Raw genomic sequence first — 119,301 nt, 5'->3', positions numbered from 1 at the left:
AATCCTACCTTACTCCATTCAACACGAAGTCGACGTCCCTTTCTGCCAAATTCTATTCTATCAAGCCTTCGAACTGCATCATCTGCATCTCTCTCATCCTCCATGTAGACAAAGGCATATCCTATCAATTCAAAATGTTTAGGATCCAGAGCAAAAATATCTCGGCAGTAAAAAGCAAGCAGAAGGGGACAGAAGACAGCTTGAAATCAGCATAATTTCAGGCTTAATATTTGTTACTTGAACCCAGAGAGAGAAAGAGAGAGAGCACAACACATCCATGTAGTAAGAAGAAGAAGAAGAAGAAGAAGAAGCAGCAAAAGTAGCAGCAAAAGAAATCTATGAGGAGGCAACACAACACCTGTCTTTGGAGGTGAGATGGTTGAGATCTCTAGAGAGAAACAACATGTTGAAAATTGAGGACCGAAGGAATTCCGGGAAAAGAGAAAGGGCAATAGTGTCTCAAGGTGTCATATGATTGGTGCCATTGCAAATTATGTTGGGTCTCCTTAAAAACACAAGAAGATGAAGCGTAGCGCAGGGAAGAAAAGAAATGCAGGACAGCACATCCATCCAAGAAGTACATGGATATTCCAAGTAATCCTGCGCCAAAGATATAGTTGAGCATGGAGCTACATTTTCAACATCTGCTTTTCTTCAAAAGAAAAACAAGCAAAAAGCCCATGCAAAACTATTGTATCCAAAAAGAACATCAGAGACTCTTTACGAACAACTTCCAGGCTTTCACAGATCTTTGGAAAGCGATCAGGAACAAAGGCAAAAGTTGAGGGTAATGACAAGTGTCTTTAGTTAGGTCCATTTGCTAGCGGGCATCCCAACAACTACACCACCTCAAATATTAAGTCAGTGATTACACCTGAAGCACAACCAAACTGTACAGAACCTGAAACCTCCCTCTTTCTCTCTCAAATGACCAATAAAGGACATACTCAGCAGCAAGTACAAGAGTAACCGCACAAAAGCATCCTTCGAAAGTGAATAAAACTTGGGAAACAAAGTTACTCATCCAGATCCAAGAAAATAAGTTACCAAGTGGTTATAGCTATTCTTCCCAGAATACCTTCTCAGTGATTGATTAAGACCCTCACAACATAATTTTGAAGTGTAAAGATTCTCCTTTTCTAAAGCAAGATTTAAACACCTACATCTCCCATCTTGTACTTAACTATGTAAACAATGTAACCAAAATGCCAGATCAAATGTTCAAGAAGAAAAGGTTTGCATAGGGAGAAAAGGTTAAATACAAACTGAATAGGGCAACTCTAAAGAACATACTTCAGAGTCCTCCCCACAACTTACACACACACGCACAAACTTCAAGAATAATTGTGTATAGGTGCCTCATATGCTCAAAGGCACATTTACTTGTGGTTTGGTCTTACACAGTATGGGCATGGTCCATTTTATTCAATATAAAAAACATGCTCTGAAATACTAAGTTTTGGCTAAGTTTCATGCTCGAGATTCCTTGCCTAGATGCTTCATAGGCCAAAGTGCTTGCAGTTATAATTATCAGTAATAAAGAAGGAATAAGCATCAATAACAAAAAAGAACATTTCAACTGATGCCAACACTAACTCTGAACATGCAAAAACAGAAAATTTACCAGATTTCATATCAACTCTTTCAACTCTGCCATATCTTCTAAAAAGTCGCTCAACATCAGATTGGCGTGCATCGTAATCTAGGTTACCGCAAAAAATGGGCCTCATTTTCTTCAAGGTCGAGCAATATGGTCTGCAAAAAGCTTATAATTGTATAACAATCAACTTCAGAGAGGTGACTCGGGATGAAAAGCAAAATTTGAGAACTATGAAGTAAATAAAGTTTATCAGTGGCTATTTTTCACCATTCGTACCCTTGAAAATATGCAACAAAGATGCAACAACTATCTCAAGTGATTTACCTTGACATGACAATTTTACAGTACATTCGCTACTCTATACAAAGTGACACACCCCAAACAATGCAGTTGCATTGGCATCCAAACATCTAAAAGGCGAATCCACTCCAATTTTATGACTTGAACATAGATATTTGTCCCAAGGGTTATTGTAACACAGACGAAACGCAATCACATTATTAGATCCAGTTTACTTATTCAATTAAACTTACAAAATTGCAAATGAAACTAGAATTACACTCTGGAAGACCGAAGAGCAGAAGACTTTGCCATTCTCGGAGCCCCAACAAAGGGTTTGATAGAAAATAAATCAAACTGTAATCGGTTTCTTCTCAGCAGTAATCTTCCAGTGTCAGAAGTAAAAAGGCTTCCTTCTTGCAGTATTTTCACAGTGCTTCAATGCTCTTCAAACACAAAACATTTTCACTCAAAAGCAACAAAATCGGAACACAAGTCAGCTAATTTCCAGCTCCTAATGCGCAAAATTCAAGAAACAAAGCGAACCAAGGACATTTCATCATCATTTCAGCGAGCTTAACAAAGAGATTCACGAGAAATGGACAAACAAAACAAAAAAATTGCCGAATGGTTCAGCTTCCTCACTTTCAAACTCCTCTCCTTTCCAGCGATTCACGGAAGACACCCAATTAAACACATCAAGTACCGCGTCTAGCGTAAAAAAAAATGAACCAAACAGAAGGAACTCATTGTATTTCGACGCTGAACAAGCAATTATCGAAATTCCGGCAGAAACTAAACCGGATCTCCAATTTCCTAGACCTTGACAACTGCGTACAGTCCGCATAGCAAACACAAGCCACGCACGCGGCGCGAAGAAAATGTATCGAGCGCCGAGAGGGACGGAGGAAGTACCTGGGGGAAGATTTCTGAAGATGTTTCAGTTAAACCCTAGAGCAGCTAGAGACAGCCCCGGATCGCGGAGCCGGAGCGTGTGTTTTTGTAGCTCGAGGACGAGTCGGGAAGAAGGCCACTTGGAAGTTAAACCGGAACTGGAAGAACGTTGCGGGAAACGACGCCGTAGGGTCGTCAAAACTGAATAGACGTTGGAGCTTTGAAACCTCTGACTCGATCTGTTTGGTGACAGTGCTAGTGCCATCCCTGCCCTGGTCCTATCTTTACGCTCGAAACTCAAATTCACCCCCTTTTTTTTTCTTTTTTTTTTCAGTCCTCTTTAGAATGGGTTATTAATTGCTCGTCATCGAGTCATTTTGATGACTGATTTTGCTGACGTGGATTAGAATTTGTCAAAATTATAATTTTTTCTTTTTTGCATACCGGTAGCATCTCTTCATTTCGATTTGAAATTTGAAAGTTCAAAATATAGTTTGACCGTTAGGACATATGTTTATATTACTATAAAATTCATAAGATAAAGTAGTTAATGGGGTTACCATTATCCTTTTTATAGAGATGAATATTGTATGTGTTATTAAGAAAAGAAGATGAGTTTATTCATTTTTTTGGGTACGTCGGGGGAGTAAGTCGAAATAGAAAAACTCACATGCTAACTTCTTTAAAAGATTCCCTTTTGCTTATGTAAATAGAAAATCCGTTACTTGTTTGGCCCATAACAATTAATCAGTTTAAAGTAAATCAAGCAACTCATGACGATAGTCGCCTTTTTCCAATTACCAAGCGGCAGCAACGGCCGGTATGGTAGCCATGTCGCCCACCCCTTTGTCTAACGACACCGCAATCAAATCCCACCAAAGTGATCTTTCTTCTAATCAAGACACGCCGGTGTTTTCTCTCTCGCATCGTTAAAATCTGAAAGGTGGACCGCAATCGCCACTTTGTGGTGGTTACCCTTTTTAAGCACCGGCCAAGCTCTATCGGCGCCACGTGTGCAAGTAAGAATGCTGACACATTCTCAGCCCGTCCACATCAACCGCCTCAACATCCACCTCAGCACCCTAGTAGAGTATTCAAGAGAAGAACTAACGATATGCATTAAAAAAAAAAAAAAACAGGGATCGTTCTGAAAGATAATAGCGGAGAAACCATTTTGAATTTCAAAGCACTAGTGACTAGACTTGATCAATAAGCTGACATCCTATTCGGGCTCGAGAAGTCCGAAAGACAAATGAGCGAGCTTGGAAAATGTCCTCGCATGAGAAACCTCGACCCGTCCAAACTTTGGATTGGATCCGGGCCAACTTAACTCGGCCCGTCTCGACCCGCTCAACTTTGGTTCGATCCGGCCCTAAGATTTACGTATACATTTCTTGTTATTGGACAGGCTGACGTAATACATTAAGCCCGACATTCGGCGCCAGACCGGCTCGAGAATCGGGATTCTCCGATGCCATCATCTTTAGCATCAAATAGAGTATACAACAAACATTTATTGACATTTACATCCAAATCCAACTATTCAAGCAGCTTTTATAACTTTATATTAGGGTGTGCTTGCTTAGGTGAAAGTACTTTCACGGAATTCATTTTTCGAATCTTCACTCTTTTGATTCACTGAAAATGATAAGTCAACCGAAAACAATTTCCTGTCAATGAAAATATTCATGCATAAAATCAGAAAAGTAAATTCTTCATTCTTAAGAGGTGAAAAAACTTTCCGGAATTGCTCCTCTCGAATTTTTTGATATTTTTTTTTTCATTTCAATATTTAAATTTAAACATATTCTTTTCTTTCTTTTTTTCCCCTCAATCCGTCGATGGGTCTCAACGGCAGCCGGTGATCTACCATAGGTGCGGGTGGGTGAGGCTCGGTCTCGCAAGTCTCGAGTGAGGCCTTGCCGGATCCGGCAAGCTCGAGACGGAGCCTTGTCGTGGTTAGGCAACCGACGGTATAGAAGAAAAACATAAAAATAAAAATAAAAGTAAAAACAAAAACTAATTTAAAATTTTGATTTGTTTTACCCGAAATAAAGTTATGAGATTGAAATTATTTTTCAAATGAGATTTAAATACTAGAAAATATTGTTGGTCACATATCACCAAACAAAGAAAAACCAATCATTTTTCGTAAAAGACGATTTCCGAAAAGCATTTTCCTTTAACATGGAGTTTTTCGTGAAACAAACGCACCCTTTATTTGTAATTTGTGTCGACTTCTGTAGATTTGGTGCATCCATAAAATCTCAAGTCTCTAGTACACGATGTATTTGGTGCATCTGAAGATATATTTGTCACAACCAAAGCTCATTCGAGGAAAAAGAATTCTTAATTTCTCACCGAGCATCGCATGTTTGTTTACCTTAACAATCATAAAGCAACAAATTTTATGAACCTAGTTGTTTTATTTCTCAGAAGCTGCTTTTGATAATTAACACCTGATTTCCCATAAATCGAAACATAAATGGTTAGAGTGCTGTTTCGAGAGCTCCTAAAATAACTTCTTTTCAATACTGTGACATAAAATCCATTTTCGGATGGCGAATATCTATGAAAAATGACCAATTCTATAGTATAATAAAATGAGCGTTCTTGATAAATATTCTCCATCCGATAACTATGAAGATTTAGTTTTATGCATTCATCAACTGTTTTATCTCATTCCCTAACTCTTCTTCCGATCCCTTTAACACACAAGGTCTAAACCTAAGCCATTAACAATATGAGTTAATCAATCACCAAATCCCTGTATGATTAGTGCAGAAAATGACTTCAACCGTGCGTGGGGTCCCCAGCCAAACTTCATGTATCTCTTTCAAATAGTCATAATTTGGATTACTACAGTGATTAGCTCCAAATCAACAATTGATGGTGGTGGTGACTGATAAGCGTGATGAATCTTCGAAACAATCGAGAAGAAGCAATAAGGAAATTAGGATTCCTCCGATGAAATTGTACTTCATGTTGTCTCGTGCCTTTGTTTTCCATATTGATTAATTTTTAAGGGAGTCGGTAAATATTACTTTGGTTACAAAAAAAAAAGGTTAATATCACAAAAAACCCCAAACTAATACACCTGCGACAATTTCACCCAAAATTAATTTTCAACTACCGGAAATCTCAAAAAGGTACACCTATAATAAATTTACATAAAATTAATTTTTTTATCACCAAAAATCTCAAAATAGTACATCTATAACAAATTTACCCTTCATTAGTTTTCATTAGATTTGATTAATACCATAGTATGTCTATGACAAACGGAGGGTAAAAACTCTAAACTAGTGCACCCATTAATTGCCATGTGTCATTTAACTTAGCAATTTAACGGTAAAATTTAATGAAAACTAACACAAAAACTAATAGAGGGTAAATTTGTTATAGGTGTTCTAATTGGGGGTTTTTAGTGGTCAAAAAATGAATTTAGGGTAAACTTATCACAAGTGTACAGATTTGGAGTTTTTCATGGTATTAACCAAACAAAAAGCAAGTGGTCACTTAATTTGTCAAGAATTTATTGGTAATTTTTGGATACTAGTATTAAATTACCATTTTTTCATAGTATTACAAACTATATATCAACTTTCGACGGAAGGACATCAGAAGTGGCAAAATTTGTGTACAACGTTCACTTTGATGCTAAAATTTTTCGTCAGCTCACTTAAGTATCAAATTAGAGAAAAATCGATCACGTAAGTAGCAAAAGCGAGAGATTCCGGCCAAACAATCCATGTGCCATTCATTATTAATTTTTTAATATTATCTAGAATTTTTTAAAAAATTTCAGTCCACGTGGGCTTGTTTTTTACATAATAAGCTAAATTATTTAAAAAATTAAATTGAATTAAAAAATAAGCTAAAACATTAAAAAAAATAAATAAAAAAAAAGTACAAAAAAATAAGGGCTTGGCATAGTGGCGAGGGCTTCCATAACCCCGCCTGTCCCTACCCCGGCCAATGGCGGGCAACCCTCGCCGATTGCGGGCGAGGGCTCGACCTCACTCGCATTTGCGAGGTCGAATGTTGCGGAGGCCGGGCGAGGCCGACCTTGGCCGCCGACGATTAGGCCTCGCCTATGGTCGGCAGGGGTCGCTGGCCAGCCTCCATCCTCGTCATTGCAACCCATCAATTTTATTTTAAATTTTAAATTTTGTTAGTTTTTGGCCTTTTTTTTTTATAGCTTTTTTTAATTTCTGACTAAGATCCTCTGGCTAGCTATGTAAATGCCACATAAGATTTTCAACAAAACTCATTAGAGTTGGCACTCAAATAATCATTTTTTTTAAAAAAATTGACACTTAAATGATTCAAAAAAATTGGCACTAAAGCGAACGCTATACACAAACTTTGGCATTTCTGGTGTTCTTCGCCCCCAACTTTTATTTGTATTTCTTACTAATGAATTAAACTATCAACTCTTGTATGAGTTTACCGATATGTATTTGAGCGATTTGCCAATTTTTTCAATTATATTACCAACTAGTTTTGGTTACTAACTCTTATTTCAAATAGTTGTCTGCGTTTATTTGTTATTTATTTATAAATTTATCAGCTTTTATCATTGTTTATCAACTGTTATTTTCTTTCAAATACTAGCTTTTCCCCCATTAGGTTACCAATTATTTTTGCATTACTAAATATCATTTGAGTTGCTTACCGATGGTTATTATCTTTTTACATTTACCAACTATGCTCTATTGATTTACTAATTTTCAATTGCTTTACTTATCAATATGTCAAATTTACCAGCTCTTTCCAGAAACCAGTTATCGACTTAAATAAAAAATGATTACCAAACTTTTCTCCAATAACGTTACCAATTAATTTTTATGATTAACTATGAATTAGTAACCGACATTTGTATGGTTTTGTAACTTATCAACTTTTCTTATCTCTAGTAAAGAAAAACCTTCTATTATCCTTTACAAAGTTTTGTTTATCGTTTTACCAATAGCTTAATTTTGCTTCTTATTATATAAGATTAAAACCATTTGTTTGAATGACTTCATATCTTTTCTCCGATGAAGTTACTTAATAGTTTTGGCTTACCAACTCTCATTTGAGTTTCCTACCTGCATTTATTTGTTCTTCTTTTAGTTTACCAACTTTTCTATCGAGTTACATTGTTATTTGACTTTATTGCCGGTTTTTAAAAATTCACAAACTCTTTCTAGAAATTACCAATCTCAATTGAAGTGGCTACCAACTATTTTCTCATTAAATTACCCACTAGCTTGTGTTACCAACTTTTATTTGAGTTAGTTACTAATGTTGAATTTCTTAATTACTAATTTCTCTCATCTCCGGTTAAAAAAAAATCTCTTATTGTTCATCAACTTTTATTTACCTTTCTTACCAACATTTAAATTTATTAATGATTAAATAATATCATCAACGGCTCTTACCAAGTATTCTCCAATTAAGTAACCAACTATTTTAATGTTGTCAACTCTCATTTGAGTTGCTTGATAACATTTATTTATTTTTTATCTTAAATTTAGCACTTGCTATCTCTTAAAATTCTACAACTCATTTTAGAAATTACCAATCTCAATTAGAGTGTTCGGGAACATTTCTCCAATTAAATTACCAACTAATTTTGGGCCACCAACTCACATTTGAGTTAGGTACTAACTATTAATTATGTTCTTTTTTAAGGCTATTAATTGCTCTTATCTTTAACAAAAGTGCTTCTCTTATTGTTCACTGACTTTCAATTTAGGTTGATAATTTCATCTAAGAGCTAATAAATACAAAGTAATAACATTATATTTATGAAAATAAAAGTCGGTTTTAGTGCAAAAATTGCCACACATCAAACTATAAAAAGTTCAAAACTTTATAAAACCATTGGTAAGTTACCAATGATTTACCTCAAAAAAAAGTTACCAGTTGTTTTTTCCACGAGTAATTTTTTTTGGAAAAATTATTGCCATTTGTGGAATTTTACCCAAAAAAAGCCATATTTTTGAAAAAAAAAAAGAAATTCTTTCGACATCCTAGGCTCTGTTTGTTTCCCGAAAAGATGAATCATTTCGAAAATATTTTCCTAAAAACAAGCGCTTGTATTGCTTATAAAAATGAATGAATAAGAAATATTTTTATCATTTGCAAAAATATTTAGACATAATTGTTATCGATAATGAAAATATTTTTCAATTGACTAATCGTTTCAAGCGATATAAACAATCATTTTGAAGAAGATTTATTTTAAATCATTAATTTTCCTTGAAACAAATGGAGCCCTAATATTTTTTTTTCCACTAACTACGTAGGAGAATGACTGCATTGCTAGAATGTTTCCATACTCATTAAGGCATGTTTCAGGAAATTACCATATGTCTCTGTAGGATGGTAATTCTTTAGTCATGAAACCATTCAAAATTTCTAAATTAAAGCATATGAGCAGCCAAGGATGCTAAACATTCATTCAAAACTCGTGCGGTAGTGATTGGTTCGCGAGATTATATTGAATATTCCAATAAGTGGCCGGACCATATGACTTGTTGGCTTCCAATGTATCCATACTGAATCATCTAGTAAATAGATGTTAACAAAAAATTTCACTATCTCTTGCAATTCTCAAAAGCACATTTATTAAAGTAATGATAAACCTTATTTTCAGTGATGTACTGGTGCTCTTTTTGTTGACCGCAAGATACTTCGTCATGTTAAAAGCTCACTGGATTTTTTTTTTCCTACAGGATCCCAACTTACCAAAATTACCAATTTGAGAAAAGTTATGTCTCCTAAGCCTAGCTTGTAGATTAGGCTTTGGATACTTGCTAATAGTTTAAGCAGTAATAGTCGTGTGCATCTGGCAAGATATAACTTAAAAATCAAATCAGAGCTCTTATGAACTGTACAGCACTGTAGAAGACTTATGGCATGCTTTATATTTGACTGCGTAGACTAAAGATTGAAAGCATTTTCATGAGTAGATACAGATGGCCAACTCCTTTTCTCCCACTAAAAGGTAGAGATCGATCACCAGCAGTTCCAGATGGTCCCTGTATTTATTTCTCTTTCTGGCTCTCTCTGATTTCCGATCAGTTCTGATGCTGCAACTTCAGTATATATAACCTCCCCTAAGTCATCTCTCTCTCTCTCTCTCTCTCTCTCTCTCTCTCTCTCTCTCTCTCTCTCTCTCTAAAACTCTCCTTCCTGTACATGGGTTGAAGAACTGATAAATTTAACATTCAAAGGGAAAGCTGCAGAAAGCTCATAGGGTACTGTGATTCGTTACCCTCTCTTCTTATGTTTTGTTCATTCATGACCCGTTCACTTCTCACCGTTGTTATCGTTTGGAGATCCACTGAAAGTTGGAGGAACCACCACCGAAGAAGAAACCTTGAACCTCTTACTCCTCGAAAGCTCTCCGCCGCTCATCAATCCCGGGTCGTTGCAGTTATTCCATTCCGGGCTATCAATCCAGCCTGAGAACCCTTGGTCACCCACCACACCGATCGCTTCCCCGATGTCAGAACCGTCCGAATCAAGTCCCGGGGTGCTCCGGAGCCCAACCCACTCGCTGCTGCAGTCCGAGACGCTTGAACTGTCCCAAGACGAGAGGCTTTCGTGGTCAACCGCCACGTGGGAGGATGGCACGACGATGCTCGGCTGCACCACCTTCTCTATGTTCTTGATGTCGCTAGGGTCTTGGTATTGGTTGTATCCCCTGAAGTGGAATATGCTGGCGAAAGTGAAGTGGTCGCTAACCCGGCTTTTCGACGACTTGCTCTCCGAGCTCCTCGCAATGATGCTTTGCAGGTTCTTGCTCAGCTTGGCCTTGAGCGACGAGAAGCTCAGGCCATGCCTAGCATAGTCACTTTGTGAAGTGTACCCACAAGAAGGCGATGACAACGAGTCTGGTTGGTGGCAATTATTAGGGTTCGCCGCCGATGGAGCCGCTGCGAAGTTGGTGCGAGCGTTCTCGCCGCGCAGCGCCCTCGCGGCCTCGTCGTAGGCCCGCGCGGCTTCCTCGGGCGTGTCGTAAGTCCCGAGCCACAGGCGGACCCGCTGCGACGAGTCCTTGATCTCCGCGACCCATCTCCCAGAGGGCCTCTGCCTGACGCCGACGAACCGCCTAAACAATGGCTTCAAAGGTGGGGCAGCCGCAGCAACCGAGGTGGCAAGGGCAGCGGCAGTGGAGGCGGAGACGTTGTTGTCGTGGTGGTCACGGTGGTGCTGGTTGTTCTTCGCGGTGGTTTCAGAGCCTGCCATGGTGAGAGTAATTAGGGTTTTTTCTCCGTTTTCTTCTTTTTTGTGGCCCTATAGAGAGATGGCCGCTATAACTTTAGTAAGGGAAGTGATCAGTTTAAGTGGGTTTATCTATGAGAGGATGTATATATAGGTGGTGAGCCACACAGACATATAAAATTAGGGTAAGCTCCAAGAAGTGATGAATAGTGTCGTAAAGCATATACCCGTCTCTGTTATTAGCTTGTTGTTTTGCTATAAAATATACAGAGCGCATGACCTAACCAGCTCGGCTAGGAGTGGAGCTATGATGCACAGGCGATCATCTCTCGGCTTGTGGAGGAAAAATCCAAGCTACACGAGTCTATATTTTGGTATCCATATAGTAATATGTGCTCACAATTTAATACAGCAGAATGTAGTCTGTGCATTGTAAGACCTAGGGCTTTTGATTGGCTAGCCGCAAACACGGCCTAAGATCAATGGCATCTGATGAAATGTTACATATATAATCATCATGTACGGTTGGGGCTGGTTGAGATCTTGGAAGGATGAATCTGTCGGTAAACATATATTTGAGGGCAGGTATAGCCTTGCAAAAGTAAAATGACACAAATGGTCTATGAATTTTGACTCAATGTATAATGTAGTTTTTGAACTTTTAACTTAACCAATATGATCCCTGAACTTTAATCCAATGTGCAATGTGATCCCTAAATTTTTAACTTGACCAATATGATCCCTCAATTTTTAGAACATGTTCTACTTAGTCATTGAGCTTGAATCAATGGAACAACTACATTGACCATCTTCCTATAGTTCATGGACTAAATTGAACATGTTTCAAAAGTTCGGGGACCGTATTAGTCCGATTGAAATTCTAGGCACTGCTTTGCATATTGGGTTAAAGTTTAGGGACTACATTGCACATTAGGTCAAAGTTCGGAGACCATTTGTGTCGTTATCCCCCTTGCAAACCATTGGTTGCATGTAACTTCATGTATACAATCAGCAAAGAGCTAGTTGATTAGTCCCACCAACCACATCTTTAACTCTTATAATAATAACATCTTACATAAGATTTTTAAACGCAATCAAAATTTGATGAAAACAACGTGATCCGTCGGGATTTGTTGCTTGATAACTTCTGAGCCGCACAAAGAAGTCATTGGTGGAGAGAGTATGGCTTCAGTTATTTTGAGTTGGGGCGACACGAGTTCCGTCATTGACAGATATCGATTAGACATGTAGTAGCATTTGCTTTAAATTCTACAAGTTCGATATTTTGTGATGACTTGAGACTCTTTATGATGGATCATGCATATTTTTTTACCTGAACTGAACTTCATCGTTGGAAAAAGTACTTACCGAGAAAATTAGGTTCATTTGTCATCACTTTCATTGCCCCTCCAATAAATAGAAGTATGTTGAATGATAGGATGTCTTAATTCTATGTAAGGGCAAACATCATCTCTAAGCCTCTGGTGTTGAAGGGAAGTAGAGAGAATTCAAACTACTGTTCCAAAATTCAAAATGGTATTTCTATTCATCAGTTTCTCTGCCCTTCTGTGTGTGTAGGTTTATGATGATGTAAGCCAAACCTTATTAATTAGTAGGTAAGCTAGATACCAAAATAATCAGGCCAGGACCACAAAAACCAGCTGAGTCTACAAAGCAAAACCCCAATGATAATCAACATTAATCTCCTCCATATGAATTCTCAAGTTGTTTTTTTGCCAATATAGTGATCAAATTCAAGAAAAGTTAAAAGGGCAAATTGGTATGGAAAGGCACCATATCACTTAGGACTTCTCTCATAGAACTCTTTGTTCAGATAATCATCCTCATCATACAATATTAATTCACATCCATCCAAACATCGCTAGTTGCCAAGTCTCCCATCAACTCATTTATAATATAGTTCACCAAGCTCCAAAACATGCACTTTCCAACCCATCGAAAGAGAAAATGCCGCAATGATTTGATCTTTCATCGGCTCGGGCCGGTAGCCCCGCCCAAGCCGAGCCCAAACAGCTTCGCCCCCGGAAAATACATGGAGAAGCCGACGGGGAAAAGGCGGTCGAGGTTTGGCCGCTTGTTAATGAAGAATTGGATTAGGGACGTTGAATATGTAATTTTAAAAATCCGGCTGGAGTGATTAGTTTTAATTTATTAGGAAGAGCAGAGATAAGTTTGATTGGGGGGTGTGACGTGTGGATGACCGTTGGAATGTAGTTCTTGGTGAAAGGATGATTTGCGGGCTCCAAAAACTCCGTACGGTGTCTCTTGTGTTGGCTTCATTTCTAGGATCGTGCCCTCAATCATTATTAAACTAATTGACCATAATTATGGCATTACTCGTGGATTATTGATTTGTATCAGCACACGGAGACTTGATGAGCTCTTTTGTTTCCAGGAGCAGAGCTTTTGTCTTGCCGTTCCAAGCCTTGGCCCTTGGATTAAGACTATAGTCATGCATCCAAACCGCAGCATTGAATAGATTCCAGCAATCTCCATTCCTCTTGAGATGGGAAGTGAAGGGTTTTGTCATAGGGGTGTGCATCTGTCCCGATCTATACGGGAATCGGATTGAGCCGGTTGGTTCCGGGTGGTTTCGAGGGGGGGACCGATCCGATTCTCGATTCCAAAAATTCAGAACTAGGAATAACCGGCCTAGTTCCCGGTTTCACATAGGGAATTGAACTGACCGGATCAGACCGATGTATCGACTAAGTTTTTTTTTTATAAATTCTGAAACAAACCCTAATTAGTAAATTATATTTTGCTTCTAATGTTGGGAAATCCCACATGTGTAGGGAATAGAAGAAACCAAAAACAGAAAAGCAGAAATCATCAAATCCAGGATCGAACTCGAAACCGGACCTAATCGGTCGGTCCGATTTCCAGTTCTACAAACCGGGAACCAACTCTGTCGGGGTCTAGCTCAAGCTTCAAAGTGGGAACGATCCACCGTAGACCGATCACCCTTAGTTTGTCAATTAGCTTAATGGGATCTTGGTCCTTGTTGGCACGTGCGGAATGGTACGTCGCACGTGCACATCTTGCCTAGTGTAGCAATTGGCAGAAGAATTTCTGGTCCGCGTTAATCAATGGAGGGCATCATGGATATGATGTTTAAGCACAACGCATGGACATGTTTCCCTTGTGGTTAGCACATCCTTTAGAGAGAGATCCTTGTCTGGTAGTGAGTGTTGGTTAGCTAAACTTAATCCTTCGCCTCTCGATGATTACATCGTTTGGTTGGTGACCGAGTCTGAACCTTAACTTTTATGTTGAGCAAGTGAGTTGAAGTTCGATATGCCTATGGATATTAACACGCGGCTGGTCAAGATCATTACGAATCAAGTACCGTTGTCTTATATCTTTGACCGGATATTACTGGTTTTGTCTAGGTTAAGAATCCCAATACGTAGTTGGAAACGGTACAAAGTGAGGAGACCCTAATGATTTCATCCTTTTAGAAACAAGTTTAGAGTTAAGGCATCTTTGAGAAAAGATCTTCGATCTCGTGGATTGGCTTAATGGTTAAGGTGTGCAAAGTAGTGAATAGAAAGAGAGCATCCTCGCAACGTTGCGGGTACTAAAGCTCGCCATCTTGCCGAACTCCTGTCTTCAACATTGATTTCGACTAAAAACCATTAAATCTGCAGTGCATATCTTGGTAATTTTTTGGTATCATTAAAGCCACTGAAAGCAAGTTTTCTGCTTTTCTTTAGAAAGTTCACTTGATAGCAGTCATGGAGCTAAGGTTGTCTGGAAGCATGTTTATTTGCCGAGATACGAAGGAGGCTTAGGACTGAGAACCTTTTGGCTAGGAACCCTACTTGTATATTGAGTAAACTTTGGAATGTACTGCTTCGATCTGGATCATTTTGGCCGGCTGCGATACATTGTTGTCTGTCGATAGGAAACAGTATTTGGCAGGTGGAAGGAAAGCAGCAGTAGTTATGATTGGAGGAGCGGTGAATCTACATTTAAATACATTGTGGGGGATGGTGAATCTAAATTTTTTGTGGTTAGTTAATTTTGCATCCCCTGGAAGGTTTCACTGGAATTTGACATTATTCTAGGATCAGTTGTGATTCTGATATCAATAAGAATGCCAAGGTGTCACGCCCCGATCCCCGGGCCCGCAACAACCCTACCAAAACGCCTCAGGTCATGAAAGGACGACGTCCCGGGCACGTCATCGACCCATTATTTCTATCTTTTTATTAAACGCATGCGGAACGTGAAACTCCCAAACAATTATAAAATACACATGGATAGAAAAGCAGGAAATCATACCGCACAATCCTTTTTATTTATTTACTGTTAACCCTAGGAATAACGTGTATATACAAGCCCTACCTCCGAGCCACTTCCTATAATCCTCCAAAAATACCGGATCGGGATATGGGTTAACACTACTCCGTGCTACTCAAAAAGAATCTGCGAGCACTTCCAGCTTCCAAAGCTAAGGACCCGAAAAATTGTTAACCACAACGGGGTGAGATATAAAATCTTAGTGAGTCAACGCCTAAGTCCGAGTAGGACATTGACTCGCTCAAGACATCCTAAGCATGCAATACAATAACAATGGTAACCCAAAAGCGTGCGATCCTTGCAACGCTTTACCAATCACAGAGTCAAATCCAATATCAATAATCCACCATCAAGCACACGCAAGCTTACTCCGCCTTGGGCCACACATTAAGCAATTCATATTCAACATGCAATCAAATGCGTACAACCAAGGCACATAACCAGAACACTCATAATAAATTGCATGCACAATGCACCACACGTGTTTCGGTTATTAACGACCGTTCCCGGTCTTAGCAAAACCATGCTCTTCCGGCAGAACCGGACACCGTTCCATTCCTTCGGCAACGGCAACCGACAAACCATGTGGTTCCAAGTCCCCTCGGCATGGATTAACAATCGGGCATTCCCGTAGGGAGCGTCGGTCCGTCACAAGCGGCGACCGGCATCTAATAAGTCGTGTGATTCCAAGTACCCTCGGCACGAACTTACCGGGCTCGAACCCTCGTACCCGGGGGTCGGCTTTGTCCTCACGTACCCGAGAAGACAAGATCCATTATGTGACCACACACGCACGACAAGCAACCAGCCAATTTATATCTTTGCATTTAACCCAATGCACATACACAAACAATCGTGCTCAAAACTTGGCTCGATGCCATTTTCATGCTTAAAATATCGGTCCGCACGTAATCACATAAATACACATATTGTCCATATAAGACAATCAGTCATCAAATTCACACCGGTCGGGACACTCAACAATCACCAGACAATCACCTAACAATAATAATTCAATAATTAATTAACAATTAAATAATTATCGCGGTACTGATTAATTGATTTAATTACAAGTTAATTAACAATTAATAATACTCAAACATAAACAATTGAATCTATCTTAATTAATTAACCCGACTTTAATTAATTAATCTATCGCAATCAATTAATCCATACTTCGATTAATTAACACCTTAATAATAAACTGATCCAATTTCCGACAAATAGTGCAATTATAATTTAAATAATTACATCTAGTACCCGCTAATTATTTTAATCGCAGTCCACAACAATTATTCTAAATCTTGAACGCAGTTAACACCCTAATCAAAGTTTAGGGGTCGACTCACAACTCCGACGTTCGATTCAATGTAGAGTCGGGTGCGGCGATGCCGAAAACGGTGACACTGTTTGAATCGGGTCTCGGGCTACTGTTCGGTTCGGGTCGGGTTGCGGTTCGGGTCAGATCTCCGATTTCGGGTCGGGTCACTGATTTCGGGTCGGGTCGGGTTCAGCTCCGGGTCGGGTCTCGCGAGCTACTGTTCACGGGATGAGGGTTTCGGGTGGCTAGGGTGGAGGAGCTGGCGTCGGGGCTGTCGCGGGTGGCTGGAGGTGGCTGGACGGGGCTTGTGGTCGGCGGTAGGGCGGCTGGACGACGGCTCGACGTAGGCGGTCTCAGGCGATGGGGTCGCGAGCTCGCGGATCGGGTCAGACAGGCGTCGGGGACTCGACTGAGGTGCTGGATCTGGGGTTTCGGCGGCTGAGGCTGGGCGGTGGCGGTCTCGAGGGCTGTTGGGGGTGAGACGGAACGGAGGAGGGGCGGTGAGGTCGAGGGGTCGCGGCCGTGGGTCTCGGGTGAGACGCGAGCAGTGGAGGAAAGGTCGCGGTAGCTCAGATCTGGGTTGGGGTAGGGCGGTGGCGGCGTCGAGAACGGGCGCGGCGGCTGGGTGGACGGAGGTGTTTGGGTGGTGGTGATGGTGGCGTCGGGTGGGTTGCAGAAAAAAAGAAAGAAAGAAGAGGAGTGAGGAAGAAAGAAGAAGATGAACGGAGAAGAAGCACAGTAGGAGGGGGGGGATTGTCGCAATCAACAGGAGGAGAGAGAGAGGGAATTAATGAGAGAGAGAGAGAGAGAGGATAGGATGGATGTGCACGTGGAGGGGGGGAGATCTGGTGGCATGAAGAATGAGGAAAAAGAGAGAGAGAGAGAGGGGATGTAGAAAAGTCAAAAATAAACATGAGAAAGGGTGTTCACGTGGGGGAGGGGCTGAAGATTGAAGAGTTGAGGGGAAATTTTCGATCAAAGAAAAGAAAAGAATGGGGCTCATAAAAAAAAATCAAACTCACATAAATAATCTTGTCTTATACTATTAAAATCTGAGGGCATTTTGGTAAATTGATAAAATGGATACCGGTAGTCAATTGACTCAATCGACTGAGGGCAAAATTAGAATTTTGGCATTTAGGGTTCGATTAACTCTAAATTTGCGCGCGAAGGGTCCCGACACTACGAGTCAATGTTTGACTATTCAAACTTGACTTTTTCCCGACAGATGTCCCGAAACAACCAATCATCGTCTCTTAAATCCTCAAAATCCAAATTTTATTTTCCACGTTGGAATTCATAATTTTTCTTACAGACACCAAATTTCCGGGACGTCACACAAGGTCTCTGCAGTTGTTGAAGGCAGGGCAATTCAGGTGGTTCTATGAGGTGTTTTCTTTCCTAGAGCGGTTGAGTAGGATAAGGTAAGAATCCTTGGGCTTTGGGCTCGTATAGGAAGTGGCCTAACCTCTTTTGATCTTCGGAATTCAAGTATAATATAGGATGCGATTGTTTTATCGAAAACTTCGTAATAAAGGAAAATATCTTGCATAAGAATTATTTTCTAAGGGAAAATGATTAGTTTTTACTACTTTGGTAGTTTAAAGAAAGTGATTTTCTTTCTTGACAGTAAGGAAAGTCGTCTTCTCTCAATCTAAGCTTGTTGTTTTCGATTCATTGAAGAACGTTTTTAAAAAATTTAATAAGGTTTCCACAATCCAAATACTGGAAATTCGAAAAATAATTTTTCTAAAACAGTTTTCCTTTGTACAAACAGACCTTTACTCGCATATTAACACCTTTAAGGAGCGGACTTTCATTTGTGCATGGATAAACACATGATAAAAAGTTTGATTCCCAAGCCACTAAGTGCAAACAATTTTTTGCCTGGATAATCCGAGTTTAGCTCGGGTTTTACATGGCTCATGAGGTTAGTGAGGGTATTCCACGGGTTCTGGATTTACCTACCTAACTTGGCCGGCTTCGTTGTAAAAGAAAGATTTTGTGTAGATGCATGCTTAGCTAAACAAAGCAAGAGGCAGGTGCTTACATAGTTAAAAAAGTGGGATTCCCAGAGAATTATCTAGCTCAATTGTCACCCTGTAAACAAGCGAAACCTATCACAAAGGGCATGGTTGATAAGTCATACATTTGTAAGCAAAACCTTAGTCCGGAAAACATACGTCATTTGTTAAATTTGATATGCCACGTTCATATCGATGAATATTTATAAGACATGTCGAGCAACATTACCGACTTCCAAGCTGGGAAAACTTATCTCGTATGATCCACATCTTCTTACACGTTTAGTTTAGTTGCAAAACTAGATCTTGTCGTTCCGTAACTTCCAAGTCCTGAAAAAAGACTGAAGCTACTCGGCGGATGATGGTCTCGGACTCATCATTGGCTTCTTGGGCTGGGGCAATTTAGCAATTTACGTGCAATTCTAGCCCTACATCTTATCATATCATCAAAGCGACAATTTCATTTCTTTTTTGAAGATGCTGTCATTATTTCAGCGAAGTCATTAGTGAAGTAACTAATAGTGAGCTTTCGATATAACCTTTTGTCTTTTTTTAACTCTTTTCTTTAGCTTTCAACCCATCTTCGACGATTGACTTTCATCTAACATACGATGGTTCAAACTTAAAAGCATCCCAATGCCTATATATAGCTAGAGTTTAATATATTTTCGTTCGAATTTGCGCACGTCTAATCCAACATTTTTCTTAAATTTCAAAAAGAGAGGGAAATAATAGTGACAAAACATAATAAAAAAGAATTCCTTTCTAAAAGTTTTCGAAGAGACTATTAACTTAAAATGATGGCAAAGTCACATAGTTATGAACGAATAATTGTGTCTTAAGTCCCATACACTCAAACGATGCATATAAAATTTTTGTGGTCATCACATAACGCATGAATATTAGTAAGACCCGTCCATGAGCCCGGTAGCCGACGGACATTTGTAGGCCCGGCCCCGCCCGAGGCCGTCCGCGCCTGAGGGCCGTCCGCCTTGGTTTACAAGGCTCCTTCATTTCGGTGAAAATGGTGCTTTGTTGACCACAAATGGCCATCCAAAAGGAAGTGGCAATTGGAAAATAACACTGAGCAAATTTGGTAAGAATTTTAACAAAAAAGTTCTCAAATATTGAAAAGTATTTATTTTTTCAAAAAGAAAGTGAAACCAACAAGAAGGAAATATACTTTTTAAGGCTTGCAAAAATTTTTTTTTTTAACATTTTGATTAACTACTTAAACGTAGAACACAATTCTTTTATAGCGTACTCTCGAAAACGTTTTATCCAAGTAGAGATACATTGAAAGTCAACTTAGTAGCCACGCATGTGTTTTACCCAATTCATTGAGATTTCAAAGTAGTTCCCAACAAGAGAAATTTTTTGAAATTTGGCTAGCAGAGGCTCGACTAGAATGAATCGGTGGAGGAATATGGAAAAAACGGAGTTGTACGAAAAGGAAAAAAGCAATGATGTAAAAAAAATTAATAAAAAAATTTCAATATACTTGAATTTTTTTAAAATAAATTTTCGATTTTCATTAGTCACAAAATGATCATGATTACGATTTTCGAGTTAAATTGAATCGACATGGCTCAAGTAGAATTTAGGGTTAATACTACTAAAAATCTTAAACTGGTATACATGTAACAAATTTATTTCAAACTAATTTTTTGCCACTAAAAATTCTAAACCGGTACACATATGACAAATTTGTTCAAAACTAATTTTTTGACTACCAAAAATCTCAAACTGGTATATACAGAACAAAATTTTCACTAACAATGGGCCGGTGGCCACGAGCTGTGTGGTTGTTTCTTTTTTTTTTTTTTTTACTTTTAAAAAATAGAAAAAAGGAAAAACTAGAGAAAAAAAGAACAAAAAATCAAAATGAGAAATGACGAAAATGCCCTTTAGGCTAGACTTTTTTGAAACACTATAGCTACTTCAGGCCTTTATTTGAAACATCCTATATCACTTCGGGCCCTTAATTGAAACATGATTCACTTAGAGCCCTTATTTGAGAAAACGAGAGGACTTCGGACCCTTATTTGAAAATTTCCTAATTATCGATCTTATGCAAATAAGACATGCCCATAAGAGTTTAAAGTTGGATTAATTATTGAAGTATTTTAGTAAATAGTTCGGTTCGGATATGGGTCATTAAATTTATATTACATATGAATGGGTAAAAAACAAATTAGATAAATCAATTTAGATCGGATAATTTTTCGTTTTGTTCAAATCCATCCGATTTATCCATTTGACTTTCTTACCAGCGAGTCAACGAATCATTAGGTAACTATCCAATCTTCATCACCACCGATCCGAGCAGCAAATCACAACGCTATTTTCTTCAACCTCTCCATTTCTCTCTCTCTCTCTCTCTCTCTCTCTCTCTTCAGTCTTTCACTCTGCAAAAGAAAAAGAAAAAGTCAACCTCCTCCAATGGCGGATCCATCGCTCCACCACGAGACCCAGCCCCTGAAGCAGATCGCCGTCGACTACACCCCGGAGGCCTGCGACCACTGCCCCGACTCCAACTCCATCGCCCTCACCTTCGACCACCGCGGCGGCGCCCGGTGGCGCACCACCTCCCGCTTCCAGTACGGCACCTTCAGCGCCCTCATCCAGTGCCCCAAGGGCAACACCAGCGGCCTCAACTTCAACCTCTACCTCTCGTCCCTCGAAGGCGACAAGTCGCAGGACGAGATCGACTTCGAGTTCCTCGGCAAGGACAAAACCATCGTTCAGACCAATTATTACACCACAGGTTCGATACATTAAAGCAGAGACTTTCAGCTTTCCTTTTTGTTTGGCTTTGTTGAAGTTTTAGCCGCTTTACTGGTGTGATTTCTGAAATGTGGGATTGTCATTAGTGACAGTTCAATGTCAGTATCCAGTCCCTGATTGCTCGTATTTCTGGTTGTGGATTCAGAGCTTGTGTTGATAGGATTAGGAATGGAGTCCTGACTTGCTCATTCAGGGGGGCAAATGTGGAGAAGTGCCCATTTGATTTGAGCATGACTTTACTTAATTGGATTAATTTGTCGATTCATGGTGGCCAAAGCAATAGGACATGCTTTTGTGTTAGAGAAGTTGAAAATGCGGGTAGCAAATACTGAAATTTGATCTTGCATTGAAAGGAAAAAAAAGAGGGCAGAATCACCCATTTAGATGTCTATAAGGATCCAATTGATGCTGAACATATTTTGCTAAAAGATTGTGAGCTATCTGTACAATGTTTAAGAGAAGTTTCATCCTGATTATACCCCTGGATAGGTACCCAACTCTGAAAGTCGTATCTGTACTTAACAGAGATAGATTTTTGGGCCATCTCATACTGCCAAACTTGATAGAAAAACATGATTACTGATTACTTAGGCAAATCGATGTTATTCATGAGTATATCGGTCTGCACCGGAGCTAGATCAGTAAATGCTTGTGCATATTTAATAAGTAATGCTTATGTCTATCAACTGTTTATCTGCTCTAAGAGTGTCTGTTCTTCCCGTATCTGCCTATAAAGTTCATCATTTATCTGCAGTCAGTCAAGTTAGAGTTGTTAATCCAATTTGAGTTGTTTCAAATTAGGCACTGGCAACAGGGAGCAGATACACGATCTGGGATTCAACTGCTCTGATGGGTTTCATGAATACGTGATCAAGTGGGATAAAGAGCATATCGAGTGGGTTATCGACGGAAAGTTGGTGAGGAGAATCGAGAGAAAGGAGGGGGAGAATTTCCCGGATAAGCCTATGTTCCTGTATGCATCAGTTTGGGACGCGAGCTACATCGACAATGCCAGGTGGACAGGGCCTTACGTCGGCTGTGACGCGCCCTACGTGTGTTTGTACAAGGACATCCACGTTCCTGTCCGGACCGCAGTGGAGTGATCTTGCGACTCGTGTTCCGATAGCTCCGTCGGTATTGATACGATGGGCCTATGATTCATCTGGGTGACAAGTTTGAGTTTTGAGGTTTGGAGTTCTAATTTGCAATGGAGTCTGTCATCCATGATGGCAATGAATGCTGGATGTTTTGCTCTTGAAGAGCTGCATTGCTGCTGGATATCTCTTGATGGCAATTCTTTTTTGTGTTCTCTGGCGCAAATTGTGACTGGTTGTGGCTATCGTGTTAGTTTTAAGAGGGGCATTGTGTCAGTGGACATTGTTTTCGCATAAATTTCACTCAGAATGCATTCATCTCACCGGATCGTTTTAGTTCTTTTGTGGATTTTTAGTGCTTTTCAAGAATTTATTTGCTTCTACCATACGGGCCGCCTAGATGCAAAGTAGCTTTCCTGTGTTCTCACCTATGAGAAGTCAAAACTCGAGTCTGGTGTTGTGATGCAAATTGAAGTCCCTTCTCTCTTCCAATGTAGATAAAGTTTTAACCTTTAAAGTCATCCAGCTCCTATAAGAGAGACTGGTGCATTCAAGATTATAACTTTTTAATTGGGCATTTAATTCGACCAAAAAAAAAAAGGGGGGATTTAAAATACTTGTTAACAAAATTCTTTTTTTTTTTTTTGGTCATAACAAAATTCTTATTTCAAACACTGAAAAAAGGGCAAGAAAACAATTGAGGGGATGTTTTAGACATTCTGAGGAACCAAACAAAAGCCCAACTGCACGCGGCTCTTGTCAACCTCAGAATTCTCAAAGTCGCAGAGCAGCTACTTCCAGCACAACAAAAACAGAAAACGCAAGACTCTCCACGCGACTCCGTCCGAGAGAGAGGATGGACAGCAACATGAACATGGTAGAAGCAGAATCAGAAGCAGAAGCAGCAGCAGTGTCAGTGGCGGAGCTGATACAATCCCTAGAACAAGCCACCTTCATGGCCAAGCAACTCTCCTCCACCGCCGACCCCGCCCACCTCCTCCACATCCACTCCTCCCTCCACCAGTCCCACCTCCTCCTCTCCTCCTTCCTCTCCTCCACCCACTTCCTCCCCCACCTCCTAACCCCTCCCCCGCGCCCCCCCGCTCCTCCCGCCGAGAACTCCTTCTCCTCCGCCACCGGCGCCGCCGAGCCAATGCAAGTGGGGGACGACGACGGCGGCGAGGCCGAGGAGAATTCCAAGGCCACGATCGACCGGGTGGAGGAGAGGATGAGGAACTGCTTCATCAAGAACAAGAGGCCCAAGCGGCCGCTCTCGCCGTCCTCCGCCGCGGCCGCCGAGGAGGGGCGGGCCGGCGGGGGCGATGGGTTTCCGGGCTACGATCCCCACGGCACGAGGTTGAGGGCTTTGGATCTCGTGTACCAGTTTCATGGGTGATGAAGCTGTTGCAAAACAGGGGGCGGATGATTGAGGGGAAAAAGAAGATTGTTTTTTCTTGTTGATTGGCTTTTTTTGTCTAAGTTGAGGAGGCTAAAGGAGCTGGACGAGTGAGGCTGTGGTAAAAATTGGAACTTTGGGATTTTTTGGTTGTGATATGTTGCTATTTTTGCTTCATGGGCGGACATGATGCCTGGATAGGGAAGCAGATTAAACATCAATAATGCACGACTTTGAGAGCTGTGGGTTCATGTGTTTTTTTGTGAATCCATCACGACTTTCCGATGTGTATCATTTGAAAAATGGAAAAGCAAAAATTTTACAGCAGTCTCTTGGCAGTTTCGATACCGTGTTTTCATTATCTTCTGATGCTGTGAAGCTGTGTGGGCTGAGTTGAGTTGCATTTGGTGATTGGGAAATGTTCCTGGAAAACAGTCTGATTATGTGAAGAAGAAAACGTTAGATTGCTAGTCCAACCATGGTGGGTGGTCTTCCATACTCTGGTCCAATCCATAATCTTCATTGAATCACTTCGATGCCCCCATTTGCTTCTTGTGAGCTCGCGTCACCAAGCATAAATGTTGTATGTGGAACCGTAAGAATCGAAATCACGAGAAGGAGAAGCACAAGAAGCAACTTTCTGAACTCATTTCTTTGCAAAGATCCTTTTCTTTTCACAAAATCTCAAACTACTGTCCTTTATGTACAGATTCACGAGGCATATACATGGTTGATGGGCCTACATTAAGAATTCATGATTCAGACAACCTCTGGCGTAGACATTTTCGCAGCATCTGTGCACTTGTGGGAATTCACTTCTGTCCTTGTATCTGATGCAACTCCTAATCATGAATTCTTAATTGAAAACAGCTACGACACCCGGGATATGATTGAGATCTTTCTAAAGTTCCCATCTCCATGGCTCAATAATGAAACGAGCGACTTCTCTCTTGCCCCGTTCAAGGAGATATTTGGATGTACTATTTCACCATCAAGTTATGCAACTTCACGAAATCATCCAGTGTAAGCTCTCCTGGTCTTGACTGCATGGAATATCAAATAGCATTCGCAAGCGGAATCAACCATGTGACTGGACTCGCAAAAGATAAAGAGAGCTCCCAGTAATTGATTTGCAAAGATAGGGAGAATATCCAATCATTCATGTCATTCGATAAAACTTACTGTCGTTGGAAGACCAACTTCTTCGAGAGCCTTTTCAATCTCAACGGCCGTGCACAGATGCTGGAGGGACTTGCGCAGCATCTTTCGCTTTCCGTTGAATGCTGAATTCACCTGCATAAATCCACTAGAATCGTTTAGCCAAAACAGCAGGCAACAGTATCACAACCAAGAAAGGAGCCATAATTAACTGTGCCTTCACAAAGCTCATCTGAAGACGCATAAGATTGATGCTTATGATTCATAAGCTATTGCTTAATCTACTCGATAGCAATTACCATTGAGAAGAAACTCTGAGTGGACGAAACTGGTGGATAATCAGCAGCTTTTTTCAACCTAAACATCACCACTGCTGCATCGACCTGTAGGCAAGTCAAGCAGAAGTTTAGCGACCAGTCTAATTACTATGCATAGACATAACACAGAGAGGCATTATAATCAATCAGGATGATGGCTGATGGATGACGTTGACCGCCCTACAATTGCATTTTTTCCGAATTATACAATTCAAGGAAGTTTCAATTTTGGGAGCCTATTTAAACTGCTTTGATTCAAGTAACATGTTCACAAATCATTGGATAGAACCATAACGCATGATCTGCTGAAAGCTCATAGTCAATCAATAACAACATTTTCAGACGCCGCTTTGGATAGAACCACATTAACAAGCATTACTCAGGTCTCAAGCGGATCCTTTTGTAAGTGAAGTGTATTGACAAAGAGATACTGACGTGCTCTACCGTTGAGGTAACTTCAGAACATAATTATAGATGACGGACTATCTTTCAGACCTAATAAACAACTCACAAAACTAGCTCTGGTATCTATTCTTTTATATAACCAGTCGAGATCTTATATAAGAGAAAAAGAAGAAGCTCTACAGCTCTTCTAGCTGTGAGATAGGCAATACTAACTTACAAACCTATAATGGGGTGTGCATTTGAGCAAAAGTCACACATGAAGAATTGAAATGTACATCTGCCTTTGTAAGGAGAAGGGTACTCACATTAGGCTGAGGAAAGAAGTTTGTCCTTGGAACGTTAAATTTGTATTCAGGAACTGAAAAGTAACATCACGAATAGAAAGAACATAAGTGTCCCTAAAATTATATGAGTGAGAACCCAGAAAAGCAAGGTGCTAGCCAAAATACTTTCCATGTACTTCAAACTGATGTTCACTGATTTTGATCAACACTAACCAAATGAAGAAAGGTATTGATATTTATTGGATCACCAGAATTAAAGCTTTATAAAAAAATTGCTTGCTCATGATATACTGTGCCAAATAAGTCCTAATCAGTGAACGATGGGAAAAAGCCAGGGCAACCACAGAGATGGAATCCAATCGCATAAATAGTATACCTGAATAAAAATTGACAAAGATATTAATGGGTCGGTATTCAGATGTTCCTAGAGCTGAGACCACCAGCCTGACAGCTGTCTCCTCCTAAATACCAAATAAAAATTCAACATAAATGACTAATTAAATCAACTATAGATTTAATGATCGATAAAATGGAACCATTGCAATGTGAATTACAGTTTTAACCTTCTGGAAAGCTTTCTCGATATATTTGGTATTGCCATTTGAGCTCCATTAAGGTTCGTTGCAGCCAATTGATTGGACTTCAATTTTTACACTTCTCTTATAATAATAGAAGGGTATCCTGCATCTTAACCTCATTATCCTCTTCAATTATATTTTGCTTTTAACACTCGATATGACAAAAGTGATTAGACTGCGCGCGCTCATGATTAAGGTCGAAGGATATATACTGATCATGAGGTGCCTGAGGAAGTGCTAGAATCAGTGAATGTAAAAAACATCATATATAATAGAGATAAAGGCAAACAATACTAGTTCTAGCTGATATATACTGCAATTTAGTTGAATGCCGCAACTACAAAACCATCACAAGTTATACAAGCAAAATTCTTTTCAGAATAACCTGAAGTAGGAGAACAACTTCAGAAAAAATGTCACCCATTGGAAGAATCTGCTTGACAACATCTGTGCTTATGTTAAAGGGTATATTGGAGACAACCTGCAAAAAGGAGACTTATACCAAAGGTATTACCATGGGCTGGGAACAAAGCGAGAACTTTAGGAAATTCTGATATAAACTGCAAAATTTGGGTATCTAACATGTGGTGTGTGCTTCCACATTAAGGCTCTAAAGCGCCCTTCAGTGGAAGTCTGTCACAATAAACCTAAGCATGATGAGTCAGTGAATGATCTACGCATTTCAAAATAAGCTTTTTAACCACAATTGTAAGACTATAAGCCATATCAGCCAAACCAGAAAATATAGTCTTAGAGGAGAGTTCGATATTCAACCATCAGAAACTATAACGGTCAGAAGACTTACTTTTGCACATCTTGGCTTCATGTCTGACTCTATGCTGGCCAAAAATGATGAAATGTGGGAATGAATGTGACATCTGACAAAATCTTCTCGCAATACCTACATATTTTGGATTGAGTTATTTCAAGTCATAATCTACTCCTAAGTCTCCTATCGCTAGGTAAGTACAGGTATATACCAAAGCATAGAGATAACAATGAAGAATAATGACTGAATAATTCCTTTATATCATGAAAGATCTGCTTATTTATATAAGGAAAATGCACATAAGAAGCATTAATATCAAATTACTCACTACTCTCTATACATACATATACATATATGCGCATGGGAAGAGTGATTATGTAAGATTTCTCAGAACCATAGTTGCACAAGGATAGAGTGAATAAAATGCCAGCAAACAACATTAGCATCATAAAACCAAGCTATAAGCAAGAAACATACAATCAAGATTGCACATTGTACATGGAAATAGTCAAGGGACTAATCAGAAGATAGGAAGGGCAGGGGCATAAAATGCTTTTCTATGTAATTGCCCCATAGATAGTAGATCAATCTATATGAAGAAGAGTCAACTCTCTCTAAACAGAATAGCTTACCCTTAGCTGGTTTGTCTCTGCAAATCTTTCAGCCACAATAGAAGCCATATTTGGGTCCTAATATTCCACAACAAAGACAAAAACTTGAGTATACAAAAACTGTAAGTAGGGTAGGAAGAATATTTATAGTGCTTGTAACCAGAACAGATAATAAGAGAATGCTTGCTTGCAAGGCCTCCTGTGCGACATTGTTATTGGATTGGTGATTCAGTATTTGCAGCCGCAACACAGAAAGGTTAATAAAGCCACATGTACTTGACAAAATGCAACAAAACAACCACCTCAGTTGATATTCTTGAAATCATGGAAGAGACTGCTGATAAATATTTAACGATTCAACAGATTGAGTAAAGTCAGGCAACAGATGAGTGTGTAGTTCACAAAAACAACTGTTAAAAGCTCGGAAGAAGCCAAGACATAATGCCTGGTACCTAGTGTCAGAACCACAACAAATGTGATTCTGTTGTCTGCTTGGATTGCTAGAAGAAACATAGATTAAGCACTTGCTTACCTACTTAAATAGCTATGGACGACAATTTTATTACAATAAAACGAAAGGAAAAATTCATTCAAGGAAGAACTAGGATGACAACAGTAAGAGCATTAACTTCACAGGTTAATAACCTTTTCAATTGCAAGAACGGTGGCACCAGCACCAATAAGAACATTAGTGAGAGAACCAGTTCCAGGACCAATTTCCAGCACCACATCTCCTTCTTTAACACCGGCAGTATTCACGAGCTGCTCATTGATGTCATCGTTTAACATGTAATGCTGAAAAAACAACAAGCAACATAAGGCAACAAATATTTTTTTCCAGTAAATAGAAGGCGACACTTGGACGTCACTCGCTCATAATAATGAACTGTCCAACACATAGAACAACCACAAATAGCCACTGGTCACAACTCAAACTCCATACCGAGACAACAGCAGATTTCACTATCATAAACCCATTTGCAGAATGATGTAACAAATAGAACCCATCTAGAAGAACCATACGTAAATTCACGTTTTCAATGAATCACTTAACTTCCAATACACCGCCGTCTTATCTTGCTCAAAGAATTTTACTCCTGCTTCGAAACGGAGGTATGGACAGCCCACTCCACCAGGTGGTGAAAGCTACTTTTCTCCTAATAAAAAGAAGAACGAAAGACCCAGAGAGGATTCGAACGCGTCGCACCTGGCCGAGGGATTTTCTCGGGGTGCGACCTTTGGAGTTGAGAGCTTTGAGCGTCGCGTGGTAATCGTCGGGGCTTCTGCGAAGTCCTTTGGAGCAAGCTATGTACGATTCTTCTCTTCGATGCCTAGCTCCGGTCCTACCGCGCGACGACGGAGACAAAGGATATGGCGGGAATGGTTGAAGAGGAAGAAGGTGCGACACGGCTTGGGGTGTCGCGGCCATCGCGCTTCAAGTGTTCGATAAAATGACTCCGGTCGGCGTACGATATAACATTCGACAGGACACCCTTCAGCCTTTCAAAATCGAGTCCCAGGTTACGACAAGACGACATTCTAAATTGGACGTTGCCACGGTGAAAAATTAGATCGCAACACATCTGCTTTAAAAATCCATTTTTGATTGAAAATTAATTTTTCTACTTTTATTTTAGAAATTATTTAATTATTTTGATTTATTTGTTTTTTTCTCCTGATTTAAAGAATCCCACTTGATGGGGTCCACACATTTTCAAAGGAAATTGGCAACTTAGACCAGTAAAAACCATGTTTCTTGCTTCGATTTTGTCCATAAACTTTGGAAATTTTTTTATTATTGTAGACAACCTGTCCTGACCGAAACATACAAAACCAGTGATGACAGAGCACAGCATCAGGTCCGTTCCTAGATATCATCTCCTCCATGTATCACCAACTTCCTCCTGGAAAGAGAGGCGGTCCTCTTCTGTCCCCGCACCAAACGTCGTACTCCTCCAGCTCCCGCACCCCTGCCGCCGCGTTCGGTGCCGGCAGCTCTCCTGTCCCCGATGACTGCGTCCCCACAGCCGAACAAGAGTCGTTCCCTATGGACAGGACGTTTGCTGTGTCGCCAACTTCTTCCCCAGTGCGAAAGGAGCTGCGAGATAGGTGGTCGCTTGGCATGAATATAGGGTTGGCAATAGGATTTGATGTCTGGTTGCTGTAGTAGTTCCATGGTTCCCGATCTCGATCATGCGCCACCACGAGGGGAATGCCGGGATTTGACTGAAAACAGCTATGGAGACGAGAGTCTTTAGTTGTTGCCGCCGCTGTCGCTTGGAGATGCGACCCTGAAAAGGAGAGGAGTCCTTGCAGATGCGATGGGGATGACAAGCGATACAATTCGGGATGCACCGTCTTCAGGATGGTGTCTTGGTCTCGCTTCAAGGAACGGCGGTATTTCTGCAGAAAAACAATCCCGCCCATTCAAATGATTTCGATCCAAATCCATTAAGTCTGCAGTTGAATCTCTAATTCATTTAATGCTCATCAAACTATTCCAAAAGCTCCCCACAACCAATATAGCTGCGGTGCCATCACACATCACGTCATCAAGTAACGCGCGATATGAAGTAAGATATTCGAAAAACGGTTTTTATTATTACAATCATCATATGTTGGCTCGTGTTAACGGAATATCGGAGCTGCATAGTAACCTGTAAGTGGCTTGAGACACTCTCTTTCCTGAGACCAGGAACATTCATGTGCTGAAGAATTGTCTTTGGATGAGCTCCTGCGAACAAGAAATGGATCAAAGACCCTTAGTTACTGTTGAATCAAGAGAAAGCATCGTGTCTGCATCAGAAAGATAGGTAGATCCACTGGACGCCTTAATCCTTACTGTCGATGCCTAAATATCGGATCGCTCGCAAGAATTTGTCGTGCAGCTCATTAGTCCAAGTTAACTTAGTCTTCTTGTGGAGATGCATAGTCTTCTTGGGGAGCTGCAAGTTGTCTCCATCCACCTCTTGGAGTTCGTCCCCTTTTCTCGCTCTCGCTTCACCCCGCTTCTCGCCAATCGCAATTGGCTGGCTCTCCGGTTCGTCCTCGTCCTCATCCTCAGATGAGTCCTGATCGGTACTGCCCTCTGTGCCTCGTGCCATTTGATCTCTTTTCCAGATGAACGAAATTTGCCAGAGGTCTCTGATGTCGAGCTTCCTGATCGGTTTCAGAAGATAAAGCGAGGCCCCGTTTATTAGCGCGCCTAACATCGTGCTCTCGTTATCATTGGCTGTCATAACTACACCAGAACACACGAAAGAGCGATCAGAAACAATCTTCACGCCTGAATGAAGCTAGCAATTTCAGGGGGTAGAACTACACTTACTGATAACTGGCAAATTGGACACTCTTCCTAGTTTCTCTAAGACCTCGAACTTGTCTGCATCAGGCAAGTGGATTTCGGTTAGGATGAGGTCGAGGTTGCTCCGCCTTTCCTGGATCATGGATAACGCGTCGCCAGCGCTTTTGGCAGTGAAAACTGGAAGCGAAACGAGACGATCAGAACGGCCGGAAGAAAGAAAAACTCTTCGCCATGGAAAGTGAAAAGAACACGAAAATAAACTGCCTTAGATCTTTCATTCTCAAGAAGCACATGCTATATTGCTGTCAAAAGAGTCCTGAAACAGGAGAAAGAGAAAGGAGAACAAGCATATCTCTCTCTAGAACCTCTGTATCCGAACATAAGAAGCATCCTCGAAGCAATGGCTAGAGTCGCGGAATCTCCATCGACTACCAACACTCCGACACCGGCAGGCACGAGATCAGCATACCGAACCCTCGATCTGATCGAACTGGCTGCTTCCACGGTCACCTCATCAGACGGGCGAGACATGCCTGGCTTCGGACCGAGACTATATCGACACAATCGAGAGGTGCGGGGAAGATTGGAGGGAGAGATTGCCGATCCAAGTCCTTGGCATACCAAAGAAGTGAAGTCGACAAAAAGAAGAAGGCGAATGCCAATGGCAAAAGAACGGATCAGGTCGACATTATCTCATCATCTTGTCCAATAAGGCAAGAAAAGCCAACACCCATCTTTTGGAACGCCACGGATTCTAATGCATGCAACTTAAATTTATAGATTTGACTTATAAGGAAAATTGGAAAAAAAATCTCTAATGTCAAATTACGCATTTAATTGTTTTCTCCTCTTCTTTTCTTTCTTAATTGAGATGAAAGGAGACTATGTGTGTATAAGGCACATCACGATCGAGTGTTTTAGCGACGTGGGATCACGGTTTACATTGACCTCGCACAAAAGATGAGCCAGAGTCAGATTCTAACGAAACCGGCCGGCTCCGGGGCTTGTCTAGATACGGAAATGAAAAGATGATGTTACCTGCATTGATTTCATATTCTCTGTGCAAAAGGCAAATGTATTGTTCTTGCTAGAAATGCAAATGTATCGATACTAGAACAGCCAAGACTGCACAAATTTGGTACGTGTAGTTTTGGTAAGTCATAAAACTAACCACAAAGACAGGTGTGAGGCTGATTATTTGTGAGCACGATGGTTCTTTCTACTAAATTGAAGAGGAGAAAAAGTTTAAAAACTTCGAATAAATTATTCAAAATAATCTAATTTATGTAATAATCCTTTAAAAAAAATTTGCAAGTTGGGTGAATCATTTACGAGCAACATGAATTTGGAAATCTTAAATCCATTGACATAAAGTTTAGTTTCGAAAATTCCCATCATAAATTGATGAGTAAAAGGAATAATATATTAAAAAGAATTCACTTCAATATTGAAGTCTACGTGGAGGGTAAAAACTTTGTATTGCCAAAGTAATACGACTTTCCTAAACGAACTAGATTAATGCTAGAAATCCCCCAAATTTTAAAAATACAACCGCGAGGCCGACCGTATTTTAGAGGTGAGCAAGACAAACGGACCGACCGACCGAATTGATTCAATTCGGTTCCCGGTTATATAAAACTGAAATCTGTGATTTTTGGTTCAATTCCCAGTTCTAGGGGGGAATTGGACTGATTAGTTTTTATTTATGTGCTTTATTTTTTTAAATGTAACCCTATTTTGAATTATTAGTACATTAAGATTCAAGTTTGTGTCACTCACCCCTACTAATAATCCATCGATTCTATTGGGCCGCTCCAAAATCGGACTCGACCGGTTACGTCTGATCCGATTCCCGATCCTAAAAACTAAGAACTGGCTCGGTGTGTTAGGGTGTGTTTCTTTCGGGGTAAGTGTTTTCCCGGAATTAGTTTTTCGGACTTTCATCTGTTTGGTTTACCGGAAAATGATTCGGTCAACAGAAAATGTTTTTCGGTCAATGGAAAGTTATGTACAAAATCGAAAAAGTGAATTTCCTAATATGAAGAGGTGAAAACACTTTTCAAAATTACTTCTTTTTAATTTTTAAATATTTTATTATTATATTTTAATGTTTTAATATTCTTTTCTTTTTTTCCCCTCTTCCCTTGTCACGATTGGATGACAGCTGCCACTTGCGAGCCAGGAGGCTATTGGCCGACTAACCTAGTCTTGGCAAACACGCCCGAGACCGTCGAATCAGGCGGCCTCGAGCTCGAGGCTCGCCCAATCCTGGCGAGCCTCGAAGCTATTGGATTTGGCGACCTCGAGCTCACCGGATCTAGCGGCCTCGAGGCTCGCGACCTGCCTCGAGCGGATCTGTTGAGCCTTGAGCTCGCCTTTCACCGGCAAGCTCGAGCTCACACAAGGCCGCCGGCGTCACTAAAAGAAGGAGCAGGGGTTGCAAAAGGAAGAAGAAGGAAAACAAAAGAAAAAGAAAAAAAAGAGAAATATAAAAATATTAAATATAGAATTAAAAATTCGATTTTCGTTTTGTTTAAGAAGAAGTAGTTAAAGTGAAATCATTTTTCCAAATGAAAATCACACATTAGAAAGCGTTTTCCATCACATATCGTCAAACAAAGGAAAACAACCTCGAAAATTGTTTTTCAGAAATCATTTTCCGGAAAACGAATTCTAGAAAAACATTTTCAATAAAACAAACACACCCTTTTAGTGTGACCGAACCGAACAAGAACCGATCACCCCTACCATATCCTTCCCCTTCCCCTTGAAAAATTCGCTTTGTCCCCAACACACAACATAGTGATTGAAGGTTTTATCTGCGCCCAATTGAGCCCAAGTAACACAGATGTTTGGTCGGGTAGGTAAAATTACCTTCCCTAAGAAAATAGTGTGAAAATTTTGGCTAACACTTTCACAAGATAACGACTATTTCAATCTACGTCATAATAGTACAAGCACCGATTCCAAGGTCGGTCCAGATTTACCTAGAATTCCAAATCATAATTGCTTTAGTGAAACACAAAAGTTTATTCGGGGACATGTATTAAACTGAATACAGATTGTCGGATATGACGAGACCAATTTCCAACGGGGGTGAAAGGTTTCAATGTCGGTCCGGATATACCTGGAACCTTGAACCTACTTGTCAAAACCGTTTCTTCACTTTTTGAAATCTGGAACATGACATGAAACTTTGAAACCCGAAAACCTACCTTATCACAAGTTTCAAGATCTGTTTCAAGGTCTATCTAGGTTCCACTCGTGTTCTTAATTGAACGATCGTAGTGAATCATCACTTGTAATGATCATAATTTGCTACTACAATCCACCGACCGCAACTCATATTTAGTCACCCAACAATATAAAACATTAACAAAGTAAAAGTTTCAGTCAAGGATATCATAAGAAATGAAAGCTCAAGCTAGTGTTTCATATTATACATTCATCATCGGATACTATAGAATATCGTGAGATCGCACAAAGACATACAACAAGAAAAAAAAAAAAAAGTTTTGTTTCAATTTTCACCTGAAATTCGGAACCCGCCCGTCGAAATTGATTTTCCAATTTTTGAAGCCTAAAACTTACCCTACATGTCCTAGATCCCGAAACCGGTCCGACTCTCGAAATAGAACCATGCTCACCCCTCATTTCCAATAAGCCAGATTCAAGTTAGTAAAGTATTCTACGTTCACCTAACAATTTCCCGTGAGGTTTAAGTCGAATAAAGTAGATTCAGAGTAAAGTACAACCAAGGCATGCGAAAGATCTCCATTAAATTTGAATCCATAATGTAATTTTGGAATCTTTTTAATTTTAAGGAGTTTGACGAACCCACCCCGCAAAGCCGACCCGATGAGTGGTGGGCCGTGGCCCGTGGGCGACCCGAAACGCAGCAACAACGTGAAAGCAGAATCCGCTCTCCGTGGATCCGAATTTGCTCAAGAAACGCACATTTCATTGGAACGCTCTGTTCCGTTCAGCCCCGCGAATCTGCGCTCTTTGTCGCTCTTGCTCGCGCTCATCGCCCCCCGCAAGCAAGGTTCTTCGATTCTTGCTCGCCCTTGCATGTTCTATCGTTCATTTGCATCTTCGTGCGTCGATTGCTTCTTTCTGCATGTGATTTGTTGATGTGGGGATCATCGCGTGCTCCCTTTCTTCTTTGCCCTTTTGTTCCAACCTTGTGTTCGGGTCTGAATTTATCGGGTTCTTTTGGAAGGTGCTGGGTCTGAGATTGCGTTTCTTTATGATCTTGTGTTTTCAGGTTGATTTTGCACGAGAAATTTCTGATGTATCAGCTGGCGGTTATAGAAATGGGTATATTAGGGAGGGAATAATTTTTCAGTTTGGCCGAAGGACTTGACTTGTCTTCACATTGCTTGCATTTTTGCTGAACAGTGTTGAGAAAGGGATGTTCATTTGTTATGTCAGCAGCAAGCAAGTTCCTTAGCTAATTGGAACAGGCCCTTTTCCTTGGAACAGCATTGATAAGTTGATTAAGATGGCCGATAGCAACCCGTACTCTGATTCGCCCGAAGAAACTCCGAACCCCAACCCTGATGGAAATGCTCCTTCTGAGAATGACCTTGCGCTCGATACACTCGCCAAAAAGGTTCAGGAGTCTCTCTTGCTCGGGAAGCGGCACAAGTTTTGGGAAACCCAGCCCGTTGGGCAATTCAAGGATATCGGAGATACTAGTCTGCCCGAAGGCCCCATAGAACCACCTACCACGTTATCTGAAGTGAAGCAAGAACCCTACAACCTTCCCAATCTTTATGAATGGATCAGTTGCGATATTGATTCGGAAGAGATGTGCACTGAAGTTTATGATCTTCTAACTCATAACTACGTTGAGGATGATGAGACTATGTTCCGGTTCAATTATTCAAAGGAGTTCCTTCGCTGGGCGCTTCGCCCTCCTGGTTACTACAAGAGCTGGCACATTGGCGTCCGTGTCAGGAGCTCGAAAAAATTGGTTGCTTTTATTACCGGCGTCCCTGCGAGAATTCGTGTCCGTGACAATGTCGTCACCATGGCCGAGATCAATTTCCTGTGTGTTCATAAGAAGCTCAGATCTAAAAGACTTGCCCCTGTCATGATCAAAGAGGTCACCAGGAGGGTTCACCTTGAAAACATCTGGCAAGCTGCTTATACCGCCGGAGTGGTCCTTCCAACGCCAATCTCGACCTGCCAATACTGGCATAGAACTTTGAACCCAAAGAAGCTGATTGACGTTGGCTTTTCTAGACTTGGTGCAAGGATGACAATGAGTCGAACTATCAAGCTGTACAGGTTACCAGATTCGACATCCACCCCAGGGTTCAGAAAGATGGAGCTTCATGATGTTCCTGCAGTCGCACGGCTCCTGAGGAATTACTTGAACCAATTTGAAGTCGCCCCGGACTTAGACGAAAATGACGTGGAGCATTGGCTTCTTCCTACTGAGAATGTCGTTGACAGTTATGTGGTGGAAAGCCCTGGATCCCATAAGATTACTGATTTCAGCAGCTTCTATAGTCTTCCTTCGTCTATCCTGGGTAATCAGAACTACTCAATTCTGAAGGCAGCATACTCTTTCTATAATGTTGCCACAAAGACTCCTTTGCTTCAGCTGATGAATGACGTTCTTATTGTGGCCAAGCAAAAGGACTACGACGTGTTCAATGCCTTGGATATCATGCAAAATGAATCCTTTTTAAAGGAACTGAAATTTGGGCCAGGCGACGGGAAACTCCACTATTATCTCTACAATTATCGGTTAAGAAATGCATTGAAGCCAATGGAGCTTGGCCTAGTGCTTTTGTAACTTGAGCTCCAAGTTTGGTTCTGGTGTGGAGAAAGAACACTCTTTTCTGTGCAGTTACTTGGGAGCACAATTCCATTAACTCTTTGTTCTGCTGTTGCTCCCATTTGAATTTTTAGATTTGGTCACCTAGTGAAACAAAATTTTGGGAGCTTTATGAGCGGGGATTCGTCTATGAATCAAGTATTGGAATGTATGGAGTAACAATTACATTCATAAGCGATTTGCTTTTTAGCTCTGCACTTTTCTATGCGCATGATAATCTGATTCAGTGATGCATTTCCGATATTTTTCAGAAACGATCTATGTTCTGTGCCAAATGATGGAAGTTTTTGTGGCATCTTTGCAACTGGTATTGACTGAGCCAGGTCAGTGGTGGAATTCCTGGCTTGGTCTTTCTACTCCGCTGAACACCAGGGCCAGTGTTAGAATTTTCAATTTCTTGGCAAATTTGCTTTTCAACTTCTCAGGAACGAGTGCTCTGGTGTAACAAATACTGTGACCATTTTCATTAAGCGACTAGTTACTTAGCTATTAAACACAGATTATCATAATCTGTTGCTTCAGTCCTACCAAAATGTCTTCTTAATTGCTGCAATGCGTTCTCTAAACTTTCAGAAGTTGTGTTTCTCATTCGAGTGGGCTAGATTCTCTGATTAGGAATTTGATGGTAACCACACAGAAATCAGTAATTTGAAATTAACCAGTAAGGATCGAGTGTATTATCCTTGAGGAGGTTCTCTGTTCTCTGTCCTTCGGCCAGCTAAGTCTCGATCACTTCACGCGGCTTTCGCATGGGACGCCCGCAATGTCCTGCTTCCGCAGTTCACTGATTGAGGATCAGCACCAAGAATGTGATCTTATCACCCAACAGCACTATAGCCAGGTACTTTGTGAACGCATCGTCCTCTCATCTGGACTCTTACTTCCTCCGCCTCATTCCATCTCCCTGCATCGGCGTATAAGTTTGATAACAACACATAGTTACCTGAATTCCAAGGTTCAAGGTTAATAAGTTCCTTAACAGCGAGTTCTGCGAGCTCCGTGTCACCATGAGTGCGGCAAGCGCTGAGCACAGAGCCCCATAGTGCAGCATTTGGCTTCATAGGCATTTTCCTGATCAAGTCGAAAGCCTCTCTCACGCATCCACCGCGTCCTAGTAGGTCGACCATACAGCCATAATGCTCGAGCTTCGGCTCGATCTGGTGATCCACACTCATAGAAGCAAACAGTTCCCGCGCTTTGTCCACCATACCAGCGTGACTACAGCACGTCAGGACACCTACAAAAGTAGCATCGTTAGGACTCATGCCTTCTGTCGCCATCTCCTCAAATAACTTGACTCCTTGTCGATCCTTTCCATTAAATGCCATGCCCGTGATCACGGTATTAAATGATACGACATTCTTCCTTGGCATTCCCCTGAACTTCCGCATAGAAGCTTCCATATCTCCACTCTTGCAATAAAAATCAATGACTGCATTTCCAACGGAGACGAAATCCTCCAGAAGCCTGCTCGACTCGGCGTAGGATTCAATCTGTTGTCCAGTGTTGACCGCACCCAAACGAGCACAAGCGGGCAACAAACTGACAACTGTTACGTCATCTGGCTCGATACCCTGCTTCTGCATCTCATCGAAGAGCTCCAGAGCTTCCCTGTCCCTCCCACTCTGCCCCAAGCAAGAGATTATCGTATTCCAGGAAGCAACATTCCGCTCGCTCATTCTTCTAAAAACCCCCAACCCCATCTCAACATCACCAGCGCTACAAAACCCACGAACCATCAAATTCCAAACAATCACTTCCCGATGAAGCATCTCGTCAAACACCTTCTGCGCATCGCCCATTTCAGCACATGCAGCATAAAGCTCGACCAACCCGATCTGAATCGAAGCAAAACGCTCAAACCCAGCAACAAGCACATCCCTGTGCAGGCCCCTTCCAAGCCTCAGGTCCCCGAGGCTCGAACAACTCTTGAGCAGAGGCGCAAAAGTGTACTCGTCGGGCCAAATGCCACAGCTCTTCAAGGAGGAGAACAGATCCAGACAACGCTCGAAGGGTCCGCAGAGGGAGTGGCCCTTGATCATGGCGTTGAAGAGGATGACGTTCGGGTAGTGGGTCTGGGCGAACACGCGAGCGGCGTGGGACATCCGGTTGAGGGAGCCGCAGACAGAGACGAAGTGCGCAAGGACTTGGTTGGACTGGTGGAGGCCATGGCGGAGGAAGTAGGCGTGGATCTGGGTGAGTCGGGTCCGGGTCACATGGCCATGGAGGAGTCGCAGGACGGTTCGCTCCGCCTTCAGATAGCTCGAGCTTATTCTCTTCATAGTTTGGCAGGGATTAATGACGATGGCGGTCGTGAGAGCAAAGACTCAGAGGCTTGGAAGGTAGGGGACAAAGATGTCTTGGCGGGAATCAAACCGGACACCCAACGTCCAGAAAATGACCATGGCCGAATGTCCTACTACCTTGGCAAGACGTGAGCCTCGAACCAGGGGTTGAGCATGGCCGAATGTCGACGACGACGAAAATCACAGGTCGTATAATGAAGTCAGAATTATGAGATTATCTCACCGACTTAAAAAAGACTAGTGTGAAAATGCATACTGCATACAGAGCGCCTCGCTAAGCAGTTTCGAAGCAGAACGTCTTTAAAATTTTCTAAATGCTAACAACTCAAAGTTGCAGACTGTTTTCTCATTCTTTGATCATGGTGCCATACAGTTTGGAATTATTGCCTTCTTCGAAGGGATCATTCTTGGAATACTGCAGGAGAGATCACCCATTAAGAAGTGAGTTCCTGGCTCGTTCCATCCCTGAGGAACTGGTAGCCAGAGCGCGAGGAAAGACTACTCTTCGCCCCAGAAGAGCATGCGCGTGTCTTCAGATAAAAGCCAAGCAGCGACAGTCGAAATAGCATGGTGAAAATGGAGTCCTGGTTCACATTGCGACTGAATCAAATGTAGAGATCCGACTTTTATTCTGACACAATGTTCGTGTTTCAGGAACCCACAGTGCCCGGATAGGAAGTTCCCGAAGAAGCTCGAAATTGTTTCAAACTCCATTTGTTGCATCGGAGGTTCCATCATCCTCTCTCTGTCTGGCCGAAGTACTACAACCATGAGCTCAAGGGTCAACAGTGCATCATGTCTTCATGGGAAAATAGATCCTTGAAGGTTGAGAATGATGAGCTCGATTATGACGCTATATACATAAACAACAAAGGCTTGTACCCTTTACCATAATTACAAATTAGAATGCACGTTCATGTAAACAGTATAAACAATCTCTGAATAATCTACAGATTTTCTTCTTTTTTTAAAACTTTACTCTGCATCACAAGCAAGGGCGGACAATGTTCCTTAGAACAACATGTCGTCACAATGTACATCGAAAAAAATCCACATCAGTGAAAGTAAAGCTAGATATCAAGAAGTACATGGCATCATTTGCAGCTTCTCTGACTGCGTGGTCAGCAAATGTGAAGGAAGTGAAGCGGGGTCGAGCTCCCAGCACTCTTTCAAACAATCTGGCACATCACTCCCAGAAAGCCTTCGGGCAGGAATCTGATGTGAAAACAGATTGACCCCGTCCTTTTCAAGCCACCTGATAGCATGCAGTCCAATCTCTCGTCTCTGGAATACGGTCTTAAAACAATCCACCTTCTCAAGGTATGCCATGCTCAAACCGTGCACTTCGCTATAGGTGGTTAAACAGATGACAATATCATAGCAGCACGTATCCCGGTCTGAAAGATTTCTCCTTTCGGCATCCAAAACCCCTTCCTTGAAGACTGCCCACACTGAACCCTTCTTCGGGTAAATCCTGTAGATTTCCCTGGCAGCCCTTTCACAATCAACCACATGCGAGAATATATTCACAGACTTCACAATCGTTTCCTCAGCAACCTTAAACCTCCCACAGGATAGATGAAAACCCACTTTCTCCTGTCCAACTAGATCTTGGACTATGCTATACTGTACATCTAACCAACAAAGTCTGACCTTAAACGGATTAATGCATATAACTTCGTTCACCAGACCATAATGTCTAGGCTGTCCGTCAATGTCATCGTAGACAGCCCACACTTGCCCTTTCTTAAAGCTCCTTTCTACTCTGTCCTTATCAAAATCATAGAAGTCTGAATCCACGACCGCCATAGCCGCCAAATCCTTACTCGTTGAACCCCTTGATTTCTCAAGCTCCAAGTTTGGTCTCTTTTTCGGAACAGTTATTTGCATCTCAAATTCCAAACCATCTCTTCTTTCTGAATTACTTTGCCTCCTAATACCCGAAGTCCTACTTCTCCTTGAATATCTTATCTCAATCGCCAAAGCTCCACTTCTCTTTGAAATTTCCTGGGTTGATGCAACTTCAAAAGCTCCATCCTTCTTTGAAACCTGTCTTCTACCCTCACCATCATCCTCTGCCTTCTTTCCTCCATCATCCTTCTCTTTCTCTTTCTCCTTCTCTTTCAACTTCATTTTCTCCTTGTTGATCTTTTTATTCACTTTCAACTTCATTTCTGCCAATGTCATCGTTTCCTCCTCAGCTTTCCTCCCCTTCTTCTCCGGCTGTTTTGCCACAGTTGTAATCGCACCTGTTCTTTCCCTTGATTCTCTCCTCCTCAATCTCCCTCCACCCCACTCGCCACCTCTGCCACCGCAATCGCCATTCGAACCCTCAATTTCACCACCACCGCCGACTTTCTCCTTCAACTTGACATCCCTCGTCCTGCCATCACTACTCACCTTCCTCTTAGCACCTACATAGACACCGATTCTCCCTGCACCCCACCCGCCACTTCCGCCACCACGATCTCCACTTGAACCCTCAATTTCACCACCACTGCCCACTTTCTCCTTCGACTTGACATCCCTCGTCCTGCCATCGCGACTCACCTTCCTCTTAACACCTACATAGACACCGATTCTCCCTGCACCATTCTCGCCGCTTCCGCCACCGTGATCACCATTCGAAGCCTCAATTTCACCACGGCCACCCACTTTCTCCTTCAACTCGACATCCCTCGTCCTGTCCTCACTACTCACCTTCCTCTTAACACCTACATCCACACTGCCCGCTTTTCGCTTCAATCCCTCACACCCAACTCCACCCTCAGACCCCTCACCATCTTCCTCTTCGCCCTCGACCTCCATGGCCTTAAAACTCTTCCTACAGCTAGGACAGACTAAGCTATGCCCCAAGTACTTCCTCTCGAACTGATGCAACAGCCGACACCGCGAACACGCGGTCCAGAACGTCTCCGCCGCATTCAGGCCCTCCACGGCCTCCTCCTGCATCCTAACCCTCAACCCAACATCATACTCTTTCCTCTTGACCCTATCGGACAAGAACTGAAACGCCTCACCCACGACCTTAAACGCGTCGTCGGAGCCCAAGCCGGCATTTTTATCGGGGTGGAGCGCGAGAGCTAGCTTCTTGTACTGCTTCTTGATAACGTTGATGTGGGAAAAAGGCTCTACCTGGAGGATCTTGTAGTACTCGGGGGGTGATTTGGCGGCGGAGTCGAGGATGCTGAGGGAAGTGATCATCCCGGCGAGGCCGTCGAGGGAAGGGCAGAGACGGTGGGCTCGCCTGGCGCACTTGAGGGCGGATTTGAGGTTCGAGGACTTGAATCTGGTCTCCGCGAGCCCTTTGAGAAGCAGGGCTTCTTGCTTCGAGTCCGATTCTTCCTCCATTTTCGGTGCTTCCGAGCGTGAAGCAGACGGGAGAGGAGAGACTGAGAGAGACGAGGAGGAGCCGAGGGTTTTCGGCATTTCAGGGGTTCAGCAGCAGTTTGCTTTGTCTTTCTACCTTTTTTTTTTTTTCCAACCAATTTCGTGAAGTTAATTAATTAAAAAAATTCCATTAAATGTAATTACCATTTTTTCCTAATAATGTTAAGTATATTATTCATATATAATGCAAGCGACCAGGAGTTACTTACGGTATAAATCTCCACACCACTTTTAAATCGATCTTAGATTACATTGAGTTTTTCGACGAAATTTAGTAAAAATCTCGAACTTCTATCGTCGGGATAAAATCCAATCATTCGATACTGACATAGCAAAAACATCTGTATGTAATTGGTAAGTTTCCGCACTAATTCGTTAAATTTCAAATTGTGCTAGGAAAAAAAAAGTGGCGGCTAATAGATTATACCAGTTACTTGTTAGTAAGTTGTTAACTTTTATAAGAAATTATCGATGTGTTTTGGTTGTTTAACTTATTAATTGTCCCTTGCGAAACCTACCATTAATTTTTGCGTACCAACTCTTCTTAGATCATATTATCAATAATTGACTTACAAACATTTTGTTATTTAGTTACCTATTAAGATATTAACTCTTAATTGAACGGCTCTCGGTTCTTGAGCATGTTGAGAGATTAAGCGGCGGTTAAAAGAGCTATCGACTTTTCCAATATTTGGCTGCCTTTTATATGGCTATCTTACTACATTTATAAGTTTATCAACTTTTATATCGAATTATCAATTTCCATTCAAGTGACTTAGCAACTTTCGCACGACTTAATTACTTATCAATTTTACCATACCAAATTTTATTTGAATTGCTCATCAACATCTATTTGGTTAGCTGTTAATTTCCTACTTCCTAAAGTCATACTAATCGTCGTTTTTGTAATTAATCAATATATAAAGTTTCCAACTCTTATACCGGATTATAGATAATTTTGGTAACCTATCAATTTTCTCTGATTTAGATATCATGTGATTTTAAATTACAAATTATCATTTAAGTTCATTATCAACATTCACATGGTTGTTTGTAAGTTGATAGCTTTTTTAATAACTTGCTAATTTTTATTTGTCCAACTTATCAATATTTTCAGTTCACCAACTCTTATATTTTAGTACCAACCTAAATTTAAACGACCTAGCTACTTTTCTCCGATTTAATTACCAACAAATTTTAAGTTATTAACCTCTATTTACTTCTTTGTAAATTACCATATTCTATAATGATATAAATTGCGAACATTTACCTGCATAACTTACCAAAATTTTTAAACTAACCTTAATCGGTTACCGGCTTTTGTTTGAGTTATTTACTATCATATATTTAGTTGTTTCTTAATTACCAACTCCTCATATAACTTACTAGTTTGGCCAAAATAGAAATATAACTTACAAGATTTTCATCTGCGAAGTTTTTCAGCATTTTAAGCGTACCGTCTCTTGTGTTATATTGATAGCATTAATTTAAGTAACTGATCAATTTTCCTTCAACTTTTTTTTTTTTTTGGTCCAAATTTTTCCTTCAACTTAGTTACCAACTCTTGGTGAAGAAACTTACCAATGTCTTTTTGGTTATCTGTAAAATTGCCAACTTTTTTAACACTCGATAACTTTTATTTGTGTGGACTACTTACGTTTAAAGGTTAATCGCTCTTACATTAGATAATCAATGTCAATATGATTGAGTTATCAAATTTCCCCAGTTTAATAGCCATATAATATTATTACCAACTCTCGTTCAAATTAGCTATAGATACTTATTTAATTATTCATTTTATTTATTTATTTTTATATGTTATTTGGATTGACTTTTACTTTTCGTACAAAGAAAAAGCTTCCAAAAATCCAAAAGTTCCGTTATGACACATTTATCTCAATTTTTTTTTATTGTAACATTAAAAATCATAAACTATGCTCATTGTGACATATTTATCCCAAATTATTTTTTTGTGATACAAAAAATCTCAAAAATTTCAGCATGTGACAAAATTACCTCAAATTTCGCGATAAATTTGTCACACGGATAAGAGTTTAGGTTTTTTTTTTTGTAGTACAAGAAAAAATTTGAGACAAATGCGTCATCTTGGTACAAATTTAGGGACAATGTGTCATATAAGTATAAGTTTGTAGATTTTGATGTCACAAAAAAAAGTTTGAAATAAATGCGTCATAATATCCATAGTCTAAGATTTTTGGTGATTTTCGTCGGTTCATACAATGAAACTTTCAAATTTCACTCGTTTTGATATTTCATTAACTCGAGACATTCGAAACTTCCATAACGTGTGAACATTGACACGTGGATTAGCATAAAGAAGCTTCCTGAAAATTCAATATTATTTTTCGTTTTAACGGAAAAGCAAAAATGAGCTTTTTGCCTTTTTGTTAATGCCCCAAAAAAGGGAAAAGCATTTCGTTGGTCCTTCGGACATGAATGTCAAGATCAAAGAAGAGGTCGCGGCGACGACCACGTGTCGGTAAACCCGCCGTCGTTGGACCCGGGGCTCCGACCATCAGCACAAAACAACCCCCCCGAGAGTACTCAGCGATTTCGAATTTCCCTTAATACCCTCGCATCCCCCTCGCAATTACAAAACTTGTGGCCACACGCCTCTAACCTCTCTAAATAATTTACATTCCTTTCTGGACGCAAGCGGCCACCTACCGCCACCTGTCTCTACCAAATTCTTGATTTTTATTCCGAGCCAAGCTCGTCATCATTCACAAGTTCAATTCAAACACCCTTTAATTCTTAATCTTGGTCAAACCTGGAGAGGGAAAGAGAGATTACACGGCACTTCTCTCTCTCTCTCTCTCTCTCTCTCTCTCTACAACCAGAGTCGCACTCGACAGTTGATGCATGCTTAAAATACAGAACACTTGGTGTCTTGACCTCCTCCTCCATTGGCCAATATTATCACTGAACCTGCTTAAGGATCTTGCTCTAAGATCCGCAGGGTATTGACTGATTCTCCAACGGTGGATGGATGGTGTTTGGTTCGATCCGACCTGGCTGGACTTTTTAGACCACTGACTTGCATTGCAAGCTAGATTGCTCATTACCATCGTCAACCCTGGATCCATTTTCGATCAATCTCTTATCGCAGTGTAAAAGCTCGAATTTTTCTAGACGCCCGAGTCCCAATGATCGCATGCGTTTGTGCACACATTTTGTTGAGTATGACGCCATTTTCATGCAAGCAATTACAAAATAAAAGTACATGTACACAATGTTTATAGCGATTCACTCTTCACCATGAAAAGTCTTCGGCTCGATGGAGGACTGGACGATTCTTTTTCTCCGAGCCCATTTTTGTCTTTTTCCCCTTTGTTGGGTTTGGCAAGAATCCAAGTTCGGATCAGGCTTAGAGAAGTAAAGAGGGAAGTTAAACTGTAATTACTATTACTTGTCAAAAATGACTTTTGTGTATTCTAGCTTGTTGGGTTTCATTGGGGTTACGGTGGTCCGCCCACGTAGACAACCACTTCCCCTCTCTCTAGAGATAACTGCCAAGTCAGTGATCATCAATTTTGAATGTGAAAATATCACGTTAATAAAACGTCATTAGTTCTTATCCTCTCTGTCGGTCGGTTTTTGAGTATTGACATAGAATACAGAGAGAAAAAAGAGACGATGAACTCCACTCCATTCTTCAACGCGCGATCGAAGTGACAAAACTCTCAAGACTGCAAAGGCGACATCTAATATGCCGCTAATACGGTACGTTCCAAGTGTGATATATCGTCAGATCGGTGATTAAAGTTTCTGGTCCTTTTGAACACGTTTCTGCATGTTTGTTGATTAGAAACAAGGATTTAGTGTCCATCAAAGACTGATCATCTTCTTTCCCCTTTTGCCCCCCCTCTTTTGGATCAAAATATAGATAAGAACCGAAGAGAAGTGACTCATCAGTTCCTATCCCAGGAAACGATTCTGATACACATGGGGGCACGAGATGATAGGGAGGGTTAGGCAATGATTCACGTAGCAAAAACCTTAATTAAAAAAAAAGAAAGGGGCATGGTCATGCTTGCATGAGGACAAGTTGCAGTCCATAGACAAATCCTTAGCCCGTGTCCTCTCGTGAAGGATGATGAACTAATTCTCTAATTAACATGCGAATTAAATAAACAAACAAACAAACAAACAAGAACAGTAAACAAATTAATTAAGAAGCTGGTGCAACCGATTTCTGGTACAGCAAACTTCTCGTGAAGCCGCCAATCACATGGACGCAAGAATTTAGACTAAGAAACTCGGGCATGATTGAGGTTTATGTCTTTAATAAATGCCAGTTGCCATTCCCCTACATGACAATCCACGGTCACTGTTCGTCTCCATGAAACGGCAGAAACCCTAGCTCATGAACCCATTGTTGGCTGGCGAACTGCGCATGACATTGGCAGCTCCAAATCCTTCTGCTTATTCTAGTGTTTCCAACTTGGCATCTTCGGTGGATACGAACCCATCATGCAGAATTTTTTAGGAAAAAAAAAAGGTATTGGAGAGAGAGAGAGAGGGGAAAAAAAAAAGAGAGTATAACACTATTTCGGATAAGTTCTCGTGCAATCAAATAGGTTCATCTGTCGTGCGAAGCTTGAAATAATGAGACTTGCCACGAGCTCTGCTGTTTCCATCGACCGTGATTAGAGCACGATTAATTGGGGCGATTGAAATGAACTCTTGATTAGCGCTAACTAATCGTTAAGATTCGGCGCATAATCTTAAGTCGAAATAAAACGTAAAGCGAGAAAGAGAAATCGAGACACGTGATTTTATCTTGATTCACCCTTAAACTAGGCCACCTCAAGCGAAAGATTTCACTATAATTAGCACTCCGTATCTCCCGTTACATCACTCAATTACAATTGAAAAAGAATATATATATACACACACGCACCTTAGCTGCTTATTGGGATAGTAATAACATGAGGTAGATTCGGACGTAGATCAACAGACATATATATATTCTTTTTCAATTGTAATTGAAAAATGTAACGAAAGATATGGAGTGCTATATATATAGCGATAACTATTCATGAATCCAAGCACAAACTACTAATAAAAAATTACAGGCTTAAATTATAAAAGCCCTATGGTGTCTAGAAGGCGCCCCCTTGAGCGGGACACACGTGCTTTCCTTTCGCAGGGGAGCATGAACACATCTCAACACTAATCAAGGGCATTTTCGTCATGGCGACGGTTCCAAACCCTACCTTACCTGCCTAAATTCAATTCAATTCAATTCCGCCATCCTTTGATCGAAAAGTCCAGATGTACGCGCCGGCATGGCGTTGCTTTCGTATATAAACCCAACCAAATGCTTCAATCGAAAGCAAAGGCAGTGGAGAGAGAGAGAGAGAGAGAAGGAAGGAAACTAAAGAAGAGATTCAAAGACAAAAAGGCCATGGATCGTCATCATCCTCCCCGTCGTTTCTCTCTCTACACACCACCTTCTCCTCTCGCTCTCTCTCTCCTCTCCATCGCCGTCTTCTTCCTCTTCTTCTGCTTCGCCGCCACGTCCGACGCCGCCTTCGACGTCTCCCCCATCTCCTTCGACGAGGGCTGCCGGCATCTCTTCGGCGACGGCAACCTCGTCCGCTCCCCCGCCGGCGACGGCGTTCGCATCCTCCTCGACCGCTTCACCGGTGCGTATCTCTAAGCGCGCATGCGACATGCGCATCGTCATACGGGTTAAATTATTTGCATGATCGTCCGATGATCTCGTTGACTTTGCCTATAATAATAATAATCAATCTCATCGTCTTCTTCCCTTTTCTTTTGGTTTTTTTCTTTTTAATGTTCACAGGAGCCGGGTTCATTTCTTCCGATATGTATCAACACGGATTCTTCAGCGCCATGATCAAGCTGCCGTCGGACTACACCGCCGGCGTCGTGGTCGCCTTTTACGTAAGTTTTCCTCAATCATCTCCATCTTTAACCATCTACTTTTCCGGGGATGAATCCGGAATTCGGGGAGGGACGGAGGAACGAAAGTTCAGAAGCGCGTCTTTCCGAATGCACGAAATCAACGGAAGCGCGTCATCGAAGATGGAAATAAATCTCCTGTTTCTCTGAATTATCTCCGCCATTAATCAGGCAATTAATAAGGAAATTAATCAGGCTCAATTACCAACCCGGGGGTTCTGCTAATCCACACCTTCTTGATTACGACACGCGCTCGCGCTTTACGTGTTTGATTGATTGATCGCGCTTGTGGGCGTGCAGACGTCGAACGGCGACGTATTCGAGAAGACGCACGACGAGCTGGACATAGAGTTTCTGGGCAACATAAGGGGCAAGCCGTGGAGGTTTCAGACCAACGTCTACGGGAACGGAAGCACGTCCCGCGGGAGGGAAGAGAGATACACGCTCTGGTTCGATCCCACGGAGGAACACCATCGTTACAGCATCCTTTGGACCTCCAACAAGATCATGTGAGTCTCTCGCCTACGTCCTTCCGAAAGAAACAAGAATGTTCTTTTTTCTCTTTCTCTCTCTCTTGGCGGCTCAAATCGGGAAAACAGCGAAGCTGTTTCAACGTTTGAGGTTCTGTCAGAAAATGGGAAAAGCACTGTGTTTTTCAAAGGACCGTGCTCAAGTTTTCATGGCAGTGAAAAAGATGGAATTTTGACCATTAAGGAGAGATGGGCCACAAGAACTAATTCATCTCGTAGCTTAGGCTACTTTAGAGAAAGTCCCTCTCACAGTTTTCCCATAAATTCCATTGACAGAACTTGCTGCCTAACTTTTCTGCGCCGCGCCCGAAATTTTTCCACAATCAGATATTTCCCTTGCCTACTTTAGAGAATGTTCATGCTTTTGTTTATGCACCATTCTAGGTTTCACGCCAAAGATAACACGCCATCTTCCCTACTCATGTAATTATTTTGGCTAATCGTCATTAGTAGTAAATTTTGGTGTGATTTTTCTCTATTTTCACAGATTTTATGTGGATGAAGTGCCCATTAGGGAGATAGTGAGAAGTGAGGCAATGGGTGGTGACTTCCCATCGAAGCCCATGTCCCTCTATGCCACCATTTGGGACGCCTCCGACTGGGCGACCTCCGGTGGCCGATACAAAGTCAACTACAAGTACGCGCCGTTCGTGTCCGAGTTCAAGGACCTTGTCCTCGAGGGCTGCTCGGCCGACCCGATCCGGGAATCCCCGGCCGAGGGCTGCCGGGAGAAGGATACCCAGCTCGAGGCTAGGGGCTTCGCCACCGTCACGCCGGCCCAGCGCCGTACCATGCGCTGGTTCCGCGAGCGGTACATGTACTACTCCTACTGCTACGACACGCTCCGGTACCCAGTCCCGCCGCCTGAGTGTGTGATCATCCCATCGGAGAAGGCGCGGTTCAAGGACACAGGGAGGCTCAAGTTCGGCGGCAGCCACAAGCGCCGGTCAAGGCGGAGGGAGCGGATCCCGGTCAAGTCGGCCTCGGATAATCAGGCCTCTATGTGATGGGCCATACACATGTAAATGGCTTCCCTTTCTTTTTGAAAGTTTTTTGTTGAAATAATTGAGGGAGCGATATAGTTTGGAGATCCGTGAATATATTCTTTTCATTCTTTGTGTGGATATGAGTACGTTAGCCTTGATCAATTTTCTATACAGATTTTGATTTTCCTCTACTTGAAGGGAATATGTTCCAATTGGAGTGTTCGATCCTAACGATTCGGTTTGATATCTATCTCGTAAACTTCGAAAACAGCGGAAAGAGTGTCGGGGCGACATTTTGAAGGTGTCCGTCTGCAGGGGCACATGTAATAGATTCCATTGGCGATGTTGGTTCTGTGCTTTTTCTCCGCTTAGGAATTTCCCCTATGCTATTTCAATCAAGCAAAGAGCAACATATTGCAACGTGAAAGCGTGAAATGGACATGGCTACTAATATGAATGCTGGAAACCTCTATAAAGACCGACTTAAAAGTTCGAAATCCTAAGTAAGAATAACTACACCAAGTAACTTCCATGTAGCATCGTCACTCGAACTACTACCACAGCTGAAAGGGTCCTCCAATTTGATTGTTACCTGCCGGAGGTTTGATCGACACCCAGAGGAGGGAAATGGTAATGGCTATGAGGCCTGACCAGACATACACGACCGTCGGCGTCCTCCCTCGCTTCCCCATCAGCCCCTTGGCGAAAGGATAGAGATGAGCGAGGACCCAGAAGCTGAAGAACACCCCTCCCATCAGTCGGCTCCACTGAGGTATGACGCTGTATATCGTCCGGCAGACCGCCACCGCAATCGCGATCAAGTTGGTCATCATGATGGTGATCGGAAGTATCATCAGCGACGTCCATTTGAATAAGTAGAGCTCCGCGAAGTCATCGTCGTTCTCATCGCCGGCTGATTTCGACGTCAGGGTGAAGGAGATCTCGATCCCAGCTATCACCTTCAACAATCCTTGTATCACGGCAGCAAGATGAGCACTTGTCCCTCCGATCAACCAGAATTGTTCGTTTCGCCACCATTCTTCCAATTCGATCCCGGACCATTTGATCTCGAGCATTGCCAGGATGCAGAGGGTTACAGTAATTGCTAGAAGATAAGTCAGAAAAGCAACATCAAGGGACTGAACAATGAACTGACCAGAGAAGAGGGACAATGCTGGAAGAAAGCAATAGACAACTAGGAAAATGGAAGTGAATGGGTATATTCCGACGTTCAAATAAGCAATCCTTTGCAAAAACTTCATCCTTCTGCTGGCTAGAAGCGCATTGTTACGAGAGAAGAAGATCTCCACAGAGCCGGTGGCCCATCGAAGAACCTGATGGAGCCGATCGGTGAGATTAATAGGTGCAGTCCCACGGAAAGCATCCCTCTTGGTAACACAATAAATAGATCTCCATCCTCGGTTATGCATTCTATACCCTGTGACCACATCTTCTGTGACAGACCCATATATCCAACCAATTCGTTGCCCCCATTCAGTTTTATCTTCATACCAGCATGAGATGACACTGATTGCCTCAGCAACAGTCGGTGCATCGAGAAGCTGCCGAGGAATAGCAAGAGCACCAGGCGGCCGCCCGTTTTTCACTGATGGGTCATCAGCGAGCGGCCGACCTTGAAATTCAGCTATGCGAATAGATTCAACAAAGAGGACTGAATTTCCAAACTTACTAGGGAGAAGATTCACTTCTTCCTGGCCAGAATCTCCCATACCAAGAAAGTGATTTTCGACGAGGGAAATTTCAGGAGTAGAAGCAACCACAGCAGACGATCGATGTCGCTTGAAGATCTGTCTAAAGCAGCCCCCACGTTCTTTGACTCGAGGAGGGTCAAAGCCATATAGAGCAGTCCGACGAAAGAGGCATCCAGTTCCAACATAAACCGGACCTTGTAAACCGTCAAGAGCCCGCATGTTGACATCAAAAAAGACGGTGTTGTGATTGGCATAGCGATCAGATGGGTCTATTCCTTCAAACCTCTGTGGGAACTGGACATAACAGATGCGATCTCCGCCTCGGTCCATCATGAAACACATGCCTTCTCTCATTGCTTGGGAATTGTATATATAATGGTCACAGTCAAGGTTTAGGATGAAGGGGCCATTAGACATAATGGCCGAGGCTCGAACAAGTGCATTCATAGCACCGGCTTTCTTGTTGTGATCATAACCAGGACGCTTTTCACGAGATATATAGACCAGCATAGGAAGACGAATGTCCACTTCAGTTAGATCGATAGGTGATGTTGATTCAGTACCTCTCAATGGTTCATCACTTGGAGGTTTCAGCATTACCTGCAATTCGTACAGTTAAAATTGTGAATTCATCGATCTTAAGCCCTTGGAATCCTTTTATTAGTCAAGTCATACCTGTATGATGCTTGCATGATCACCCCGTGAGTGTTCAGCCGTGGGAACAGTCCAGGTGCCGGGCCAGTGGGTTCCATCAGCCATCCAAGTAGCTTTAGGAATCTTCAAACTCTCCACTCCTTCACCAGATTCGTTTTTGTTCTGCAGCTTCGCAGCTTTTAACTCCTCACAAGCATTGTACGCATCAGAACGTCGTCGTATCGAATTGGAAAGGCCATTGATCCGAACCTTAAATTCATCATACTCACGCTTAACCCGCCTACGGTCCTTAACAAAATCCTGTCGGACCTTGTTTTTGTAGGGATCTCTCTTTAGGTTGAAGTAAGATTCTGGATTCCTGGGTTCAATTCCATGCTTACGGCAAAATGGCACCCACATATTGGCAAAACTTGCAGCTTCCGCCATTGCCTCGAAGGTTAAGAGTGCACCTCCATCATCAGACACATAACATGCGAGCTTCTCAACGGGATAGTCAGCTGCTAATATTGACAGAATGGTGTTTGCAGTGACAAGAGGCGGTTCTTTCTCCGGATCAGCGGTGGAGACAAAGATATCGATACCCGGGAGATCAGATTTTCCAGTAGGGTTGGTAGGAGTAGGAGTTTCAAACTTCATTTTCAGGGCATCAAGGTCAGAAGAGCGATTAATAGGACAGAGTTTTGGAAGTTGGTCAAGTAGCCATGAGAATCCAAACCATATCTCGCAAACCACAGACATTGCCCACAACCACATCGCATCTTCATTAGGATGCTTAATCCGCCATGCCAAAAGTAGTGTCAGAGCAACAATTCTGACGAAAATTAAGAGCCTGAAAGAATAGATGTTACAATAGGCTGATGAGAACGTTCGCCAACTCGGCCGCAAAAAGAAGGCCCTAAAGCATAGATTAAGGTCTTCTAAACTTTGAAGAAAAATATGGTCCATTGGAGCGACATGGCATGTCAACCATGGTGAAAATCAATCAGATATATACTTATCACCATAGTCATGTAAGAAAATTAATCCAAATCTATGAAACTAATGACTTGAGAAGCAGCAACAAGCTGGACTACGAATCGCTCTGCCAGAAAGAAAATCTTAACAGAGAATCACAGACATAATACTAAAGATCTATAGGTTCATTTGTACAAATTATGTGATCCAAAAAGCATCTCATCGATTCACCAATAACAATAAGTGCTACCACCTATTTTGTCAAAGTGCTAGAGCACAAATGCTTTCATTTCCTTTGTTAACATGACCATATATCTCGGAACATCACCTAGTGAAAGATTTCAGTTCATGATTCAAAAGAGAAGCAAACTTGAGCAGCCGAAAACTGCGACAATGCGATATTTAACTCCAAATAAAAACTATCTCAGCAAAAGAAGCATACTACACTCACAAAGCACAGAGGCGCAAAAGAGAGCTTCGAAGTTGTGCCAGAGAATGTACCTGTAGGGACTGAGGATTGTAGTCGAGACATGTAGTTTGCGAGTCAGGGGCCTCCACCTTTTGTCATAAAGCACTTGGGGGTTACCGAATCCATCGTAATCTCCATCCACGTCCTCTTTAGGCCACATCGCGTTCCCATATCCGTAACTCCCCTTCGTTTCAAAGAGCCAATTCCTATGATCAAAGTCATCCATTTCTGACCTCTTCAGCGACATCCTTGATTTGATCATGGACATCCTTCGCTCGCCCCTCGACATTCCCCCAGAAGACACACGCCGCCCATCATTCATCTCCGGCTCAGCTATGTCCAGCCCCTTGTAAGGCTCCTTACACCCCAGACAAACCACATCTCCCCCTCTCACCGCGTCCCTGAAGCAGTCCCTGCATATTTTGAAATCACAATCGCACGGGACGATGTCTTCTCCTCGCTCGTCCCTCATGATCTTCGCGTCGCACCCCGGTACTGCGCATGTCGATCCATTTGCACCTGCCATCTGAGGATGGTTCGACATGGAGTCGGTCATCTTCTCCTTCAAAAAAGAGCGCGTGGCGCGATTGTACCCTCCCGTGAAGAGTGAGCTCGATGCATACAGGTCTTCGACTTTCTCGGCATTTGAAGCTTCGATCGACATGTACATCGGGTGGTACTCCGGCGTGGGGGGAATGTGGACCGTGTAGCTAGCGAACTCGGCGCTGCTGACTACGCTGTCGGCGTCGTCTCTGGAGTTATTCACTTGGCGGATTGCAGGCGTGCTCATTCTTCTCATGTGAACTCCGGTATCCATCTCTGTCCTGTAAGAGCCTGGAATTCATCAGGAAAACGTCAAAGAGCCCTGGGACTCCAGACCATAGTCTCACAATGATTTAATAAGTGACCTCTTGTGAGCAGAGCATAGAGCATCTTATGCAGAGAACAACATCACCGAGTTATCAGAAATAAATTACAAACCTCAACATTAAATCAGTTCAAAGTGAGGCTATTGCACCAAAGTTGTAGCTTCGAATTCGAACTATTCACTCAAGCTTCTCTTATTTTCATCGTGGCACTGAATTACGAGAAGGAAGGAAAGACATTCTTCCACAGCTCGTTATGATATCACGTTGAACAATCAACAAAAACAGTCGCTTTCCACTTGAGATTACCACCAACAAGAATGCCAGAACGGTAAGAACCACGAAGCGGGTTCTACGCAGCAAGCACGAGAACCTCGGTCCACGCCAAAAGGAAAAAAGGAGAAGGAGTGTATGAAAAAGCTTACCTTCAGCTCAAAGCAACACCGCTGAAGCGAAGCAGCAGCTCGAAAACTCGGAGGGGCCGGGGCCAACGACCCAGGATTGAGCTTCCCGTGGCGGCTCGAGGTCAGCAACGTCGAGTGGAAGAAACAAGGAAGTGAAGCGCAGCCGCAGCGATCGGAGAGAGAAATCGGGTCGTTTAATAACGAGGAAGAAGAGAGGAGGAGGAGGAGGAGGATGTCGAACGTTGGAGGAGATTTTTGAAATTCGAAATTTGAAGATCGTTGGGAGGGAGAGACGATAAAGAGACATTAATTGTTTCGGTCTTCTATTGCAACTTTCGGCTTTTTAACTAATGTAGTTGTTGGGACTTTTGATGCGCCTCTTTTGTCTTGGCTTTTTCGTTCGTGGGGACCGTGCTTGCTTCGACTCTAGGCACGCTGAGCAAGCTTATCTCCGGATTAAGATACGCTAATCTTACCTTAGTTCCGTTAATCACATGCATGGTGATTCGTAGCGCATCGTCTTCCCCACCATTCCCACATAGGGCTAAGATACAAAATTGAGCCCAATTCCCTAAAAAATTAGATCTAGTCTCATTTCAGTTTCGAACTTTTTTTAACTGAAAAAAAAAAAAAAAACTCGAAGTTTGGATTCAGTCCCAACTCTTAGTTCCATTAATCACATGCATGGTGATTCGAAGCACATTGTCTTTAATCCTTATCTCCCCACCGTCCTCACATTTTGCTAGCTACAAAATTGGGCCTAATTCCCTAGAAAATCATCAACTTTAGATCGAATTTCAATTCTATTTCGAAACTTTTTCGTCTATAAAGAAAACTCCAAAAAATTAGGGTTAATCCCAAATCTACCCCTACTTTTTTTAGCTTAGAAAAAATCCCAAACTTTAGGTTTAGTTCCAAATCTGCCGTGATTTCTTTTTGTCTAAAATAAATCGCCAATTTTCATTCTATTCGCAAATCTACCCCTATCTTCCAATACCAACTTGATGCGAGATTAACAAATCGGTGTAAGTAACATAACATGAAAAATTATCTCCAAAATGATACTATTACGAGGGCAAAAGGACACTAGAAGTGCTAATATTTGTGTACGGTGCTCACTTTAATGCCAAACATTTCTTTTTAAACTATCATTTAAGTGCCAATTTTTTTTGAAAAATGGTTATTTAAGTGCCAACTCCTGTGAGCTTCATCAGAAATGTGATGTGGCATCTACGTGGTTCGCCGGAGCTTCCAAGTCAGCAAAAAAAAAAGCCAAAAGTTAAAAAAAAGAAGAAGGAAAAACACTGTGTTGATTGGCGAGGATTTTTTTTTTTTTTTTTTGCTTCTTTTAGTTATTTAGCTAATTTTATAACTTTAATTTAATTTTTTTAAAAATATTTTAGCTTATTTTGTAAAAAAATATTACACGTCTAATTTTTTTTTTAAAAAATTGTCATGTGGAATGACTTTTAAAAAAAAATCCACAAAATATTTAAAAAAATAATTAAAAAATGCCACATTTGACTGAAATTAACACTTAAATAATCATTTTTGGTCGAAAGTGGCACTTAAGTGATCAAAAAAAATATTGACACTAAAGTGAACGCCGTACATAAATATTGATACTCCGGATGCCCATTTGGCCTATTTTGAGATATGAAAATTAGGGACAATTAGCGGCGATTTTTTATCATAGGGCTAATTGAATATATTTGAGACTAGAGTAAAAATAGTGATCTTCCTCTTAAAAATAGCTCGGGATAGATTTGAAAATGTACCTAAAGTTGTTGTTGTTTTTTTTTAAGACGAAGAATAGCTCAAAATAGATTTGAGACTAAATGGGGTTTTTTCCGAGACGAGAAAAGTTCGGGGCAAAATTGATACTGAACCTAAATTAGGGATTTTGCGGGGAATTGGACCTACAAAGTTGTGTCCACAATAAAGATAAAAACTCAAGACACGTGTTAGAAACGGGGTCGCTGAGCCATGGCCTAATGTTTTAGAGGAAGGGCTGGTGATCGGTGAACTCAAGGTCTCTCTTGGCATTTGCTGTAACTTCTCGGTGGCGGTGCGGTCTGATGCTGTGTAATCACTAGGGATTGCTCAAGTGACCACTCTTCCCATTGGGAAGAGAGAGATTAGAGGTTCAAATCCCCACCTTCGAGGGGAGTAGGATGGGACGCGTGAGGAGAGAACAGGGTTTAACAACTTGACATGGCACGTAGCGCACACAATGTGGCTTGTATAATAGAATAGGATAAAATACAACTAGACCAAAAAAAAAAAAAGGTCTAATGCTCTGCGGATTACTATTTTTCTGGTCTTGACCATCGAGAGATACGAGATTCCTCTAAAAGATTCTATAATCCTAATTCTTTATCGTTAGATAGCTAGGACATATACTAAAAGATGGAACAACTGAGGTCGTAAACTCTCCCGGAAGACATCTCGAAAGCTAGCTTCTTCTAAGTAATTAAGACAACATTTTCTGCTTCCAAGTCATTCGACAAGAATATGCTATGCTGGTATCACTACTTGCGAGTTACTATCCGGCGAAAGAAGGGAGGAACGGCGACAAGAGATTCTCGACTATCGGTAGAAATCTTCCTGCAAAACCCCGTGGCTGTAGTTACAGCCACGGAAGTTCATAGTCACCAAGTGAAGCGCCAAATTGCAGAGAACGGAATCTGCAAAAGCGCGCTCGGGCGGTAGATCCTGCAAAACAGGGAAAATGAAAGAACAAGGATAAGCAAGCAACGATTAGAGCACTGTAATTCCTCAATTTCTCGCAATGGCCAGGCGGGCATCTCCAACCTTCAGATGTAACGAAGAACAAGTCAGACAGATGAAGGCTTACTTACCTCGAACTCCTTATCCTCCTTGTTCACTTGGATACGGAGACAAAACTACCAACGAGAAAACCCATGTGCAGTTCTAAATAATGCAGAAAAATTTTCAATAGACGTCAAATATGTTCACAAGCCTACCCTGCTCACCTGCAAGGACCGCCGTCCCAACACAGGAAAGCACCCCTGACAGGAACGAGTTGAAAGGGAAGGATCCAACCATGGGCATTTACACTACCCTGTTTTTATAACATCAAAGTCCGTAAGGGGATTTGAGCCACGCAAGACTTTTGAGTGGGGAATGTTCTACAGGCGAAATGGGAAATGAACAAATCTTCCGTAAATGGAAAATCTAAGAAGTAGCTGCGACAATTTCCCTAAATCTAGCTTGTTCCATCAATTCCGTTCTCTAAACCAACAAGACTGACTGGTGGAAATCTGAAATGTAAAGAGTCATGATATTAGTATCCAAAGAATCTAACAAGTCATCTCATGTTCTCACTCGATGTAAATGTCCTGGCTATAGTTAATTGAACCGCATCATAATTCCTCTTTTCCGTGTTCGTTCAACTTATTCACAATACGATAATTCGATGGTCGTCCCAGAAAAATCTTTGTTCCTTTTCATTGTCCGGGGCTTCTCCATTCTTTGCAAGCTTGGGGCATTAAAAATGAATCAATATCCCTGTGAAAATGGTAAATCTGATCCCTAATTGAGTAGTCATTGTAGTCAGATCCTGCCGATCTTGGTCAACTAAATTTCCTTCAATTCAATTCCTTTCAACTTGACCCTAACAAAAGATCCTCATCTACCTCACAGGATCAGAGTAAAAGTTCAAGTGCATTGGTTACATCAATTGGTTTCCACGTAAAGAAGCCAAGATAACTCGACATTCCTTTTGCAACTTCCAGTGAAATTCTTGAGTAGCCTAGACATATTCCTCCTCCCGAGGAACTCTCAAACCTATTCCAGAAAAAGAACGAAGCAGAGCCAAACGCACTTCCTCCATTTACACGTTCCGCTCACCAAATCCGAAAACCGACGCTCGTGAAAACGTAGCACGATGCTAAATTTAATTACGCCTTACCTGAATCAGAGCTGTGGAGACCGCGAAGGCCACACATTGATCGATGATCTGGCGGGCAAAGCAAATGCAGTACGGTCAATTTCGTTCCACTGAGAGAGAGAGAGAGAGACCTTGAGATTCTATTGAGTGGCAGCATAAGCTGAGCGGAGTGAGAGAAACAAAGCTTTGAGCGTCGTCGCCCGACGATCTTCTCCTTCGTCCTCTTTCACTGCTCTTCCCTTTCGCGGCGAAGAAGGCTAATTCTTAAGTCGCTCGTCAGACTTGTTGTTTCTTGGTCGTTTATGCATTACATACTCGAGAGAGCAAAACGCAAAAAAGCACGCCAGTTGTCCAAGGCCACCAGAGACATTTTGTGTCCTTTTGCTGCGTACATTAGCGGGTAGCGCGGTGTCGGAATCGGTTCATATTTTAAGTGAATTTAGAACCTACCCGTTGAAATCGACTTTTTAAATTTTAAAACTTGAAACCTATTATATCATAGGTTTCGAGATTTACTTAAGTTTTATCTGTATTATTAACCGAGCAATTGCAGCGAGTCGTTATCTCTAATGACCAAAATTTGCTGTTGCTACATTCCATCAATCACAATTTATATTTAGACACGTGAATACTATAAAATATTAACAAAGTAGAAGTTTCAAACGTGAATATCGTCGAAAATAGAAATTCGGACTAGTGGTTCCATATTATACACTCCTCATCGGACGCCATTATAACGGGATCCTCGAAAACGAAGAACAAAAAAGATTAAAAAAAACTACTTTTAGATGGAAATCTGAAACACGAAACCTAACCGTCGAAACTAATTTCCTAATTTTTTAAACTCAAAGCTTACATTGCATACTCTAGAACCCGAAACTTGATCGGTTCTCACCGATTAGGTTCCCCGATTCCCTATTTCACCTTGAAACCATGCTCACCCCTAATTGAGACCTAAAGAAATGAAAAATTGACACTAAATCGAACTGCAAAACCAAACCAAGTTGATTATCGCACGGCTTGTGCACTGGCTCTGTTTGAAGTTTGTGGCCCTTTGTTCCTATCATCTCCACCACATTGCCTATCATGCGGCAACTGTTTTTGGACCTCTCATTTGCCATTCGAGGCATTTAGTCACGGACTATTATGAAGTTTCTTGCTTTTACGGAACTTCTTTAAGGATAACGGTTTCGAGATGGAAGCTATATCTCAATTGGAATTGCAATCGTATTCATTTTTTATGCGATTGGATCGAAATTTCGCACCGATAAACTAATTCTCTATGACTTATTTCGAATCTACCACCAATAAAAAAAAATAAATAAATAAAAAAACGATGAGTGTTTACACTATCGAATGCTTTTTTCATGGGCCTACAATGTTTTGAGGCCATTGGGTTTGGAGGCACTTGTTCGAGAGGCCCCCTTGACAGTTCACGGACGATCTCTCAAAATCAAACTAACCAGCGATTGTCCTCAAGCGGACGTGAACATGGCCTGTTTCCTTGTCATATAAAGACGGAACCTCGTGCCCTAGCTCTGTGCTCCTCCTCGTTTATCATGTGAACGTGTCTTGGTCATTTGAAGTAATGTGCCCCGAACCGTTTCGAATGCAAACCAAGAAAATCATGTGCATTTCTTGTGAATGCAAATTAATAATGAAATCGAAATTCAGAAAATTTTATTAGGGGTGAGCAAAAAGAACTGATAGGACCAGTTCTAAGGGTGAAATTGCCCATCCGGACAGACCGACTATTCTTTTTTTGATTTTAATTTTATTTCTTATAAATTATTTTAAAAATCATTTAAATTATTAATTGTTATGGGTACATATACACATTTATAATGTGTAAATATGTATTTCAAGCACATGCAACCGATTCCACTGGACCATCCAGGAATTGAACTAGTCGGTTCGGTCCTATTCAATTCCACGCACCTCCTGTTCGATCTTTGGTTCACGGTTCTTGGGAAGATTTGGACTGGACCGGGAGCTAATCACCCCTTTTATCGGGAGGAGAATGGGTAGTAGGTCCTTTCGAGAGGATAGAAAACTATTTCCTTTTTATCTTTTCAATTTGCACCGGAAATGATGGATTAAAGGCATATTCTGGCAAAAAAAAAAACAGATAACTCCTCCTAAACTTTTATTATTTTTCTGATATATATATTTTATGTTAGATTAAAAAAAATTCCGCCGACCGTCGGAGAATCCTAAAGCCCAACTCCCGAATGGCTGAACAAATTCCCTTCAAATTTCACGAAGGCTGTTTTATGTCCATCACTCGATCGTCCCAACTTCGGCAAAGAGACACGGAGAAAAAACAGACGCCGAGTCTTCTCCATTTCCGAATTTCGTCTCTCTGCTTCTCGACATCGTCGTCATCGGGGGTCTTTGAGGTCGAGTCCTCGTCGGCCAGTTGCAGAGAGAAATGACGTCGTTTTCTTCGTTAGCCGCCATTTCCAGGCCTCCGTGCTCCTTCACCCGCGCTTCCTTCCCTGCCCGCTCCATCTCCATTCCCAGCACCCGGTTAGCTCTCCTATTCTCGCGAACTTTCGTTTTTTGCTCTGGAATTCTCAAATTCGCTCGGGTTATCTTTCTGTGCAGTGCTCTCGTACTCTATTCAGTGATCGGGTGTACTGATACGGCATTTCGCGGTCTTGTTGAATTGATTATGATAGTTTTCTTGTTTGACGGAGAGAGAGGGATGGAGGGAGGAAGGGAGATTGTTCACCTCTGCTCCGAAATGCGCAATTGGAAGGGGTTTGGGGACCAATTAAGAGCTGTTTATATATAAAAAAAAAAGGGGAGCTTTTTTATTGTATGAGGTGTTGTTCAAATCTAATTTGTGATAGGGAAGGCAATGGGCGTGAGGAATTCGAGCAAGGATACTGGAGGGAGGATAGCTGAGAGAGTGTTATGACCATTCCTAGCGGTTATTCCTACCAGCACTATAGAATGGCGCAGTACCTTGTCCTGAGTTTACGACATTTAATACAAATTTTCTGAGGCAATAAGCTGTGTCGAGCTGGTTCAGCATTATGAGAAGGAGTTTTAATGGCCCGCCCGTGCGGTTTTTTCTGCTCAGACCGTGGACTGTCATTGTTTCCTCTGTTTGTTGACCACTTCCTTCTTGCTATGCAGTAGAATGATTTTTCATATCTACTTTTGCCACCAATTGGCGCGACCTCCAGAGTCTAGACCAGCTTGTCCACGTCTGCTGTGCATCATGCCATGCCTTATGCTGCTGAATCATCTTTTTCCATTTGTCATATATACTTCCTTCAGCTATTTTCCTTGGATGAGACTTGAAGTAATGGTACTTATATGTTGACCATGGATGTAGATTTTGCAGGTTTAAAGTAAAAAGCAGCTATGCAGAAGCTGGTGTAAGGGATGACTCAAATTCTGCTACAATAGATGTTGTGGCTGATGTGAAGACTGAACGGGTATGAACTTGTTAGACTTGAACCTAGATTTCGTAAGTCATTGGCTTGAGCTCTAGTTGCCTACTTATAACAATGGCATCGTCATGGTGAATCTTCTATTGATAGGTTGTTGTTCTCGGAGGCAGCGGATTTGTTGGCTCTGCAATTTGTAAGGCAGCTGTATCCAAGGGAATAGAGGTTGTTAGCTTGAGCAGGTGAGAGAACTATTCTATAAAAGTGGGAAAACTATAGACGGATCTGCTCATGATCAGTTCCCAATTCCAATAATCAGCCAACGACAGATTGAGTGTCATTTATCTCGTCAAGACATATAGTGGTCTTAAATCGGTAGAGCTGATTGTTCTCCTATAGAACCTGGTTTGAACTGTATATATGTTTACTTTTGCAGGTCTGGACGACCTACTTACCAAGGTTCTTGGGTGGATCAGGTTACGTGGGCTTCAGGCATGTCTTTGGACTTCTTTGTTTGAACTTCCATTCGAGTATGAGTTTTGGATGTATTATCACTGTAGAGGCGAACTCCTATCAGTAAATCGTCTCAGAATGCTTGGACAGTTCTTCATTTAGAGTTAGCTTTGTTGAGTGATTATGCCATTTTTTTTTCTTGTTTGCCTTGCTTCAAAGAAAATGTTGTTCTTTCCTTCCTTTACTCGTGAAATCTTGGAAGTTGCAATGAAATTTCTGATAGATCTTGATATATGCTGTAGTTGTTTGGTTAGCAGGTCTTGAAAGCTATACCACTTTGACTAGCACATTAGTCTATCTAGCAAGACATAAATTCTTGTGCATTGTTCATGTCTTACAAAGTTCTGGTTGTTTGTTTTACGGTTTATCTATTTTGCCCTAGAATGTTGTCCATCATTTCGGGGTCAAAAGAAATTATGCCAACCTTTGTCTTCTTGGTGATTCTCAGAATTATGTTATGGACATAGTAATACTTCTGAATGAAATTTACTGCAAATCATGGTGGAAAGTTCTGAGAATTAGGCTGCTGAGGCTGCTACTGGCTAGAGTTGATGCAACAATGCAGAGCTTTTGTGCACACTGTGCACGCCTACGGCTAATAGCTTGGAATAGACTGTCTAGGCTTGTTCTTGATGTTGATGGTTGTCTCTCTGAGTGGCTGTGGAGCTGTTACCAAGGAGACTTGTGCACTTATTATATGGCACTTGTGCACACATGGAGGAGCATGTCACATGCTCAGTAGCTTACTATCAATTAATGATTACTTAATGTGTCTCCCTGTAGGAGATGTTTTCTACGCCAACTGGGATGAAGTTTTAGTTGGGGCAACTGCTGTGGTTTCAACCCTTGGTGGTTTTGGTAGTGAAGAGCAGATGCAGAGGATCAATGGGGAGGCCAACGTTGTTGCTGTGAATGCTGCAAAGGACTTTGGTGAGAAGTTGTAGCCGATGCTACTTAGTTAATTGGTTAATCATGCTAGTCTTGGCTTTAGGAAATGGCTCTAGTTTCCTGAAAGAAATATGATTGATGAGGACCCTAGATGCACCACAGCGAATCCTCTAATTTAAAAATCGACATGATATTCTTTCCTTCTATTCCTTGCAGGTGTTCCGAAGTTTGTCCTGATCTCTGTGCATGACTACAACCTGCCATCTTTTCTTCTTTCTTCTGGATACTTCACTGGAAAGAGAAAAGCCGAATCAGAAGTCCTCTCCAAGTATCCGAACGCAGGTAATCTGAGAAATGTCTTCTACAGGGATATTTGTCATGTGGATGGGCATAGTATTGCTAACTAGATTTTCCATGACAAAATCAACTATATGTTTTGATGGTAGCCCAATAAAAATTATTCATACAAGTCTGTTGAACAATATCCTTGGAATGAAGATGAGCAACAAGAGAAGAAAAGCCGCAAGGAATTCGTATCTGTAGGCATTGCCCTGACCTTGGGCTACAACTCTCTTTTTTCGGTGATGCTTTTCCCTAATTCAACTATGGGGAATCTTACAGCAACTTTCCATCAAATCTGTGGGCAAGCTAATGGTTTACAGTCCTTTGCTACGTTCAGAGAAGAGTCCTCTGGAAGGATTATTGATTTGATCATGGCTATTAGCTGCAACAGGACTGATGTGAATGTTTTTTCCACTCCAGGTGTTGTCTTGAGACCGGGTTTCATATACGGGAAAAGGAGGATAGATGGTATTGAGATTCCTCTCGACTTTATTGGTGAACCAGTGGAGAGAATTTTGCAGGCCCTGGAAAACTTCACCAAACCTCTAAGCTCTCTCCCAGCATCTGATATTCTGTTGGCTCCACCAGTTAGTGTTGATGATGTAGCACTAGCGGCAATCAATGCTGTAAGCGATGACGATGTTTTTGGAATCTTCACAATCGAACAAATTAAGGAAGCTGCAGCAAAAGTTAAAGTGTGAAGTCACATGTAGCACAGGCGGTCCCATTGACAAAGCTTCACCTAATACAGAGGCCATTCTATGATGGGTTCAGTATACTGATTTACTATAAAATTTACAATGCAGGCACAGGTTTTCTTGACACCTTTTTTCTGTGCGTGTTAGTTGGGTAGAGGGTTTAAACGTAGTTGGTTCTTTTAAAATCTCATCAGTGTTTGAAGCTCCTGAACCGGCACTATGCATCATAAAAGTTCGGATATGGCGGTCATCAACTCGATAATCTGCTTGTTCATGCATGAGACATCCATTGTTAGCAGATGGACATCAAGTTAATGAGCATTCGAGGGCTCTTGGTATCTTCTGCAACCCCGAGATATCAGTACAAAATAGGAACCTGTTTGAAACTTCTCTCGGTCATGATTTCCGCATCAGGGTGTGTTTATTTTCTCATGAAAACCGCGAAACTTACGGCTTAATTGATTCGGAGTTGATCGGAGCCCTGTTGAACCAAAACCTCTGTTCTTCTTCAACAAGAAGAGTGACAGCTTCAAGTCTAAGCGAAGTTGATGCTTCTTTTCTCGAAACGATGAAAGCCTATGTGCATCTTTCCTTTTCCAGATTCCATCGTCTGATATTTGACAACTGACGAGGTACCACCATTTTCGCATCCAATCAAAAACAGCACATTGCCACCCCTGGCAAGCAAACTTTGGTGCGCGTGTCATATCAAATGAACCTTCTCCCAAGCAAGTTCCGACAAATTGGCATTAGTTGGCTGATCATTAGACTAAGAACACTCCCTTGGACTTATAATATTCATCTCTGAGCTAATCTGTTGCTCGTGTTACACAGCTGAAAAGAGAAGGATAAGAAAATGGATAACAGTGACAACATCAATCGAGGTATACTGCTTGCTTAAACTGAAGTATTTTGCTGCTGCATGCAGAACCATGTACAGGGCGAAAAGAATGGTCGCTAGAGAAAGTTCTCTGAACTTTCTCAATCAAAATGAGTCCTGTTCTCTAGAGTCAGATCATAGGGAGAATCAACTCAGCTTTTTCCAATGACTCTAGGAAGACTTTTGAAGAAGCAGCAATTTCCTTGCTCGTGACTTCGGAATCCCACGGGAAGTTCCAAGTCTTCTCTGCTGTTTTGTGCTTATCTGGTGGAGGCGGCACCGTCCGCTCCCTCCCCCACAATTTGCCAATTCCAAGTCTCAATATTCTAGTATTGTTGGCTGGGAACCCAGTACCTTTCCTTTTACCAAGCGAAAGCGGCATATGGCATACTGGGTCGGTATTACTAGCTGAAAGAATAGAACACAAAGATAGAATTTCACATCAGATCAACCCAAAATCCCAAAACACCCCTCTTGATATATATATACACCTGTCAAACCCCTCGATCTCGTCACCCGTGTACGTGCATCGTTCACGCCTCTCGACCCTTTCTCGAGACGGGCAAGAACCACATCGGGAGCGGTGGTGGCGGCGGCGAAAGAGTTAAGCCCCGTCACGACAACGAAATAAACCTTTATTTCCTCTACGAGGAACGTCAGATCAAATTCCATAGACCCGAGATGTATGAATGAGGTTCTCACCGGTCAACAATCTGAAAGTCAGCGGAGTGTTGCTGATGGGTCCCTCCCACTTGTCTTTGCTTACAACGTCGTTACCGAATTGCTTCGTTTCCTTGGGGCTTTCATCACGCCTTGGTTTTCGTTCTTGGGCCGCCCCGCGGGGCCCACACACGCGCGAGCTCTCTCTCTCTCTCTCTCTCTCTCTAATTGGGAAGGTGATGATGGCGACACGTAGGCTATCCTATCTTCCTCCTACTTTCCCACCGGGGCCCACCATGTCCTCCTCAAAGTAAAATCTTCTTCTTTCCAGAACTGACCCCGGCAGAAATGGAAAATTGCGATTCGGCATCGACAAGCGGATGTGATCAGTGACACGGACACCCACAAAAATCTAGTCAAGGAGTCATCGATGCGCTTCCCTCTCCAAAAAAAAACAAAGAAGAAAAAATCAAAAAAACTCCAACCACCAATCAACACGCAGCGGGCAGCATACTTTGAAAAGTCAACGATCGGGGTCGCTCGGTCCCGTCCAATCAGGGCGAGCGGTGAGGGAAGCCCCCTGCCGTGCGGGTAACGATATCAAAGCCCTCGGGGAACAGGGACTGATAATTCAAATTAGTGGGGCTGGGGGATAGGGACGTTTGCTTTTCTGTCACGTAAGAAGACCGACCTTTCACACGCTTGGAGCGGGGGAATCAAAATGGCTCGCGAGGTCGCCGACTAGGGCTCAAGCCGTTTAGCCACTGGCTTCTTCCTCGTCGTGGTCTCGTCGCTCGTCGCTCGTCGCTTAACGGCGTCGTCTCCTCCTCTTACTGTTCCTCTCGTTCGTTCGTGCCTCCCGATCTAGGGTTTCGATCGATTTCCGTCCGGCCTTGGGGCTGCCTAATCGACGGCGGTTCACCTATCGACTAGTCCTATCGTTTGTTTGTTTTCTGGTAAGCTAGATCGCCTGTCTTCTACTGCTGATACTTTCTTGGGGATTGAATTTTATGGCAAACAACCAAGAGAAATCTTCATGGGAGGGATTGAAGGTTTTTCGTTGTTTTTTTGTTTTTGTTTTTGCTTTGTTATTATCATGTCAGAAAGGCTTAACGATTTAATCGCCGCTTGTTTTTGTGGTTCGTGTTGATCGGAGCAGATCGGAGCTGATTTCTTTGTTTTCTCTTACGATTTTCGTGTAAGTATCTCCTTTCCTCCTTTCCCCCTCTCCCCCCCCCTACGGGCGGATGAAATCCGTACCTTGTGGTTGAATTTGGCTTGTGTATCTGCTTTTTAGGTTTCGTAAAATTTCATACTGGGCCTTTTAGAATTGTCGATGGCAATTGGGGAAGATCTAACGTAGATCTGGTGGTTCTGCTTAGTTTCGAGGATTTTTTTTTTTTTAGAGACCCTTCTCATCAGTAGGGTTACTGACGATTCTGAATCTTTTCTTTTTGTGGCCGCCTGATTTGTCTACTCAAACTGGAGTGATATAGTAAGCAATAGGGTTTTAGCAGAAAGCCGGGAGCGTTCAGACTTGAGTTGAGTTATATTGTAGATTTTGTGGACTTTTGAGTTCGTTTGGGGTCCGTCCCTTCGGTCTGTTACTTATGACTTGTAACTGCAGAATGAATAGGATACGTGCTGGAATTTGATTTGTGGTTTGGTATGTTAATGGAACTTATTGATTGCAGATGTTTTTAGGGGCTGTCCTTTTTAAGGCGTTACAGCGATCAAAGGGGATGACTTTTTCTGTGAATATAATTGCAACAGATATTGAGACGATGAATATGTGCAGAATGGACTTTAACACCTACACTTGGTATGTCTATCTTTTGATTTTAATCTTACCAAGCTCTATCTTGTGATATTGATGGCAAAGTATTTATTATCTTTTCCTGCCAAAGTGACACTTAACAGATGTATTACAAAAGATTCAAATAAGATGAGTTCGTCTCTGCATATGTAGCGGGTTTTTCTGTCCGGCTTCATTTGTTGTTGGTGGAAAAAGTTAGTTTCTGACGCATTTAACTTGTTCAGGTCTCTTCAGCAATCTTCAGTGGCGGCGCTGTCACTCTGAGGTGCACCTGAGCCAGGCTATTTGTCGAACTTGCCGTGCAAGCTTGTTTTGCTTTCGAATTTGAACTCGTCAATAGTGATTGATCTAGTACAAGCAGATAGAAATGCAAGCCGAAATCGGAAAGGTGTTGGATAGTGATGGTAAGCAAAGAATCTCGCTCCAATTGAAGCGAAAGCGAGCAGTTGGCATTGCTGATGTTGCTTGCAAAGTTCCGCACTCCTGCGATATATCATCTACTAATAAGCATGGAAAACGAAGGAAAGTTGACTGCTTCAAAAGCACTGCCAGCTGTCCGTTTCCTTTTGGAAAATCTATTGCTAGATACTATTATAATTTCATGAAGAGTGGGGTTCCGCGACGTTTGATGTACTATCAAAATGGTGACTGGACTGATTTCCCCCAGACTCTAATTGGCTTGATCAAGGAGGATCTGAGCAAGAAGAAGGCCGCCATCGAGGTGAATTTTGGTGGTGATCATTTTCTGCTAGATTTCTTGCACATGTTTCGACTAGACTTGGAAAGTAATATGCAGCAACCTATTGCTTGGATTGATGAAGCCGGTAGCTTCTTTTTTCCAGAAACCTTTGCCAGCGAGTGCTGTCAACATAAATGCTTTGATCTACCAGAGCCTATGCATAGGGATGGGCCTTGCGAATTGAAGCTGCAACTCGAGATTGATATAAGTGGCATAGATCAATTTAAGCTAAAGGAATGTAGTGGGGAGTCAACTACTCCCAACAAGCAAATCCAGAAATCAGTCAATGACTGCATGTCTATGGAAGTCGAAGATAGCTGTGACAGGAAACACCAAGTGAAATTGGTTGAAACTGTTGGTGAGAACAAGCAGATGGAGACAGAAGTGGCCTCTAGGATAGAACTCGATGCTATGAAACTGGATTTTGAAACAGCGCGGAAGATTTTCCTTACAGGCATGGGTCCTACTGCTGTGGACATTCTTCATACGCACCACTGCTCAAGTGAACCAATGCAAGATCAGTTAGAGCTTTTCCAGAAGCAAATTGAGATCACCAAGAAGCGCCGGGGAACGGCAAATATTAAGCATGCTTGGCTTGCTGTCCCAAATGCGATATTGCCGACTCTTAAGGCACATGGGCTTGGAAATTGTGGAGCACTGATAACTAAGCCCACTCGTGGCATTGGTGTGCAGCTTGCAGCTGCAAACTGTATTCAGATCAGGTGGACATCTTCTTTTGATATCAGCAGCAAACATGTTATCAAAGTGCAGCAGCTGATATGGATGCATCTAGACACATGCTTACATACCGCAAAGAAAAGTTGAAACTTCAAATCCTGATGAGCTTTAGATGATTTTAACCACTGGACATTTGATATTTTTTTATGTGTATAAGAAGAATTAGCAAAGACAGAGCATCTTCAGGTCCTAGGACTTTAAGGAAAGTAGTCAAAATGCAAGGCTTGGCCTAGCTATTATCCTTGTGCATTAACATATTTAATTTCACAAGTGCCCTTTTAAGAACCATTGTCGACGCCATAAACCAACATAACCAACCCCCCCAAAACAAAGAAACAAAAACAGGGAAACGGACAAACTGGTTGTGCACGTGTGACACTTTATCCTGTACCTTTCTAATTGTTGTTTATGTTTGTACTTTCCTTTTCGTTGTTGATTTCATCTAGGTTTATTTTCTTGACATATATAGAGGTTTCAACTTTTGGTTTGTTCTCAGTGCAAATACTTGTGATGTTGACGAAAATGGGATTCGACACTTGGTGCTTTGCCGTGTAATAATGGGAAACATGGAGGTCGTACATCCTGGATCTACACAGTGTTATCCAAGTGGCGAGGGCTTTGATAGTGGAGTAGATGATCTTCAAAACCCCACACGTTATGTAGTCTGGACTATGAACATGAACACCCACATTTATCCAGAATATGTTATTAGCTTCAAGGTCACATTGAAACCTGAAGGTGATATCTTATTCCTTAAGAGTTTTCTATTAATTTTTCGGTCATCTCTTTTGCTAACGCTTATTGTGTAGAACGTGCCAATTATGTTATGGGTCATCTGTCGGATGGAACATCAGAAGTTGATCTTGATGTCCAGCTATCATCTTCACAGTCTCAACCTATCTTGGATGAAGAGAGTTTTGAAGTTGATGTTTTAGCGAGGCTTGTCATTTGATATGTTGATGTCGATTGTTCAATGGGCCTTGTTCATTCAGGAGATAGATCATAAGTTCAACTTCTGATTGGATGACCCAGTTAGTCATGTCTTTCTGCAAGTGCTTCATGTATATTTGCTGCACTTTAGCCCCGATATTGTTGTCCATGCAGGAGATCTGATTGGAACTAGGAGTAACCGTACTGCATTGAGAATTGCAAGGTCTTTCCAGGAGCCTCAAACAGACTCGTCTGCTGTTGACTCAGTAAGGGTTTGAAATATGTTGTTTGTCTGCCACTTATTTTCTGCTTTGGATACTATGGTTTGCTGGATGATTGGCGATGCACTGTGATGTATTTGACATAGAGAATTTTCATTTTTTATTCTTTTGAAATCTTTATTTGGGTGTGAGAGAAACCTAAATATTAGAAATTACCTGTTCATTTGCCATGGCAGTTAGAGTACATTGCCATGTGCTTGTAGTTGATGGCTACTTCTAGTCAACACTAAAAGGACAAGAAGGCACTTCATCTGATGGTTATACCATGGCAGTGCCACGTGGTGCAATAAGCCAATTAGGGTCTGTATGGTAACCATTCTCATTCTCTAATTTTGATTTTGGAAACAAAAAAAAGGATGAGAATCGCGTTTGATAACGCAAATAAATTTGATTTTGATTATGTTTCCAGAATCGGTTTTAGAGAATCAGAATCGGTTTTAAAGCAAAATCCAGAACCAAAAAAAAAATTGGTTCTAGAAAAAGAATCACTTTTGAAAATTACAAAACAAAATGAAGTCTCACATCTCTCACTTTTTCCTTCTAGCACTCTAGTTACTTTTCCCTCAACCTAATAAAAATAAATAAAAATAAATAAATTTTTTTTAAAATTACAAAAAATTTAGAAAATCCCTAAAAATAGAATAAGCTTATACTAGGCTAGTTTGACCTCATTTTCATAAATTTGGGCCTAAATTTCCTAGATTTCATAGATTTTACTCTTTTGCAAAAAATGTCACAGAAGATGATGGCATCCAACATGTGAATGATAATATATATACTCATAGCCGTGCATCACAAAATGTAAACATCCGCATGTAAAGCTGAAGCTAAACGACCACTTGAATTTAGGGCAGAAGCTGCAAAATGATAGTGAAGGACTTGTACTTCATATCAATGAGAATAATTTAATTTTTTTTTTGTCAATGGATAATTTGATTATTCGGTCGCTATGTTTGTATGTATTTTGGACAACGCAACATTTAAAGAAAAAAATGAGTTCTTAATATGGAACCGTCCAATGCTTCAATCGAACTTCAAACGTAATGTATTAAAATTTGTGTTTCATTTATGACATACTAAAAAAATAATAACCACTCACCTGGGTGGCGCCGCTGGTTCGCGCACTCTTCCTCTCGCAAAAGGTCGAGTGTTCAAACCCAGGGGCGTTGCGGGGTGACTTAACCGGTGGCACGTGTGTGGTGGCTAGCACGTGTTGCCCCCAAGGTTTACCTCCCTATTGTCGGCCGTGCGGGGTTCCCTGGGTCACCAAAAAAAAAAAAATAATAATAATAATATATTTTAAATTATTTTAGTGTGAATTGGAAATTAGCCTTCAATTTATGATGAAATTTTACAAAGTAACTACATAGTTATTTGACTTAAATGAAAAAAAATTAGGAAGAGAAACAATTTTTTGAAACAGAAATTTTGTGCGGTTATCAAACGCGTTTCTATTCTAGGAAAAGAAATTTTTGGCAGTTATCAAACACATTCTGATTTTCTAAAACTCATCCAGGAACAGAATCAGAAAAAGTCATTTTAATCGAAATCAGTTTTTCGGAACAAAATGGTTACCATGCGTAGCCTTAAAAAATAAGTCATTGCTAATTGCTACACAGGATGACAAGCATTGCACACAGACAACGTGAATGATCGATCACATTAGATGTGCCGTGTAGCTGGCACTTATACTTTCTCCCAATAGGACAGGGTGATGGAGAGTTCATGCCTCTTGCTTTAGTGGCATGCCATTGCTTATGGTGCAGGCTATGGAGAACTTGTGTTAATGCGAATTGGTGGCCATCTTCTGTTGACCATTAGGAAGGACATATGCACGAATTTGCATAAGATGAATGTGAACTGGAAAAGTAAAGATAAATTATCAAGATCACACTACAAAGAGGTATGAGAAAGTTCGGATGTGAATGAAGGCATTTTGGATATTTATGTATAATGACTGGTTTCTTCCGAGGATAGTCCTCTCCCCGTCATTATGAAGTGTGGTCTGATGCGGCTCTTTAGTCATTTCTTTCTCTAATTGCATACAATTTTTTTTTTACTTTTACTTCCTGTTAATTGCAGGAAAGTAGTAGCCATCCACCTTCAGACATTATGGAACATCAGGGGAAAGCTCCTACAATGGGTTCCAGCACTCCTAAGACTCCTAGATCCCCCTGGATGCCTTTTCCTGACTTGTTTGCTGCTATTTCTGACAAAGTTACTCATAAAGACATGGATTTGGTGAATAATCACTATAGCCTGTTCAGGGTATGCTCACGATTGTTGCAATGTCTTCTTTCTAAATGTTATGAATATTGTTTTGGTCAATCATGCTGACATTCTTTTCAATACCAGGCAAGGAAGATCACGCGGGATGATTTTGTCAAGAAGTTGAGACTTATAGTTGGTGATGATTTATTGAGATCTACTATAACTGGTCTTCAGTGCAAGGTAACCTCTGCTCACAACTTTCGCTCCATTTGGGGCAACTTCTAAGTAAAATGCCACATGGATCAATTGAAATGTTACGTGCATGCATGCATCCACTTCTTTGGTTGGTGCATCGTAAGTGATGGGTTTTATCGACTGTTTCACATTAATCACTTGAGAATATTCATCAAAATGGCGAAATATCATGTTACATTGGAGAGTATGTCCCATCAGGCTATTGGTGAACCCGTCATTTGCTTTTATGGTCTCATGTCAGATCATATCCTTCTTCACTTGTAAGTTTCTCTCCCTTGAAGTCACATCCCTCGATGAGTACTTGATTGTGTCATTTGCTGTTTGCAGACTCCTCTGAAGTGTGAGGTGGATCAGAAAGCAGGAGGTCCAGGTGGATTTTGATTGTCCTCGTCTGGTGCGGAGACCTGTTTGCAATCCTTTCAAGATCTTTGACGATGGGATTACTGAATGCTGCGGTCCGCAAATGCGTCGACATGAAGTGAATGTTATCTTTTCCTCTCCTCTGGTAGCAATATCATAGGTTTTGCATGTTGAAACTTGTATAGCTTAGTCTCATAAATTTCCTATAAAGATCTTACTAGGAGATTGTTAGATTGCGATAAAGTGTTGGTTGAAACTGGAGAGCCGCGACTTTTGGAATTTCCGCTTCTGTGCCAATTTGAAGTGTTCATCTTCGGATTTTCTTGTGAACCATGCTGAGCTTTAGCGTTATGTTTTTCTCATGCTTGCTATCCTGTTGCTGTTTTACCTTGTTTGACAGCTGCAGAGTGGTCTTGAGATCCTAATTAGGGGACAAAAACATACGAGTGAAGATTGCATATCTTTCACGGGTGTTACGAATACACGGCCATCATATTGCCGTGTGAAATCCGACATGGATAACTCACCGTAGCTGCTCCTCGTAAGTAGACGAGCCTCATCATGCCTGCTCCATGTTTAGAAGCGGGCAGCACAAAAGAAATTGCAAAGGAGACTTTAACCTCTCCATCAGAGAGGAGCACAAATTTGATCTCATGTTACTCCCATGGTCACCGTCTTTTGCCATGAGTTTTTGGACAGTCTTCCCTGGTCAGGAGAGAGATGGAAGCTTCCGGGTTCCAATACAGGGCCGAGATTTTGATCTAAAACGGTCTCGGGACAGAGAGTATTGCCTGGGTTCTTCACTGCGACAGCGACCGAAATGGTGTTGGAATGAAAATATAATCTGGAAGAGGGGAAAGGACCAAGTGAAACGCACAAATCCGAGGATTCATTTTCTCTGTCGCTGGTTATGAATGCGCAAGAAAAATTCTCCGATGGGGCATGGGAAGCTGAAGAGGTCGCGTATTGCACGGGCCTGGACTGACAAAAAGGTTAAATGGGTGGACTCGGGCTTTATTTTTTTTTTTTTTTTTTTTTTCCTTCAAAACCAGAATGGGACAAGCAGTCTTGTCACCGTGAACGTTAAAACAAAAAAAGAACGAACAGACACGAGAGACCCTCTTTGTCGCCGAAGGACGATTGGACAGCGAGCCCCACACGGTGCAACGTTCCGGAGGAGCATCAATCATGAAGCAATCGATTGCCCGAATCATTATTATATCTTGCTACTCTTTCGCCCTTCGACACATTTTCCACTGCCTCCTCCGATGAGCTGAAAAGTGGGAATGTAGTTAGTCCCTTTCGCTGCACCCAAGAGTTGATTTTAACCGTAGTTACTTCAGACTTCAGCCGGGCCCCCTGCGGACCTTCTTTTCCTCTTCTTTCCATGCAAATAGAAATAATTTTGGGGAGAGGATTTCACAGGGAACGCCCAACCGCGGCGTCCCACTCCCCAGTCCTCAGCACTCAGCAGTCGCTTTCTCACAACAGAGGCTCCCTCGGACCTCGACAAATCCGACGGGCCACATTGCTCGTTGTGGTCCACATCGACGCAACGAGATTCGGACGCGTGTGAGGAAAGTGGGCCCAGGTTTGAATTGAATGATATTGTGCCATGATGCGTGAACAATTTTGTTTTTGATATTCCCAAATCGACAAGTGGTCGAGAGAGGTCTTACAGCCTATGCCTATATAGCTCCAAATGGCTTGATTTATTTATTTATCACACGAGTCTATTTCACTAGGGCCCTAGCCAGTGAATAAACGTTCTTGATAATCTACCACGTGGAAATCTGATTGTTTAGACATTTATAAAATGCACCCACAAGTCCATGAAATCGATCAAATCCGAACTCTTGGGAACCCATGCAAGTGACTTCGACTGAAATCAACTTGCGATTAATGAGATTTAAATGAACGAGTTTCATTCTTGAGCCGGAGATCTTCCATCACAACCGACTGCGCCACTTCCTGAGGTTATATATGTAAACACAAAATGGGTGTGGCTTAATTGGATTCTTTACTTACGACTATTGGTGGCCCTTCCTGCGGATGGCTTGTTGAGAAATTGGTCTTAACTGTGGTGCGTTGTGAGGTAAATGTACATTTCGTCGAACTTTTAATACTAGTAATAACGGTGGAAATTTCGCCTCTTGCGATTCAATATTGGCCCCAATCTTTCGAAATATGATTTCTTGAGAGACCGTAAAATTGACCTGTCCATGTACTTGTAACTCTTTTTATTTTCCCAAGTTTGTTATCGGCGACAAGTGATGCACTTGATACAACAAAGGGCTACTTATCTTGACTATGAGTAGTGGTGGCTACAACACTACAAGGGTCAACACGCACAACGCCTAGTATCCATTATTTACGGCTACGACTACTGGGATATCTATTCTCATTCGCTCTCCTAGCTTTCGTCTCTTAGTGTCAGTGTCGGCCCAAGAGAGTGCTTTCACCGTTGGTGTTCCTTCCGGTCCTTATGCATTTCACCGCTCTCTCGAAAATTTCCTTTGACCTTATCGCACTCCAGCTTGGTAGTTTCCACTGCCTGTCCAAGGTTGAGCCCCGGGATTTGACAGGGACTTACAAAGCTACCTGTAGACGCTTTATGCCCAATCATTCCGGATAACGCGTGCATCCTCTCTATTACAGTGGTTGTTGGCACAACTCATAAGCTTTATATCCTATCTCAAAACAAGTTGATAGGATCCCCTTTTTAATATCTCTATGCCCTCCCGCATGGCAACATGGAGGCAAAAAAGGGAAAGAGGGGGATGGAGTTTCTCTCGCTTTTGACATAGCAGGTTGACATAGTGGGCCCCGATGGGAGACCCGCACGTTCAACGGTAGAGCGCTCTCTTGATAATTACATCGTTTTGCCCGGACTGTGAGGACTCTTAGCCACAAGGATAGTTTAATGCGGTCATTAGCATCAAATAAAAAGACATGTCATTAACACATTTTGCACTTCGAATAGGAATCCATTTTCCGAAAGATCCTAGCTTTCGTGCTTTGATGGGCCTCCGAGATTCTTTCGATGACCTATGTTGTGTGGAATAGATTTCTATATAATCTGATCAATTGCGTAAAGCCCACGATAGCAAAGGAATGCATGCGCATAGGGGGTGAGGGATCTCGAGAACGGCTCCCGAACTATGATACATTTACCAAATCAAAGTTGTAAGGTAAATCTGTCGTCAGAAGGTTTTGAGCAAATGTCAAGATGTGGAACACTTCCAAGCATTAGATTGCGTTTAGGTATTAGTCGAAACGACAAATGGGTCTCCAAATAATCGGGCTTCTCTGCTCTTAAAAAGGAATATTAACACTCCTCATGCTTATATAGAAAGAGAATGTTACAATGTCGTTGTAAAAAAATTACACAATCAATCCTCAATTTATCGTATGAATCTCAATGCGGTCCTAAACTGTTTCAATATGGTCAATTTAGTCCTAAATATTTACGCGTAATTCCAATGTTATCCTTCCAACTAATTTTCAAATTACCGACGTGGCGATCTAATCATCGTCGGCTGTCCCATGTGCTGGCCCCGCCACGTCAACAATTTCCCACGAAAATTAGCCGGAAGGACTAGCACTAGTTTGGAATTACGTACAAATGTTTAGAAATTAAATTGGCAAAACCGAAAAGTTTGGAATTGAATTGGCATTGTATGATAGGTTTAGGATCGATTAGTTAGTTTTCCCATGTCTTAGCAGCGGACATATTACGCAAGCCCTTTTCCTTATTCTGGATGAAACACATGATTATAAGAACATAGCGTTATTAGCAACGAATTTTTTTTTGTTAATTACATGTGTTGAAGCTGGAGGTTTTTAAATTGTTCAGCTTTCAGCAAGTGAAGCAATTGCTGAAAAGCGAAAAGGAGTAGAATCTTATAAGGATAGGATTATTTACTATGGAGATCGGCCTCTGAATATTTATACTTAATTAGGCCGTTTAAGCTTAGGCTTGTCCGACCAATAAAAAAAAAAGGAGCTTAAGCTTGGAGCTTAATTTAATCTCTAGCTTTAGTTTAAGAGACAGAGCATGGGCTTGGGTTTTCTTCACCAATAAGGCTTTGGTGCTTTAAAACGAGGAAAGGATCATATTCATCCTCCCGGATGTGGTTTCAGAAAATACCGACATTGTAGAACTTGTGCATCAACGTTATACAGATAATTAGCAATCGTTGAAAACAGTTTTCACCATACGATTCCAATGTTCTAGAAAACTTAGCATCCCTACCATTAGATCATCGTATTCATCTTGACAATAGCGGATTTGGCAAACCATTGGATGGACATGCGTTGTTCGGCCGCCGTAGGACTTTTATAATTTGAGCATGTATTTCATTAGTAGTTTGGGCTTGTGCCCATGAATAGCTACTGTTATATATAATTTTTTTCTCTTGTAATTGAAGTTGAAAATAAAGAGGCAAGGGATACTAATTATAATGGAATCATTTGCTCGATAAGGCCCTAGTTTAAAGGTGAATCGGGATAAATCTTGTGTCTCGATTTCTCTTTCTCGTATTTACACTTTACTTCGTTGTGTTTGTGTACCTAATCCTAACAAGCAAGACGTGTAGTCCATCAGTTGAGTGTGTGAAGATCCTTTGTCTTCCTCGCTAACTTAAACATCGAAGAGTCAATCATCTCTTGGCAAGAGCTTCAGCAAACTTCCCGAGATCAGATTGCATATCAATACAATTATGACCATTTTTGGTGTCTTTGTACGGTGACAGTGTTAAGGAAGCTAAACTTAGGGGCACACCGCTCGGTGGGCAAGCCGCAGCTGTTGGAGAATGAGATTTACGATGTATGCTCACCACTAATAACGATGCAAAATTGGTTTGATTGGCGGCCGTTGATTCTGTTTTGATGCTGGGGCGGATCAATTTCTATGGATGAGAGTATGCTTATCATCACAGTTTGTGCTTTGTCGTGCTACTTTGCTATTTGGAATTTGATTTGTTTTGCTCATCTTGTATATCATCTTGAGGGGAAAATTAGCAAAAAAGTCCTAAGCCTGTTGCAATTGTACTAATTCAGTCATAAACATTTTTATGTTTTGTCAATTGAGTCTTTGCGGCCAATTTCGGTTGGAAATTGTTGACGAGTCATGCCGCCTAGCCTACACGACATAGCCGGGTCTGACGTGGGTAAATTTTAGTAATATTTTTTTTCTTTTCTCTTTTCTTTACTTTTTTTCCCATTGGCTTAGGATCGGTGATGGTCGATGGCCGGCCCTAGCTAGGTCCGGATGAGGGCCGTGACGCCCTTGCCTAGGGCCAGCAAGGGCCATGGCGCCTTCGCTAGATCTAGGTGAGGTAACATAATCCCTCGCCCATGTCGGCCCTAAGTCTACGCAAAAAAAAAAAAATAATAATAAAGAAATAAAAAAGAAAATAAATAATAAATAATCATAAAAATTCTTAAATTTATTCACGTCAACACCGGCCATGCCTCGTAGGATAGCCGGTGTCCACATCAACGATTTTCGCCTAAAAAATTAGCCGAATTGGCTAAATTGGCATAAGTATAAAATGTTTAGGACTGAATTGGTAAACAACAAAAAAAAGGTTTAGTACTGAATTGACACAATTACAATAGGTTTATGATTTTTTTTGTTCCCTCATCATGAGATATTGATTTACATTTACTTTCGAACGAGAAAAAAAAAAAAGGCAGAGCTCATTCAAACTTCTTTTTTTTCCCTCATGGGAGAAAGATCTTGTTCAACCTACTCTATGCTAATAACCGAGGGGTCAGAAGAATAACATATGTCTATACTTGCATTATGTCGATGCAACATTAGCATTGCATTTATTAAATACGATAACAACTATTCAAGCAATAGTCCTATGTAGCCACGCTATCGCTATCACCACCCACCTAACCCTACGTATCAAGATGAAGCTAGTAGTGGACCCCACCATTTATTTATGGACATGATAAACATGTGATGTACTAATTTAACACTTACATCATAGATTGAATACGATGTCCTACTAAACATTCCTTATTTTCGTATATGCGGTCTCAAAATTAGGAACCTGTCTAGATTATTAGTAGGAATTAGTACACGATTAGTTATTGACCAAAGAAAATGCACAGTCTCGAAAGTTATGTTGAGTTATGCTCGGTTCAATTAATCTCGTTGTGATTGAGTCTACAACTGGCTTCGATCTCGTCAAAAGCAAGTCATCCGAACACGATGTACAAGATTTTTTTAATTGAGATTTGGGAAATTGACAAAAATAAATAGTTCAACATGCCGGCGCAATCAAATCTATGGGTTGGAGCTTCATCGTGCTCCACCACCATCGGCCATAACCACGGTCATCAAGCAGCCAGCCTCGCCAACCACGACGACGCCCCTTACTGACCCCCCCTCCCCCTCCCCCTCCCCCCCTCTCTCTCTCTCTCCTCGATCGCAATCTAAGGTTGCCTGAGATGGCAACCTTCTCCCCACGAGCACAATGAAAGAGAGAGAATGGTCTTTTTAGCTTGAATTCACGTGAAACGAAAGGGCATTTCGGTCCATTCGGGTAACCGGACATGTCCAATGCGACTTGCCTTCGAAAGGGTACATGTTCGACACAAAACGAGCGCGAAACCTAACACCTGTTGGAGTGGAAATTTAAGACAGGCGTTCGGTCGTGGCCTCGATTTAATCCTGCCGGACCCTCATGTCTCGTCAAGCTCGGGATGACAGCGACGAGCAAAATGTCTTCATTAAATCCATTTGCTGGCTGCTTCCACGAATACGGTCATAGCTCGTGGCCGGTTCCTGCGCGTCCCTTTGAAGCGATGGTGTGGGGGCAAACGCCTTTTATTTATTTTTTTTCCCCAGTGATTGTCACGTTTGTAGGTGAGCGTGTTCAATTGCTCTTGGACGCATCCTTCTTCTCTCTCTCTCTCTCTACCACATTATTGTCTTGAAAGAAACCGATCTTGGACTTCACGATCGACGAGGTACGATGGTGTCTTCTGATCTGATCAAGGGCCTCAAAGATCTTTAATGGAGTTTCAAGACTTGGGGACGACCTCATCCTCCAGTCCTTTTCTCGTGGATGGTAACTCTCTCAACCAGAAGAGCATTCACGTACCATGTATTCAATCTTTTCATTCGCAGCGTGTGCCTCGTGGAAGTTAGGATCGCGAACTAGTGTTTCAAAACCGGGTCAAGGCAATAAAATGGTTCGTGCAAAAAAAAAAAGGGTCAGCGGACATTCGACATGTGTAATTCGACCGAGTGCATCGCGACAGTCCGATGCTACAGTGGATATGTCTCGAGTACGTTGCAGTCGCGGCCTAAGAGCTTATCAAGATTGATCTACACCGTTGGTTGATCTACACAGTTGGCGTATGTTGAGTAATTAGACTTACCACCCTCATTTAGTGTATAAAGTTTTGAAATAAGTGTGAGTACACATATGTAGCATGAAATAGAACCGGATGCAAAGGTAGATTGAGCTGGAAGTGTGGTGGTCAAAGTCAAACCCCCACATCCCCAAATCTCACTTAGAGTTGTCCCCCTCTAAACGGAGAAGAGAGGGTAGTAATGATGACAGCAATTATTGCCAAAGCTGCCAATTCCAAATAGCCCCATGCATCAGAAAGTTCTACTGAAACGTGGCCCAAGAAAGTTATTTGTTTAGATAAACCAAACTTATTTTGCTAACAATGTGCTAAGCACGAGCGAAATGATGGACAGATTTTCAGTGACAGAAGCACAAAGTTGTTCTTCGAGTACTCGTTCTTTCTTCCGGGTCTAAATTAAGCCGATTTACGGAGTCCACGGATCACGCAATCAGACGACAAGTGTGTGAGTTCGTGTTATTTACAAATATAACTTGTTTTTATCAACCCTACATAAGGTTATAAACTAAGATCACGTGTGAATTCTCTCCCGGTGCCTATCTTTTATTCATATTCACAGAAAGATGTATCAAACCATGGTGGGCGAATTGTTCCCCGGATTGGTTCACTATGAATCGAGCGATACTGGACACGTCGGCGCCACGTTGATCGAATGGCTTCGATCCACAGTGGAAAAAAGTTTAGCCTGGAAAGTTTTTCCAAGTATGCGTGACAATGGTCTGTGGGAACTTACTACAATTACCACAAAGGATCTTTCTATGCTCATCATTATTGATGGTCACATATATGTACATTATTTATATATGTTAGTGGGGGACAAACTAAACCAATTAGGTTTCATATCTACGTAGGAATATGATGCTGGTTTGATAGGGATGCTCACACAGGAGGGTTTCATACCAGATGAATCAGAAAGACATGACTTGCTTTTCCCATCGCTTCTTGCTTTTCTTCTGCTTTCTGTCAACGTTTGTCTCCTTCCCTTTCTTTTTCACCTCTCTTTTTCTCTCTCCTTTTCACTTTTCTTCTCTCCCCTTTCTTTTTCTCTCTGATTTTCTGAGCAGGCACCTGGTTCTCTACACAGGGGCAGTGCCCCTTAAGAGGTATAATGATTTCAAAATGAGTAGTGCACAGGAGAGGGAAGAAAAACCACAAAAGAAAGAAAGAAGCAATTAATGTGAAGATGATCTCCCCAATGTGAACTCCAGATTGGGCTTCATGTTATTTCTTGTCACTGAAAGATTTGATGAGCTCACGTCTGATATTCTCTCGTTGCTTGGGCACTTTGCATTACCCTCTTCCTGCAGGAGGAGAAAAGAGGCCACGAATTCATGAGCAGAAGGGAAGTGTGCGGAGGTAGGAATAAAAAGGACACTGTGCCTCAGGAATAAAAAGACTACTTATTGAGGAACAGCAGCAAAGGAGAATAAATTGCAGAGAGCATTTGAAATCCCGCAGACAAGTTCATGTGATTAAGCAACCTTGTTTGTCAGCCAAAAATGTAAAAAAGAAGAGAGAGAGAGAGTCAAAGGTGTCACCTTTAAAGATGAAGAGACCAATATATTACAAGAGAAAAGCAACTTCTTAGACAAAGAGGGCATTCAGGGAATGCAAGTGCCAAAATTTTGTACCTCAATGTGCGCTGCGCGATTTCCTATGAAATCATCTTCTGGTAACTTCCCTTGCTTCCAAGCTTCCCTGCTAGAAACCAACCAAACATGTTGAGACTGGGAGAGACTATGTCCAATCAGTGAAGGCCATGCAAGAGAAAAAGCAAGAACCACTGAGAGAACTGATCTTTCTTACGTGCTCCTCCACTTTTTACACGTTATTGTCTTGATTCAGAAAAGAAGAATTAAAGCTGAAACCCACCCATGTGAGATAAGACCAACTGCCAATTGCTAATTGCCAATCAAACAGCACCAAAGTTTTCTACAACTGGGTTCATATTTAGGGCATGGTTTTAGCTCCCAAATTTCCACCGATGGGTCCATCGAAATTGAAATCCTTTTTGACTACCAAGTGCGTGGGCCATCTATTAGTGCCCTTACACATGAGAGTGCCCACAAAATCCGAAAGAAAGAGATGTCTTCCTTATATCCTTTAGGCAGATCTTGTCAAGTGGGAATCATTTTTCTTGGAATGGTGGGAGAGTTGATGGTGTATCTTTCTCCATTTCCATGTCACATTCAAATGATGATGAGAAACATATCATTGTGCCATCATTGAAGTTCCTGTCTTCATGGTTTGCACATTGAAGCACATAGCAGTGATAAATGGGTTTTGTTCCTTTTTGTTTGCTGTTTGATTCCAAGTCCTAATTCTTGAATAAGAAATGTTCATTCTCTGCCATCCATCCAATGCAACTAATGCCTACTTAGAAGATAAGAAAATGGAACGATCGCATGCGGATGCTGTAAATAATCCTCTGAAACTCTGGTTGATCACCCTTATATACCAAAAGCATTTCGGTTTATTAAATGTAGCTCTCTTTAGATGGACTAAAGTGCTGGTCATGCATGAACCGAGGCCCCTAGCAGTGAGTAATTAAGGTATTAAGACCCCATTTGCCTAACGAGTATTCACCTTGGTGATTTGCTCCACTTTAGGGCATTGTAGTCCTTTTCTTGAATATTGGGTTCTCCTTGTTGGATTGATGTCTCAGGCCTTCTTGATTTGCCAATTTCAAACACCAAATCTTCCGAGGTATCTCCAGATGATGCATTATCAAGTACTTCAGAATTCCCTACGAAATGTCAAATTATTGATTCCTAGATGGCCCATTAACATTTCTAGTTCCACTAGAATCAAAAACCGATAAACAAAGAAACTTGTCAATACCTGATGAAGCAGCTGTTTTGTCGGTCGTCTTCACGGTTCTATACATCTGTCATCACAAATTACAGTTCATTATCGAAACGCAACACATTCCTCTTCGCAAAAATTTTAATGAGTACTACCTGAGTGCAGTAATCAGGTCTTATGTTCAATCAAACCAATGCAAATTCAGTATTCTTAGCTTTCTCTAAATAATCAGAAAGGGTTATATTCAGGCTATGAAAAATAAATGGTTAACACGTTTTATGGGAATATTAACTGGACCCATATTGGAAACAGAAAGTAGATAAAGCATGCACGAGTCCTCTACTCTTCAATACATGAGTGGAATCAACCATTGCAAGATTTCCAACTTCATGGGTGCTTAATCGAGCTAAATCAATGCAGTTGGCAAATTACTGTCCAAAAAAACAAAGGAAGAGCGAGAAGGTTATGGGCAAATTCAGCTGCGAAGTCGCAAGAGCCATCTGTATACTTTCTGCTTTTTGACCAGTGCAAAAGCCATATACGGTCACTGTAAGACTTGCAGAGTCATCTGTTCCACAAACCATATGATTTTGAAGCTCCAGTACGCACAGGACGTGTACTGGCTAACCATGGTTGAACCACTGCGGTTAGAACCATCCGAATGATGAAAAACATCATTAAGAAATGATGGTGTTCTGCAATCCATTGTGCTCTCTCTCAACCCCAAAAAAAAAATTGATGGCTATGGCTCACCCGGTTCTCGGGCTTCGTGCATGGATTTCGAGAGCACGTCTAGTTCCCACAATGTTTGCACAAAAACTACTTTATGATGTCGAAAAGTGAGAAAAAAATTCATTATACATACGACACGGTGGATTCGTTCGGACAAAACGGATGACAGCGGGCTCCAGAAACACCTTCACGAATTTCTCGGCTTTGTCCTACTGTTCTGTTCTCTCTCTCTCTCTCTCTCTTCGGAAGACTTAAATTCTTCCTTTCGTTTTCCTCCCGTGGTGGTTTCACTCTTCCACAGAAAGAAAGCTGTGCATGAGCTTGGAGGGCCATTAGATGTGGGTGGGAGGGGTGCGGCGGGGGGAAGGGTGGGGGGGAAAGAAGGGGCAACAAAAAAAGTTGCAGGGTATTGGAATTTGAGAAATGCATCGAACACCTCCCTCTGCAGTACATGACAATGTAGGGGCTGTAAATAACAAGTTTAGGAGCTACAACCAACCTTTCTGCGAACTGCAAACAAGTGCACGTCTCGAAAGAGCAAACGCATGAGTCAAAGCGAAGTGTAATATGTTGATTTTAACTCCCATAATGCGACAAAAGAAGAACATGAGGAGATAGAGAGAGAAAGAGAGGAGAGAAAAATTGGACAAAAACACTAGAGAGAAGTTAACTATTAAAGAAGGGGTGTTCTTATTACCTGCAAATGAGATTTCACATGCGCCAAGGTGAGATCTTTCACATCCATTAATTCAAGAACTGACTTTGGTGTTGCTCCTAAACCCCACAACAGAAAGGAAACCAAAAAATATGGAAACATGATGAGTACATATATATGGTGGCTTGTCTTTTTCGTGATGTCTCTGAAACTGTTGCTAGAGCAGCAAATTCCAACGGGAGCAGAAGCAATATGAGAAATTTGACATCACTCGAAAGGAGAGCTTGTTTTCATAAAGGAAATGAAACTAATGGTGTGCGTTGATTATCGGGGATTCTGAGTGTTCAGGGATGAGAAAGAATCGTCTTTGCTTTGTAGATTAACCCGAGAAGTGATGAACTTAGCTTTTCCTTTCAATTGAGAAAAATGATGCAGAGAGGATGAAAATTTTAACCTACTTTCATGGCCGCCTAACAGCTCAACGGCGTGGACGAACCGGGCATGGAGCGTGGTGGTCCACCGCATCCGAGGAGCCCTTGTGCCGCGCTTGGCCCCAGGGAATCTCGACACGAGCCTCGACCGCATCGAGCCGTGAGAGTGGAATCTATTAGGACTGGAACTGCTCATGGCAGTGTTATCAGCCAGGGAAGAGAGTGAAGAATTGGCAATAGCTTCAAGAGGCCGTTGTTGCTGTTGATGAGAAAATGGAAAAGAAGTGTTCTGGTACAGTGGGATTCCTCTGATGGGTCTCAATGTGCCGACCTCTTGGCCTAGCTGATGATGATGCAGATGCTGCTGATAAACATGTTTGTGCTTCTTTTCTTGAAAACGGTGGACGAGGTTGCTGCTGCCTCGTTTCTGGAGGAGAGGATAAGTGTCGGGTCCGGGCCCGGTGAACCGGGTGTTCGACGCCGGAGAGAATTCAGGGCGAGTGTCGGGTTTCAACGTGGCGGAGAGAGAGCTACTAGAGTCCAAGGCCTTCTTCCAGAAGCTCACGTTGGCTTCTTCTTGATCTGTTGATCTCCTCCATGTTGAGGTGGGTTTGCTGTTGGGGGGGCTTATTTGCAGGGATAAGTCAGGCTGTGCCGGGAAGAGCTCCATCTTCATGTGATCCAAACAAGCCCAAAGTCTCTCCCCTTTGGAATTATCTTCCTCTCTCTTCCTCTTCCTCTTTGTTGTTGTGGTGCTCTAGGATGAGAAAGACGCAAACTTGTGAGTATGGTTTTGAATTGTGAACGGGATGAAGATTTTGGGGGAGTCTAATTCCTTGAGGGAGTTGAAATGGGGGGGCGGGGCTGGTATTGATCAATTTGAGGAGCAGTTGCAGAGAGATTAGAGATGAGAGCGATTGAGAGGGAGAGAGGGAGAGAGAGGCAGAAAGAAGAGAAATGACAAGGTATGAAGTGAATGGTTGGATGATTTGTGTGAAGTATATGTTAGAAAATGACACTTGAAAAGCTAGAAGAGGGGGTGGGGAAAGAGAGAGAGAGAGAGGGTTTTTGTTGTGTGGACATGGGAGTATGTTCCTAAGGTATTTAAGAAAAGGATGAAAAGATTGAGGGGGGGAAAAAAAAAAGCTAAAACAAGTGACTTTTTTTTGGTTGCTTTTCACTACTCACTCTTTTGCTCTTGTTTTCTTTGGAGGGGAAAGGGGAATTCTCGGTGTAAAATACCTTCAGGCTACATTTATTTCGCGAAAGATAAATAATTTGAAAAATAATTCTTGAAAATGATCACTTATATCGGTTATCTAAAATGAATGATGAAAAAATATTTTCATCGTCTCGTCTCATGCCGAGCCTCGCAATTTTGTCCTTGCACCTTTTTAGAAGGTCACCAATCCTGAAATTGCTCTCAATTGAATATGCTTAACTTTGAAATTTTAAAGTTAAGTATTAGCGTTACATCAAAAGGTGCCACTGTGAGTTAATTTCAATTACCATATCCGGTGTATATTTTGGTTCATTCTTGCCCTCTTAACCATCTTGGAAGCCTGCCATGAGCCACTCCTTGTCCGGCCCTCTAGCCCTAGCGATCACTCCCCGCCCTTGTTGGACTCGGTTTTTACAGGCCCATCAAATTCCGCCTAGCTCGTCCCCGAACCACATATCTATTGGAAAGGGTGCCGCTCCGATACCATATTATGACACCTTATATTAACTCACTAAGGTATTATCCATTTTAGCCCGTCTCATATCGAGTTTGATGATTTTTTTCATTTGGCTTACAAGTGGGCACCTTCCTAAGAGATCACCCATCTAAGAATGCTCTCACCTAAGCACGCTTAACTTTGAAATTCCAAGCTAAGTATTGTCCTTACAATAAAAGGCACATTCGTAAGTTAATTTCAATTTTCACGTATCTATTCCAAAATCACTCTCCCCTTGTTCGATGCATAATTTGGTTCATTCGTGCCTCCTTCTCCATTCTAGAAGCCTCCGAGGAGCCGCTCTTTGTCCAAGCCCTTTAGCCCCCGTGATCGGTCTCGGCCCTCGTCGGACCGGGTCGTTACAATTTAAACATGAATTGTTGTTGGATAATGAAAAAATTTCTTTCGCTAATTATTTCAAAAGATACAAGCGATCATTTTTAGAAAAGTATTTTTCAAAGTATTCAGTGTCCACGAAAAAAAAAAACACCCTTAATGTTTGCATTTGTTCCTCAAGAGCTCCGACTTGCCTATGTGAAAAAAGCTCTTTAATTCTTTGGAAATGGAAGACCATGGATTGGTCCTCGTGTGTTTGATGACGACCAGATTAGGTACTGAAAATTAAACTTTTCAACACTTAATATATATCTTTGGACAAAAAAAAAAACACTTAGTATCATCAAGTATTATTTTATAGTCTCTAATTACACACGACTTAATTGATTATTTTAAGTCAAAAACCACTGCATGTGGTTAATAAGGAAGAGCACATTTAATTGGTTAAGTGATATAATATACAATCACAATTTTTAGAAATTATGTTGTCTAAACCTTTCAATAATGTTTGGCACAATTACCTAATCAATCATAAACCTATTGTATGGATGATAATTCAATTCTTTAACATTTCAATTTTGACAATTTAGTCCTAAACTTTGCCCAAAATTTCAATATAGTCCTTACAGTAAGTTTTTGCTTAAAATCGCTAACATGGTGGTTCGGTCACCGCTGGGCGTCCCACGTGGCGCACCGCCATATCAGCGATTTCCAATGAGAATCGATCATAAGGACTACATTGGAATTTCGCTCAAAAGTTTAAAACTAAATCGACATAAGTGAAAAATTTATGACTAAATTGGCATCCGAACGATAGATTTAAGACCGATTGGACAATTTCTCCAATAATTTTCGCTATTCCATGTTTCGAGAGAAACTTACAGGAATTATTGTACAATTTTCATCTGTTGTGAGACAATTTTTTGTTAATTTCATTTTCACTACTTGAGTATTTCAGTACTTAATAATCGATACCTTAATTTTCAGCACTTATTTTTCCAAATTCTATGGAACGAAATGGAATATTCCCCTCCAAGAAACATCGAAGGGTATAAAGTATTTATTGCCGGTAAATAATCGTCATATTTAGATTTTAACATAACTAGTGCCATGTCTATGACAATAGATCCCTAGTTCCATTCGGTGTTTCGACAAGCCCTGTCAAATATGAAGGCCGAGTTCGATGATAGCTAGCTTTTAAAATTCAATCCTCAGATTTACTATCTCTCCTACTCCTTTCTAGCTCTTTCTTCTTCTTCTTCTTTTTGTCGCCAATCCAATTTTTAGTCTATTTGATAGACAGAAAGATAAGCTCTTAAACTCTTAGTGTTGAATTTCAAGTACACTGATGTATTAAAAATTAGATTTTGAAATATCTTTACCACCGACGTTGCCATCACAATCGCCACCCAAGTATATGATCAACGTCGGGAAAAATACCAAAAAAAATCATAAACCTATTGCAATGGTACCAATTCAATCCTAAATAATTTTTTATATTGATACCAATTAAGTCCATCCGGCTAATTTTGGCCGGAAATCACCGACGTGAGCGTCGGCCATGCAGCGTTGGATGGCCGGCGCTAACGTGAACATTTTTAATAGTATTTTGAATTTTTTTTATAATTTTTTATTTTCTTTCTTTTTTCCATTCTTTTTTTTTTTCTTGAGGGCCAGCAAAGGCCACCGGCCGACCCTCACCGACCCTAGACAAGGGCCGGCCGGTGGCCCGTGCTTGCCCACAGCCATAAGGAAAAAATGAAGAACACAAAAGAAAGGAAAAATGAAAAAAAAAACTATGAAAATTTTAAAATATTATTGAAAAATGTCAACGTCAGCACCGGCAATGCCACGAAGGACGGTCGGCATCCACTTAAATGATTTTCAGCCAAAATTGACCCGATTGACTCAGTTGGTACCAATGTAAAAAGGGTTTACAATTGAATTGATCCAATTAAAAATTTTAAGATTGAATTGGTACAAATACAATAGGTTTAACACTTTTTTGGTACTTTTTCCGATCACCGCCGAAGGTTGCCATCACCATCGGCCGCAATCACCACCATCTCCGCCACCGCAACTGTGTGCAGCACCATGGCCGCCGCTGCCTTCCTTCACCGTCGCTTCATTTGCCAAGCACCAGAACCACTTCACCATTACCTCAACCACCATTGCCATCGCTACCGATACCGATGCCACAATCGCCAGTTTCACCATGCTATCACAAATCCACAGTCAGTTCTGATCATAATCCTGCAAGCCAATTCTATATCTATCATGTTTCAACCATGCATTGGAAATATTAGCTAGGTAGGTGCCTATTAACATGAGTGATTCAGCGAACTTGTACACAAATTAACCAATCAAGTTGAATAGCTAAATGTTATCAAATGTGTGTTTCTTTTTCCCTCGCCCCTTGTTGGACTTCGAAGCTTCAATATCATCCTCCCAAAATACACGAAATTGTACCTTTCTAGTTGATTTTTGGTGGTCGACTTTGATTGGGAAAAATTTCACACTAAACTCGTGAAGTCATATTTCATAAAGGCGCCTAACCCTGTCCAATTTGCGGGTTATTACCATGGTTATAACATTACAAACATATATACGCACTCATGTGAATGATGTCCACAACTTGTAACTCATCAATCAGAAGAGTGATTAGAGGAAGTTTCCCCCAGATTACATGATAAGATAGCCCTTTCATCAATTTGATAGATTCAGCAAATATGTTCCAACTAGGTCTCTTTGCAATTTTGCATATTACATTGGAATGAACCTGCAATCTTGGAAGCTAGCACCATATTGTTGGAGTAACATATCTTCATATGTAAAAAGAAGAAGAAGAAGAAGAAGAAGAAGAAGAGAGGAAATAGAAATACAACATGTCATCTTTATTTTGATATACAATTTCTTCATGTGTAGTTTGCTAGACAAAGTTTGACACTCAAAATTACAAATATAATACCTCTTTTTTCATAACATAGTAGTAATTAGATGACATACATTTTAGATTATCGTAATATTCACTCATTCTCATAAAAATCAGAATGGCAAGAGAGAGCACATCTTAATTTAGAAAACTTTTTATTCAGTTGCTCATCTTTGTGATTTGAGGGATTATATTCTCATTCGGGTCACACATATCAAACTTCCCTTCCAATCAAAGAGGTAGAAAAGCATGTTGTGATTAACTATACTTTTGTTAAGAAAATCAATTGTGCACAACAAGTTAGATTGGAAGCATAAGAAGAGGGGATCCAGAAAAGGGTCTCAGTAACTATGCATAAGTGATCTCATTGGAAGATGACATGCCCACTTCACTGACACACTTCTTGGATTATTGTTCCACAAATTACTAAAGTGAAGGGAGCCCTTTTTTATGTTTTGTTGGAAAAAGACACAAGGAGGGAGGTCAGGTGACTCAGTGAGTTAGTGTTACGTAAATTTTGTCATCTCTCATCAATGGTTTGGTGATTATGTCTGTCAAAGACTCGAGATTCACTTCGGTACCTCCACTTTGGATAATCCAGAGGCACGAACGCAGAGGCCTGAAATTGAAAGCTCGTGGGACATTCAATGCAAGAGCATGAGCCAGTTAAGTTCGAGCTTTAAGCCTATTGTTGGGTGTCTTGACCAGAGCAGTTTGCACGCAATTTGATGTAATTTGAACGACTGGCAAGCAGCCCTTGAGTTAGAATTTCCCTAAGACCCTAACCAATTGAGCCAACACTTGAGAGCTTACAAAAACTCAAGGGAAACGATAACGTCGCCACGCCACAGCGCGTAAACATTGTTCCAATGTGACGAACTAACATGGTTCAAACAATGTAGTCTCCATTTTAATGGCATAAAAGAAATTGACATGTGATATGGACCTCACATGTTTCTTGTGCTGCGATTGGATTTGTCAATCTCATTAATTATCTTGCTATTCTTCTGAAAGGCAGAATGAAGAGTCTTTGTGCTCGCCGGAAAGGCGAAGACAAAAGATGTTCACTAGCTCTCTTAGGAGGATTGGTGAGGACTAGGTTTTGCCCTAATGTCATGTCTTGTACCCACCAAACTGTACTAAGAAGCTCTTCTTCAAGGAACGGCACACCTTTGTTGATAACTTGGAGGTCCAGGTCCCCCACAGGCTTCTCCTTTTAGCAGCAGGTCAAAATGGCTCAACCAGGAGTTTGATGAGCCTGATCCGTGGCTTCAATGAGGTAGCCATGTAGACCCACCTTCCAAAATCAAAGCATCGTAAAAGGGGAAAGCCTCCCGCCACCCTCGTCTTGAAATGCTAGTTCCATTTCGACTGGCTCATAAATCCGTGTATCAAGTGACCTGGCAAACTTTTATCGAGCGTCGACTATGACCCACGTGTCTAAATAGTCACTCATTTTTTTCGAATAAGAGTATAAAGTAGACTTTATTTCAAATAAGGACATAAAGTGGCTAAATCGTCTCAAATAAGGACTTTTGGCTGGTCGGCGAGCATGTGACTATTCCGGCCATCGAAGAAGGGGTATTTTAGTAAAAAAAATATTCTAAGTCTATACCTTTTTATTTAGATTTTTTGCTTTTCCTTTCTTTGTTTTTCTTTTTCTTTTTTCCTCTTCCCTCCCTCTGCAATCGCCGGGCATCGTCGATGGCTGGTGGAGGTCGCCGGCCTCAAGCGAGTGTCACCCTCACCAACATCGAGTGATAGCCGCTCTTGCCTAGGCTAGGCGGGTGAGGGCGGCCCTCGCAAGATCCATCGAGGGCAACACTCGCCCTCACCCGGGCCGGTAAGGGTAGCTCGCCTACGCGAGAACCGCCCTCATAGACCATCGGTGAGGCGAAGCAATGGCCAACGAGGGAAGAGGGAAAAAGAAAAAAAAGAAAAGGAAAAGGAAAAAAATTGAAAAGGGAAAAATTAAATAAATTAAATGACAAAAATTCCCTTCCACCGATGAGGTTAAATGACGAAAATTCCCTTCCACCGATGAGGTCAAGCCCTTCTTTTATACTGATATGGTCATTTCATACTTTTATTTGAAACAATGTCCACTTTAGACTCTTATTTGACAAAATAATGGCACTTCAAGCTCTTATTTGGTATTTTCCCGAATTTAGGTGTGAATTCTTCAAAAGTAGGAAGGCAAGTATGTGTGTGTGTGTGTGTATAAGGTTACATTTGCTTTCCTACTTTTGACACACACACACAAAGAAGTTTGAACTTACCTATGGGTGAGCATGGTCCAAAATAGAACTTGAAACCCTGAACTAAATCGGTGGAGAAACCGTCCGTGTCCAGGTTCCAAGAGTTGGAGAACCTGTTTCGACAGGTAGGTTGCAAGTAAGTGGAACTTGAAACTTGTAACTAGTTTTTGTGCCTTTATTGGTATATGTCTTCGCTCGATCATACGATATTTCATGGCGTCCAATGTATGTAATCTAGAATCACTAGTCTAAGAATCTATTTCCGACAATATTTATGATTGAGTTTTTACTTTATTAATATTTCATATGCATTTGTGTATATAAACATGAGTCATAGTCGGTGAATTGTAACAACAAATGATGATCATTAACACGCTGAATTCAATTAGATAAAGATGATGATTCACTGTAATTATGTGGAACCTATGTGACACTAAAACCCGTGACGGAATATGTTCCAATTTCTAGGTGAAATCTATACGGAAACCGGAACCGCTCACCCTTAAACTTACCTTTTGTGCCTAATAAAGACATTCACTAAGTGTAAGAGATAATAAAATTAAATTTAAAGACTACTAGAAGTATTCGGTTTATTTCGCATGAGTTTAATGTTTATAGTTTATTTGAATAATTTATTTATTGAGACTGAAAAACCATAGCGTTGTTTGCCTTTAAGAAAGTTAGTTAAGGTAATAACATCAATATGAATAAATGATGTAAATTTGAGATTATAAAAAATATGAGTTATATGAGATATATATGATAGCTTTGGGGCTGCATGATAACACTTCTACTTCTGGATTTCTTTGCCAGAAGTCAATCTAGCTGGGAAATCCGTTTGGTAAAAATTTTATCGAAGTAGAAATCCGTTTGGTAAAAAATTGACTTCCGGTAGGATTTTTAACTTTTGGCAAGATTTTTGGCCAACTTTGAGAAGCAATTTTTTTTTTACTTCTCCACCTTAGAATCACTTCTTCGATCACACCGACCTCCACCGACCGCCCATCGCTAACCACCACCGACCTCTGCCACACGTCGCCGGCTACGGCCGCCGCGATCGCCGGTCGCTGGCCGCCGCCGCTGCCGCCGGCGATCGTCGAAGATTTTGTTAATAATGTTCTAGAAGTAGAAATTTTCAACCATGATCAAACGAATTTTTCTAATTAAAAGTCAATATGAAGTAAAAGTAGAAAAATCAGCTTCTGCTTTGAAGGAGAAGTTGAGAATCAACTTTTGGTCAGAAGTTGATTTCTGATAGAGAAGTGTTACCATGTGCCCCCTTAATTTCTTTCTTTTGAAATTCATTATCTTATAAAAAAAATTGTACCCTAAAATATACCAATTTACAAGTCTTGATTTTTTTTCTGCCTTACAATTCACTATTTTTACCTATAAGATCTATTTTACAGAAAAAAAAAACTCACTTAATTGTGAATAACCATGAAAATGGTTCTCTTAGAAAATTCACTATACTAAATTTCTTTTGACAAATACATAAAATAAAAGTTCATGAGCTTTACACTTATTTTATCATTCAAATTTTATCTGTTATCTCCACTCTTCAAAAAGATTAGAATAAAAGATGACCTCGGGCTTTAGCTTGGATTGAATAGGTTTAGGACTCTTTAGACAATTTTTCCAATGGCAACTGATCTCCTAAATCGATTTTTCACTATGTCGGGTTAACCCATGGTCCGATTAGAAACAAGTCATCCAAGTTGACATCTAGGGATTCAATGGAATTACATTCTTATCGTCTCACCCCAGAAAAGGTTGCATTGTATGGATATTGAAGTAAGTTAGAGTTACGTCTTAATCTCTCACACGGTTTACGAGAAAATTACTAAAGAAGTTCTAAACCTATTACAATTGTGCAAATTCAATCTCAAACTTTTTTTGACCGATTCAGTCCTAAACCTTTTGTAATTGTGTCAATTCAATCTATCCAGCAAATTTTGGCCTAGCAGCATTGACGTGGATGCCGGCCAGGCAACGACAGAATTTTTTTTTTTTTTTTTTAATTTTTTAGATTTTTTATTTTCTTTTCTCTTTATTTTCTTTTCTTTTTTGTCTTCCCCTTCCCTCTTCTTCCTCTATCCGTCCACGTTCCATGTTCCTCCTCTTTCTATCCAGCCCGCGACCGGCCATAGGATGTCCCGTGAGGTCGAGCCGAACATCTTATGGCAAGTCGCCGGTTGGACGGACAAAGGAAGAAGAGGGAAGGGGAAGAAACAAAATATTTAAACAAAAGAAAGAAAAAAAGGTGAAAAGAAATTCAAAAAATTGAAAAAATATATTAAAATATTAGATCACCGGCCGATCGGCGTCCATGTCAATGCCAACCGGCCAAAATTTGCAAAATGGACTGAATTGGCACAACCGCAAAAGGTTTAGGACTGAATCAACAAAAAAAAAAAAAGTGTACAACTGAATTAGCACAATTATAATAGGTTTATAACTTTTTTGTTAATTTTCCTCACGTTTACTCACCTTCTTCTTGGTTGTTTAGCATTCAAGTGGTGTTGGGCCGACTTTTGCTCAGCTCGATTAGTGCATCTCCTTGAGCTATCTTAAGTACGCACTCCCTCGTATCGACATGAGGCATTCAAGATTTTACTGTCCAAGTGCTCTCAACAAAATTCAAACCCAAAATTCAAGGAGCAAAGCAAACTTTTTTACCATTTAAAACAAACACCTTATCCACGTTCTGTCAAATTCGCTCGTCTTTTTTAACATAGTGGACTCCGCTAAGTAATGTGAGAGAGAAAACCCACTTATTGAAAGCTTATGATGTACTAGTTGGGTCCATCAATCAAATATTCTTCCAGTTAGTCCTTCCTCCTAGCAGAAGTTTAGGATGTTGTTATTGTAACTTTGCGCACACAAGAAATTGGGGGTCCACTAGGTTTTTTCATTACAAGATGATGCCATAGGGATCTGCAAGGGGAGATTTTTGCATCACCATCAATTATAATTACTTAGGAATAAAAGTGTCAATATGGGTCTTTGACTCACTTTTTAATGCACTTTTATTCGCTTGGGTCATATGTATTTTTTTTTTTTTTGGGTCGAAGTCATATATAGGGTCAGTAGATTCAAAAAATGGGCCAAATATGGGTTTAGGCTTATAAAGCCTTTTCACATATGAGTGTCAAATCAATCCATTTTTAACTCATTTTTGGCCCGTGGCCTGCAACTTCCCAAGCATCACTTCTAAATGGACCTCAATTATATTAGTTTATATTTTTTACTTTTTATTTTTTATTAGTAAAATAAAAAAATTAAATTAAAAAACGTAAAAACTATTTTGGAACGCTACCACTGTTCCTCGCCGCCTACCACTTGCTACCTCTTCGCCTCCGCCGCCACCCACCGGTGCAAAGAAAAAAAATTTCAAATTTTTTTAGAAAAATTAAAAAAAAAATCAATTGCATAAAAGTATTTTACCAATATCATTTTTCTCAATAAATTATAAGAAATAAATATTTCATTATTTGCTTAAATATAAAAATATTTAAGTAATATGGATGGGGTCGGGTATGGGTTATTAGAATTGTACTGTATCAAAACGGGTTAAATGGGTCAATATGAATCGAACTATATTCGATCCAACTCAAACCGAACCCTTCCCATCCCTTTAACACCTCTACTTAAAAACAAGAACCTGTGACATGCGGAGCACAATTAGGCATGCGTAATTCGATTTCCAAGAAATTCCACGGAGGGGTTTCCTTTAGCGTAATGTCTTTATGGCGAAAGGCTGCAGTAAATGCTGGGGGCAGAGAGAGAAATGTCCTACCATGTTCTCCTAGGGTTACCGACAGCATTGGAAGCAACGAAAATAAACGATCATGCCAATGTTCCAAGAGCGAGGGGAATGGTTTGTCTAGGTGTTCCATGAAGTACCACATCGTTATACCCCATATATAGAAGCATGAGCCTGAGAAGCTACGCATTCCTCGTCTATGGGAATTAGGGTTTTGTGTTTACAGGATTCTAAGAATGCTAACTACATGATAAATGATAACTAGCTTGGAAGCATCCAAGAGCTTACTAACTTCCCATTCCTTAGCATCTACTGCTCCGGGTCTTTGATCTCCCACAGGCGATGTACAGCAGCAATTAGCCGATAGAGGGTATAGGTAGAGAAGGTGCTCTATTAACCCAACAGGGCATCTCTCTCGAAAATGAATTAGGTGTCTATGCGTTTGGAGTTATGATATAACTTAAAAGGGCCTAGATGATGAATTAGGTGGTGTGGGAATGCCATATGGTTATAAATTCAATGACCAGATTAGGGGGTCTAAAGTTGATTGTCTAGAATCCCCTAATATATTCTTCGACTTGCGGGGTTAAAAGGAAGACGAGCGTCTCGTTAATTCGACAATTGGGAGCTCAGAGACGCCTAAAAAGGGGATCAGACAAGGAGTTAACTACCTATGCCGAGCAATATCTAATCGAATAACGAGATATACTTGGTGAAGAGTCTGCTGATTGTGTTGAACATCCGTTAGTCCCGCGTGAATACTATCTCTTGAGACTCTCCCTCTCATATATTTCGAGATATTATATCTGAATAGGTACAAAATGCGGGAGAGGAGATCTCGGAATTCAACCCGATAACATGTCTTTTGGTACCATGTTAACCAATGGAGCTTGACACGTGAGGAAATAGACCCACAATATGCTACGTTGATTATACTTCTTTAAACAAAATTGAGATGACTGTGGATGATATGAGTGCAAAACAGAAGTTTCTCGACGGAGGCAAGCTGTCCATTTCTTTAATACGTAATCCGGAATAAGGGGGATGTTACTCAAGAACGGAAGCATATAATCAGTGGAGGATTCTTCAATGATATTCCCCCAATATCCAATGTAATGACAGACCCTTTTTTGAATGAACTAGAAAGAGTAATAAAGAGCCAGGCGACCCCTTTTCCATTTGTGAAACAAATATGCTTGGGGAACTTGGGGGGAGATCAAACACGCTCGAAATCAAGAAAAAAGAAAGGAGGATTTGCCCTCAAAGTGAAACCCACACGAACAAGGCTCGGAAAGGTGGGTAAGTGCCCAGTTTCTTGCATTCGATATTCTCTCTCCCATGAGCTGAAAAGTGGGTAATCAGATCCTTAATTTCGAGGACAAGAACCAAAGAACGAAAAAGAGGAGAAACACACAGGATCTTTCATGGAGACTCAGATCCTTTTGTGCCCTACAAATCCGGAGAGAGATCATTTGCTGGAAAGGGTGAGGGGGGGAGATGCAGATTTTGACAAGAACCCATTAACATGATTTGGTTTTTGTTCTCTTCTCCTCTCTTGTTCTGCAATTTTCCTTGTTGGGGTTCACTTTTTTTGCCCCCAATTCCACACAGATTCTCTTCTTGGAACACAAAGGTTGGGGAATTATTGAAGGAGAGAGGGGGGTGGGTCGGTCCTACAAGAACTTTTCACACACAGGAAAATCGAAATCACATCGGAATAGGGTGCTTGTGTCAAGAAGGTCAAGGTTCACAGTTGGATTGCTGGTCCCACCTGCTGATTAAAGTAAGAAAAACCCCTCTCTCTCTCTCTCTCTCTCTCTCTCTCTCTCTCTCTCTCTCTCTCACACACACACACACACACACACACACAAAACCCCAACACAAACACCCCACCCAACCCCACCCCCCCTTCTTTTTTGATTGCAGCCAAAGATGCACGCAATCGAATGTTGGCACCTTAAGCATGGCATGGCTTGAGAATGTTTGAGCAGTCTTTCACAGAGATCATGAAAACCGTGCATAGTTTCGGCCTTTTCACCCGGGACGGTTTTTGAACGATAGTTGTCCATTCATTAGATCATGTGAACCTTGCGTAGTTTCAATATTGAACGTCAGTTGACCATTCATTCAGCACTAGCTAGCCAATTCATGGAAGTCGCCATATCCTGGATTTTCAGTGTAAGAGAACGAAGTATGATGAATCGCGGGCTTCTGCTCACTAAAGGCTTTGGGTAAGAATTTTGTGAGGCGAAGTGATTCTATAAAAGTTGATGACAGAGGCCCAGAAAATAAAGGGCCTTAGGCGGTCGCTACTGAGGCTTGAATTAGCTTTTCTCTTCAGGTCAGAGAAGGCGAGTCCCGACAGTTTTGACTGAGTCTGGTCCACGAACACTTGGAACAAGCTTATTCCCAAAAAATAAGGAAAAACACCACCAGGGAAGCAAATATACAAACGAAAGCACCGAGAAATAGAGAATCATCTCACATTGAGGAGAAACAGAAGACATTTCTCTACAACTTATTCATATAGTTCAGCATACACCGACCCATTGCCATAGAAATTTAAAAAAAAAAAAAGAGGTCAACAAAGAATCAAAGAACCTAACCAGGGGGGAAGCAGCATGTTAATCGAAGGTAACAATGGCCGCGGCCAATTTCCCTCGACCCAAAAAAAACCTGGATTAGAAACAAAATATACATCAACTAAAATTAAAACGCCAATCCAATTTGAGCTTTGCTGGAAGGTTCCCCTGCCCAAGAAGCAAAAACAAACCTCCGGCCCGAGAAACCCAAGAATCGTCATTCGGTGCATCGCCTCCCATTTACGAGGCTTGCACAAAGAATCTGAATTTTTATCCTAATTGAGGTTAATGTGTTCTTGCTGCTCCCAAATCAATCTTCTTCTGTGTCGTTAGAACCCCATTAGAGAAACAAATGTTAGCGGAGTCAGGCTCTAGAATGTGCTGCAGAGTAAGGCAAGACCAAATTTCTCCTTCGCTTTACAAAGACCTACACTTTTTAAGTCCAAACCTAAACTTTAATCCAACCTTTGCTCTGACCCTGATGACGATGGGCATCTGACTTTAAGGCGCTTTGGACCAATCTCTAACCGGGGAGGTTCCCTCGTGGCCTTTCCCAACTCATATTGGAATCTATCCTTTGTTTGGCGTTCCGCCTTGTTCCTTACTTCCTCATTAGACAATTTCTTAAATTTAATAGATATTACAGAAGATCCTTTAGCAAACCTGTCCCTGGAACTGGTTCCTGGAGTTTCCCTGTGATGAGCAGATGCACCAACGCCATATCTTACTTCATCAGACCTGTAACAATGTGACTGCACCGACTGCCCATGATCAGATTGTTGTTTTCTCAATCGCTTCAATCCCTGCATTTACACGCACAAGCCATAAGGCAAATTTCAATGCTAGACATTGGTGTCCAGCATTATCGCTATCCCAAACTCATGAAAGCATCAAAAAGAGAAGTCAATAGAAGTTATGAACTTGTGAGTCACAGCATAGCAAAAGTAACAACAGTTCCAGTTTAAGAATGTGGACAAGCTAGAAGTTTCTAATACTTTAGAGCAAATTTAGGATAATGAGGATTGACAACATTATAAGAGAGGTTGAAAATATGTATAGAGCTAGTACATTAGCTAAGCCAAATGGTATGACCATCTAATTCATCTTCATTGGAGATACTAACAAATGATGGTGTCACCAACACATGAAGACCTCGCTTATCTGTGCCTTGGCCAATGATTAGCAAAAATGAAAATCTACATCCTGATATAAGAGGATTTAAGCATATGTAGAAAGCCTGTACAAAAACTTGAAGGCTGGAGATAGAATCTTAACCCCCAAAAAGCTTGGAGGCATGCAGTTGCTCCACGAGCACTTCAATACTAATCCCCTAATCAGTATGGCTAGTGTTTATTTCTAAGCTACGCTCAACAAATGAATTATCACAATTAGCTATCCCTCATTTCAACAGTCAAAAAAATCACTCCGACCTTCTAATTTGAAGACGATAAACAACGCAATAACTAAACAGGAAAGAATAGCACAGGCACTGCTTTTCAACAAAAAGTTGCACTAGGGACTGAAACTACACCTGGTGTCCAGAATGCTGCGAGGGCAAGGAATCATGCCTACTCCTCTTCTCCACTTTCACAGACGAGCGTCGTTTAACCCTGAATATCTCTGTATCAGAGTCATCACTATATTGTCCAGATAATGGCCTCCTTGCCGAGTCTTGGAGTCTATCCTGATGGGCACTCGTGCAATCATCATATGACAAAGAGGAGACACACGATTCATATGCATTGCGAGACAGATTTTCAGAAAGTTTGTCACAGTTAAGAATTGGCGTCTCAGAAACATGATGCCCCGCATTCTGCACATGATATTACCAGACTAAAGATCAGAGAGCTGAAACCTAAATATAGTTCAAAAATCATCTTGTACCACCAGCAGTCACAAAGCAAGCTCATCTGTGACTTCTTAAACTATACATTATGCAAGATAAAAAATGTGGGAATTAATATCTGAATCTTACATCATTGATAATAGATGAGCTTTGAGCCGGCATAGAATTTGAATGAGTTGGATAAACTGAGGAGAGGTATGGTTGATGCATTTCCGGTTCCAAATCTCTTATTCCATGGATAAGTTTGGGTTGTCTCTCACTACGATCCAACTCTGGTGACTCATTATGTGTATCTAGAGGAAGTGGATGATCAGACTCAAACTCTATGCCACAGTAAGGGAAGTATCTTTCCTCATAACTGTCACTGAATAAATTCAGCATAGAAAACAATTCCCTATCGCTGCCTTTATCCTGATGGATATCCTCCAATATCTGCTCATCCTGCTCAAACTTCTTGGCTACTGCCTCCATTTCTAATATACGATCCCTCACAAAGAGTGTATAATTGCTTCCACATGGAGATTTTAGTGATTCAATATCTGAAGAAATCATTGACAATTGCAAGAAGCCATTACACATCAGAAAACAAGAAAGAGGAAATCATCAGCCAAAAGCAATGATGAAGAAGCAAAGAGTACCATGACGTAGGCAAAAGAGATGGGAATGACAGGCACAGTTGATATATGCTACATAGCAGTCGCGCTTGCATAGACTACAGACAACCGTTCCATGTGAAACTGGGAATACACCAGCGCATGCCCTTGATTTCATTAAACACCAGCGAACATGATGCTGAAAGCGCATCAGCTTCACAAAAGAAACCTGTATACAGCGGTGTGATGCCAAGTCTGCAGATGAATAGTCTACATCTCCAAGTTCTGCACTTGCATAGAGAAGCATTGCTTCTTTACAGAGGAGCTCTTCATGAGGTAGCAGGGGAACCCTGTTTAGAAGTGCATAGCGTTTGCTAGCTATGGCTCCAAGAGGAAACCAATCACCAAGTGCGAAGTTCACTGCCTCGCCACAATTGAAACCTAGATAGTTGCAGACCTATTAGTGCAACTTGCAAAATAAAATGAAAGAAAACCCATGCAAGTTTGAGCTGGGAATTCATTTTCTCTGCTCAATGCACGCATTAAATACATACATGCAAACATGCACATGCACATGCACGTGCACGTGTGTGCATGCGTGTGCATGTGCATAAGGAAGAGCCAGGTGAAGTTATTAATCTTACCATGGCTAAATCCTGCATGATATGCTCGTGGGAACGTTACAACAAACTCCCCAGGCTTCTGAACTGCTTTGAAGACTGGGACGTCATGTTCTAACAAAATATTTGGGGGAAATAGAGTTGTTTTTCCCAAAAGTAAGTCAAAAGCTCCATCCTCGCCATTGGTGGATAGAATATCAGTGGTATAAACATGCTCCCTAACTACCTTTTCGAAATCCAAAGCTGCATGACCGGGAACTCCATACCAAGTTTTAAAAGCTCCACAATGGTGATAATTGATACTGCAAGCAAAAGGTGAAGAAGATACTCAATAAAAGGGCAAAAAGTTAAGAGAAGATACTCGGAAAACTAAGGAAGAAATTATTCCAGAGTGGTGGAGCATTAACCATTATTTATACCTGTACAAGTAGTGATCTTCCACGTGCCATGCAAACATACTAAAGAGCATTCCGATGTAAAGCATGGGATCAGTCACTCCCTGTATTAATCACTACGCATAAGGACCAGAGTGTAATAGACATAAAAATGACAGAAAAAGGTTAGTTAAATTGGTACCGGAATTGAAGTTTCCAGCAGACGTAAAACAGACTTGGGCAGGCGTGAGAGATTCTGAAGTCAAAAAAGAAAGGAAGTTATGATGAAAACTAGATACATGATAACTTCCGGCACGCCAGCTGTATTATCGAACATCGCTGAATAAGCTTTGAGTAGAAAACACCGCTTTAAGGATCAAAGAAAAACATTAGGAGATAGCAAGTAAAGATTAGATCCTCACCTTCAAGTTCCATTTACTACTGCCGAGTAGGTCGGTGTCAGAAGATGAGAAGGCACTACCGTCAACATCACAAGCATATTCAACAGTTTCCATCTTTCCATATGTGATTTCTTGCCAAAATTCCTTTTCCATGTATGTGGCTGGAAGACACCCAACACTTTGATATCTTCGCATAAAAACCTTGTTTGCCATCTTCTCAAAATCCCGAAAGGAATAATTCCTGAATGCAAATATGTACTCATCAGCAGAGAGAGTAACGGACAATCAGGTAAACATTGTTCAGCATTACAAGAAATATTACCTTCCGCTCATGAAAAAGGTGACCCTGTCGTCAGAATCCCACTCAGCCAAACGAAGAGGTTGTACTCTAGTCGTGAATTTGAATGCTGCTTTCTCCCTCGTCAATACAACCCCAGCAGGGACAGAAGCACTTAAAGGAGAGATAATTTTGCATATACCTAACAGATTAGCACAGATGAGGTAAGAGAACAATAAGATACAAATTCCAAAATTCTTAGCAAGGAAAAGAGGATTACGAAAGGACTTTGAATATCAAACAATACGACACCATAAGTTCTTTGTTAAAGAAGCTCGTGACAACATATAAATTCTACGTTACTGCTCGAGGCAAATTAAGTACATCCATTGCACTGTTAAGTTGCACACCTTGATATTTATTGCTTTAGGCAGATCTCCCAAAAAGTCGCAAGAGTTTCAAGTCTTGATACCTTTGCACAAGCATAAGACAAATATCGAGCACACGACACTTTTGGCAATACTCACATTCCTCATACATTATGCACACAACTTGACAAATATATATCAGGTTGAACTAGCCATTTCCACATCTTCATGATAGCTTTTTACCCATGCTACTTTGAGGTGCCGAGCTACAAATAATTCAGCCAAAAATATAATGACATTGCACAGAATGACATTACGAGTATATATGAAGCACACACCTAGAATTCCTTTCTCTGGCCACTTCGTATTAAGTCCAGTGGTTAATAATAAAATGTAACATATTCTATCTCCGCTAGACATCTTTCAGTCTACCATTCTGGCTAATTATGTAGTACAATAACCATTTCCTCATCGTCTAACAACAAAAGCACTAATGATTCAAATGTAACGCAGGAGGTACATCATTTGACTAACATTAAAAAGGTACTTAGTGTCCCACCGCAGTTAGTGGTGGCGATTCTTCATTTCAATACCTCCACAGTATCTTGATCTGCCACAGTGAAGTTATTTTGTACCATAGGCATATCCCAGTCCACACGACAAGCCAAGACAGCAAATCTGAACACAACTAGATATTGTATTTGCCTATGCATTAATGATTACATGTTCAGATCTCGATACTAGAATAACAACACCGTTTTCTCTTGATTCACCTCCAATCCATCAACATTTAAAATACTAATGTAATTCATATGAAATTCGATCCCCTTCCACCTTACATATGTTGCATCTGTGAATCTCAAGGTAACAGAAAAAAGAAAAGCAACAGGGTTCCTTCACAAAAATTGTCTGTTCATGTGTTCACATTCTAATTATTTAAGATCTATGCGACAATAAGGTAGACTGAACGCGCCCTTACATGGACAACTACATTTCGCAACTTCCCAATTTGAAAAACTCAGAAGAAGTCCAAGTTGTCCGATCAATTTACCATATTTTGAAGCCTCTGGAGCTATCTTTTGCAAGTAAACTAGAGGATCCTCAAACTCCTCCTTTGATGGACAGTAAACAGGACATTCTGGAACTTGGTTGGTCCATTCTAAATCATTCATACAGAACTTTTCTACCTTCCGCTTTGGAAAGACAGCCTTCACAGTTGAAGCCCCGTGTGATGGATGAAGTGAATCGGGAATACCATGTATTCTCACACCACATGAAGCTGAAGCTCTCAATGCATCTCCTCCACTTCTGTTCATTACATTGACCAGACCATCAGTCTCCATCATACTTTCAGTTTTCATTCTCTGAAGCCTTTTACGCTTCAGAAACTCCAAAGCATTTGAAATTTCTCTAGACAGACAAACCCTTCCTTCCACCTGCATGAAGAAAAGGCAAGTGCACATGAAGAAACAGTACGAATGGGAAAACCAAAACCAAGCTCAAAAAATCAATCTATTGGCACCCGTCAAAGTAAAAAGGCAACAATTCGGAGAATCAGAACTCCATGCTAACTAGAATAATTAAAAAGGAAAGAACAATCGAATAGTGATGAAGAGAAGACCAATCATACACCGCTTGATACAGAACAGAACTGCCAATACCGCCATCTAAACATTGAACAGGAAAAAAGTAGCAACATTCTAACCTTTAGTTCACTAGCTTCAGGATATAACAGAAAAAACCAATGTAATTTGTACTGTTAATAAAGTAGCAAAGGAGTCATGTCGGACACGAACATTCTACTAATTATGCACACTCATCGTTAATTCCAAGTAAAAGTTAACGCGAGCTTAAAATGGCCGTTTAGAGTGTAGTCATGGAGTTCGATAAAAAATGATTTCATTGCTAGTCAAATAACCAAAGGCATGTTTCACATTGCTTTTTACACAATGACTAAATACCTTAGTCAAATCCTCAACAATGCCCACTTGCTTTCTCTGAAGGAGCACATATGTCGAACAAGCCAAAATCCAAACTCATCCCAAAATTCACGTCTTCAGAGAATATTTGTCAGTTTATACAGACTAAAACATGGCAGGATGCAAAGAAAAACTTCAATTCAGCAAAGCATTACCATCCAATATTAAGAAGACCGATGACACCACTTATTTTCGCCAAATAACACGGAATTGGCTGGTCATAAAACGACAGGAAAGGTATAATTGCGTTATCTTAGTATCATCCATCCAAAATACGGGTCAGGTCAAATCCATCTACTGTACGCCGTTAACAATGATCGTCACACCTTCTACAGATTGACGGGTCCCTAAAAAGAGTAAAAATTCAACTGATATTCTATCTCTCGTTCAAGCACAAACGCCCCCTGTAACTGACTCGCATCTTCAAGAGGCACTTTCGTGCACTCCTTCGGTACATATCAGGTGAGAACACACTACTTTCTCGGAAAAGGAGCATTTCACAGAAAATGACATGTTTCGGGAAACCTTTCCTATTAAAATAAAAACGTAAGGAAATTACAAGTTCGCGGTTTATCGTTAAGTCCTAATTATTAATCAGCCCGGAGATGCGTAAGGCACGTTTAAATTTCCATGGATCAAAAGGATTACAACAATTAACAAGGGATGGAATTCGTCAACGGAATTCTAAAAATCCACTATGAATGCATAAATTCAAGACAAAATCTGTTTCTTCCGGTTCTAAAAAAAGCGTCAGCCCGGGATCTGGACCGCGAATGGGAGAACGAAAGCCCCTAAAATTCCGTCCAGAAGAAGAAACAAACAGCATAATGCAAACCACACACAAACAAAAAAAAGAGAGAGAGGGAGACTATTGACATACCATCTCATCACGAAGACGGTATCTACGGGCCTCCGTCCTCCACAAGCCTCGCGGAACAAACAGCTAGCGAGCGAAACCGAGATCAAAAGCCAGAAACAAACCCTAGATCACGATCCCAACCTCGACCAACCCCACCACGCGTCTCGAAACGGCCTCAGCCTCACCACATTCTCGCGAACCGCTACGAACGCGAGCTCACCACGCGGAGATCCAGGGCGGGGGCATTCCCTCCGCGGAGCCGAGGGATTCGCCGGGAGCCCGAGGCGCGGCCAATGGCGGAGGAATCGAGCGGCTCCAAGGGCGGAGGAGGGCGTTCGCCGGAGGAAGAGCGGTTTCCGGCGAGGGAAGGAGGTTCGCCGGCGGGATGCTATCGGCGAAGGGGGAAAAAAAAAATTTAAGAATAAAAGGAGGAAAAATAAAAATTGGAGGGAGAGAACAGTGGAGGAAAACTAAAAAGCAGAGAAAAGGGGAAGGCTTTGGAAAACCGGAAAAGAGCGTTGAGACGATAATTTATAGTTTTATATACTCCCTGCAAATGGAACTGCTTTTTCTGCTTCCCAAAAAAAAAAAAATTAAAAAAAAAATTTTTTTTGTGAGGAAGTTTCATCCTGCTGGAGAAAAGTCTCCTCGTGTTTAAAAAAATAAAATAAAATAAAATAAAAAGATATTAATTTTTTAATCGATTTATTTATTATTGAGACGGAGAGTGGGAGTGCGTGAAGGAAAGTGGTGGTTGTTAGGTGGTTCAACCAAACGCTTTGCCGGCCAGAACGCGTTTCGTGACCCCAAAAAAAAAAAAAAAAACCCCGTTTCGCTGGCTTCGACGAATTGACCGTTCAGCCCCCGGGGGGACCCCCCTATCCTGCGCCGGCCCGCCGTGGAATCGGGAGAACATGAGGGGTATTTTCGGTAGGGCGGGTGGACGGTGTTGTCGAAGAGGTAAACGGGGGGGAAGGGATTCCTGTTTTCGGTCAGAGAGAAAAGGAAAGTGGCTGGAAGAGGGTGGGGGGCGGGAATAATCACGTGCGGCGTAACGACGCGACGGTACGAAAGGAACGCGGGGATCCCGACCGTCCATCTTCCACGGCTTGGATCGGTTCAACGGGGCGCGAGAATCTTGGCCTCGCCTCCCATGATGATAATAACCGCCTGGTGTACTTCGTCGTTGGGAACTGCTCATCTGTACAGGAGCGCCTTCCCTTTCGCTTACCTTCCCAGTTAGTTAGCCCTCCCTTTCCGGAATGACGATATTGTCCTCCCCGTGACCATCCTTGTCTATATGGACCTTTGATTTGAGACTCTTGCCGCACAACCTTTGTAAGAAAGATTCGATTTTCAAAATACCGACTGTCCTTGTCGTGTAAGGAAATTTAATACGTCACGAATTTCGTTATACCTTTTGCAAAACCTTTTACATTTGGTCACCGTCACGAATTATTAGCATAACTTTTTATTTGAATATTAAGTGGATTTTACTTATTACAGCCGAAAACACATCAACTTGTGTCAATTTTCAAATTATACCATAATCGGTAGTCTCACCAAGTGATTGAATACTGAAAGACGTATCACTTTATTGAATTAACCTTATTTAATAGCGTTAATTTTATTTTGACTTAAATGATTCGGTTGCTCAAGGTTGACTTGATTAGCCCGATAAAAAATGATTATCTAATTAATTGATCCCTAACATTAGTGCAGCAAGTTGATGGACACGAGATTTCAATTCAGAAACTATAATGCAATGACTTGTTCATTCAGGTCAACTACGCGTAAATTTATTCTACTTAGATCATTTGCACGTGACAAAGCCCTAGATACGACCGATCGCAAGACTTGCAAAATGTACCGGGGGCCTCCGCTAGTCGGGGGTCTACACTTGTACCCTTGAATTTTTCAAAAAAGTTTATTTGATTAATTTAATGGGCTCGAAAGGGATATTCATGTAAATTTTCCTACGGCTTATACGTTACGAACTCTTAGGGTGCGTTTGGTCGTCGGGATTTCTGGTTATGATAGGATTGGATAGGATAGGATAAGAAATCTAGGGATTTGGCCATATCCTATCCATCATTTGGTAAACTACGGATTTAAAGTCGGATATTCTCATATCCTATAATATCCTGCATTTGGTAGAAATTGTATATCAATATAAAGGACGTATATGTCCTACGTGATGCTCATGAAATATTCCGATCTTACTACTATAAAAATAATGTTCTCATACAAAAAAAAAAAAAAAAAACCTTGAAAATATATATATTTTATTAGATTTTCAAACCTCTTTGCAAAAATAAATAAATAAAATGAAAATAGAAATAAATGGGACAAGAAAGTTAGCTTTTATATGACGGATAAGAGAAATCCTATCCGACCTTATCCTACCCCCTCCCCTAGGATTTTTTTATCCGAGTTATATCCCCCTATATCCAACATTATACTATCCAGGACACCTACCAAACACGGGATAGGATAAAACATATCCTATCCCGAATTTTATACGGACGACCAAACGCAGCCTTAACGTTTTCAACTCTTAAAATTGCCGCGCTTGGAATTTCGTCACAGCGACACTTATTTTTTGCTGTTTTACGGGATTAAATCATTAAAAAGCATTCCCTCGCTTTAAATTTGCCAGCCGAGGGCAGTCTCGGCATTTTAACGCTCTCTCTCTCTCTCCCCTCTCCATGTTTGCCAGCGAACGGCCACCTGCAACGTGGCAGCGCGTGACCGGAAGGGCAAGCTCTGGCCGACACGTGGAGCTCGCTTCAAAAGAAGAGAAACACGTGGCGGGCTTTCGTGCCGATTTCAATGCCCGGGGGCCTCTTCAACAACAACTGGCGGTTACCGGCAGGTTTCGTGCCCCCCCAGCGAACCCGTCCCAGCCTTTTCGGCTATCACGAGGTCTCGCAGGAGGTCCGAAATAACCGGCGGACCCGGTCGCCGGTTCACACGTACGTGAATGGGCAGAGGGGCGGGGAGCTTTTTCCTCGGGGGCCTTTTCTTTGTTTTTGTTTACGCGGAGGTTGGCCTAATGATTAGTTGAAGAACCAGTCAGCGGAAACGAAGGTCGCGACGGAACTTTCAACGTCCGACTGGCGGCTCGGCTTTGACGCCGAGTCAAAGTCCGCGGGCCCTCCTCGTCTTCGGCGCAGCTTAGTCTGAATATTTTTTTAACAGGATTCTGGTTTTTTTTTTTTTTTGGTCCAGACAGGACTCGGGTTCACAAGGTCGCGTGGGACGACGATCTGCTTGTCCTTGGGACTTCTCCAGGGCATTTGCGTAATTTGCCTCGACCAATAGAGCGCGCCCTAGAAAACGGCGGCGAGCTGCGTAGCATTGGGGGAGAGACAAAGTACAGCTAAGATTCGGCTTCGCGAGAGTTCGCGAATTGACAATAATGCCCCGACGAAGGGCGCATAATCGCCTGGATGCCTTTCGTCGCGTTTTGGTGAATTCTTTTGCGTTCTTTGTTTGTGGGGGGACCCGACTTTTGGTCGACCGACGTCGCACTTTGGTCCCTTTCCTTGGACCGCTATTGGAGAATGGCCTTTGCCATCACACGATTGGTCGTTGCTATAAATCTAAAACACAGGTCCCGTGCGTTCCCCAACTTTAATTAGAGGCGATTCCTTAATTTCTAGGTTGATTTTTTTCGTATTAGATAATTCGAGGTAATTTCAGCCAAATCAAATTAAAAAGGAAAAAATAAAAAGAAAAAACCCATCGGCTCAACCCAAATCCAAACCAAAAGTTTTATTTTCTAGCTCAGTATTATTACAGCTCAATAAAATGCAATCGAGTTCACGCAAACACGGAACTACGCATTCGGTCGATATAAATGGTGGTACAGGGTCAAAGTCCGGACCAATTAGATCGCAAGCAAACGACAAAACAATCGGAAATTTGAAAGTACTTTACCATAAAATCCACGGGAAAAAATAAAAGGAAGCAAACGCATTTAGGGTGTGGGGATGTTGATGGGTGCAGGTGGTGGGAGTTAATTATGGGAGTGCATTGATGGTCATATCCAACACAGAAAGGAAGGAAGTGGGGGGTGTAACACGATGGTTTAGGAGTCAAAACCAGGTTTCAGTTTCAGCGATGGGGGATTTCCGAGGCAACGCCCCCACAAAGCTTGGAAGTTAATGAAGTCTGGCTCTGAGGAATCGAGTGGGCACGACCTTTTCTTGCAAGTAAATTTTGAATGTCCGAAACCGGGGGGGTGTCATCGAAAAAGGCAAAGGTTTTAGACCCCCCCCTTCCCTACGGCCTAGCCTTTGCTGTCCAGCTCCAGTTCGTTCCAACGTTTGATGTAATGAGTTCCTTTTATTGCTGTCCTCAAGACGATCATTGCCCGAAATTGCCACAACTTTTCTCATTTTTTTTTTTTTTGGGTCTAATACTGGAAAAAAAAAAACCCCCAATTGTATTTAAATTTTTTTGTCTCGTAAAAAACTCTTATTCTTACTTTTGTCCCGATTCTATCGGTCGGATAATAAAAAAAATCTCAATTTTAGCATCTGTCCCGATTATATCTGTCTTGTAAAAAACCATCGACTTTTGCTTTTGTCTTAATTCTACCACCGTTAGCTTTCCATCTATAATCACATCATTGTTTGTTTATCCTATGTGGTATTTTCACGTTGTTAATGAATTACACATCATCGAAACTGCCATGAAAAAATCCCGGTAACTTATCTTCTATTATATGCTTTCCATACACATTGCTGAGAGATACCGAGCCACTCAAGGCGGCGCGTTTCAAATTCGTCCCGACACTCAACGGCCCAAAGAAAAGCTAGACATGGAGATCTAATTATTTAGGTGAACATTCTCAAATCTTTTTGTCCTAAAAACTTGTTGTTTTCGTATTTTTAAAATTCATTAGTAAGTTCGGCAATAAAATTTGAAGCTGCATAGGATTAACTAAAGTGATTATGGATAGAAAGCTAATGGTTATACAATTGAGACAAGAATAAAAGTTGATGATATTTTATGAGACAAAAAAAAATTGAATATAATTAGAATAGATATTAAAATTGAGGATTTTTTTGGGTATTAGGCCGGTAGAATTAGGACAAAGTAAAAGTTAAAGATTTTCATGAGACAAAAAAATTGGATATAATTCGGACATATGCTAAAGTTGAGGATTTTTTTTTTTTTTTGTGTTAGACCTTGTTTGACATATAAAGGCATTTACTTATTAATTTATTCGATTAATTGATGAGTATTTCAAAACATTCTTCCGAACAATTCAAGGGACTCGACCGAGCATTTAAAAAACTCGCATTCTAGGTTAAAAATGTGCTTATTGTTGCGTAATTTTAAGTACCACTAAAAGTCCTTAAATTCGTCACGAGGTTACAATTAAGTCCTAAAATTTTCAATAAGTGCAATCGAGTCCTAAAACTTTCAAAAGGTACAATCAAGTCATAAAACTTTCAAAAAGTACAATCAACAAAATGTGTGATTACGTCCTAAAACTTTAAAAAAAGAACTGGATTTCATCAATTTGATAATTTTTAGGATAATATTGCACATTCGTGACAAGTTTTAGGACTTGATTCGCATTTTGAAAGTTTTATAACTCGATTATACTTTTTCGATAAATTTTAGGATTCGATCACATTTATTGAAAATTTTAAGACTTAATTATATTCTAGTGATAAATGTTAGAGCTTTCAGTGTTTTTTTTTTTTTTCCCCTAGAGGGGATAGTGTAAGGACAAGTAAATGGGGCATCCGGCGATGATCACATGAATGGGGTTGACCGGGTGGTGCCCCTCGTGCGGGGCAAAGCTAGTAAGTGAGAAGGCCACAGGTTGTCTTTTTCATTAGACATTGAAGAAAAATGTGAGCTTTGGTTTTGAAAAAAATACTATTAAAAAAATATGCTGGATTTGATTGGATAGAAAAGAACAAAAAAAAAATTGAGAATTAAATGGTCACGTGAGGGTCATTGGCTGGCCAACACGATACAATGCTGTGAAAAGAAAGGTCAATGGAATTCACATTGGGTTGGACCTTGAAGGAGAATTGTTTGACCAAATACAGTGACTTTTCTTGAAGACACGGATCGGGAAACCTTCTGCCAAAACCAAAAGAATCTCTTCATTCTTGCGGGATAAAGCTTCTGGTTGATACGACCTTCTCTAAACAGTTTTAGTCATGAAAACACCTCCACTAGCTACAGCCGCCTATCCCCACATCGTACTTAAGAAGCCCGGCTTTCAAATATGTATTGCCAAACACACAAGTCACGACATTTCAGGGGCACGACACTTCCCCGACTCTCGCCTGGGGTCCCAAGAAGGAAAAATTGACCAAAACGTCCTAAACGTATCATAAAACGGCAAATTCAGTCCTAAATATTTTAAGTGTATTCATTTAGTCTTGAACATTTTGACAACTTATCAATTTAGATCTTCCAATCAATTTTTATCGGAAATTACTAAAGTAGTGATCTAGTCAATGTTGATCGTCATAGGTGTTACGGTCGACACCGACGTGGATAATTTTAATATTTTTTATGTTTTTCCTTTCCTTATCTTATCTTATCTTTAACTTTTTTCTTCTTTGCTTTTTCCTTTTCCCCTTTTTTCCCCCTCGCTGGCCTCGGGCGAGGAACACCTGTGCTTGGGATGGCAAGGGTCATCCTCACTCGAGGCCCAACGATTCCTAGCGGAGGAAAAAAGGAGAAAGAAAAAAAAAAGTACTAAAAGAAATGATCAACGTCGGCGCAGGCCGTGACAAGTGAGATGGTTGACAACCGACTAGATCGCCACATTAGCGATTTCGGTCAAAATAAGTTGGCAATACTAAATTAACAAATCATCGCTAGTTTTATGACTAAATTGGCACAATCGGAAGGTCTATGATTGAACTGGCTGCCGCACAATAGATTCAGGACTTTTTGGACAATTTTCTCCTTCAAAAGATCAATCGTCCTTTCAGTGTGCATCCTCTAACCGAATCCCTCGAGTTAGACCTACTCTTTCGGCCACACCGAAAACGATGCTTTACTTGACAATTCAATCATGCAAAACCCCTTGTCCTAATCCCCGGATGCAGCCATTCCGTCCACATAAAATACTACATCGCCCTAGCAAAAAGTAAAGCCTAAACAAACCAATCCCTTTTGGAATCTGCTCAGGAGTAGGTATCCCCGCACATATGTCCAACGCCCCTTTCCCCGTGACATAATCAATTTCCATTCACGGATAAGCTTCACTTGTTTAGTCCAAGCGACAGCTGATAATTACTGTTTCTCTAAGTAAAGAGGAGTTGGTGATCCAACAAACGAATTCCTCGTCCTGGTCACTAGTGAAGTCTTAATCAGAAAACGTGTGTCGTGTCCCAAAGGGGCTGTGACACGTGGACAAGTTTCTATAATTAAGTTATCTGGAGCTTTTTAAATTAACGATTCCCGCCCCCAAAAAAATGGGTCACATTAATTTTGAAAAGACTTCAAGAACCCTTTTACAAATTTAGACATCCCACATTAAATACGCTTGTTACTTTTGGAACTCTGTGATTTGCATTTTCAGACGAGAGCCCCCCAACTTGAAAAGGGCCAACATGCCTCCGTCATCGCCTGTTTCGCCTCTCCGGCCGACGTCGCCGACGCCCTCCACGCGGTCGGCCCACATTGGTCTCTCTCGGTTCGCGCCTCTCTCCTCTCCCTTCCTTGCCAAGCTAGGATTAAGTACGGTGGCATCAGAGGGGGTTGAGTTAGACGTGGTGACGGAGCACAAATCCATATACGGCATTTCGAACTGATGTCAGATTCGATTTGAAATGGAATCTCAAAAGCGACGAGAGATTCCTAACCAATTCAAAAACTAAGGATGTTGTTTGATGTGTGGGGCAAAAAGCGAGGATGCTTTTGAAATTTCCTCTGGTTTTGAATTGATCTACGAGGATAACATATTCATGGCTAAGGAATTAGCTAGGAACACAATGATTCGGGCATCTTTCTAGACAAGTACTAAGTAACTTCCGCCTCTTACTTTGATGATTGTTTTTAATAGAATCCCCTGTTCATTACTCTGTTTTTCCATGTGATGATTTCTGTGTTGTCGGCCCCAGACCAAATTTCTCATTTATTTATCGAGGCCCTAAATACAAACATTAAAGTCAATGACTCAAATTAACTATCTCTAAAAAAAAAAAAAAACTAAAAAGAAGAAGAAAAGAAAAACAAAGGTCGACCATGTGGAGACAATTACTGCCTTTTCAATGGCGACGCATCCCTCGTTGACTTTGCTTAAGTTGCCCCCAAGACATCAAGGTTGACAAAAGTCTGTGCATCCTCACCGGACAGGGTCAAGATTCAAGACAGGCCATGTCCTTAAGCGAGACGAAAGCGCCGTGGCCGGTCCGTCTTGCTTTCTCTTGAAATTAATGCTTCACTTGTTTTGCATGAAAAAATTATACGATTTGAAAGTGATTTTCTAAAAACTATTCGCTTTGTGAATAAACAGAGCTAGCGATGTAACGATCTTCGAGATTTTTTTTCATTTTGGCCTTGGTAGGATTTGAGAAGTCAACTTGTTGCCCTAATTAAAACGACATCTGCATATTTTTAATTAATTGGGGGAATTGTTGTGGCTAATGAACAGCCCCCGTTTGCTTAACTAGCCGTTGACTTTGGTGCATGTGCTCGCATGGCATTAATGATTGGTTGCGTATGCTTATCTGCTTCCGCTCATATTTCCCTGTTGCTTGGTAATCCAATCATTAGGCGTTTAACAATCCAAAGAAAATATGCAAATATATTTTATTGCGACCTAAATCGCGCTTGTTATTCCTGCTCGCGATAATGTCTCGATTCATTTGATTTGTGCGCCTTTTCTCTTATTTATTTTCTTGTGCATGGGTAATCCAACATAATTGTGATATGAGATTCGAACTGTCGTTCTCGCCCAGTGAATGAACTTTGAAATCCCCGTCCTCTTTTCAATATGTTAGGAAAGTCATAATAATCGGCTAATAGTAGAATCAAAATCGAGTTTGACCCGATGCCGCTTGATTTTATACTCCCTTTGTTTGGCAAAAAAAACAAATCTAAACAATCCCTTGTATTGCTTACAAACATGAAATGACAGATTAAATTCTCATGATTCACAAGAATATTTAGACATAAATTGTTATTGATAATCAAGTATTATTCATCGACCGATTATTTCAAGCAATGCAAGTTATTATATTCAAGAAAATATTTTTCAAGCAATTCATTATCTGCAAAAAAAAAAAAACACACACACACGAATAAAGAAAATAACATTATTTGTAAAAATCGATTACGTAATCCGAGCAATTAGCACGTGCTGAAAAAAGGAAGGCTGCGAGAGCCTCAAATCCTATTCGTTTTTCACGGGTGGCCAAATTTCAACGAATCCAAATTCGGATGCGGCCGCTCGCATACGTGTGCGAGTTTTAGTGAGCCAAACGCATAAAAATGACAGCTCTTTTGAATGCACGCTGCCCAACAATGAGGGCCGACAAAGTAAAAATAGAATCTTGCCGAAAGCAGTCTTACTTTGACTTTAGACGCCCGCCATTTTACTCCAAACTTTCACGAATTTAAAAAGGTAAATTTACCCAAATATTACAGACACGTGTCCATCCTTTACAAGTGTTATTTCTAAGGAATGTATATCCGTACACGAGGGTATATGAGTTGAATTAGATTCTTAAAGAAGAAGAAAAAAAAGATTATCAATCAAACCATATGACTTTCTGTATGTAGACCGAAAAGAGTTCCTCGACATAACTTCTTTCTCTTTATCGAGGAAGCTCGATATCTAGCCAATTTAATCACGCATGCGCATCGAAAGCTATTACTCATGTACCGTAGAAGGCGACTCTATAATCAAATAAGCTCACTCATCAATGACTGTAGCCTCCGCAATATATTTTTTGTCGGGATTAGGCGCAAAGACACAACGAAATAGAGAGTAAATGCGATAAAGAGAAATCGAGACCCGATGCTTATATATATTTTAACTTTCCACCTATTTGTTACAACACTCAATTACAAGAAAAATATATTACATAACTATAAAAGCCCTCTAGCATCCCGGGGCTCCCCGCAATCTTGATCGGAGCGGATCCCGAATCCATGCGCCTTTCTATTGATAGAGAGTATGAACCACGCTCCCATCATATATTGAAATCTTTGTTTAGTTAGCGCAATAACTACCGTAAGAACGCTCGAAGCGGATCTTCCATGCCGACAGCCCCTTTTCCGCCCACGCGAAGAAACGAACGCGGAACGATCTACGGCGGTAGTCAGTCAATTCCGTGAGCCGCCTGGAGACAAAAAAAAATCCTGTGAATTCTTCGGACCGATTCAATTTTCAAAATGTTCCTTCCCCCCATACCCATCAGCTGACCCTGTTTTTTCCTCCGTTTCTGTCTCCACCTCGCAAAAAGATTAAATCGTCGCCCTACCTTTATTCTTTTCTGTGCCGGCCTGGCCCAGCGCAAGCCAATGAAGCTGGAGGAGGAGGAAGGAGGAGGAAGGAGGAGGAGGGAGGAGTACATGGCCAAGGAAGCCACCACGTAGGGGGGGCTGCGCGACAAGAAAAAGTAGGAAAACACGAAAGCCCCGGCCAACTTCTCCACTCAGAGTTTGCCGGGGCCCATATGTAAAAACAGCACCTGGCCAGATAATCAAATAAAAACAAAACCCCCCACCCCCACCCCTCCCAAAAAAAAAAAAAGTATTGTAAAATAAGAAAAAAATAGTAATTTGTAAAAAGATGGGTTAATACCGTGAAAAACTCCAAACTGATACATGTACGATAAATTTACCCAAGATTATTTTTTAAACCACCAAAAACCCTAAACTGGTATCCCTTTGACAAATTTACCCAAACCGGCATACCCGTGACAAATCTACCTTCCGTTAGTTTTCGTTAAATTTTATCCTTAAATTGCTTATTTGGATGACGCATGGTAATCGTCGGATATACACGTTCGGGGTTTTCGGCTTTTATTTGTCACGGGCATATCAATTTGGGGTTTCTCGTGGTATTAATCCAATTTAATAGAAACTAACGGAGGATAAATTTGTCACTTGTGTAGAAGCTTGAGGTTTTTGGTGGTCAAAATAATTAGTTTAGGATAAATTTGTTATAAATGTACCGGTTCGAGGTTTTTTGGTGGTCGATGGTAAATTTATTACATATGTATCGATTTTAGATTTTTTTTTTTAATCATGAAAATAGTTTATAAGTAAATTTGTCATATATATATATATATATATCAGGTTGGATATATATTTATTATTTTTTATGGTATTAACCCTAGAAAGAAAGAAAAGATCTCGAGTGGGGTTCCGTGAAAAGGCCACCACGTTTTCACGATCCGAAGGGAATCACTACATCGGTTCAGTGCCGTGTCCGAATACATAAGATTCACCGCAATTTTTTTGTATCCTCGGCGCGGCCCCGTTCAGACCTTGTCGCCTTCTCCCGTTTATTTATTTATGTAATGTTCTGCAACATCGAGGCCAGCTGGTCGCCCCAAAAGTGTTGTGCTAAAATAAATAAATAAATAAATAAGATTTTTTTTGTAACAAAAAAAAATAATTTAATAATCCCAATGTGCGTCCAAACCGCATGAAAAAAGATTAGCATTTTTTAATTTTTTTTTCGTCGCTTTCGTCTGTTGCGAATCTCTCTATCTTTGATTTAAAAAAAAAAAAAAATTCTGCGAAAAGGGGGAAATGCATCTCGGGATTCCGTGGCACGTCAGCACGGCCGTCCTTTTTTTAGGAGCCCGCGAAGGATCGACGAACCACATATCCGCCTTTCCAATTGGCAAAACCCCTTTTTCCCCCGCACACCCAGATTCGATGCCGCAGTTGTGCCATCTGCTCGCGTCTTGTGGCTCTTCCGGTCGCTCCCATGGTCTATTTTCGCCGTGAATTGAAAGACTTTCAAGTTATAACGGGCCCGCTCCGGTGCACTCGAGAATTAGGACAAAAAAAGTCACCGGAAACCTCGGGGCTGTATCCGCTGCGACGCATTTGACCCGAACTTTTGTTTCCGCGACATAAAAACAAGAAAACTCAAACTTGTGCATGCGTTACATATTTATCTTCGTTGTCGAAGATTAACCGTTAGAAATCTTTCCACATGGACTTTGGAAAGCAAACGGTAATGGCACGGCGCCCGCCCACGCGACTTAAGCGAAATAAAATCGACGTTATTTTGATTGAAAAATCACGTGACAAAATCTTGATGTCACGTAGGTACAAGTTTGAGATTTTGTTAT

General features: G+C 41.3%; 15 protein-coding genes across 33 annotated transcripts in view; 6 read left to right on the top strand and 9 right to left on the bottom strand.

The window, feature by feature from the left end:
• Nucleotides 1-2,950, bottom strand: part of LOC115736910 (serine/arginine-rich splicing factor RS41-like) — a 4,619-nt gene extending 1,669 nt beyond the window's left edge. The window contains exons 1-3 of one of the 4 annotated variants that reach the window (XM_030668795.2): nt 2,795-2,950; nt 1,625-1,755; nt 9-121 (exon numbers count right to left, since the gene is read on the bottom strand). In XM_030668795.2, coding sequence (XP_030524655.1) covers nt 9-121; nt 1,625-1,730 — 219 coding nt within the window. In that variant the 5' untranslated portion in view covers nt 1,731-1,755; nt 2,795-2,950. Of the gene's footprint in view, nt 1-8; nt 122-358; nt 601-1,624; nt 1,766-2,794 lie in introns of those variants that run through there. The other 3 variants (XM_030668796.2, XM_030668797.2, XM_030668798.2) reach the window with 3 other exon arrangements.
• A 7,006-nt stretch (nt 2,951-9,956) lies between these two features.
• Nucleotides 9,957-11,017, bottom strand: LOC115736900 (ethylene-responsive transcription factor ERF086-like). The gene has a single exon (XM_030668780.2). It carries the CDS (start codon nt 11,015-11,017, stop codon nt 10,076-10,078), a length of 942 nt encoding a protein of 313 aa, XP_030524640.1. The 3' UTR covers nt 9,957-10,075.
• Nucleotides 11,018-20,998: 9,981 nt separating this feature from the next.
• Nucleotides 20,999-22,792, top strand: LOC115737113 (probable xyloglucan endotransglucosylase/hydrolase protein 27). Its single transcript, XM_048285776.1, has 2 exons — nt 20,999-21,431; nt 22,253-22,792. Exons 1-2 carry the CDS (start codon nt 21,107-21,109, stop codon nt 22,552-22,554), a joined length of 627 nt encoding a protein of 208 aa, XP_048141733.1. The 5' UTR covers nt 20,999-21,106; the 3' UTR covers nt 22,555-22,792.
• A 410-nt stretch (nt 22,793-23,202) lies between these two features.
• Nucleotides 23,203-23,941, top strand: LOC125316637. The gene has a single exon (XM_048285470.1). It carries the CDS (start codon nt 23,402-23,404, stop codon nt 23,939-23,941), a length of 540 nt encoding a protein of 179 aa, XP_048141427.1. The 5' UTR covers nt 23,203-23,401.
• Nucleotides 23,942-24,579: 638 nt separating this feature from the next.
• Nucleotides 24,580-29,554, bottom strand: LOC115737122 (ribosomal RNA small subunit methyltransferase, chloroplastic). 2 transcript variants are annotated; one of them, XM_030669110.2, is made up of 10 exons: nt 29,271-29,553; nt 28,709-28,858; nt 28,085-28,141; nt 27,489-27,584; nt 27,069-27,164; nt 26,482-26,566; nt 26,127-26,179; nt 25,399-25,482; nt 25,124-25,234; nt 24,580-24,984 (listed from the first exon to the last, which is right to left on the bottom strand). In XM_030669110.2, the coding sequence occupies exons 1-10, from the start codon at nt 29,490-29,492 to the stop codon at nt 24,922-24,924; spliced, it is 1,017 nt and encodes a 338-aa protein (XP_030524970.1). In that variant the 5' UTR covers nt 29,493-29,553; the 3' UTR covers nt 24,580-24,921. The 2 variants fall into 2 exon arrangements, with proteins under 2 accessions (XP_030524970.1, XP_030524972.1); XM_030669112.2 differs by having other exon boundaries at nt 24,920-25,031; nt 29,271-29,554.
• A 273-nt stretch (nt 29,555-29,827) lies between these two features.
• Nucleotides 29,828-31,915, bottom strand: LOC115737043 (two-component response regulator ARR14-like). The gene is made up of 5 exons (XM_030668996.2): nt 31,733-31,915; nt 31,392-31,544; nt 30,906-31,304; nt 30,721-30,797; nt 29,828-30,466 (listed from the first exon to the last, which is right to left on the bottom strand). Exons 1-5 carry the CDS (start codon nt 31,896-31,898, stop codon nt 29,954-29,956), a joined length of 1,308 nt encoding a protein of 435 aa, XP_030524856.1. The 5' UTR covers nt 31,899-31,915; the 3' UTR covers nt 29,828-29,953.
• Nucleotides 31,916-35,733: 3,818 nt separating this feature from the next.
• Nucleotides 35,734-37,176, top strand: LOC115737065 (glycylpeptide N-tetradecanoyltransferase 1-like). Its single transcript, XM_030669022.2, has one exon. It carries the CDS (start codon nt 35,872-35,874, stop codon nt 37,174-37,176), a length of 1,305 nt encoding a protein of 434 aa, XP_030524882.1. The 5' UTR covers nt 35,734-35,871.
• Nucleotides 37,177-37,684: 508 nt separating this feature from the next.
• Nucleotides 37,685-40,207, bottom strand: LOC115737034 (pentatricopeptide repeat-containing protein At1g09190). Its single transcript, XM_030668981.2, has one exon. It carries the CDS (start codon nt 39,498-39,500, stop codon nt 38,037-38,039), a length of 1,464 nt encoding a protein of 487 aa, XP_030524841.1. The 5' UTR covers nt 39,501-40,207; the 3' UTR covers nt 37,685-38,036.
• A 216-nt stretch (nt 40,208-40,423) lies between these two features.
• On the bottom strand, nt 40,424-42,986 carry LOC115737035. Of its 2 annotated transcripts, XM_030668983.2 has the most exons (2): nt 42,155-42,985; nt 40,424-41,989 (listed from the first exon to the last, which is right to left on the bottom strand). In XM_030668983.2, exons 1-2 carry the CDS (start codon nt 42,951-42,953, stop codon nt 40,602-40,604), a joined length of 2,187 nt encoding a protein of 728 aa, XP_030524843.1. In that variant the 5' UTR covers nt 42,954-42,985; the 3' UTR covers nt 40,424-40,601. The 2 variants fall into 2 exon arrangements, with proteins under 2 accessions (XP_030524843.1, XP_030524842.1); XM_030668982.2 differs by having other exon boundaries at nt 40,424-42,986.
• Nucleotides 42,987-48,281: 5,295 nt separating this feature from the next.
• Nucleotides 48,282-50,573, top strand: LOC115736934 (probable xyloglucan endotransglucosylase/hydrolase protein 30). Its single transcript, XM_030668842.2, has 4 exons — nt 48,282-48,586; nt 48,748-48,848; nt 49,167-49,375; nt 49,884-50,573. Exons 1-4 carry the CDS (start codon nt 48,346-48,348, stop codon nt 50,401-50,403), a joined length of 1,071 nt encoding a protein of 356 aa, XP_030524702.1. The 5' UTR covers nt 48,282-48,345; the 3' UTR covers nt 50,404-50,573.
• A 239-nt stretch (nt 50,574-50,812) lies between these two features.
• LOC115736930 (cellulose synthase-like protein D2) lies at nt 50,813-55,541 on the bottom strand. Of its 2 annotated transcripts, XM_030668833.1 has the most exons (4): nt 55,463-55,541; nt 54,204-55,005; nt 52,770-53,577; nt 50,813-52,694 (listed from the first exon to the last, which is right to left on the bottom strand). In XM_030668833.1, exons 2-4 carry the CDS (start codon nt 54,986-54,988, stop codon nt 50,937-50,939), a joined length of 3,351 nt encoding a protein of 1,116 aa, XP_030524693.1. In that variant the 5' UTR covers nt 54,989-55,005; nt 55,463-55,541; the 3' UTR covers nt 50,813-50,936. The 2 variants fall into 2 exon arrangements, with proteins under 2 accessions (XP_030524693.1, XP_030524694.1); XM_030668834.1 differs by lacking the exon at nt 55,463-55,541 and having other exon boundaries at nt 54,204-55,016.
• A 6,012-nt stretch (nt 55,542-61,553) lies between these two features.
• On the top strand, nt 61,554-65,398 carry LOC115736935 (uncharacterized protein At1g32220, chloroplastic). 3 transcript variants are annotated; one of them, XM_048285420.1, is made up of 8 exons: nt 61,554-61,618; nt 61,704-61,883; nt 62,701-62,803; nt 62,909-62,997; nt 63,192-63,247; nt 64,052-64,198; nt 64,373-64,498; nt 64,919-65,398. In XM_048285420.1, exons 2-8 carry the CDS (start codon nt 61,786-61,788, stop codon nt 65,197-65,199), a joined length of 900 nt encoding a protein of 299 aa, XP_048141377.1. In that variant the 5' UTR covers nt 61,554-61,618; nt 61,704-61,785; the 3' UTR covers nt 65,200-65,398. The 3 variants fall into 3 exon arrangements, with proteins under 3 accessions (XP_048141377.1, XP_030524704.1, XP_030524703.1); XM_030668844.2 differs by lacking the exon at nt 61,554-61,618 and having other exon boundaries at nt 61,627-61,883; nt 62,710-62,803; XM_030668843.2 differs by lacking the exon at nt 61,554-61,618 and having other exon boundaries at nt 61,627-61,883.
• Nucleotides 65,399-67,418: 2,020 nt separating this feature from the next.
• On the top strand, nt 67,419-74,347 carry LOC115736931 (inactive poly [ADP-ribose] polymerase RCD1-like). 8 transcript variants are annotated; one of them, XM_048285883.1, is made up of 10 exons: nt 67,419-67,692; nt 67,896-67,934; nt 68,441-68,558; nt 68,777-70,013; nt 70,526-70,767; nt 71,134-71,225; nt 73,323-73,508; nt 73,596-73,733; nt 73,844-73,911; nt 73,944-74,347. In XM_048285883.1, exons 4-10 carry the CDS (start codon nt 68,920-68,922, stop codon nt 74,041-74,043), a joined length of 1,920 nt encoding a protein of 639 aa, XP_048141840.1. In that variant the 5' UTR covers nt 67,419-67,692; nt 67,896-67,934; nt 68,441-68,558; nt 68,777-68,919; the 3' UTR covers nt 74,044-74,347. The 8 variants fall into 8 exon arrangements, with proteins under 8 accessions (XP_048141840.1, XP_048141837.1, XP_048141841.1 ...); XM_048285880.1 differs by having other exon boundaries at nt 68,431-68,558; XM_048285885.1 differs by having other exon boundaries at nt 67,420-67,692; nt 68,431-68,558; nt 71,137-71,225.
• Nucleotides 74,348-82,214: 7,867 nt separating this feature from the next.
• On the bottom strand, nt 82,215-87,115 carry LOC115736933 (probable transcription factor KAN2). Of its 3 annotated transcripts, none has more exons than XM_048285886.1 (6): nt 86,112-87,115; nt 85,696-85,772; nt 84,303-84,348; nt 84,048-84,207; nt 83,093-83,198; nt 82,215-82,762 (listed from the first exon to the last, which is right to left on the bottom strand). In XM_048285886.1, the coding sequence occupies exons 1-6, from the start codon at nt 86,758-86,760 to the stop codon at nt 82,634-82,636; spliced, it is 1,167 nt and encodes a 388-aa protein (XP_048141843.1). In that variant the 5' UTR covers nt 86,761-87,115; the 3' UTR covers nt 82,215-82,633. The 3 variants fall into 3 exon arrangements, with proteins under 3 accessions (XP_048141843.1, XP_030524699.1, XP_030524700.1); XM_030668839.2 differs by having other exon boundaries at nt 83,093-83,162; XM_030668840.2 differs by having other exon boundaries at nt 83,093-83,159; nt 86,112-87,114.
• A 12,448-nt stretch (nt 87,116-99,563) lies between these two features.
• Nucleotides 99,564-107,512, bottom strand: LOC115736938 (lysine-specific demethylase JMJ706). 2 transcript variants are annotated; one of them, XM_030668849.2, is made up of 11 exons: nt 107,015-107,512; nt 105,207-105,591; nt 103,833-103,989; nt 103,532-103,751; nt 103,312-103,365; nt 103,155-103,234; nt 102,760-103,037; nt 102,161-102,556; nt 101,652-102,061; nt 101,208-101,489; nt 99,564-100,479 (listed from the first exon to the last, which is right to left on the bottom strand). In XM_030668849.2, the coding sequence occupies exons 1-11, from the start codon at nt 107,015-107,017 to the stop codon at nt 100,132-100,134; spliced, it is 2,613 nt and encodes an 870-aa protein (XP_030524709.1). In that variant the 5' UTR covers nt 107,018-107,512; the 3' UTR covers nt 99,564-100,131. The 2 variants fall into 2 exon arrangements, with proteins under 2 accessions (XP_030524709.1, XP_030524708.1); XM_030668848.2 differs by lacking the exon at nt 107,015-107,512 and having other exon boundaries at nt 105,207-105,597.
• Nucleotides 107,513-119,301: the final 11,789 nt, after the last annotated feature.

Source organism: Rhodamnia argentea, chromosome 9 (assembly GCF_020921035.1).
Source record: "Rhodamnia argentea isolate NSW1041297 chromosome 9, ASM2092103v1, whole genome shotgun sequence".
Lineage (NCBI taxonomy): Eukaryota > Viridiplantae > Streptophyta > Magnoliopsida > Myrtales > Myrtaceae > Rhodamnia > Rhodamnia argentea.
Note: the sequence above shows the minus strand (reverse complement) of the source record. Positions and strands in the feature narration are given on the sequence as shown.

What these genes read in the sequence shown, in the direction of transcription:
- LOC115736900 (XM_030668780.2), bottom strand. Translation starts at nt 11,017, where the DNA reads ATGGCAGGCTCTGAAACCACCGCGAAGAACAACCAGCACCACCGTGAC.
- LOC115737113 (XM_048285776.1), top strand. Translation starts at nt 21,107, where the DNA reads ATGGCGGATCCATCGCTCCACCACGAGACCCAGCCCCTGAAGCAGATC. An exon ending in GACCAATTATTACACCACAG is followed by an intron (nt 21,432 to 22,252) that starts GTTCGATACATT and finishes GTTTCAAATTAG; the next exon opens with GCACTGGCAACAGGGAGCAG.
- LOC125316637 (XM_048285470.1), top strand. Translation starts at nt 23,402, where the DNA reads ATGGACAGCAACATGAACATGGTAGAAGCAGAATCAGAAGCAGAAGCA.
- LOC115737122 (XM_030669110.2), bottom strand. Translation starts at nt 29,492, where the DNA reads ATGGCCGCGACACCCCAAGCCGTGTCGCACCTTCTTCCTCTTCAACCA. An exon ending in AAGTTGTTCTCCTACTTCAG is followed by an intron (nt 26,567 to 27,068) that starts GTTATTCTGAAA and finishes TTTGGTATTTAG; the next exon opens with GAGGAGACAGCTGTCAGGCT. An exon ending in CTTTGTCAATTTTTATTCAG is followed by an intron (nt 26,180 to 26,481) that starts GTATACTATTTA and finishes GTTACTTTTCAG; the next exon opens with TTCCTGAATACAAATTTAAC.
- LOC115737043 (XM_030668996.2), bottom strand. Translation starts at nt 31,898, where the DNA reads ATGTCTCGCCCGTCTGATGAGGTGACCGTGGAAGCAGCCAGTTCGATC. An exon ending in TCTTATGTTCGGATACAGAG is followed by an intron (nt 31,545 to 31,732) that starts GTTCTAGAGAGA and finishes TTTCGCTTCCAG; the next exon opens with TTTTCACTGCCAAAAGCGCT. An exon ending in GTGTCTCAAGCCACTTACAG is followed by an intron (nt 30,467 to 30,720) that starts GTTACTATGCAG and finishes GTTTTTCTGCAG; the next exon opens with AAATACCGCCGTTCCTTGAA.
- LOC115737065 (XM_030669022.2), top strand. Translation starts at nt 35,872, where the DNA reads ATGGCCGATAGCAACCCGTACTCTGATTCGCCCGAAGAAACTCCGAAC.
- LOC115737034 (XM_030668981.2), bottom strand. Translation starts at nt 39,500, where the DNA reads ATGAAGAGAATAAGCTCGAGCTATCTGAAGGCGGAGCGAACCGTCCTG.
- LOC115737035 (XM_030668982.2), bottom strand. Translation starts at nt 42,953, where the DNA reads ATGCCGAAAACCCTCGGCTCCTCCTCGTCTCTCTCAGTCTCTCCTCTC.
- LOC115736934 (XM_030668842.2), top strand. Translation starts at nt 48,346, where the DNA reads ATGGATCGTCATCATCCTCCCCGTCGTTTCTCTCTCTACACACCACCT. An exon ending in CCTCCTCGACCGCTTCACCG is followed by an intron (nt 48,587 to 48,747) that starts GTGCGTATCTCT and finishes TAATGTTCACAG; the next exon opens with GAGCCGGGTTCATTTCTTCC. An exon ending in GCGTCGTGGTCGCCTTTTAC is followed by an intron (nt 48,849 to 49,166) that starts GTAAGTTTTCCT and finishes GTGGGCGTGCAG; the next exon opens with ACGTCGAACGGCGACGTATT.
- LOC115736930 (XM_030668833.1), bottom strand. Translation starts at nt 54,988, where the DNA reads ATGGATACCGGAGTTCACATGAGAAGAATGAGCACGCCTGCAATCCGC. An exon ending in ACAATCCTCAGTCCCTACAG is followed by an intron (nt 53,578 to 54,203) that starts GTACATTCTCTG and finishes CTATTCTTTCAG; the next exon opens with GCTCTTAATTTTCGTCAGAA. An exon ending in ATCATGCAAGCATCATACAG is followed by an intron (nt 52,695 to 52,769) that starts GTATGACTTGAC and finishes TACGAATTGCAG; the next exon opens with GTAATGCTGAAACCTCCAAG.
- LOC115736935 (XM_048285420.1), top strand. Translation starts at nt 61,786, where the DNA reads ATGACGTCGTTTTCTTCGTTAGCCGCCATTTCCAGGCCTCCGTGCTCC. An exon ending in GAGGTTGTTAGCTTGAGCAG is followed by an intron (nt 62,998 to 63,191) that starts GTGAGAGAACTA and finishes TTACTTTTGCAG; the next exon opens with GTCTGGACGACCTACTTACC. An exon ending in TCAGGTTACGTGGGCTTCAG is followed by an intron (nt 63,248 to 64,051) that starts GCATGTCTTTGG and finishes GTCTCCCTGTAG; the next exon opens with GAGATGTTTTCTACGCCAAC.
- LOC115736931 (XM_048285884.1), top strand. Translation starts at nt 68,920, where the DNA reads ATGCAAGCCGAAATCGGAAAGGTGTTGGATAGTGATGGTAAGCAAAGA. An exon ending in GCAAACTGTATTCAGATCAG is followed by an intron (nt 70,014 to 70,525) that starts GTGGACATCTTC and finishes GTTTGTTCTCAG; the next exon opens with TGCAAATACTTGTGATGTTG. An exon ending in GGTCACATTGAAACCTGAAG is followed by an intron (nt 70,768 to 71,133) that starts GTGATATCTTAT and finishes TTGTCCATGCAG; the next exon opens with GAGATCTGATTGGAACTAGG.
- LOC115736933 (XM_048285886.1), bottom strand. Translation starts at nt 86,760, where the DNA reads ATGAAGATGGAGCTCTTCCCGGCACAGCCTGACTTATCCCTGCAAATA. An exon ending in GCTGTTAGGCGGCCATGAAA is followed by an intron (nt 85,773 to 86,111) that starts GTAGGTTAAAAT and finishes TGTGGGGTTTAG; the next exon opens with GAGCAACACCAAAGTCAGTT. An exon ending in ATGTGAAATCTCATTTGCAG is followed by an intron (nt 84,349 to 85,695) that starts GTAATAAGAACA and finishes TTGTGATGACAG; the next exon opens with ATGTATAGAACCGTGAAGAC.
- LOC115736938 (XM_030668848.2), bottom strand. Translation starts at nt 105,597, where the DNA reads ATGCAGGTGGAAGGAAGGGTTTGTCTGTCTAGAGAAATTTCAAATGCT. An exon ending in TCCAGAGGCTTCAAAATATG is followed by an intron (nt 103,990 to 105,206) that starts GTAAATTGATCG and finishes CTAATCTGTTAG; the next exon opens with GTATATGCAAAATTATCTCT. An exon ending in TCTCTTTTGCCTACGTCATG is followed by an intron (nt 102,062 to 102,160) that starts GTACTCTTTGCT and finishes TGATTTCTTCAG; the next exon opens with ATATTGAATCACTAAAATCT.